At 49.5% G+C, this 121,764-nt stretch overlaps 1 protein-coding gene across 4 annotated transcripts; it reads left to right on the forward strand.

Annotated features, from left to right (window-relative positions):
• The first annotated feature begins 15,969 nt into the window (after window positions 1–15,969).
• CLSTN1 (calsyntenin 1) lies at window positions 15,970–118,972 on the forward strand. Of its 4 annotated transcripts, XM_060258877.1 has the most exons (19): window positions 15,970–16,094; window positions 44,595–44,717; window positions 61,621–61,650; window positions 63,666–63,861; window positions 78,682–78,890; window positions 80,595–80,744; window positions 80,852–81,037; window positions 82,731–82,979; window positions 86,956–87,077; window positions 88,563–88,725; window positions 95,829–95,879; window positions 100,155–100,312; window positions 104,791–104,939; window positions 108,068–108,294; window positions 110,295–110,465; window positions 113,049–113,194; window positions 114,696–114,834; window positions 115,742–115,926; window positions 118,677–118,972. In XM_060258877.1, exons 1-19 carry the CDS (start codon window positions 16,022–16,024, stop codon window positions 118,872–118,874), a joined length of 2,925 nt encoding a protein of 974 aa, XP_060114860.1. In that variant the 5' UTR covers window positions 15,970–16,021; the 3' UTR covers window positions 118,875–118,972. The 4 variants fall into 4 exon arrangements, with proteins under 4 accessions (XP_060114860.1, XP_060114861.1, XP_060114862.1 ...); XM_060258878.1 differs by lacking the exon at window positions 61,621–61,650; XM_060258879.1 differs by lacking the exon at window positions 95,829–95,879 and having other exon boundaries at window positions 118,677–118,971.
• The last annotated feature ends 2,792 nt before the right edge of the window (window positions 118,973–121,764 follow it).

Consider the following 121,764-nt stretch of genomic DNA (forward strand, 5'->3'; position numbering starts at 1 on the left):
AGGCACAGGAGATTGTGAGCACTCTGAGACTCTTGAGATTCAGAGGTTGGGGCAGGATATAAATCCAATATCTTCTTCATCTTCAGTATCTTCTAGATGGAGTTGGGTACAACAGGGGCTTCTTAGGTTTTATTTTTCTGCAGAAGCTTACAGGAATATTGGGCCCTGCTCCTTGGGGAGGATATGGGGCGGTGGGGGGGTGGCTTTTCAAGGTCCAGCTCTGAAGGGGCAGAGAGAGTGAATTACCTGTGGCTTTTGTTTGTCAGATGGTTTCTTTCACCAGAGAATGAGATTAATTGGGAGGACAGCTACAGGAAGCCAGCTATCTGTTCGATTGATTTAAAAAGCCAGGCTGCCTTGGGGGGCCCGTCTGCTATTCCCCAGTGTGAGAAGAGGGCCATGTGACACGTTTAAAAATAAAATCAAAGCTGGAAACAATAGCATCCCAGAGGCGCTACAGTGTATTTCTGTGTTTGTGGGTGTGTTTTTTTCTTTCTTTCCAAGGAAGGCAAACAGCTAAATATGCGCACGGAAAGAAAATATGCTCAAGGAATCTCTCTTTTGGGGGGCAGTTTAAGACTCCCAGGTCACCCGCTTTGCCACATTCCATCCGCATGACAGGGTGAATGTCTGTCAACATCCCCCCCACTCCCTTTTTGCTCCTCATTACAGGAGGCCGGGAGACAAAGTGCTCGTTTGCTAATGAACAAGTTGTAGGCGCTTTAATTATTTATACCAGCAGGCGGGTGGAAGTGCGCAAAAACACCCAGTGCTTTCCCACTGAGAGAACCGAGCAGTGAATCTTCGCAAGAACGCCACTGGAACCCAACTGCAACCAGTTTCTCTTCTAGGCCTTTTGAGCTGGGATGCAGGTTCCGTGCAGTCGGAAGGGGTTCCGGCTCAGGGGCAGCTCTGGAAAAAGGAGTCTGGATGAGCCAAGAGGGTGAAGATGAGGGATATTAGAGGAGCAAGGGGTTGGGACGGCATTGGGACTGACAAAAGACTTCCTTGCACAATGGATAATCGCCCACAGCCCCAGCAGGGGGGTAATCTGTGTCTCAGCGGTAGAGTCTGTGTGCTGGGCACACGGAAGGTCCCAGGTTCGATCCGTGGCATCTCCAGGTAAAAAGGCTCAGGGAAGTCAACGATCTTTACCTGAGACCTGGGAGAGCTGTTGCCAATATGAGTAGACAGAAGGGCTTTTTTTGTAGAAAAAGTCCAGCAGGAACTCATTTTCATATTAGGCCACACCCCTGGCATTGTTTCACAAACGGCTTTTTTGTAGAAAAAGCCCAGTGGGAACTGGTTTGCATATTAGGCCACGCCCCCTGATGCCAAGCCAGCCGGAACTGCGTTCCTGTACATTCCTGCTCCAAAAAAGCCCTGGTAGACAGTACCAACCTCGATGTTGTATAGGGGATGCAGGTATACAGAACGTCCCAGGTTCAATCCCCGGCTTCTCCAATGGAAAGGACCAGGCAGTAGGTGATGGGGAAAGACCTCTCTGCCTGAAACCCTGGAGAGCTGCTGCCAGTCCGAGTAGACAAGACTGACCTTGATGGACCCAGGCTCTGATTTGAGTAGGAGGCAGCTTCAAATAACAAACACTTACTTGTTAAAGGGGCTGTGGTTCAGTAGAAGAGCCTTTGCTTGGCATGCAGAAGGTCCCCAGGTTCAATCCCCGGCATCTCCAGATGAATGGACCAAGTGGTAGGTGATGGGAAAGACCTCTGCTTGAGACCCTGGAGAGCTGCTGCCAGTCTGGCAAGAACTGATGATTAGATAAGGACCATGGTTCTGTGGCAGAGCTTCTGTTTTGCATGCAGAAGGTCCCAGGTTCATCCTCCAGCATCTCCATTGGAAAGGACCAGGTAACAGGTGAGGCCTCCAGCGGAGACCCTGAAGACCCCCTGCCAGTCTGAGGAGACAAGACGAATGTTGATGGACTGATGGTCGAACTCATTATAAGGTAGTTTCACATGGGATGTAGAAATGACCACTTGGATGGTTTTAAGGGGCAGGAGGTTAGACAAATCCATCAAACAGAGATTCATCAATAGTGATTAGGTTTCCTGGCTAAACCGAACCCCTTTGTTTCCCATGTAATACCTCTGGTTACCAGTGGTGCAGCGACTTTGGCAGGGGACAGCTACGGCTTCTTCCATGTCCCAATTTGTGGGCCTCTTGGGGGCATCTGTTTGGTTAACCCTGAATTCTGTAGAGTGAAGTTTGAGACCAGTGGCACTTTTACAACCAACGCAGTTTAATTCTGGATATAAGCTTTCGTATGCACGCATGCAAAACTTTATGCCCAGAATAATAACTTTGCCGCTCAGGGCTTTTTTTGGTAGAAAAAGCCCAGCAGGAACTCATTTGCATATAAGGCCACACATCCCTGACATCGCCATTGTTTTGCACAGGGCTTTTTTTGTAGAAAATGTCCAGCAGGAACTGATTTGGATACTAGGCCACACCCTCTGACACCAAGCCAGCCGGAACTGTGTTCCTGCTCAAAAAAAAGCCCTGACTTCGCTGGTCTTAGAGACATCACCGAACTCAAACTTTGTTCCATTGCTTAAGACCAACATGGCAACACACCTGAATTCTATGTGATGATGGGAGAGGAAGGCAAATTCTCTTTTCTCCACTCTATGCCTAATTTTATATGCCTGCCTGTTTCATGTTCCTCCTACCCCTTTATAGGAAAGGAAAGGTCCCCTGTGCAAGCATCAGTCGTTTCCAACTCTGGGGTGATGTTACTTTCACAATGTTTTCACAGCAGACTTTTTACAGGGTGGTTTGCCATTGCCTTCCCCAGTCATCTACACTTTCCCCCCAGCAAGCTGGGTACTCATTTTACCGACCTTGGAAGGTTGGAAGGCTGAGTCGATCTGGAGCCGAGATCAAACTCAGGTCGTGAGCAGAGCTTAGGACTGCAGCACTGCAGCTTGAACACTCTGCGCCACGGGGGTTTATAACAGTACATCTTTATAGGAGCTTATAAAAGTACAGCTTTTATAAAAATAGAACTTTTTTCCTAAAATGCACCAAATAATTTAGTTTAATTTGAAGTATCTTTTTCTTTCACTCTCCCCTCCCCCCCCCCCAAAAAAAGTTCTATAGCATTCTTTTTCAGAGTCAGAATGACAGAACTGTGTTTAGTGTTCATGCGTGTGCACTTTCACGCCTGTGTGCTGCAGGTCAGAGGCATCTGTCCATTGTTCAGAGAATTCACTTAAGAACATCAGAGAAGCCATGTTGGATCAGGCCAATGGCCCATCCAGTCCAGCACTCTGTGTCACATAAGAACATCAGAAAAGCCATGTTGGGTCAGGCCAATGGCCCATCCAGTCCAGCACTCTGTGTCACATAAGAACATAAGAGAAGCCATGTTGGATCAGGCCATTGGCCCATCCAGTCCAACACTCTGTGTCACAGAAGAAAATAAGAGAAGCCATGTTGGATCAGGCCAATGGCCCATCCAGTCCAACACTCTGTATCATACAGTGGCCAATACACACACACACACAGTGGCTAATAGCCACTGGTGGACTTCTGCACACACACACACTGTGGCTAATAGCCACTGATGGACCTCTGCTCCATATTTTTATCCAATCCCCTCTTGAAACTGGCTATGCTTGTAGCCGCCACCATCTCCTGTGGCAGTGAATTCCACATGCTAATCACCCTTTGGGTGAAGAAGTACTTCCTTTTATCTGTTTTAACCCGACTGCTCAGCAATTTCATCGAATGCCCACGAGTTCTTGCATTGTGAGAAAGGGAGAAAAGGACTTCTTTCTGTACTTTCTCCATCCCATGCATAATCTTGTAAACCTCTCTCATGTCACCCCGCAGTCGACGTTTCTCCAAGCTAAAGAGCCCCAAGCGTTTTAACCTTTCTTCATAGGGAAAGTGTTCCAAACTTCTAAAGCTCCAGAGGAAGGGAGTGAGGCAGACAGAATGACAGTGCACATGATGAATTGTGGAGAAAGGCCTCCTCAGAAGCAGAAAAGGACATGCCAAAGAAACAGGGACTGTCCCTTGGAAACGGGGAAGCATGCAGGGATTTTCCACCGGCTGCATTTGTGAATTCTAAATGCCACGCGGGCAGGATGGTGACAGGCAGAAAGATGCTCTTCCACACACTTCACTGTCAGTGCTGAACCAGTGAGCCTGCATCTGTTTCTTCTGCTCTGTCACCTCGTTCTCTCGCTGTGCAGCCAACTCTGGATGTTTGCCGAACGAGCAGAGTTTTGTGGCCACATTCTCGCATCCCGGCATCTTTGGTGTCTTCTTGCCCGCTGCGGCCTCCTGCCTGAACCCGTGAAGGACATCTCAAAATGTAGAATTGGCTGCCAGAGGATGTAGTGATGGCCACAAGCAGAGTTAACTTTAAAAGGGGATTAGATAGATTCGTGGAGGAGTGGTCTCTCTGTGACTCCTAGCCATGAGGACTGAAAAGAACCTCCACATTCAAAGGCACTAAACCTCTGAATCCCAGAGCCAGGAGGCAACATCAGGGGGAGGCCTTGGTCTCTCTGCCCTGTTGTTGGCCCTCCAGAGATGGATGCTGGACTAGATGGACCCTCACTGGTTAGATCCAGCAGGGCTCTTTTTAATGTTCTTATGAAGACCTCAGCCTCTCTGCCCCGTTGTCGGCCCTCCAGAGGAACTGGTTGGTGGCCACTGTGTGAGATGGGATGCTGGACTACACGGACCTTCTCTGGTCTGATCCACCAGGGCTCTTCTGATGTTCTTACAAAGGCCTCAGCCTCTATGCCTCGTTGTTGACCGTCCAAAGGAACTGGTTGGCCACTGTGTGAGACAGGATGCTGAACTAGATGGACCCACACTGGTCTGATCCAGCAGGGCTCTTTTTAATTTTCTTATGAAGACCTAGGCCTCTCTGCCCTGTTGTCGGCCCTCCAGAGGAACTGGTTGGTGGCCACTGTGTGAGATGGGATGCTGGACTACACGGACCTTCTCTGGTCTGATCCACCAGGGCTCTTCTGATGTTCTTACAAAGGCCTCAGCCTCTATGCCTTGTTGTTGACTGTCCAAAGGAACTGGTTGTCCACTGTGTGAGATGGAATGCTGGACTAGATGCATCCCTAGTCTGATCCAGCAGGGCTCTTCTGATGTTCTTATTTTGGATAATGGGTAATTAAATATCAATGTATTTAATTAAATACAAATGCATCAAGGAACAAAATGCCCAAACAAAAATGCCTGGTAGACTGACACGAGGCAAAAAAAACCCAAAACTTCCCTGAGTATGGCTTGGCATAGTGGCTGGAGATTTGGACTAGGACCTAGGTTTAGGGTTACAAACTCCAGTAAAGCATGGAGATCTCTCAGAATTACAACTAGTCTCCAAACAACAGAGGTCAGTTCCCCTGGAGAAAATGGCTGCTTTGGAAGGTGGATCTATGGCATTGTGCCCCTCTGAGGTCCCTTCTCCCTGAATCCCACCCTCCCCAGACTCCACCCCCCCATCTCCTGGAAGTTGTCAACTCTATCTGGATTCGAGTCTGGACTGTGCCCTGGAAGCTCACAGAGGTACTCTGGGCTATGGATGCCAGCCTCCAGGTGAGACTTGAGGATCCCCTGGAATTGCAGCGCTGCCACTAGGCAACCCAGGCAATGGCCTAGGGCGCCAGCCTTCTGGGGGTGCTGAATTGGGCACTCCCATTTGACTCGGTGATGTTATCAGTGCGGGGGGTGGGGTATGCCAAAAGGGTTCCAGACAGTCTAGGGCAGCAATTTCTAACCCCTAGGCCGTGGACCAGTACCAGGCCATGGCCTGTTAGCAATCGGGCCATGGGTTGTATAATTATTTCATCATATAGTACAATGTGATAATAATAACAACAACAACAACATTGGATTTATATCCCGCCCTCCACTCCAAATCTCAGAGCGGCTCACAATCTCCTTTCCCTTCCTCCCCCACAACAGACACCCTGTGAGGTAGATGAAGATATTGGATTTATATCCCGCTCTCCACTCCGAAGAGTCTCAGAGGGGCTCACAATCTCCTTTACCTTCCTCCCCCACAACAGACACGCTGTGAGGTAGATGAAGATATTGGATTTATATCTCACCCTCCACTCCGAAGAGTCTCAGAGCGGCTCACAATCTCCTTTCCCTTCCTCCCCCACAACAGACACCCTGTGAGGTAGATGAAAATATAGGATTTATATCCCACCCTCCACTCCGAAGAGTCTCAGAGGGGCTCACAATCTCCTTTACCTTCCTCCCCCACAACAGACACCCTGTGAGGTGGGTGGGGCTGAGATGGCTCTCACAGCAGCTGCCCTTTCAAGGACAACCTCTGCCAGAGCTATGGCTGACCCAAGTCCATTCCAGCAGGTGCAAGTGGAGGAGTGGGGAATCAAACCTGGTTCTCCCAGATAAGAGTCCGCTCACTTAACCACTACACCAAACTGGCTCTCCAGCTGCCCTTTCAAGGACAATTCTGCCAGAGCTCTGGCTGACACAAGGCTATTTCAGCAGCTGCAATAGAGGAATGGGGAATCAAACCTGGTTCTCTCCAATAAGACTCTGCACACTTCACCACTACAAAGTGCACAACTTTATCATCCCAAAGCCATTGCCCCCTCCCGCATCTGCAGGTCCGTGGAAAAATTGTCTTCCACAAAACCGGTCCCTGGTGCCAAAAAGGTTGAGGTCTACGGCCAGCAGCTCATCCACTCCACTCCAAATCTCAGAGTGCTCACAATCTCCTTTATCTTCCTCCCCCACAACAGACACCCTACAGCTGGCAGCTCATTTCCAAACCACAGAGATCCGTTCCCCTGAAGAAAACAGATGGTTTGGAGGGTGGGACTTGCATCCCACTGAGGTCCCTGCTGTCCCCAGGCTCCACCCACCCCTAAATCTCCGGGATCTGGAATCCTACCCTTCCCCGCCCCATTCCCTGCCAGTGGCCCTGCCTTCTGAACCCACCAACGGCTCTCAGCCAAATCTAACCTTACAAGGTTGTTACAAGGATTAGGCGGGGAAAGGGGGAAGAATGATGTGAAAAGCAGCTTTGGGTCCCGGTCTGGGAGAAAAACAATAGAAATAAATTGAAGTAACATGCAAGTCCAGGAGTACCTCTAAGAGACTAACAGGATATTCAGGGTATAAACCAGGGGTGGTCAAACCGGCTCTTTCGCACATAACGTGTGACTCTCAAAGCCCCCACCGCCCCATCGGTCAGCTTGGAGAATCTTTAAATCTCTTCTCTAAGCCAAGCCAGCCAGCGGCTTGGAGAATGCATTTAAAGTTGCTTTCTTTCCCCCTCTACCACCCCCATCTATTTGCCTGCCTTCCTGTCTTGCCGCTCTCAAACATCTGACGATTATTCTATGCTGCTCTTACCGGTATCATCAGATACAAGTAATACTCAGGATCTGCCGTTCCTCCTTCTGTCTAACCGCAAGGAGTGTTGGCGCTCAAAAGCCTCATATCCTGAAAATCTGGCTGGCCTCGTAAGGTTCTCCTGGATTCAAATCTCGCTTTCCTGCAGACCAACCGATAGGGTTACCAAGTCCAATTCAAGAAATATCTGGGGACTTTAGGGGCGGATCCAGGAGCAAGGTTGTGACAAGCATCACTGAACTCCAAAGGGAGTTCTGGCCATCACATTTAAAGGGACCGCACACCTTATAAATGCCTTCCATTGGAAAGAATGAAGGATAGGGGCATCTTCTTTCAGAGCTCATAGACTTGGACCCCCTGGTCCAATCCTTTTGAAACTTGGAGGATGTTTTGGGGAGAGACACTCAATGCCATGTTGAATATCTGGTGCCTCTAGCTCAAAAAACAGGCCTGAGAGCCCCAGATAGCCACAGATCAATTCTCCATTATACCCTATAGGAATCAGTCTCCATAGGGAATGATGGAGTTCCCAGCAGACATTCCCTTCCTCCCCGCTTTCTGATGATCCTGAAGCAGGGGGAGGGCCTCCAAACTGGAGGATCCCCTGCTCCCATCTGGGGATTGGCAACCCTACTAACCAGCCGCCCTCTGACAGATAAGTTTCTCCTTTCCCGTGACAGAGGCTGTGACAGGACGCTGTGATTTTTAGCAAAGGGGTGTGTGGGGTGTGCTGACTTCACGCTCCCCCTCCCCCAGGCCTTGAGAACTCACCTCTGGCCCCCTGCAAGAGGAATCCCAGACCGCCCTATGTCTGTGGCATCCCGAGCGGGGAAAAAAGGCATTGGTGGAGAAAAGGGGTAAAGGAAAGCCTTTCCTTCTCGCTCCTGACCTACTTTTCTTTTCCTTTTTAGAAGTCAGGACATTTGTTCCATGCACCAGCTTGCTCGCTGCTCCGGAGGATGCTGCAATGCAGCATGACTGAAATGCATCCAAATTTAGCTCGTGGTCCCTCCTGCATCTCCTAACTAATTAATGAGCGCTCTGGAATGCCGGTGTTGTTGTTTGCAAGGAGCGGAGTCCCTTGCGGGCCCGCTGGGTGTCGTGTCGTCTGATGCCTGCGAAGAAGGGGCATCTGTCAGTGTGTGTGTATAGTTCTGCTCCCCTCCCCCCCCCCCCCCCAGGATCAAAAGGGCTCCAGAGGGCCTGCGAAGGGATGGAGCTCCTCCAACCTCCAGTCGGAGCTTGGGGATCTCCTAGTATCACAGCTGATCTCCAGACTACAGAAATCAGTCCCCCCCCCCCCTAGAGAACGGGGTGGTTTTTATAGGGTTGCCAGCCTCCCGGTGGGGCCTGGAGATCTCCCGCTTTTGCAACTGATCTCCAGCTCAGGTTGCCACCAGGCCCCAGGTGGGAAACACTAGAAACAAACCGCTGCGTTTTGATGTTGCAAATAAATACTTAAGCAGTTTCTTTCATAAGGATGCAATAATATTACGATCATCACAAACAAAGTTCATCAAGTGTCCATCGGGAAAAAAAATCAAAAAGTTAGTTCACGCCACTCTTGTAAGGTAGTACTTTCAAAATCCGAATGTCATTTCACATCGCTCTTGTAAGGTAGTACTTTACAGTCCACTGTCTCAGTTCTCCTTTGCTTGAAAGACGTAGACAGCACCACGCTTGTGTACGATTCTTCATATGGGTAGCAGACCGAAGTCTGACAGGTGCAGTTACTTTGCAGCTTGCATTGTATTGTAATGTGCGAGCCATTGCCTTCAGCACGGGTTCCAAGGCTAAAAGAAAAGCGGCCCGAGGAAGGTGAACGAAATACAGAACTGAACCTAGGGCCTGTGTAGCCGCCACACCTGTCAGACTTTGGTCTGCAACCCATAGGAGTGGGGGGGGGGGATGTCCTGCTGGGCACTCCATTATTCCCTATGTGGATATTGATTCCTATAGGGTATCATGAAGAATTGATCTGTGGTTATTTGGGGCTCTCGGGAAGGGGGGAGGGCTGATTTTTTTTTAGGTAAAAGCACCAAATTTTCAGCATAGCATCTGGTGCCTCTCATCAAAACACCCTCCGAGTTTCAAAAAGATTGGACCAGGGGTGCAATTCTCTGAGCCCCAAATAAGGTGCCCCTATCCTTCATTATTTCCAATGGAGGGAAGGCATTTAAAAGGGGTGCATGCTATAAATATGGTGGCCAGAACTCCCTTTGGAGTTCAGTTATGCTTGTCATGACCTTGCTTCTGGCTCCACCCCCAAAGTCCCCAGATATTTCTTGAATTGGACTTGGCAACCCTATCTCCAGCTGGCAGAGATCAGAAGAAGACGACGACATTGGATTTATATTCCACCCTCCACTCCACAGTCTCAGAACGGCTCACAATCTCCTTTATCTTCCTCCCCCACAACAGACACCCTGTGAGGTGGGTGGGGCTGAGAGAGCTCTGACAGAAGCTGCCCTTTCAAGGAACTCCTATGAGAGCTATGGCTGACCCAAGGCCATTCCAAGCAGCTGCAAGTGGAGGAGTGGGGAATCAAACCCGGTTCTCTCAGATAAGAGTCCGCACACTTAACCACTACACCAAACTGGCTTTCTACGCCAAACTGGCTCTCCCCAGAAAGGGGAGGGACGGTGGCTCAGTGGTAGAGCATCTGCTTGGGAAGCAAAAGGTCCCAGGTTCTATCCCTGGCATCTCCAAAAAAGGGACCAGGCAAGTAGGCGTGAAAAACCTCAGCTTGAGACCCTGGAGAGCCGCTGCCAGTCTGAGTAGACAATACTGACTTTGATGGACCGAGGGTCTGATTCAGTAGAAGGCAGCTTCATATGTCCATATGTCCCTGGAAGAAATGGCCGCTTTGTAGGGTGGACTCTAGGGCATTGCACCAAACCACATCCTCCGATCAACTCTTAAAGACTCCAGGTATTTTCCAACACAGGCCTGGCAACCCTATTTGGAGAATGGACTCGATGACATTTTGCCCTGCTAGGATCCCTCCAGTCCCCAAACCACACTGTCCCCCTGGCTCCACTCCCCCCCCCCCCCCAAATCTCCAGGTATTTCCCAACCCAGAACTGGGAAGCTTTCCAATTGGATCATCTTCCAATCATCTGATTGCTTCTTGCCAGGGCTTTCTTTGTGGAAAAAGCCCAGCAGGAACTCATTTTCATATAGGGCCACACCCCATGATGCCACCATTGTTTCACGCAAGGCTTTTCGTGGGAAAAGCCAAGCAGGAACTCATCTGCATATCAGGCTACACCCCCTGACATCAAGGCAGCCGGAACTGTGTTCCTGTGCGTTCCTGCTAAAAAAAAAAAAAAAACCCTGCTTCTTGCATCCGTTTATGTGTATGGGTAGAGGGAGCAGAATTTATCAGTCAGTCATGAAGATGACCCTTGTTTTTGCTTCCAGAGACTTCACAAGGCTCTGGAATTTCACCAGTCAAAGGCTCTCAAGTTCCTGGGAAGGCTTCCTCCTCCAGAGAGACTTTGCAGAGCAGTTTGCCAGAGGAGTAGACTCTGCTGGGCGACGCAGTTTCGAGGTCTGACTCAGCAAACTGCAGCTTTTGAATCAACATGCGCAAGATGGATGCTGCATGGCTAGTGTGTCTTACACACATGCTTGCACACCAGTAAAATCCCTGCTCTGAATGCAGGAGGGTTTACTTCAGAGTAAAATATGCACAGGCTTTATTTGTGCACAAAAACCTCACAGAGAAATGTAGAAGAAGAAGATATCGGATTTATATCCCGCCCTCCACTCCGAAGAGTCTCAGAGCGGCTCACAATCTCCTTTCCCTTCCTCCCCCACAACAGACACCCTGTGAGGTAGATGAAGATATTGGATTTATATCCCGCCCTCCACTCCGAAGAGTCTCAGAGCGGCTCACAATCTCCTTTCCCTTCCTCCCCCACAACAGACACCCTGTGAGGTGGGTGGGGCTGGAGAGGGCTCTCACAGCAGCTGCCCTTTCAAGGACAACTCCTGTGATAGCTATGGCTGACCCAAGGCCATTCCAGCAGCTGCAAGTGGAGGAGTGGGGAATCAAACCCGGTTCTCCCAGATAAGAGTCCGCTCACTTAACCACTACACAAAACTGGCTCTTATGTGGGAGAACCGGGTTTGATTCCCCAGTCCTCCATTGCAGCTGCTGAAATAGCCTTGGGTCAAAATGTACTTAGACTTGAGGTGCGCACTTGAGGTGTGCATTTATGGGTAGAATCTTTACTTTAGAAACGACACTTCTACCGTGTGCGCCTAGGCCAGGGGTGCTTTCACACATCTTGCATGGCTCTCGAAGCCCCCCACCACCCTGTCGGCTGGCTTGGAGAAGGCCTTTCTCTCTTTGAATCACTTCTCCAAACTAAGCCAGCCAGTGGCTTGGAGAATGCATTTAAAGTTGCTTTCTTCCCACCTCCCCTTCCCTCCCTTCCTCTATTTGCCTTCCTTCCTTCCCGCTCTCAAACATCTGACGTTCATATCTCAAACATCCAACATTGATTCTATGTGGCTCTGACGTGAAGCAAGTTTGGCCACCCCTGGCCTAGGCCCTCTTGTCGAAGGCTTCCTTCCAGGGAAATATGCAGCAGACCCGGGTTCCAGTCCCCGACAGACTTGTTTTTCACTTGTTCTGCAAAGAAAACTTGAGCCGACCCAAAACGACAAATGAATTGGTGGTTTAAAAAAAACAACCCTGACTTCTGGAGACTGCATAGTTCAAAGCGAGAGATGTTCAAAGATGATTTGCCGCTGCCTGCCTTAAAGATTAACAAGGCGCTTAGGAGCTTTTGTGACTCGTAGCTCACGTATTCGGATACATCCAGGTGGGCAGCTATGCTGGTCTGATATATTTCTCTTTTAGAATAGTGTATCAGGATAACGTTTTTTTGTACGTCTGATGAAATGTGCTTCTAGCACACGAAAGCTTACATCCTGAATAAAACTTTGTTGGTCTTAAAGGTGCAACCTGACTCCTGCTTTATTCGGATACAGCTAGAATGTAGGTCGATTGGTCCTTATCCTTTGGAGAGTGGAGTGATTTCAGATGCCAAACGATATTAGCGAGCCGGTGACAATAATGGGTGACTAACAACAGCAGGTGTGACATGCAGAGGGGTTGGGAAAATCAGTGTCGGCAACGAGACAGGAAACCTAGGTCTCGATTCAGTCCGGGAGGATGCATTGTCTTGAGCAGGGGTGGCCAAACTTGTGTTAACGTGAGAGCCACACAGAATCAATGTCAGATGTTTGAGAGCCGCGAAGCATGAATGTCAGATGTTGGAGGGAAGGAAGGAAGGAAGGAAGGAAGGAAGGAAGGAAGGAAGGAAGGAAGGAAGGAAGGAAGGAAGGAAGGAAGGAAGGAAGGAAGGAAGGAAGGAAGGAAGGAAGGAAGGAAGGAAAATAGATGGGGGAGGGAAAGGAGGAAAGAAAGCAACTGCAAATGCATTCTCCAAGTCACTGACTTGATTTTAGATTCTGGAAGACAAAAGCAGACAGAAAGTGCTGGAAGCATCTTGAGATCTTGCAAGATCTCTCAATATCTGATGTGGGCCAAGGGGTCTCCTGAGACCATTTTCATGGTGGACCTTCTGTCATTATGACCTGCAGTTGGCCATCCTACAGGGTTATTGCAAGGCTAAGAACATAAGAGAAGCCATGTTAGATCAGGCCAATGGCCCATCCACTCCAACACTCTGTGTCACGCAGTGGCCCAAAAAAAATTATATATACATATACACTCACCACTGTGGCTAATAGCCACTGATGGACCTGTGCTCCATATTTTTATCTAAACCCCTCTTGAAGCTGGCTATGCTTGTGGCCGCCACCACCTCCTGTGGCAGTGAATTCCACATGTTAATCACCCTTTGGGTGAAGAAGGACTTCCTTTTATCCGTTTTAACCTGTCTGCTCAGCAATTTCATCGAATGCCCACGAGTTCTTGTATTGTGAGGAAGGGAGAAAAGTACTTCTTTCTCTACTTTCTCCATCCCATGCATTATCTTGTAAACCTCTATCATAAAGAGGCTAAAATAAAGGAGAGAAGAATGATGTTAATGATGTTAACCTATGGTGGGAGGGGGGGTGAAGTGGGAAAGAAATGAAAGGACCCCCTCCCCACAAAAAAATTAACAGCATCCTGTCAATTAGGTGTAAAGCACCTAATTGACCTGAACAGAAAGAGAAAGGGTCTGACCTAACACTGTGCCTCAGTGGCAGAACATTTTTTTTTTGGCGCGTGAAAGGTCCCAGGTTCAAATTCCGGCATCCCCAGTGAAAGGATCAGGCAGCAGGTGATGTGAAAGACCTCAGCCTGAGAGCCTGGAAAGCTGCTGCTTGTCTCAATAGGCAATACTGACCCCACACACCCCTCATGTAGCCAATCTTCCTAGAGCTTACAGTAGGCCCTGTAAGGAGAACCCTGTAAGCTCTTGGAGGACTGGCTACATCAGGGGTGTGTGGCCTAATATGCAAAGGAATTTCCGCTACAAAAAAAAGCCTTGCGACTGACCAAGGGTCTGATTCCATATCAGGCTGCTTTGTTTGTGTTTGGGGATGGCCCATCGCTCAGTGGTAGAGCATCTGCTTGGCATGCAGAAGGTTCCAGGTTCAATTCCCGGCCTCTCCAGTAAAAATAAATAAATAAATCTGGCAGTGGATGATGTGAGAGGCCTCTGCCTAAGACCCTGGAGAGGGTTTGAGTAGCTTGTCTAACTTTGGCTGTGATCACACACACACTAAAATAATAATGCATTTTCCGTATGCTTTCCAACTGGATTTAACTGTGTGAACTGGCAAAATCCAGTTGGAAAGTGGATTCAAAGTGCATTATTTAGCGTGTGGGATCGCAGGGGTTGTTTCAGCACAAGGTGGCCTCACCTGTTCATAGATTTAGTGAGGGCTGTTGGTCCGAAGCAGCAGAACAAAGCTCTGAGTCCAGCAGCGCCTTGAAGACTGGGCTGGGCTTTTTTTTTTTTGTAGAAACCCCCCAGCAGGAACTCATTTGCATAGTAGACCACACCCCCAGACACCAAGCCAGCTGGAAGTGCTTGTGCATTCCTGCACACACACACAAATAGATCCAAGTTGGCAGCCGTGTTGGTCTGAAGCAGTTGAACAAAGCAGGAGTCAAGCGGCACCTTTAAGACCAACCAAGTTTTATTCAGAACGTAAGCTTTCGTGTGCTCACACTTCATCAGACCAGGGGATCAGGTACAGTGGGCTGAAACACATGCAGTTTGTTGATTAAGAGGGCAAACTGACTGCGATCACATGGTAAAACGGTGTGGCTTGGCCATTTGGTCTGGATAGCCATAAAAGTTAATAAAAAATTCCTGCCAGTTGGCGTTTCTGCAAATCTAGGTAAATCACAAAAGGACATAAGAAAGCCCTGATTCGGGGGATAAGTTTTTTTGTGCCCTGCACTCGGGGCCAGCCCTAGACTGTCTGCCACCCTAGACAAGGCTAACTTCTGGTGCCCCCCTCTGCACTGATAACTTCTTCACCCGAAGGGTGATTAACATGTGGAATTCACTGCCGCAGGAGGTGGTGGTGGCTACAAGCATAGCCAGCTTCAAGAGGGGATTGGATAAAAATATGGAGCAGAGGTCCATCAGTGGCTATTAGCCACAGTGTGTGTGTGTGTGTATATATATTGACCCCTGTGTGACACAGAGTGTTGGACTGGATGGGCCATTGGCCTGATCCAACATGGCTTCTCTTCTGTTCTTAACATCACTGAGTCACATGAGGGGGCACCCAATTCAGTACCCCCATAAGGCTGGCGCCCTAGGCAGTAGCCTAGTTTGCCTAGCGCCAGGGCCAGCCCTGCCTGCACTTTCCCAGAACCGAAGCAATGAACATATGAAGCTGCTTTATACTGAATCAGACCTTTGGTCCATCAATGTCAGTATTGTCTTCTCAGACTGGCAGCAGCTCTCCAGGGTCTCAAGCTGAGGCTTTTCACACCTATTTGCCTGGACCCTTTTCTGGAGATGCCAGGGATTGAACCTGGGACCTTCTGCTTCCCAAGCAGATGCTCTACCACTGAGCCACCGTCCCTCCCCGATCTTCCCCTTCCAACCAGAACCCAACCTCCGCTTGGCCTTAAAAGCTGCCGGGGCGGGGGTCGGGAGGTGGCCTCCAACTCTGCCCACGCTTCCCTCCGTCTCCCCCGCCCCGACGCAATGGTCCCGCCCCACTTCTCCCTCCCGGATGGTCTCTCCCTCTCCCAGCCTCCTCCTCCTCCTCCCCCCCCGCCCCTGACATGGTCTCTCCCTCTCCCCGGCCACCCCTCTCCGCCGGGCCGCTTGGTCCCTCCCGCTCCTCGCCTGGCAACCGGCGCGGAGGGGGGGGGGGGGCGGAGAGCGAGAGAGGCGCGCCGAGCAAGAGCGCCGCCATCTTAGCTCGCTGCTGCCCGCCGCGCTGGGCTGAGGCGAGTGAGGGGACCGCAGCGCTTGGCCGCCCCTGCCCTCTCTCCCCCTCAGCTCCCGGCGGCGAGGAAGAAGAAGGAGAAGCGCCCCCCCTTTCCTGAGGGGGGTGGGTCCGGGGGGGGCGCTGGTGGGAGGGGCAGAAGAAGGAGCGGCGGCGGCGGCAGCGGCCCCCCCTGCCCGGGCCAGAGATGCTGCGCTCGCCGCTGGCCCCCGCCTGCCTCCTGGCTGCGCTCCTGTGCGCAGGGATCCGCGCTGCACGAGGTGAGCGGGCCGAACTGGGCAGGAGGGGCGCGGGGGTGGAAGGGGTGAGGGGCCCAGGAGGATCCCAAGCCCCGCTCTCGCAAGGTGCAATGGCAAGCGCTGGGCACAGGCGCTTCAAGGCGTGCAATCCCTCGCGTGCATGCATTTCGCTTGAGGGAGGGGGAACGCGCCGCGGCTTGGATGCATTCGTGTTTGGGGGCTGTTGGGAGCCCACGGATTGCAGCGTGGCGTTGTTGTGAACGGGGAGAGGAGGGGTGGGGTGGGGGGAATGGATGCTTTTCCAGAGCGCTGCAGCAGTCCGTCCGCCCGCCCCAGCGTGTCGATAGAGACTGGCTTCGGAGCGGGGCCAGCGAGGCGACCTGGCGCCCGTGCAGAGGCACATCTGTTTACTGGCTCGGGGCTGGTGGTGTGATGTTGCTGATGCAGGATGCTCGGGGTTGCAGGCGATGCGTGTTGCTGTCTGGGCGCGCGGCGTGATCAACCCAGACAGGATAGAGGGATGGGAGACCCTAGCAAGCCACCGAAGTCTGCATTTTTTATTAGACCTGTATAAGGCTGCTTGCAAAGACCTCTGACAAATAACGCAGTGCATTGATTTTAGGGCTAACGCGGCGCATTTGTGCTAGGAGGACGCAGCGTTGCGATGAAGCTGTTTAACATCCACCCAGCCTGTTCGTTCGGCGTTAATGTTTGTCTACAGACAAGTTTAATAAGGTTGCTTAGGAGGATATAATAGTCGTATCCACTTGGTGCACACTGTTAAGGAGGGCATGAACAATAACACCATATTGTTAAACAGGCAAGGATATTGTAACGATTGCAGTGACGTTATACTATCTAATATTCCTGTTAATAATATGTAATAGCCTTGTTAATAATGCTGATGTGGCACTGCAATATTACCCCAGTATTGAATTAAACACCCTTGTTAATGACACTTTCCATTATAGCATCCTTGTTAATAAATAATGCTGATAGCTTAATCACTAGGATAGATACAGTAGCCTTAATAGCGGCTCACAGGATCGAAGTTATGAGCGTTGCAAATGTACCCAGTCCCGCAAGGGTACCATCCTTTATCCTTGTAAAAATGTGTTGTTAGTACATGTTGAAGACGTGACAAACGTTTTTAAATCAAGGGTTTGATATAACTTAGAAATGGATCTGAAATCACAGTCTCCCTGGGTATCATCATTAACCATACCCTATTCTTCTAAAATATTAAAAAGTGTTACAAAATGTTAATGTAATGCAAGGTATTGTTAAATACTATCAACGCATCCCCTTAGGGAAGCAGGAAAAATTACCCTTGTCTCTTGCCCTGTGAGGTTTAATTACCTTGCTTCTCCTTTTCTTTCTTTCAAGCTTCACTCCAGAGAATCACCCCCTCACCCCTCTTTTATATGTAAATCTGATGCCTCATAGGGCTGGGTATCTTCTGACCCATGGTCTCCCCCCCCCCCCCCAGTTGCAACCTTCTCATCCCACTCTCAGTGCAACCCCCCCCCCCTTTCACATCCTGATACTTAACTTTACCCTGGGATACTCTTTAGACAAGTTTACCTACTTGTCTACTGAGCCATCTCTCTCCCAAGAAAAGGGTACCTTTGTAGATTCTTCCCTCATTTATTTAGTGTCTACCTGAGGAAGCAGGGGTCTCTCCCCCCCCTCACCCCCCCCCCGCAACCCAGTTGGTCCCCATAACTTCTCCCTTTGAGAACCTGCATCGCTCTTTCAGTGGCTCCCCTCTCCAGTAAACATCCATCTCAACTGGATGGTTTTCCCCCCCTCCTCCCCCCCAAAACCCCTTGCCCTTGAAGCAGAATCTGTCTATTCATACTGTTTTAAAAGTGTCCCTGTTTTCTTCCTTGTAATATTTATTGATGTATTGTTTTCGATGACCCGCCCTCACCAAAAATGGGCTCGGGTTGGGTAACAACATATAACTCTTACAGTGAAGAACAACAATGGGATTTACAAGTTAAAACATCAGATAAAATGAATTAGAAAAAAAGGGAGGCCATGTCATCTTTGGCCCCAGCAGCCCCTACTAGTCTACCCCCACATACTAAAGCTCGCTCCATGGGGGGGTGGGGAGGGTATTTTCCCTCTCCCCCTCCCAGCATTTATGGCTCATTCTCCTCTCAGGTAACCCAGATCCAAGCGGGCAGCTGTGTTGGTCTGAAGCAGTGGAACAAAGCAGGAGTCAAGTGTCACATTTAAATAAAAATTGGTTGGTCTTAAAGGTGCAACTTAACTCCTGCTTTGTTCAGGTAACCCAGTTCCCCAAGAGATTAAGCCGTCTTTTGACCAGCAGGTTTCCCTACTGGCCCTGTGCTCTTTCCAAGGATTTTTCCCCTTCCCCATCGGCTTGCTAAGCCCTTCCTCCAAGGACATCTTTTCTAAGAGGTTGGCAAATGCTTGGGAAGACCTCCCTCCTCTCTGATGGGGAAACACGCCCCTGAGCTGTATGTTTTTGCAGCACCTGCCCCCTTGCTCTCCCTTTCCTTTTGTGGGCGTGTTTAAACCCCCCCCCCCCTTTTCCTCTTCCAGGCGGGCCATGAAAGAGGCTTAAGTTTCATCACCAACACTCCTGCAAAACCACCTCTGCTTTGAATCCTTTTCTTGCCGAAGGATTCGCCTTCTGCTTCCCCACATGCGTTGTCCCTTGGGGCTCTCCCTGTTCCATCCCTGTTGAAATTTCCTGATGGGGTTTAATTCGGGGCATTCCCTGCTTCAGTCAGAGGAGAAATTCTTGGGGATTTCCCTTCTGCCGGTCAGTGCATAAATGGGGAGGGGACAGTCTTGTAGATTCCTTGTCCTCCTCTTCAGGTGTGGAGGAAATTTGTGTGATTCCCCCCCTCCCACCAACAAATATCATAATTTATCTGTTTATGTACTTCATTTATACTTTGCCTTTCTCTCCAGTGAAGACCCAAAGAGGCTCAGATTGTTTTCCTCTCCTCCATTTTCTCCTTACAACAACCCTGTGAGGTGGGCCAGGCGGAGATAAAGCAATTGGCCCAGGCTTCTGTGGGAGAGCGGGGGTGGAGTGGGGGCTCAAACTTTGGTTTCCCAAATCCTCTTCTGACGCTCTAACCACTATAGCGCGCTGTCTCTCTAAATGAACGATCTCCAGATGTTGTGTATATGTATGTGTGTCCGCACTAAGGGGTGCTGTGTAGGCCAGGTTGTTTACATGCAAGGGCACCCTCCGCACTGCCTGGGATGTCTTGCCTCTGTATAATCCCTCCCCCCACATTTGCATCAGTGATGCTAAATTCCTGGGCTGTGGGATGGAGCAGTCTAATCCGGAGTGGGTTTGGGGGTGGATGATGCTTTTTTTTTTCCCTCTGGCAAAAGCTTTGAGCTGTTCTCGAGGAAGCCGGATTGAGGCCTGCAAGCCCGTTGGTCGTTTTCCAGGCGTGGAAAGCGGAGTCCCTTTCTGCCGCCGGCGGCTTTGGCTGGCTCTGTGTTATTTGGGAGGAATGGAATGCCGTGTGCTGGAATGCTTTTTTGGGTGATGGGGGAGTCCGCAGCAGCCGTGCATGAATTGCATGGGCGTGCATAGATGTATCTGCGCTCATGTTTTCTTTGTTCTGTTATACAGAAATGGTTTTCTTGCTTCCCCCCCCCCTCCCCAACCGCATTGTCTCCAAAAGAGGTTACCTTTTCTTGTTGTCCCTTTGGGGGCCAAGAGGGGAGAGGCTGGAATTTGTTGCAAGGAACTTTACAGAGGGAGCAAGATTAGCAGCGGAGCTCCTCTTGCTGTATATTGTGGATGTTGCCTGTCCTGTTCAGGCGCTTGAAAGATTTTGTATATGTGTGGAGAGCAGTCCCCCCCCCCCCCTTTCAAACAGTGGTGGTATTTTTGGTCGTTGGCTGTGAATAGGTGCAGGAACTCAGATCCTGAGAACGCTTTGTGGGTGATCCTTGCACCTTTCAGACATGTAACCTTTGAAGTACTGAAACTTCTGAATGCAGCGTGGCCTTGCAGGTGGGGAAAATTGCAGGTTGAATTCAGGGTTGCAGATGTCCCCTCCGCTGTTTTTTGAGAGTCAAAAGCTCTAACCTTGCAAGAAGGTTTTAGTTTCCTTTGCTTGGTGCGCTGCTTAAAATAACTTTATTGATTTTAGACCGAGTTGTTTCAAAGAGCGCAGGTGAAAGCAGGCTCTTGAGGTGTGCTTTTGCTAACGGGGAAGGCTTTGTGTTCGTAAACGGAAATGTTTCAACGGATTTCGAAGTGCTTCAGCCTCTGGCTCTCTCTGTCTGTGTCTCTTGTGCGTGGAGCAGCCTCCTCTGTTATCGGTTTTTCATAACCAAAACTTACTTCAGGGTTCCTTTCTCCTGTGCATGCCTCACTGGATGTCTTATCTTTTTTCTTTTTTTGAAGCTGCAATAGAGCTGTGCCCTCTCTTAAAGGTTACAGATGTAGTGAAGACAATTTTCTAGAAAAGTGCTGGGGTTTTGCATGTGACGGTGGCGGGAGGGCAAGGAAGGTCGTGGAATGTCAGCAATTACCTTTGTTGCCTCAGCCGTGCGCTGGGAAGGTCTTGCATGCCACGAGCACTGAATCCTGGGTTCTTATAACCCCTGATTACTGAGCATGCCAGGTTAGTAAAATAACCTTCCCGCTAGAGACCAGGGAAATGGCAGTTGCCTGCCTCGACTATATAGAGCAGGGGGGTGGCCAAACTTGCTTAACATATGGGCCACGTAGAATAAACATCAGATGTTTGAGAGCCACAAGACATAAGTGTCAGAGGTAGGTAGGTAGGAAGGAAGGAAAATAGGTAAGGGGGAGGGAGGTGTGGAGGTGGAAAGACTTTAACTTTAAATGCATTCTCCAAGCAGCTAGCTGGCTTGGTTTGGAGGAGTGATTTAAAGAGACAAATGCCTTTTCCAAGCTGGCCAACGGTGGTGGGGGCTTGGAGAGCCACACAGTATGTGTGAAAGAGCCACATGTGGCTCCCGAGCCACAGTTTGGCAACCCCTGATATAGAGAAACCTGGAGTGGGGACTGGGGCTGGGTCGGTGTTTTCTCTCCCCTATTTTCATAGTCTTACTCGTATCCCATAAAGAGCATAGCATTTATCCTAAGGTCAAAGGCCGATAAAGAGCATAGCATTTATCCTAAGGTCAAAGGCCGATAAAGTTAGGACACGCAAAAGGGACACAGAGCGCTGTAGTAAAAAGAGAAACATGATGTTAAAAACTCTCAAAACCACAGTAAAGATGTCCCCGGCATCTCCAGTTACAGAATTGCAGATGGTTAGTGTTCAGAAAGACCGTTCTCTGTCAGGGACCCAGATTGCCTGTCAGAGGAGACGATCTCCCTGTCTCAGCATCGGGGGCTTTCATATGTTCAGGTTGTCATTTCAGTACAAATGAGTAGCATGTACAGATCCGGTGACTTTGACAGACTCGGTTGTTAGCCTGCTAACTAACGGCCTTGAGATGCTGAACCGGTTTAACCTCAGTTTCTTGTTTGGGCCCTGGGAGGGGGAGCGTTGATTACCGTTCCGAGTGTTTTGGAAGAAAACGGGGATTATTTTTATGGCTTGAAGCTAGAATGTAAACTGTGGTTTTAAATGTTGGTTTTATGTATTTTCATGTATGGCTGTCCTGTATTTAATTAATACCGTAAGCTGCCTTGAGCGCCATAAAGAGGAAAGGCAACTAATAAATGTTGTAGATAAGTAAATATTTTCTCTCTCCCCCATGGCGGGGATATACGAATGTGGAACGCCTCGCCCTGGATGGCCCAGTCTAGCCCGATCTCATCAGATCTCGAAAGCAAAACAGGGTCAGCCTTGGTTAGGACTTGGGTGGGATGGGAGACCACCAAGGAAGTGCAGTGTCCTTCTGCAGAGGCAGGCAATGGCAAGTTTGGTGTATGGAGAGCCAGTTCGGTGTAACGGTTAAGTGTGCGGACTCTTATCTGGGAGAACCAGGTTTGACTCCCCACTCCTCCACTTGCAGCTGCTGGAATGGCCTTGGGTCAGCCATAGTGGTTAAGTGAGCGGACTCTTATCCGGGAGAACCGGGTTTGATTCCCCCCTCCTCCACTTGCACCTGTTGGAATGGCCTTGGGTCAGCCATAGCTCTGGCAGAGGTTGTCCTTGAAAGGGGAGCTGCTGTGAGAGCCCTCTCAGCCCCACCCACCTCACAGGGTGTCTGTTGTGGGGGGAGAAGATATAGGAGATTGTAAGCCGCTCTGAGTCTCTGATTCAGAGAGAAGGGTGGGGTATAAATCTGCAATTCTTCTTCTTCTTCAAACCACCTCTGAACGTCTCCTGCCTTGAAACCCCTGATATATTTATATGTGTTGATCATCCCCAAAGTCAGAAGAGCTTACACAGGAGTGGCCAACATGCAGTTTGGGGGTCGAATCAGGCCCTTGGAGGGCTTCTATCAGGCCCCCTAGCAACTGGCTGACATCTGCTTCCTTCCTTCTCCCTGTATCTTGCTTCCTTCTGCATAACAGCTTGCTTTGTAAGGCTTGCTCAATTGCATAGGAGCTACAGAGCAAAACCTCTGTTTTTTTTCATTAGCTGAGGCTCCTCCCTTGGGGAGGAAGCGGGAAGGGGGAAGGAATAGCTTGTTTTCCCAGGCTTTCTCAATTGCACAGCAGAGCTATTGAGCCAAGCCTCTCTCTACCTTCTATTGGCTGGGGCTCCCCCTCCAGTTCTCTGGGGAAGGAAGGAAAGAGCCAGAGCTTCCTTTGCCCAGTTCCCTGGATCCCATGGGAGAAATACCAAGAAAACATCTTTAAGACCCAACGAGTGCTAATGTTTTAAGCATGTTTTAAGTTTTTTAAAATATATATATTTGTGTTTGTCTGTGTTCTTTATCAAATTTATATTTCTGCTACCTAATTCTAAATAGGTACATGGCCCGGCCCGACGTGGCCCGACCCGACAAGGTCTCGTTTATGTTAGATCCGGCCCTCATAACAAATGAGTTTGACACCCCTGCAGCCCTCTGTAAGGCCCTTCCCAACAGCACTGATGGATGGCCGCATTTTAGGCATTCCTGAACACCAGCATCTTTGTAATTGTACACAAAAGGCTGTTGATCCTCTCAAGCATCTCTTTCCCCATTGTCCTAAATAACTGGGAGAGGGAACGAGACACAGGGTGCTGCAGGACCCGGAGTAACCTCATCTTCGCCTGTGCCACCCATGCCAACACAAATTGTCCTCCCGCCACTGAGCATCCGTCTTCTTAGGACCGCAGTCATCGTATCAGACAGGATTTGCTTCTATCTCAAGAGATCCCAGTAGTGGAAAAGTTCAGATGGGGGGGGGGGCTTTGGCGAACAGGCGTCTTTGAAACAAAAGAATCTCCATTCCCGTTCCTGTCTGCAGGGAGGCTTTGGCTCCGTGGGTACATTTGTCACTCTGATTGGGAACGGTCTGGGGAGTTTGCTGACTGAGCATGCTCCGCTCGGAGGCTTATGATGTGTTTAAATCATCAGAACGGCCATATGTCTCTCCACGAAGCTCGCAAAGACTTACGCAGGCTATTTCCCCCCCATACACACACAGCCTACCCAAGAGCTTCTTCTTCAGGGCCCTGTAATAGCTTCTCAATTTGGTGCATTGCTGCTGGGCCTGGTCTGCCAGTGGGACTGGCACAGCTTTTAAATGGACAAGGCCGTTCACTATTAGCTGCTCCGAGGTGATAAAAAAGCAATTCTACTCAGGTTCCCTTCTTTTGTTTCTGCCCTTTCAGTCCTTCAGGTTTTCAGCACAGCAGGAAGGCGGCAGGAGAATTCTTTTGTTTGGCATGGGAAACCCTCCCCCCCCCTTTTTAAACTGCACTTTAAAGAGGACGGTCTTCAGCATTTGTTAAGATGTCTGTGTTCTGCAAAGGTGCAGCTAGACCAGGGGTGGCCAAACTTGCTTAACGTAAGAGCCACAGAAGAAATGTCAGGTGTTTGAGAGCTGCAAGACATGAATGTCAGTGTTGGAAGGAAGGGGATAGAGGGGTGGAAAGAAAGCAACTTTAACTTAAAATGCATTCTCCAAGCCGGCCAATGGGGCAGTGAGGGCTTCAAGTGCCACACAATATGCATGAAATTTAATTTAATAAGTTTTCAATGTATATCCCACCCTATCCCGTAAGCAGGCTCTTAACATAAGAGCTACATAGGAGAAACGTCAGATGTTTGAGAGCTGCAAGACATGAATGTCAGATGTAGGAAGGAAGGAAGGGGATAGAGGGGTGGAAAGAAAGCAACTTTAACTTAAAATGCATTCTCCAAGCCAGCCAGTGGGGCAGTGAGGGCTTCAAGCGCCACATGATATGCATGAAATTTAATTTAATTTAAGTTTTCAATGTATATCCCACCCTATCCCGCAAGCGGGCTCTTAACATAAGAGCCACATAAAAGAAATGTCAGATGCTTGAGAGCTGCAAGACATGAATGTCATAGGGAGACATGAATATCATAGGGAGGGAGGGAGGGAGGAGCAAGCCACATGTGTTTCCTGAGCAGTGTTCCCTGTAGTCTGAGTTAGTGTGAGCTGGACATTTTTGTCTTAGTTCAGGAAGGGTGGCCCCAGACCAGACTAATTTATGCAGTAGCTCACAATTTTAATGACAGTAGCTCACGAAGTAGAATTTCTGCTCACCAGAGTCCACAGCTTACAGGTAGCATGTCTCCCGAGCCACAGTTTGGCCAACCCTAAGCTAGACCATGCTCCATAAGGCATTTGCCAGAGCCCATCAAATGCTTCATATGGCTTGCTTTGCAGATAACCCCACAAGATAGTGACCTGCCCAGCTGGCTGGCCTTACTGTGGAAGAAGAAGGAACCCTTATCCGTGAAGCTTCCTTGCCTGTTTGCTATCAGGTTCTGGGCCGTGGAGAGCCCCGTGGCACAGAGTGGTAAAGCTGCAGTACTGCAGTCCAAGCTCTGCTCACGACCTGAGTTCGATCTGGGTGGAAGCTGGGTTCAGGTAGCTGGCTCAAGGTTGACTCAGCCTTCCATCCTTCCGAGGTCGGTAAAACGAGTCCCCAGCTTGCTGGGGCTAAAGTGTAGATGACCGGGGAAGGCAATGGCAGACCACCCTGTAAAAATTCTGCAGTGAAAATGTTGTGATGCGACGTTACCCCAGAATTAGAAATGACTGGTGCATGCACAGGGGACTACCTTTACCTTTTTTTCCTGGGCTATCACAGTCCTGTAACTAGCAGGAAACAGTCTCCTTTAGCCCCACGCCCCGGGGGTTGGGTATTAAGCAACGCCCCTAGCTCTGCTCCCTTCTCAGCAGGAAGCCAGAGCTGGTGAATCCTTCCTAGTCTCTGCCCTAGCCATGCCTGGGACATGCATAGTAACCTCCCTCTACCCAGAAGCCATCAGGGGCATGTAGTCATGCCTGTGAGAAACCAACAGCAGCCTTGGAGCTGTCTCTTCTTGGCCACTCCCCTTTCCCACCCCAAGGGTGGAGCTACAAGGCAGCTGATTGTCGACCTGCTGGCTCTTAAAGGGCCAGCTGCTATTGCTCTTATCGTTCAAGGGTGTAGAACTCAAGAGGGCCAAATCTGACATAAATGAGATCTTGTCGGGCTGGGCCGTGTGTGTCATAAAATGTAATGCCAGGTGACAGAGATACAAACTTTATAAAGGACACAGACAGAGATTTAAAAACAAACAAACCTTAAAACATGCTTAAAAGATTGGCACTCTTGGAATATTCTGTTTGTTTATCTCTGATAACTGACATCTCTTGCTCTGAATTATTGCATCAAAATCTGGAGACAGTATTTGTGCCGTGGCAGTCTTGAGTATGCTGTTCAGTTGTTGTTCAGGAGTGTATCTGAAAGTTGCCGACCTACTTTTGATTTGCTGGCATTCATTACAGAGATCTCATGGTCAATGCTTTGAGCCTAAGATCCAGAGGAATATATGAATTGGCTGGGCATTGTGAGCATTTTGTATATAAGTTGCTTCAGGTGCTGATCAGCCAATGGGGAAAATAAGAGGCTTTGCTCTGTAGCTGGACTGAGGAATCCTGGCAAAACAAGCTGTGATGCAGAAGGAAGCAAGAGAGGGAGAAGGAAGCAGGGGACAGCCAGTAGCTCAGGGGCCTGATAGGAGCCCTCCAGGGGCCTGATTTGTCCCCCGGGCCACATGTTTGACACTCCTGCTTCAGAGTGAGTGTCCGTAGTCCTGCTGGTCTGGTGAATGCCACATTTGGTACAGGAGGACGCCCAGGAGAAGGGCAATTGGGGAGTCATCCCCGTCACACACACTCTCCCCCCCCCCCCCCGTGCTCTCCCGGAGGAGATTCTGCTTTGTCGTAGATGCTTTGCAATTAGATGAGTGGCTTTTAAAAGTCTTGGGTGGCTTACATATTTTTGTAAGGAGCTTTCCTAGCTGAGTTCCATGCTGCTACATACCACTGCTGTGGCACTGCACGCCTCTGGAAGTGCTCAGTTGGAGAGGGGCCTTTCCTCATGCCTGCTGCCTGTTTTATTACAGCCACAGGCCAGCAGTTTAAAAACATACAATAGCGAGAGAGATCTTGCAACTGCTGATGCCAGAGGTTGAGCCAAGGTTCTTCCGCACGCCAGGCAGGTGCTCTGCCGTTGAGTCAGGCCTCCTCTTCTGAAATCTCTGCTTTTGGGGAGGAAGCTAATTTTGTGGAGTAGAAATGGTTGCATGTGGTTGGCTCACTCATCAGAACATAAAAAAGGAAAGAACTCCCCCCCCCCCATGGGCAGTGCTGAGCTGTAAAAGTCAGAAAGGCTCGTGCTGCAAAAGGGACAGCTGATGTCAAGAGCTTCTCAGCTGGGAAACGAGGGATCCAGCAAGAGCTATTGCTGCCGCAACTCAGATTGCTGGTTTCTGTGCTTAAGGGTGATATAAGGTCACAGTTTGGGGCATCAAACCAGCCCAGTAGCATTACCCAGGAAGTTGTTGTAGACTTGGTGTGATTCATGAGGTTTCCGGGGAGTGGTTTTGTTTAACCACAGGCAACTTTCTTATCGCCACGAAACCTTTCCATTTCCGAGGATTCTGTTTCCTTGACAGCTTCGTGTATTTCTCTAGAAGAGTGGGAGACGCGGCAAAAATTCAAATGGGCCGATTTGTCTGGGGGAGGGGAACTTGATTATGCCACAAGTCTTACCTGAGCGGAGTGTAACAAAAGTTTGAGTCCAGTGGCACCTTTAAGACCAGCACACAAAAGCTTATACTGGGAATGAAACTTTGTTAGTCTTAAAGGTGCCACTGGACTCAAACTAGATTGTGTTGCCTTAGACCAAGGGTGGCCAAAACGTGTCTCTTTCACACATACTATATGGCTCTTGAAGCCCTCACTGCCCTGTCAGCCAGCTTGGAGAAAGCATTTATCTCTCTAAATCAATTATCCAAGCCAAGGCAGCCAGCGGCTTGGAGAAGGCATTAAAGGTTAAAGTTGCTTTCTTCCCACCTTCCCCTCTCTCCTCCCTCCCAATCTTCCTTCCTTCCTTCCTTCCTTCCTTCCTTCCTTCCTTCCTTCCTTCCTTCCTTCCTTCCTTCCTTCCTTCCTTCCTTCCTTCCTTCCTTCCTTCCTTCCCTCCCTCCCTCCCTCCCTCCCTCCCTCCAACATCTGACGTTCATGCCTTGCAGCTCTCAAACATCTGATGTTTATTCCTTGTGGCTGCCCATCCCTGCTTTAGACCAACACCTGAATCTATCTGAATGGAGTTTGTCAGGATACAGGTTGAAAGGTGTAGGTGAGACACTTAGCAGAAAGAGATGTGTCCGTATTGCTGTTTTCTGGGGTCTTTCTACAGCCAGTCTTGACCTCATGTTCCATCCTGTTTTCTTGTCCTGCGGTGGCGGAAGAGCAAACTTTTTTCTGTATTTTTAAAAACGTTTGTGTGTGTGTGTCTGCACCTGGAAGTCGTGTCTATCTCTGGTGACTGACCTCTACTGGGGGCCTGGAGGATATTCCGAGAGGCGGCTTAATAAAGCCTGCCCCTGTCTTCCCTACTGCTGGTATTCCAAGGAGGTCTCCCATTCAAGTACTAACGAGAGCTGGCTCTGCTTAGCTTCTGAGATCTGGTGAGATTGGGCTTGCCTGAGCTATTCAGGTCCGGGCGGTCGAAGAGCAAACTTATTTGTACTCGTTTCAGAGGCATAACTATGTTGGTCTCCAGTGGAACAGCTACATTTGAGTCCAGGAGCACCTTAGAGCAGGGGTGTCAAACATGCGGCCTGGGAGCCGAATCAGGCCCCCGGAGGGCTCCTATCAGGCTCGCGAGCAACTCACTGTCATCTGCTTCTTTCTTCCTCTCTTGCTTCCTTCTGCATCACAGCTTGCTTTGCCAGGCTTGCTCAATCGCACAGGAGCTACAGAGCAAAGCTCCTCCCTTGAAGAGGAAGTGGGGGAAGCAGAGCTAACTTTGCCAGACTCTCTCAATTGTACAGCTGAGCTACAGAGCAAAGCCTCTCTTCCTTCCGCTGGCTGAGGCTCAACAAGCCAGTGAGGTGGATTAGGCTGAGTGTGTGTGTTTGTCCGTGCCCTTTATAAAGTTTATATCTCCTCTACCTGACATTACATTTTATGACATACATGGCCCGGCCCGACAAGGTGAAGATGCGGCCCTCATAACAAATGAATTCGACACCTACAGGCTTAGAGGATTTTGTGGGAGCTGAGCTTTTGAGCGTCAGAAACTCCCTTCATCAGATACCACCTGGCATGGAGATCTCTGAGTCTTTATGTTTCATTTATTCATTTATTTTATTTATTTGTTCGATTTATATCCCGCCCTCCCCGCCAGAGCAGGCTTGCTTGGTTTCCTAAGCACCATCGGCACGTTCTTCTTCCCTTAGCCCCAGAACACCAACAGGCAGTTTTGTTAAGAAAGATTGGAATGCATTGAAGCCAGCTGAGCCGGTCTGCCCGGCTTTATTCCCTTTGCAGCGCTGAAACAGCATCTTCAAACAGAGAATAAGATTGGGAATAAAATGTCAGGGTTTGGTTGAAGCAGCAAGGATAGGTGTCGTGGTGGAGTTGACAGAGAGGCAAGTATAGGTGCTGGCAGAAAGAAGAAGATGATGATGATGATATTGGATTTATATCCCGCCCTCCACTCCGAAGAGTCTCAGAGGGCTCACAATCTCCTTTACCTTCCTCCCCCCCCAACAGACACCCTGTGAGGTAGATGAAGATATTGGATTTATATCCCGCCCTCCACTCCGAAGAGTCTCAGAGCGGCTCACAATCTCCTTTCCCTTCCTCCCCCCCCCACAACAGACACCCTGTGAGGTGGGTGGGGCTGGAGAGGGCTCTCCCAGCAGCTGCCCTTTCAAGGACAACCTCTGCCAGAGCTATGGCTGACCCAAGGCCATTCCAGCAGGTGCAAGTGGAGGAGTGGGGAATCAAACCCGGTTCTCCCAGATAAGAGTCCGCTCACTTAACCACTATGGCTGACCCAAGGCCATTCCAGCAGGTGCAAGTGGAGGAGTGGGGAATCAAACCCGGTTCTCCCAGATAAGAGTCCGCACACTTAACCACTACTCCAAACTGGCTCTCCAAAAGGAAAGGAATTTTAACGCAGTCAGGTGGTAGAGCTGGGTTCAGTTTCTTGTGGAGAGCGACTTCGGTTAAAAACGTGAGAGAAGCCATGTTGGATCAAGCCAGTGGCCCATCCAGTCCAACACTCTGTGTCATACAGTGACCAAAAAACCAAGTGCCATCAGGAGGTCCATCAGTGGGGTGAGGACACTAGAAGCCCTCCCACTGTGCCCCCCCCTCCCAAGCACCAAGAAGACAGAGCATCCCTGCCCCAGACAGAGAGTTCCAGTAATACGTTGTGGCTAATAGCCACTGATGGACCTCTGCTCCATATGTTTATCCAAACAGTTGTAGGTGGTTAACAACTGGGAGCTTGATAAGGTGTAGCGGGCATGGATAAAGCCAGATGCTTGATTCCTTTGACCTTGTGGAAGTCGTTTGGGCTTTAATCTAATTGACAGGATTTTTTTAACCCGCTTCTGAGGAGCTGTGTGAAACCTCTTCCTTTTTTAAAGAGTGCAGTGTGGTGAGAACAGCCTGGAAGATGTGATCTCTGTCTCCGTGCCCACCCCTCCAAAGATGTCATTAAACCTTAATTGCAGAACTTGTCTGCGGGGCATGCGATTTATTTATTTTTGCTTTAATCTCCGAGACCTTATGCTGGTAACAGACGTGGCGCCATTTCAGCTAGTACATCAGCTTAATGTATTTCTTATCCCTTTTGTGGGAGCCCCTCCTGGCTGTTGTAGATGGATAAATCAGCTTCATATCTAAGATGTTTGCTGTAGGGGAAAAATACTGTCCCTTGTAGGAAAAAACACTGTTGTTTTTCCTTCTGAAGTCCTCAAGGCAAGGATTTGCAAATCTGTGTCCTTTTTACAACTTGTTTTCTCACTTTTTTTCATCCATGCTGCAAGACCACGTTCCTACGTGCTGTGACGTGGCAGGTTGAACACATGAAGCTGCCTTATACTGAATCAGATGCTTGGTCCCCCAAAGTCAATATTGTCTGCTCAGACTGGCAGCGGCTTTCCAAGGTCTCAGGCAGAGGTCTTTCCCATCACTTACTTCTGACTCTTTTAACTGGGAATTGAACCTGGGACCTTCTGCGTGCCAAGCAGATGCTCTGCCAGAGAAGATTTGATGCAGCTGGAACAGCTTCTGACAGCGCCCAAAGAATTTGCAGCGAGTTGAGGTGGCACTGGGCAACTTCTGAGCATGAAAAAATGGTTTTGTGTGTGCTTAGGTGCTGCAGAGAAAGAGCCCCGTGGTGCAGAGTGGTAAAGCTTGCAGTATTGCAGTCCAAGCTCTACGCACGACCTGAGTTCGATCCCAGTGGAAGCTGGGTTCAGGTAGCTGGCTCACGGTTGACTCAACCTTCCATCCTTCTAAGGTCGGTAAAAGGAGTCCCCAGCTTGCTGGGGGTAAAGTGCAGATGACTGGGGAAGGCAATGGCAAGCCACCCTGTAAAAAGTCTACTGTGAAAACGTCATGATGTGACATCACCCCATGGGTCACTAACAATTTTGTTAAACATGAATCTCCAGACAATGTTCAGGTGCAGCAGTAAACTACAAATTGATGCTCTGCAGGAAGGAAACCACCTTACAGGTCCTTTTTCAACAAAACTTAACCAGAAGGAAATTATAGAGATGCAGACCTGTGTACACACTAATAGCTTTTGTCACGGAATCAGGTTACATGTATTTCAGTTGCTGAACCTAGCCTTCTCTTCCTTGCTTATTTTTTAGTAAACAATCCACAATAAGCAGAAGCGTGTAATATGGTTACATAAGAACATAAGAGAAGCCATGTTGGATCAGGCCAACGGCCCATCAAGTCCAACACTCTGTGTCACACAGTGGCAAAAAATTTTATATATACACACACACTGTGGCTAATAGCCACTGATGGACCTCTGCTCCATATTTTTATCTAAACCCCTCTTGAAGGTGGCTATGCTTGTGGCCGCCACCACCTCCTGTGGCAGTGAATTCCACATGTTAATCACCCTTTGGGTGAAGAAGTACTTCCTTTTATCCGTTTTAACCTGTCTGCTCAGCAATTTCATCGAATGCCCACGAGTTCTTGTATTGTGAGAAAGGGAGAAAAGTACCTCTTTCTCTACTTTCTCCATCCCATGCATTATCTTGTAAACCTCTATCATGTCACCACGCAGTCGACGTTTCTCCAAGCTAAAGAGTCCCAAGCGTTTCAACCTTTCTTCACAGGGAAAGTGCTCCAGCCCTTTAATCATTGCAACATCACCCCAGAGTCGGAAACGACTGGTGCTTGCACAGGGGACCGCCTTTAACCTTTAGGTGCTCCAAAAGCAACTTTTCTAGTATCTGCTTGCTTTCAAAGCTGTGTTTTGAAAGAGACAGACACCCCTTTAAGGACCAGGGAGGCAGGTTTTTTAAACAATACAGGCAGTATTTCGCCAGCTGCATTGGCTTCTAGTTTAGTACCAGATCAGGTTCAAGGTTATGGTATCAAGCTTTAATACCATAACCTTGAACTTGAGGCCAACATACCTGCAGGGCCGTTTCCCCCGAAGAGCCTTACATTCAGTTGAACAACATCTGGAAATCCCCAACCCCAAAGATATCCATTTAGCCTTGACCAGGCCTGGTGGAACACTCATCCTAGTGAGAACAGGGCCCTGCAGGACTTAATACAGTTGTTCCGCCAGGCCTTGGTTGAGGTAGTTTATATCCCAATTATATCCACACCCCCCGCCCAAACAGTTTTGAGCCAGTGTGGTATAGTGGTTAAATGTGAGAACTCTTATCTGGGAGAACCGGGTTTAATTCCCCACTCCTTTGCTTGCAGCTGCTGGAATAGCCTTGGGTCAGCCATGGCTCTCGCAGAACTGTCCTTGAAAGGGCAGCTTCTGGGAGAGCTCTCTCAGCCCCACCTACCTCACAAGGTGTCTGTTGGGGTGGGGGGAGATTGTAAGCCGCTCTGAGATTTGGAGTGTATAAATCCAATATCACCATCATCTTCAAACACACCTGAGCCATTACACTATTCACTCATTGAAGGCTTACCGGCGGGTGTTTGTCCACTCGACCAATATGCTGGTCCTCGGAATCCGCGTACAGCATACACGCAGGAGTTTGTTTGCTCTGGCCCGCCATTGTGTTTTAAGCTATTGGATTGTATCGTTTCTGTACTGTGTTATTATGTACAAATGCTGTGACCTTCCTTGAGCCCACTTTTGGGGGAGGACAGGATGTAAATCACATTAAATAAATAATAAATTTAAAAGCCACAATCCAAAGGCTCGGCGGTTGTTTCTGAGCGCCATTTGTCCAGGCTGATCCTGAAAGTTTTCAGGCGTGCCTGTCTGTGTTAATATTTCTGGGTTTTTTTTAAAATTTATTTACTTAATTTGTTTACACTCCACCTTCTCCCCCCTCCCTCGGTCTTGCATCCTTCTCTAGTCTTTATCAGCAGTTCAAAAAAAAGTAAAAGCACAAAAATAGGATAAAGTCAGAGTGCCGCGGCACCTTTAAGACCAGCAAAGTGTATTCAAGGTGTGGGTTTTCGTGTGCATGCAAACAAAAGCTTATATCTTGAATAAAACTTTATTGGTCTAACTTTATCGGTCTATTCTGTTGCTTCAGGCCAGCAACACCTTTAAGACCGACAAAGTTTTATTCACGATATAAGCTTTCGTTTGCATGCACACGAAACCCCACACCTTGAATACACTTTGCTACCTACCTGGATCGTACAAAAATAGGGTAATACATGAAAGTAAGTTTCAGAGGATAGGCGTCTCGGTCTGCATTCGAGTCCGGATTCGAGCGCAGGAGTACCTTCCAGACCAGACCGACAAGTTTTTCCGGGTAGGAGCTTTCGAGAGTCAAAGCTTCCTTTGTTGAATGCACAAAGTGGCAGCAGCTTTTAATAACTTCGAGATTTTGCTTTGAATTTCGGGTCCCTTCCCCCCCTCCCCCAAATCAGTTTAATGTATTTATTGAAGGTTTCAAGTGATGCGAAGGCTCCTAGGTGAAAGCAGGAAGCCCTTAGTTGAGGTAATTTAGGATTTTTCTTGACAAGCAGCAGTCTTCGTCCTACTTGGAATATAAAGGTAAAGGCAGTCCCCTGTGCAAGCACCAGTCGTTTCTGATTCTGGGGTGACGCCGCATCACGACGTTTTCATGCCAGACTTTTTACAAGGTGGTTTGCCATCACCTTCCCCAGTCCTCTACGCTTTCCCCCCAGCAAGCTGGGGACTCATTTGACCGACCTCGGAAGGATGGAAGGCTGAGTCAAGAGAGCCAGTTTGGTGTAGTGGCTAAGTGCCTGGACTCTTATCTGGGAGAAGTGGGTTTGATTCCCCACTCCTCCACTTGCAACTGCTGGAATGGCCTTGGGTCAGCCATAGTGGTTAACTGTGCAGACTCTTATCTGGGAGAAGCGGGTTTGATTCCCCACTCCTCCACTTGCAGCTGCTGGAATGGCCTTGGGGCAGCCATAGTGGTTAACTGTGCAGACTCTTATCTGGGAGAAGCGGGTTTGATTCCCCACTCCTCCACTCGCAGCTGCTGGAATGGCCTTGGGTCAGCCATCGCTCTCGCAGAGTTGTCCTTGAAAGGGCAGCTGCTGGGACAGTCCTCTCAGCCCCACCCACCTCACAGGGTGTCTGTTGTGGGGAGGGAGATAAAGGAGATTGTGAGCTGCTCTGAGACTCTTGAGTGGAGGGCGGAATATAAATCCAATGTCGTCGTCGTCTTCTTTTTAAACCTTGAGCCGGCTATGTGAAAACCCAGCTTCCGCCAGGATCGAACTCATGTCGTGAGCAGAGAGCTCGGACTGCAGTATTGCAGCTTTACCACTCTGCGCCATGGGGCTCATCAGTATACAGATCAGTAAAGTAGGATATGTTCCCCTTCCTCCCTTTCTCAAGTGTCCAGCCGAAAGGGAGAACACTGTGTGACTTGAAAACTTGCACACTGTATTTTTGTATATAAGTGGATTCAGAGTAACAGCTAGTATAGTGGTAGGATTTTCGGTGTACAAATGAGCCTTCTGTAAAAAAAGCTATGCTTTATTTGGGAGGAGACGATGTTTGTGAGGCTATCCGTGAGTTCTTACGTGTTCTACCCTGAATGAAGTAGATATGTCTCCATTGTTGTGGATTTCTTTCCTCCACCCCCACCCGCCTTTTTGGCATATTTTGCATGTGTATGCACATGTGTGCCTGGAAGTTATAGTGGACTTCCGGTGATGCCTACTGGGGCTTGGATGTTCAGAGAGATGGCTTGTATTGCCCACCTCTGCATCCCGGCCGTGGTATTCCTCGGAGGTCCCCCATCCAAGTACCTGCCAGCGTTGGCTCTGCTTAGCTTCTGAGAGGTGATGAGATTGGACTTGCCTGGACTATTCAGGACAGGGCATGGATTTCTTTTTGATATTTTTTGTGTTTGTGTCTGCCTCTGGAAGTCCTAGTAGCTTCTGGTGACTGGCCCTTACTTGGGGACCTGGAGGATATTCAGGGAGGTGACTGAATAAAGGCCTGCCCCTGCCCTCTTGCCTGGGTATTCCAAGGAGATCTCCCGTCCAAGAACTTGCCAGAGTCGACTGCTTAGCTTCCGAGATCGGACAAGGTTGAGCTTGCGTGGGCTACCCAGTGCAGGGCAATGAAGATCCTGTGAATTTAGGGAGGGGTATTTGTGACTTTCCTGCATCGTGCAGGGGGTTGGACTAGATGACCCTGGAGGTCCCTTCCAACTCCATGATTTTATGATTTCTTTTAAAGGGTGTTCCTTTTAAAAACAGTTTTGTGGCTAAATCAAGTACGCAGCTTGCTGGGGGAAAGCGTAGATGACAGGAAGGCAATGGCAAACCACCCCGTTAAAAGGTCTGCCGTGAAAACGTCCTGATGCGACGTCACCCCAGAGCCGGAAACGACTGGTGCTCGCACAGGGGGGACTACCTTTACCTTTTTAAATATCATCTTTACAAATACCTGCTAAAGAGACTGACCCACAGCTGCTGATTCTGACTCTCCGACAGAATTGCATTAACTTCTTGGGGCACAATGACTGCTGATGTCTTTCACCTCCACCCTCCCTCCATTTTGGCAGATGTGAATCTTACCTGCCACTGCTGGTTAGGAAAGGATTTTAAGAGCCTGCTGGGCATCGGTCTTGAACCTTTGTTTTGTTTTGTTTAAAAAAAAGAAAGATAATTCATGCAATTTAAGGCTTGGCCGTGCAAGCCTGTTTTGAATTGGCCTCTGTATGTATACCTTTGCCCTTTAAATACTTACTTTGAAATAAAGCTGGGCGTTCGCCTCCCTTCGGGTTTTAGGCCGCATTTAAAAAACCGTCAGCTCCTGTCGCAAGTCGAATTTAGGCTTCCGCCACTCATGTGTCGAGGAAGATTGTCTTCTCCGATGGGATTAAATGTGAGCTGGGCTGTAACACTGTCGCTTCTTATCACGGATTTTGCAGCAGAATCCAGCAGGGTCTTGTAGGCTGGGCAGAATATTGTATTTTGAGGGGGGGGGGAAAGGGCCCAGAATTTATCCTTGCCTCTGTGACAGGAGATTAAGAGAGGTTAAGAGACTTACTCGTGAGTTTGTTAATGTCCTTGGAGACAGGTCATACTCACTCCTGGCTTCTTGAATGTTTCAGCAATCTTGGCGTGTGTTGATGTGGAGAAACCTCGAGGTTCAAGAGAAGTTTTCAAGCAGGGTCTAATTCAAATTCGCTTGCAGCAAAGTTGGAGGATCCTGGTTTTTAATGTTCCTTCCCGGGTTCCCTGAGGCACAGAAGCGATGAAGTATGACAGGTTGATAGTTAAAATTACCCTCATTTATTCTCATCCTGACCTGGTTGGCCCAAGCTAGTCTGGTCTTGTCAGATCTCAGAAGCGAAGCAGGATCGGCCCTGGTTAGTGCTTGGATGAGAGACCACCAAGGAAGTCTAGGGTTGCAGTGCAGACGCAGGCAATGGCAAACCACTTCTGAATGCCTCTTACCTTGAAAACACTCAGGGGTGTCAAACTTGCGGCCTGGGGGACCAAATCAGGCCCTTGGAGGGCTCCTATCAGGCCCTTGAGCAACTGGCTATCATTTGCTTCCTTCTCCCTCTCTCTTTCTTCCTTCTGCACCACAGCTTGCTTTGCAAGGCTTGCTCAGTTGCACAGCAGACCTACAGAACAAAACCTCTATTTTCTGCATTGACTGAGGCTCCTTCCTTGGGGATGAAGGGCGGGGGGGGGGAGGCAGAACTGTTTTTCCAGTCTCTCTCAGTTGCAGAGCTACTGAGCCAAGCCTCTCTCCCTTCTATTGGCTGAGGCGTCTCCCTTCTTTGTCCCCTGGGGAAGGAAGGAAAGAGTCAGAACTTCCTTTGTTCAGTTCCCTGGATCCCATTTGAGAAATGCAAAGAAAGCAAGACCACTGAGTGCTGATGTTTTAAGTTTTTTAAAAATAATAATAATAATAATAATTGTGTTTGTGTCCTTTATAAAGTTTATTTCTCTGCTATCTAATCTTAGATAGGTACACACATGGCCTGACCCAACATGGTCTGGTCCGACAAGGTCTCATTACCAAGGAAGGTGGGCTCTCCTTCCTTGGAGGTTCTTAAACAGAGGCTAGATGGCCATCTGACAGCAATGAAGATCCTGTGAATTTAGGGGGAGGTGTTTGTGAGTTTCCTTCATTGTGCAGGGGAGTTGGACTAGATGACCCTGGAGGTCCCTTCCAACTCTTCTGTGATTCTAACAGGCTTCCTCCTCAGGAGGTGGTGGGCTCTCCTTCCTTGGAGGTTTTTAAACAGAGGCCATCTGAGAGCAATGAAGATCCTGTGAGTTTAGGGGGAGGTATTTGTAAGTTTCCTACATCGTGCAGGGGGTTGGACTAGATGACCCTGGAGGTCCCTTCCAACTCCATGATTTTGTGATTTGTCAGATCCGACCCTCATAACAAATGAGTTCGACACTCCTGCCCTACAGGGTGGCCATAAGTTAGGATGACACTTTCAACCACTGCTTCATTCTCAGAATGAGACTTTTGTGTTGCACAAGCAGCCAGTTCACTGCCAATTTATGGCGACTCTGTGAATTGGTTTCATTTTTTGATGGGTGAGGTGATCCGAGATGGTTTACCATTGCCGCCTTCTGCACAAAGCGAGCTAGGGATAGCGAGGGCGTTATTGCTGGAAAACCTATACCTCCAAAATTTGCTCCCCGCCAAAGATTCCTTCGCGTTGGTTCGGTGCCAGCGCATCTTCAGGGTTTCAGACAGGTCTTTTCCTGTTGATAGGTCCCAGACTCCATCCCTGGTATGTCCAAAAGATTTCTTCTCCCCCCGCCCCCCCCAAGATTTCTTCCCATGGATCCTTTGCCCCCATCCCCACTGGGACTGTCTGCTGATGTGACTGTTGATTCTTTCGGGGGGGGGGTACATCTTAGTCTGGTGTCAGCTTTGATCAATCTGCCTTGAGCAACTCTGCAAAGAGTTTAGACTTGTGACACAATCTAAGCTCTGGATCAGAGGTGTTAAAGCATGTGGCCCCTGGGCTGGATCAGGCCCCTGGAGGGTTCTTATCAGGCCCCTAAGCAACTGGCTGTCATCTGCTTCCTTCTCCCTCTCTCTTGCTTCCTTCTGCATCACAGCTTGCTCTGCAAGGCTTGCTCGATCGCACAGGAGCTACAGAACAAAGCCTCTATTTTCCCTGTTGGCTGAGGCTCCTCTCTTGGGGAAGGGGGCGGGGGAGAAGAGCTTGCTTTGATACTGACTACAATATTGCGAGAGTGCTAGTACTTTAAGTATGGTTTGTTTTAGTTTTTTTAGTTTAGTTTTTTAAAAAAAAATCTTTTAAATGTTTTTGTCAGTGTTCTTTATAAAGTTGTATATCTCTGCTACCTGGCATTGCGTTTTATGACACACAAGTCTCATTTACGTCAGATCCAGCCCTCATAACAAATGAGCTCGACACCCCCTGTTCTGGAAGGTATTGCTTTCACCTTCACTGATACACTGGATCATCCCTCAGCACGTGAAGGTGCGCGTCCAAGAGAGAAGAAAGACCTAAGCCATCCCAGTATGATGCATAAGAACATAAGAAGAAGAAGATATTGGATTTATATCCCGCCCTCCACTCCGAAGAGTCTCAGAGTGGCTCACTATCTCCTTTACCTTCCTCCCCCCCACCCCCCACAACAGACACCCTGTGAGGTGGGTGAGGCTGGAGAGGGCTCTCACAGCAGCTGCCCTTTCAAGGACAACCTCTGCCAGAGCTATGGCTGACCCAAGACCGTGCTAGCAGGTGCAAGTGGAGGAGTGGGGAATCAAACCCGGTTCTCCCAGATAAGAGTCCGCGCACTTAGCCACCACACCAAACTGGCTCTCCAGAAGAACATAAGAGAAGCCATGTTGGATCAGGCCAATGGCCCATCCAATCCAACACTCTGTGTCACTCAGTGGCCAAAAAAAATTATATATATACACACACACATATATACATATATATACACACTGGGGCTAATAGCCACTGATGGACCTCTGCTGCATATTTTTATCTAACCCCCTCTTGAAGCTGGCTATGCTGGTAGCTGCCACCACCTCCTGTGGCAGTGAATTCCACATGTCAATCACCATTTGGGTGAAGAAGTACCTCCTTTTATCAGTTCTAACCCGACTGCTCAGCAATTTCATCAAATGCCCACGAGTTCTTGTATTGTGAGAAAGGGAGAAAAGTCCTTCTTTCTCTACCTTCTCCATCCCATGCATTATCTTGTAAACCTCTATCATTTCACCCCGCAGTCGACGTTTCTCCAAGCTAAAGAGCCCCAAGCGTTTTAACCTTTCTTCAAAGGGGAAGTGTTCCAACCCTTTAATCATTCTAGCTGCCCTTTTTTGGACTTTTCCAATGCTATAATATCCTTTTTGAGGTGCAGTGACCAGAATTGTACACAGTATTCCAAATGAGACCGCACCATCGATTTATGTTCTGTACAGAGGAAGGGGTCCGCTTCAGGCCTCACAGAGTGCTTTTCCCTGGCTGCCCCCAGTGCATGCACTGCTCAGCAATTTCATTGAGTGCCCACGAGTTCTCATATTGTGAGAAAGGGAGAAAAGGACTTCTTTCTCTGCCTTCTCTATCACATGCGTAATCTTGTAAACCTCTATCATGTCACCCTTCAGTCGATGTTTCTCCAAGCTAAAGAGCCCCAAGCATTTTAACCTTTCTTCATAGGGAAAGTGTTCCAAACCTTGAATCATTCTAGTTGCCCTTTTCTGTACTTTTCCCAAGGCTATAGGACTCAGGGGTGGCCAGTGGTAGCTCTCCAGATGTTTTTTTTGCCTACAACTCCCATCAGCCCCAACCATTGGCCATGCTGGCTGGGGCTGATGGGAGTTATAGGCAAAAAAACATCTGGAGAGCTACCGTTGGCCACCCCTGCTATAGGTCATTTTGGAAGTCCCCTTCGTGATCTCCGGAGTGACTGGCTCAATGAGAGCCGGTGTGTGGCGATTAGCATACCAGCTGGTATTGGACAGGCTCAGATCCAATCACGACTTGACCATGGAAACTTGCTGCGTGTAAGAATGCTGCACACTCAGCTTATGCGGCCTCACAGGGTCGTGAAGATAAAATTGAGAATCGAATTAAGTAAACGTAAGAACATAAGAGAAGCATGTTGGATCAGGCCAGTGGCCCATCCAGTCCAACACTCTGTGTCACATAAGAACATAAGAGAAGCCATGTTGGATCAGGCCAATGGCCCCTCCTGGCCAACACTCTGTGTCACGTAAGAACATAAGAGAAGCATGTTGCATCAGGCCAATGGCCCATCCAGTCCAACACTCTGTGTCACATAAGAACATAAGAGAAGCCATGTTGGATCAGGCCAGTGGCCCCTCCAGGCCAACACTCTGTGTCACATAAGAACATAAGAGAAGCCATTTTGGATCAGGCCAATGGCCCCTCCAGGCCAACACTCTGTGTCACATAAGAGAAGCCATGTTGGATCAGGCCACTGGCCCCTCCAGTCCAACACTCTGTGTCACATAAGAACATAAGAGAAGCCATGTTGGATCAGGCCAATGGCCCCTCCAGGCCAACACTCTGTGTCACATAAGAACATAAGAGAAGCATGTTGCATCAGGCCAATGGCCCATCCAGTCCAACACTCTGTGTCACATAAGAACATAAGAGAAGCCATGTTGCATCAGGCCAATGGCCCATCCAGTCCAACACTCTGTGTCACATAAGAACATAAGAGAAGCCATGTTGGATCAGGCCAGTGGCCCATCCAGTCCAACACTCTGTGTCACATAAGAACATAAGAGAAGCCATGTTGAATCAGGCCAATGGCCCATCCAGTCCAACACTCTGTGTTACATAAGGACATAAGAGAAGCCATGTTGCATCAGGCCAATGGCCCATCCAGTCCAACACTCTGTGTCACATAAGAACATAAGAGAAGCATGTTGCATCAGGCCAATGGCCCCTCCAGGCCAACACTCTGTGTCACATAAGAACATAAGAGAAGCCATGTTGGATCAGGCCAGTAGCCCCTCCAGGCCAACACTCTGTGTCACATAAGAACATAAGAGAAGCCATGTTGGATCAGGCCAGTAGCCCCTCCAGGCCAACACTCTGTGTCACATAAGAGCATAAGACAAGCCATGTTGCATCAGGCCAGTGGCCATCCAGTCCAACACTCTGTGTCACATAAGAACATAAGAGAAGCCATGTTGGATCAGGCCAGTAGCCCCTCCAGGCCAACACTCTGTGTCACATAAGAACATAAGAGAAGCCATGTTGGATCAGGCCAGTGGCCCCTCCAGGCCAACACTCTGTGTCACATAAGAGAAGCATGTTGCATCAGTCCAATGGCCCCTCCAGGCCAACACTCTGTGTCTCTTAAGAACAGAAGAGAAGTCATGTTGGATCAGGCCAGTGGCCCATCCAGTCCAACACTCTGTGTCACACAGTGGCCAAAAAAATTATATACACACACACTGTGGCTAATAGCCACTGATGGACCTCTGCTCCACATTTTTATCTAACCCCCTCTTGAAGCTGTCTATGCTTATAGCCGCCACCACCTCCTGTGGCAGTGAACCTCATTGGGGAGAGTCAGATGGAGGCATAAACGGAGTTAAATTTTTAAGAAATGATTTCATGCGCATGGCCTCTTTTGGCCTGTCCTGAGATGCCACCCTTCCGTATCCCAAGTTCTTTATATCTTGCAGGCCGAACTTCAAAAATTTGTTTGCTCTCTGCCCCTGCAACTTAGCTTGGTCCTTGGAAGCACGCAAGGGTTCCAGAAGGAACAGAATTCACTAGCCAAAAAACAAGGGCTGGTATTGTGGGTGTTTATCTAACTTGGGCATTTGACACCCTGTGGGACAGGCTGAGTTAGAAACTCAATAACCCCAGCCTCCCAAAGCAAATCTCTCCTCTCCCTTCCAACAGATCTTAACACAAGAAGCTTCTTTTCGAGTAAAGTTTTATTCCCCCACCTACTTATTCTTTTCAGTGTTGGAGTAAGTTATTATTAACGTGCCTCGCGTTAATATCCAGATTGCATTTTAACAGGCTTTCTGTTGGAAACATCAGAAGCTTTGACAATTAATCCAATTTAAATAACAAAAAAAAAAAAGATCTGGTTCTCTTTAATTCATTCCCCACCCTGAAATGCACTTAATCATCTTAACCTTCCTAAGAGACTACTTATTAATCAAACTGTAAGACCAAGATAAGAATTTGTACATAATAGTCAATTGTTCTGATGTTCTCCTGTAAGTAACTTTAGATAGCCTGTTTCTGTACTCTCAAACATCTGGTGTTTTTATTCTATGTAGCTCTTCTTTTTTTTCCTATGTAACTATTTGTTAATATAATATGAAGATTATTACTCCCACTCTCTGAAAGATGTGACTTTCCGTGCATGCTTGAGCCTGATTTCCCATAATAGCGGGGGAGGGGGGAATAGATAGAATGTGTGCAGCTTTTCAAGATTGTTCCTTTCACACATACTAAATGACTCACTTTCAACGCACTTTGCAATTGGATTTTACTGTGTGAAATGGCAAAATCCACTTGCAAACAGTTGCTGAAGTGGATCGAAACTGCATTATTTTAACATGAGTGAAAACTCAGACTTTGCATCAACGCCATAGTACAGGGTGGCCAAACTGTGGCTTGGGAGTCACATGTGGCTCTTTCAGCCCCACCCCACCCCTGTCAGTCAGCTCGGAGAAAGCATTTATCTCTTTAAATCAATTCGCCAAGCCAGCCAGTGGCTTGGAGAATGCATTTAAAGTTAAACTTGCTTTCCTTCCATCTTTCCCTCCCCCCCCCCATCTGTTTGCCTTCCTGCCTTCCTTGTGGCTCTCAAACATCTGATGTTCATGTCTCGCAGCTCTCAAACATCTGGTGTTTTTATTCTATGTAGTTCTTGCGTTAAACAAGTTTTGCCACCCCTACCATAATATGTGCTAGCTGCAAAATTAGCTCAAACCATTGTCTGCATTTCCAGATATACGAGCTAGAAGCCCTACAAAGTGGTTTCTGTTCCATTGGCTTCCTTTAACCATGGTTTGGCACAATGTCTGATTTGACTTTTGTCAAGGCTGTGGGAGTTTGGGGTTTGTGGCTAGAGATGTAAAATTTCTGGAACTTTTGAAGCTCAGAAAACCTCCCAGTTGTTTTCCATTTTTTTCCCCTGGAAAAAAAAATGGAAATTTTTCGGAAAAACTGAAAAAAATGCCACATTAGCACTTTTTTTTTTCTTTTCCAGATTGAAAGTCATTCTGTTACTTTAGGAACATAAAAGATGACTGGACAATTTTACTTGGCATGAAATTATCACAACTAGTGTATCTAATACACTATATCCCACCCTCCACTCCGAAGAGTCTTAGAGCAGCTGACAATCTCCTTTACCTTCCTCCCCCACAACAGACACCCTGTGAGGTGGGTGGGGCTGAGAGAGCTCTCACAGCAGCTGCCCTTTCAAGGACAACCTCTGCCAGAGCTATGGCTGACCCAAGGCCATTCCAGCAGCTGCAAGTGGAGGAGTGGGGAATCAAACCCGGTTCTCCCAGATAAGAGAGCTATTGCTGACCCAAGGCCATTCCAGCAGCTGCAAGTGAAGGAGTGGGGAATCAAACCCGGTTCTCCCAGATAAGAGATCTATTGCTGACCCAAAGCCATTCCAGCAGCTGCAAGTGGAGGAGTGGGGAATCAAACCCGGTTCTCCCAGATAAGAGTCCGCACGCTTAACCACTACACCAAACTGGCTCTCCAATCTTCTAGATTAGAAAAAGATTGAAAGCAAATAGATTTGAGGCATTCAGAAGTCCGCGCATGCATGAACTGTACATGTATAAATGGGTTTTCTAATAAAGTGATGTTTAAGAGCAAGCCGTATTGAGTGACACCATGCAGGGGTCTTAACTTGATGAAATTCTCAGCTGGGTTGCATTAATCAGGATACAGCTACAGTGGAGAAGTGGCGTTTCTGGGTTCCCTGACCCAGCTGGCTGTGCTTCTAGTTTCTTTAGCAGAAAAGCAGGCTTAATGCGGATGGATGATGTGGAGGCGAGGGAAACGCTAAATGTAATGGCGTTCAGTCAGTTCAGCAGATATTTCAGAGAGCACATTTGCATTCTGGTTTGTTAATGGATCGCAGCAGCCGGTGTGAAAGGTCATGTTTGCAGAACGCTTTGGCCGGATTTGTCATGCTCGGGACAACGGTTTCTGTGGATGCAGTCAGATTGTTTTTCTATGCTGCAGTTGAGAGTCATGAGTTAATCTGTGAATGTCATTCCGCTGAAGCGGATGTCAGGGTAAGAATAAGAATTCCACAGAACGGAGGCGTCTGGATCGGCTTTGCATCTGCTAGTGGAAATCTGGCTTTTAAAGCTTTTTGGACTTTTTTTTTTTTTGAAATAATGAAATGTCATTTTAACATTTGCTTGCTTTCTTCCCCCCCTCTTACAGTTAACAAGCACAAACCGTGGATCGAAACAACTTACCATGGCATAGTTACCGAAAATGACAACACAGTCCTGTTGGATCCTCCGTTGATAGCACTGGACAAGGACGCGCCGCTTCGTTTTGCAGGTATGCACACCTGTGCGTTCGTTTGCAAAGAGCAAGGGTTTTGTTCTTGGTTTGTGCCTAGAAGGAATCTCGCCAGGTGGGGTACCACCTGGCTTGGAACAGCCACGTTGGCATGAAGATCATTGAGTGACAAAATTGGAAAAGGGTTCAAGCAGAACTGTGGAGGGGCCCACCCTGACATCTGGGGCAGACTAATGTCCGTCACCTGCCTTTTAGAAGGAGTAGGTGATAGGCTCACCTGATTCTTATTAACGTAAGTGTCCTGCCAGGGCGTTAGGGCGTGGTTGATGTTCGGAATGATTGGCCAGCGGGGGTAATAACGAAAGCGGAGCTGGGAATGGACATTTCCACCTAGGAGGCTTTGTTCAAGGCCGTGCAGAAGTAGAACTTCTGAGCAGAATTTGAGGTTTGGACTTTTGTTGTCCAATTTAATGGAAGCATTTAATCACATGGAAAGCATCTCACTTCCCCTCCCTTGATCCAGGTTTGGGCATCATGCATCAGGACAGATGTTAAATGGGAAGGTGGAAGGGGGGAAGGGTTTCGTATGTAGCTCGGCCAATTAAGTGGATTTGCTTAAAACCCATAGGTCACGGCCAGCAGTTATTACCAGTATGCTGAAAGGTCGAGACGGTTAGGACATGAAAGGAATGAAACAAACACAGCATGTGGGCGTGGGGCACCGCTATGTAATATGATTGGCAGGGCATCTTATCTTGTTGTAAGAAAGGAGTACGGGTTTCAAACTGCACGAAACGTCTCGAGCAAACAATTTTAAACTCGAACCCTTCAACAAACTGCCATAGGGACTTTTGAAAAAAGCAAGATGGACCAATGTATTTTAGGGGCAGGCCTCAGATTCGGCAGGAGCTCACAGGAGCGCAGCAGCTCCTGTACCTTTCTGAAGGTTCCCCGATTCCTCCCCAACCTTGTCCATTGAATAGTAGTTGCAGCTGTATAACAATCCCAGGATTAGGAGAACGGGCGGGCAGCCGGGCAGCCATCAGGAGCTTTGCCACGCCCCCAACAGATCAGAGCCCATAAGTGCACCTCAAGTCTAAGTACATTTTGACCCAAGGCCATTTCAGCGGCTGCAATGGAGGACTGAGGAATCAAACCCGGTTCTCCAAGATAAGAGCCAGTTTGGTGTAGTGATTAAGTGTGTGAACTCTTATCTGGGAGAACCGGGTTTGATTCCCCACTCCTCCACTTGCACCTGCTGGCATGGCCTTGGGTCAGCCGTAGCTCTGGCAGAGGTTGTCCTTGAAAGGGCAGCTGCTGTGAGAGCCCTCTCCAGCCCCACCCACCTCACAGGGTGCCTGTTGTGGGGAAGGAAGGTAAAGGAGATTGTGAGCCGCTCTGAGACTCTTCGGAATGGAGGGCGGGATATAAATCCAATATCTTCTTCCTCATCATCTCATTAACCCCTGGAGATGCCCACGCCACCCTTTCTCCACCTCTTATGTGATTTTGGGCGGTGGGTGGTATGTTGGCCTTTTGACTGGGGGGTGGGGTGGCCCAGGAGAGCCCCATGTGAGCGAGGCCTGCTTGGGCTGGCTGGATCTCTAGCCAGCACAAGCAGGCCTCACTCGCCCAGGGCTCTCCTTTCTTGCGGTGGGTTGCTTTTGGCTGAGGGAGTGACATATGCTAATGAGTTATGCTAATGAACTCCGCCATCTATTTTTCTACAAAACGACCCCTGGTTAGGGGTATATGAAGGGCAAAGGGTACCCTGTATCTGGGGAAAAGTGGGCTGCAGCGTTACTCACAGGCAGGGCTTTTTTTTGTAGCAGGAACTGCTTTGCATATTAGGCCACGCTCCACTGATGTAGCCAGTCCTCCTGGAGCTTACAGCAGGCCCTGTACAAAGAGCCTGCTACGTAAAAAGCCCTGCTTACAGGTCTCTTAGAACTCCCCACTGTGCAGAGTTTGTCTGCTGCTGTTGTGTTTTGCTAGGTCTGCACCAACATCGTCGACATCTGCTACATTCAGCAGAGGGGATAAAACCACCCCGCAGGTTGTCCCTTTGATCAGTGTGGCCTAAGGAGATTACGTGTGGGAAGACCCGCTTGGTGTCGAGTCTCTTTATCACCGTTAATGTAAGCTTTTAATTAGTGGCCCGTCTGTGTGAAATCTGTTTGCAAGGCTGAGTCCTTGAGTTGTTTTTCTAGCCTGGGATATCAGAAGCTGGCTGAAATGTCCGGAAAGAAGTGCTTTGCAGTCTGTTCTCGTGTGTACAGTGTTTGCCGCCCAGGAGGCTGCCTGGGGAGAAGCGGTCGCAGCCACCTGCCCCAGCTGTGGAGCTTGAAGAAGATCACACCGGTTTTGATTAGCATTTGGTTTCTTGCGGCTTCCCAAACGCACACACGGCGGTAACCGTTCCCGTCTGATTTTGTTGAGTTGGACTTTCTGTGAAATGTTGTCCTTTCTGCTTTGGATAAAAGAGCGAGGAGATGCTCCATCGCTTAGTGCTGGAGCTTGTGATTAAAGTGCAAAAGGCCCCCGGGTTCAATCCCCGGCACCTCCACTTTAAAAGATTCTCTGGTGAGGTTGGGGAAGAAGGCTGCTGCTGGGCAGAGTAGACCAGGAGTCCCCAAAGTGGTGCTTGTGGGGGCACCGTGGGGCATGTCGGCACCTTTCCTGGTGCCCACCTGGGCATTTGAGAAAGTGGGTGGAGCCGGGTGGGGCTTTTGTCCCCGGATTTGCATAGAGCGAGTGTCCTCACAAGTGATTTCTGATGCCTGGGCCTCCTCATTAGGGTTGCCAATCCCCAGGAGGGGGAAGGGGATTTCTTGGTTTCGAGGCCCTCCCCCCCCTCGCTTCAGAATCATCCGAAAGTGGAGGGGGGGACGGGAAATGTCTGTTGGGCACTCCATTTCCTACGGAGACCAATTCCCATAGGGTATAATGGATAATTGATCCATGGGTATCTGGGGCTCTGAGGAGAGGGCTGTTTTTTGAGGTAGAGGCACCCAATTTTCAGCATAGCATCCGGGGCCTCTGCTCAAAACCCCCTCCAAGCTTCAAAAAAAGATTTGACCAGGAGATCCAATTTTGTGACCCCTGAAAGAAGGTGCCCCATCCTCTATTATTTCCTATGGAGGGAAGGCAATTAAAATGTGATGGCCAGAACTCCCTTTGGAGTTCAGTTATGCTTGTCACAACCTTGCTCCTGGCTCCACCCCCAACATCTCCTGGCTCCACCGAACCACCCCCAACATCCTCAGATAGTTCTTGAATTGGATTTGGCAACCCTACTCCTCCTCAACCTTCCAGTCCTTGTTTGCTAAGAACAGGGCAGGTTGTCCCCCTTCTGACTACTGCTGACGAGTGCATAACGTGCGAGTTTAAAGGGTGGAGCGGGGAGGCGGGGCGGGGAAATGGCTGCGCTTGAGTCAGCGATACCAGAGGGGCGTTGGCCACGTCAAATCCAGTTAGCCGACAGAAACAGTCAAGTCCCCGTAAGTAGGTTTGCCGGCTAACTCTAATCTTGTAATGTGGGCCTCGCCCTGACCTGGATAACCTAGGCTACCCTGATCTCATAAGATCTCAGAAGCTAAGCCGGGCTGGCGCTACCAAGTCTTGGACGGGAGGCTGCCAAGAAAGCCCAGGGTTGTCGTTTACGAAGCGGAGGCAGGCCAAGAGCAAAGCACCTCTGAACGTCTCCTGCCTTGAAAACTCGACAGGGTCGCCGTGAGTCGGCTGTAACGTGACGGCACTTTCCATCACCAGGGTGGGCCTCTTTAAGAGAGAGAACAAGAACCAGCAAGGCTTTTTTTGTAGCTGGAGCTCCTTTGCATATTAGGCCACACACCTGTGATATTGCCAATCCTCTGAGAGCTTATAGGGCTCTTAGTGCAGGGCCTTTTCTCTCTTTCTCACAATACAAGAACTCGTGGGCATTCAATGAAATTGCTGAGCAGTCGGGTTAAAACGGATAAAAGGAAGCCCTTCTTCACCCAAAGGGTGATTAACACGTGGAATTCACTGCCACAGGAGGTGGTGGCGGCTACAAGCATAACCAGCTTCAAGAGGGGATTGGATAAAAATAGGGAGCAGAGGTCCATCAGTGGCTATTAGCCACTGTGTGTGTGGGTGTGGGTGTATTGGCCACTGTGTGACACAGAGTGTTGGACTGGATGGGCCGTTGGCCTGATCCAACAGGGCTTCTCTTATGTTCTTATGTGACACAGAGTGTTGGACTGGAGGGGCCATTGGCCTGATCCAACATGGCTTCTCTTATGTTCTTATGTGACACAGAGTGTTGGACTGGAGGGGCCATTGGCCTGATCCAAAATGGCTTCTCTCATGTTCTTATGTGACACAGAGTGTTGGATTGGAGGGGCCATTGGCCTGATCCAACATGGCTTCTCTGATGTTCTTATGTGACAAAGAGTGTTGGACTGGATAAGCCGTTGGCCTGATCCAACATGGCTTCTCTTATGTTCTTATGTGACACAGAGTGTTGGACTGGATGGGCCATTGGCCTGATCCAACATGGCTTCTCTTATGTTCTTATGTGACATAGAGTGTTGGAATGGATGGGCCATTGGCCTGATCCAACATGGCTTCTCTTATGTTCTTATGTGACACAGAGTGTTGGACTGGATGGGCCATTGGCCTGATCCAACATGGCTTCTCTTATGTTCTTCTGTGACACAGAGTGTTGGACTGGATGGGCCGTTGGCCTGATCCAACATGGCTTCTCTTATGTTCTTCTGTGACACAGAGTGTTGGACTGGATGGGCCGTTGGCCTGATCCAAGATGGCTTCTCTTATGTTCTTATGCCTACTGTAAGCTCCAGGAGGATTGGCTACATCAAGGGGGTGTGGCCTAATATGCAAAAAAAAAGGCCCTGAATTACTTGCTTGACTTACCCTTGCTCTTGAAAATGACAATTTTGTTCAAGCGCACGAGGATCGGCCACTTTTGTCCAAGCAGCCGTGAGCCAAGAAGAAAAGCAGCATGTAAATATTTTAATATAATGTCTATCAGCACACTGAAACATTTATTTGGGTTTTGATAACTTGCGAGTCTCGTGATATTTGGTTCAGTTTTCTAGTACGGCTGGTAGCACAGTCATTCATTTGACAGGGCAGTGGTGCTGCAGGTTTTCCCAACACATTAGAATAAAATTAACCCCTTGGTCGCGCTGCTTTCACAGGTGAAGTTAATGAGTGGGTTTGGGGGCTATCTGTTGCATTGGTTGAGTGGGTAGTTGAATAGATAGTTGGGGACAGATGTACCCCTAAAGGTAAACGTAGTCCCCTGTGCAAGCACCAATTGTTTCTGACTCTGGGGTGACGTTGCTTTCACAACGTTTTCACGGCAGACTTTTTACGGGGTGGTTTGCCATTGCCTTCCCCAGTCATCTACACTTTCCCCCCAGCAACCAACCTCAGAAGGATGGAAGGCTGAGTCAACCTCGAGCCGGCTATCTGAACCAGCTTCCGCTGGGATCAAACTCCAGTTGTGAGCAGAGGGCTCCGACTGCAGTACTGCAGCTTTACCGCTCTGCGCCACGTGGCTTTTTTAATGGACCCCTGCCTGCCCAGAGATCCAACCCCCTAAGTACCTGCAATCCAGGCATCCCCGACCTGGACACCTTTGAGATTCTATCACAAAATGGTGGGCGTGACCACAAAATGGCCATCGTAGGTGGTGGAGCCAAAGGCAACCGCATGTGGAGGAGACAAGGGGAGCAATGTAAAAATATACATGGGGAAAGAGGAGTGAGACAGAGAATAAAACCAGGAGTGGGGGTTTTTTTTGAGCAGAAACACAGTTATGGCTGGCTTGGCATGAGGAGGTGTGGCCTAATGTGCAAATGAGTTCCTGCTGAGCTTTTTTTACAAAAAGATTCCTGAATAAAGCCAACACTGTGGTGTTAGCTTCCACCTAAACAATATTATTTTAATTTGCACTCCAGTTAGAATTCCAGTGACCAGTCAGAAGGCTCTAATGGGCAGAAGTCACACCCACTTTCTAAAAACTACTTGGTGGGCACCAGAGGGTTTTTTTGTAGCAGGAACTCCTTTGCATATTAGGCCATACAACCCTAATGTAGCCAGTCCTCCTGGAGCTTACAGAGGCCCTGTACTAACATATATTGGCTACTGTGTGACACAGAGTGTTGAATTGGATGGGCCATTGGCCTGATCCAACAAGGCTTCTCTTATGTTCTTCTGTGACACAGAGTGTTGGACTAGAGGGGCCATTGGCCTGATCCAACAAGGCTTCTCTTATGTTCTTATGTGACACAGAGTGTTGGACTGGAGGGGCCATTGGCCTAATCCAACATGGCTTCTCTTACGTTCTTCTGTGACGCGGAGTTTTGGACTGGATGGGCCACTGGCCTGATCGAACAAGGCTTCTCTTATGTTCTTATGTGACACAGAGTGTTGGACTAGAGGGGCCATTGGCCTGATCCAGCATGGCTTCTCTTAGGTTCTTATGTGACACAGAGTGTTGGACTGGAGGGGCCACTGGCCTTATCCAACAGGGCTTCTCTTATGTTCTTCTGTGACACAGAGTGTTGGACTGGATGGGCCATTGGCCTGATCCAACTTGGCTTCTCTTATGTTCTTATGTGACACAGAGTGTTGGACTGGATGGGCCATTGGCCTGATCCAACATGGCTTCTCTTATGTTCTTATGTGACACAGAGTGTTGGACTAGAGGGGCCACTGGCCTGATCCAACATGGCTTCTCTTATGTTCGTCTGTGACACAGAGTGTTGGACTGGATGGGCCACTGGCCTGATCCAACATGGCTTCTCTGATGTTCTTATGCTCGATTTTGGGGGGTTCCCTTTAAAAGAGAGAGACAGAGAGAGAGAGAAAAGGCCGTTGGCTGCGCAGCCTTAATAGGAACGTTTCATACCCATTAGCTGCAGCCTTGAAAAGATGCGGTGCATCTGAAACCACAACCTCTGTATTCACTCAGAATGTACAGAGCAAGCAGCCTTCTGTGTATTTTTTGAAAAGACGCTTTTCTTGTGAAATGTTTGTTTGGGCGAAGGCAGGCTGTGGCTTTTCTGCAGGACAGCGAAGGACCAAAATGAGTCCCGCACTTCAAAGCCCAATTAACAACCGCCTGCGACATGCTCAGAATTCGCTGGGCTAAATGCGCTTTCTCTTTCTCTCCGGCGCTGCGAAATGGAGCTGAGCTGCATGTTCAGAAAACAGTTTCCACTTCAAACACTCTGCTCCTTCTAGTTAAAGTGTTTCTGTATCGCTTGATTGTGCACGGTTCCACGCGGGCGTTGTGTTGTTTTGCACTCGAGCGCAGATTAACCGCTGCGACAATGCAAGTTGCGGGGCGCCTGCAGACAAAGAACTTGCGTTTTCAAGCGGATGATATCATCAGCCAATTTGTTGCGTTAAATCGGAGCCAGGTGTGGAAATTGCCACTTTCCCGGCTGGCCCACCTGTGACCTGTGAGGATTACTTCCAGGTGACCGAGAAGCTGTGGTAAGCTGGATATGCAAATACTGCCTTACCTTAAAAAAAACAACCCTCCAATACTGATGCATGTGGGCTGGTGGTAGAAGTCTGGCATGAACAGAACTTAACGGTGGGATCTGTTTGGATGCTGCATTGATTCAGGATTTGCACAGAGTTCACTTGTTGCTGATCCAGGTGGGCAGACATGTTGGTCTGGAGCAGTGGAACAAAGTTGCAGCCCAGTAGCGCTTTTAAGATCAGCAGAGTTTTATTCAGAATGTGATCTTGTGCACACTTCATCAGACATTGAAATAGGGTACAGTGAGCAGCGCTACGTATAGCTGGTGGGCAGCGGTTAAACATGCAAAGTAGTACAAAGTTAGAATCCGATGGCAAAATTGTCACTTGTGGTATTTGCATGTCTTTTCACTCCTTCATCCCCCTGCAGTCTTAGAACAATCAGTGATCATTGCGTCTTGGTGTGAGAGTCAGTTTGGTGTAGTGGTTACGCGTGCGGAGCCTTATATGGGAGAACTTGGTTTGATTCCCCACTCCTCCACCTGCAGCTGCTGGAAAGGCCTTGGGTCAGCCATAGCTATCCTAGGAGTTGTCCTTGAAATGGCAGCTGCTGTAAGAGCTCTCTCAGCCGCACCTACCTCACAGGGTGTCTGTGGTGGTGGGGGGAAGGTAAAGGAGATTGAGACTGCTCTGAGATTCAGAGTATAGGGCGGGATATAAATCCAATTTCTTCTTCTTACCGAGCAGGCAAGGTGTAGCCTACGTACCAAATTTTGGGGCCCTTGACCTCTCCTTGGAAGCAGCAGCAGGCAGACTGGGTAGACCGTTCAAAAGCCGTTCGAAAGACCGTTCGAAAGCACTGTGGGCTTTGCCTTTTCCACCTTCCACAGCGATGCCACCTACATCCCTTTGGAACCAAGCTCCTGAACATTGAGCTATCAGAAGCACAGGTCTGGTCCTTCAGCATCAGGCCAGCCAATAGGTGAACACATAAAGGTGCCTTCTACTGACGCAGACTTTTGGTCCACCAAGATCAGTGTTGTCCACTCAGACTGGCAGCAGCTCTCTGGGGTCTCAGGCAGAGGTCTTTCCCATTGTCTCGTACCCGATTCTTTTAAGTGAAGATGCCGAGGATCGAACCTGGGAGCTTCTGCATGCCAAGCCGATGCTCTACCACTGAGCCGTGGCCTTTCCCTAGACAAAGGTAAAGGCAGTCCCCTGTGCAAGCACCAGTCGTTTTCGACTCTGGGGTGAAGTTGCTTTCACGTTTTCACGGCGGACTTTTTTACGGTGCCATTGCCTTCCCCAGTCATCTCCGCTTCCCCCACCACCACCACCAGCAAGCTGGGGACTCATTTGACCATCCTCAGGAGGTTGGAAGACTGAGTCAACCTCGAGCTGGCTACCTGAACCCAGCTTCCACCGGGATTGAACTTAGGTCATGAGCAGAGAGTTTGGACTGCAGTACTGCAGCTTACCACTCTGCGCCATGGGGTGGTGACCACAAAAGATCTGGGCAGATGGATGGATGGATGGATGGATGGATGTAAAAGTAGTTCCCTGTGCAAGCACCAGTCATTTTTGACTCTGGGGCAACGTTGCTTTCACAGCGTTTTCACGGTAGACTTTTTTATGGGGTGGTTTGCCATTGCCTTCCCCAGTCATCTACACTTCCCCCCCAGCAAGGTGGGGACTTATTTTACCGACCTCGGGAGGATTGAAGGCTGAGTCAGCCTTGAGCCGGCTACCTGAAAACCCAGCTTCCACTGGGGATCGAACTCAGGTCGTGACGAGAGGGCTCTGACTCCAGTACTGCGGCTCTACCACTCTGCACCACGGGGCTCTTCTTCCCTAGAGAGACCCCCTCCCCCAAACGATGACCCCAATCTCCTACCATGGTCAGGTCAAAAGCAGGGCCAGCCCTAGGCTGTCTGGCACTCTAGGCAAAGCTAATGTCTGGCTCTCCCCCCTCCTCCGGGCTGATAACGTCGCTGAGTCACATGGGGGTACCCCATTCAGCACCCCAGGAGGCTTGTGCCCTAGGCGGTCACCTAGCTTGCCTAATGACAGGGGTCGCCCCTGGTCGAAAGACCATAAGGGAAGGCGACTGAAGCCTCTGAATAAGGTTTCCCTTGCAGCAACTGATCAGTGCTGCAAATCCATCTCGCTCCCCTTTGAATTTTGGAATTTCCCCAATTATTGTTCATCTGCCTTCTTATCGATCTACTCTTCATGTTCCACAATTGCACAGAGCATTTACTCTTCCCAGATGCAATACTATCCCATCAGCAGTTACCTATGGTAGATATTTAAAAAAACCCCACTCTCGTTAAGACTTGCAACTTAAAACAAGTTGTCCCATATTCTTGTTTACTGCTTCCGATATGATACTATACGCCTGAGGTTTCTAGACCCAATTCTGCCCAGTATGACAAGTTGTTCAGATGCTGCAAAGGTATGCCATCTTCTGAATGATTTGTCATCTGAAACAACTGAAAAGATTGCTTTATTCTTGAGTCTGGTCATCAAGGATCGATTGTCCAAAGTATAGCTGTATATGACGGGTTTATTTCTGTATCCCTTTTTTGCCAGTTTGGTGTAGGAGAGCCAGTTTGGTGTAGTGGTTAAGTGCACGGACTCTTAACTGGGAGAACCGGGTTTGAGTCCCCACTCCTCCACTTGCAACTCCTCCACTTGCAACTGCTAGCATGGCCTTGGGTCAGCCGTAGCTCTGGCAGAGGTTGTCCTTGAAAGGGCAGCTGCTGTGAGAGCCCTCTCAGCCCCACCCACCACACAGGGTGTCTGTTGTGGGGGAGGAAGGTAAAGGAGATTGTGAGCCGCTCTGAGACTCTTCGGAGTGGAGGGCGGGATATAAATCCAATATCTTCATCTACCTCACAGGGTGTCTGTAGTGAGGGAGGAAGGTAAAGGAGATTGTGAGCCGCTCTGATACTCTTTGGAGTGGAGGGCGGGATATAAATCCAATATCTTCTTCTTCTTACCTGTGGCGCAGATTGGTAAAGCTGCAGTACTACAGTCGGAGCCCTCTGCTCACGACCTGAGTTGGATTCTGGCGAAAGCTGGGTTCAGGTAGCCAGCTCGAGGTTGACTCAGCCTTCCATCCTTCCGAGGTCGGTCAAATGAGTACCCAGCTTGCTGAGGGAAAAGTGTAGATGACTGGGGAAGGCAATGGCAAACCACCTCGTAAAAAGTCTGCCATGAAAACGTTGTGAAAGCAACGTCACCCCAGAGTCGGAAACGACCGGTGCTTGCGCAGGGGACTACCTTTATATGCCAATAAAAGCTTGTGTTTGTTTGTGATAAGGTCTCCCAACAAGTTTTTGTTTTTTGCTTACCTGTAGCTTAATGTGCCATCAGTTATCTTGGCAAATTAGTTTTAGTTTGGACTTCACGATAACCACACGGCAGATCTTTAAGGAAGGATCTTTAATGGAGGAAACGCCTGGTCCCATTGATAAATTGGGTTTGAGCCCATTGGAACCCAAATGCCGTTTATTTGTAGTATCCAAATGTTGCCTCAGTCGTGAACCTCTCTTCCTGTATTACCATTATATTTTTGGTGAAACTTTTTTTAAAAAAAATTTTTGGAGCACTCCTCCTGTGAAACAAAAAAGGGAAATGGATATTTACTATCCAGAATAAGCTTCTGGTGACCTTTTTTGAGCAGCAGCTCAGCACTCCCGTGGGTGTCATTGGAGTGGCGGGGCGTATTATGGGGTGGATTAGTTGTGTCAGCGAGATGCCAAAAAATGTGAGGCCTGAATTCCCTTCTGGCAAAGGTTGGCATTGATGCTATAGCTTTGAGCCCAGCTCCAGTGGCCAAGAACTGAGCAGCCTCTCTCGCACTCTGTTGTGTGTGTGGGTTTTTTTTAGCAAGCTCAGACAACTGTCACATTAACACACTTTCCCTTCTCCTCTCCTCTCCCCCCCCCCCTTTCTATATCCTCTATTCGGCTTTCTGCCATGTTGTGCCGGAAAGCTGCAGGCTTTGAAATGGAAAGGAAAGGTCCCCTGTGGAAGCACCGGTCGTTTCCGACTCTGGGGTGACGTTGCTTTCACGTTTTCACGGCAGACTTTTTTTACGGGGTGGTTTGCCATTGCCTTCCCCAGTCCTCTACGCTTTCCCCCCATCAAGCTGGGGACTCATTTGACCGACCTCGGAAGCGTGGAAGGCTGAGTCAACCTCGAGCCAGCTATCCGAAAACCCAGCTTCCACCGGGGATCGAACTCAGGTCGTGAACAGAGAGTTCTGACCGCAGTACTGCAGCACTGCTGCTTTACCACTCTGCGCCACGGGGCCGCTAGCATCATAAATGCTTTCCTGGGCACGTTGGACTCAGAAGGCTACGGCGATAGCAGCGGGAGAGCAGAGCCACTAATTGAAAGCGGGCGGTTGTTGTTTAAGCTGCTGCCGTGGCATCAGGCCGAGTGGCGTCGGCCTGGCATTTTCTGTAGCATTCCTGATGCTGATGGGGGAGCTCGGCCAACTTGCGCTCACAGAGGTGGCAAGAAGGCTGGGCGCTCGCGCTTGCTCAGCTGATGGTAGCCCTCGTACAGCCTGGCTCGCATTCCCCGCTGCCTGCCCCAGCAAGGCAACAGCTCGGCTCGGGTCAGCGACCTTGGTGTGGGCGGGCCTTGGAGCAGAGCAGGAAGGGAGCTGAGGCCAGAGTGGCACCCGCTGCTTCCCCGGCGTGCCTTTCTGCATTCCCGAGTAAGGACATGTGGCATTGGTGTAGCACGGGGGTGTCGAACTCATCTGTTACGAGGGCTGAATCTAACAGGAATGAGACCTGGCTGGGCCAGGCCACGTTGAGCCGGGCCATGTGTGTACCTGTTTAAGATTAAGTAGCTAGAGATATAAACTTTATAACGAACACAAACACAAAGATTTTTTTTAAAAAAACCCCATAAAACATGCTTAAAACGTTAGCACTTGTTGCTCTTAAAGGTGCTTTCTTTGTATCTCTCCCATGGGATACAGGGAACTGGGCAAAGGAAGCTCTGACTCTTTCCTTCCTTCTCCAGGGGACCAGGTGGGGGAGGTGCCTCAGCCAATAGAAGGAAGAGAGGCTTGGCTCAGTAGTTCTAGTATTACTGCCTGGCAAAAAAGCTCTCCTTCTCCCCCTTCCTCCCCAAGGGAGGAGCCTCAGCCAATGGAGAAAATAGAGGCTTTGCTCTGTAGCTCTTGTGCAATTGAGCAAGCCTTGCAAAGCAAGCTGTTATGTTATGCAGAAGCAAGAGAGAGGGAGAAGGGAGCATATGACAGCCAGCTGCTTTGGGGGCCTGATAGGAGCCCTCCAAGGGCCTGATTTGGCCCCCGGGCTTCATGTTTGACACCCCTGGTATAGTGCTTTCAGTGCTCAAAGAGCTTCACAGATGTTCCCTTGCAATCCTTAACAACATCCCTGAAAGGCAGGCCGGTATTATAAGCCACATTGGAAATTTGGGGCGGGGGGGGGTTGGAAACAAGTGAGGATAGGTTTTGCCCTTTTCAGCCTTTCTGTTGTTCCAACACTCCCTCTTCATTTGGAGCTCTTGTCCTGGGAGATCCACATAGCCAGCTCCATGATGTCATTCTGTGGTGACTGACAGTGGATGCGTGGACGCAAAAGCCCTCTTCAGCTTCCCAGATGGATGCTAATTTTCAAAAGGACTACATTTTGTATTGACTTTGTTTCAACATTGGGAAGGGACGGTGGCTCAGTGGTAGAGCATCTGCTTGGCAAGCAGAAGGTCCCTGGTTCAATTCCTGGCATCTCCAACTCAAAAGGGTCCAGGCAAATAGGCATGAAAAACCGCAGCTTGAGACCCTGGAGAGCCGCTGCCAGTCTGAGTGGACAATACTGACTTTGATGGACCCAGGGTCTGATTCAGTAGAAGGCAGTTTCATATGTTCATATATATGTTCATATGTTTCCAGATTTTTAAGGTAGTACTCTTGTTTTTAATCACTTGGAGAGGTTTTTTTTAAAATGGTAACATGGCTGATGTTTTAATAGAAGAAAAAAGAGATAGTTGAGGATTTCATGTGAACATCCATTAGATTTCTAAAAACGCTGAAGCCCTTGATCCCTCCCCCCTCCCTTTTCTGAAAGAACAGAATTTTTTTTGGGGGGGGGAGGAGGAAATACATGCTTGTTTTTGTATCAAATCTAAACATGTTTTAAATGTTTTAAATGGTTTAATGTTTAAATTTAATGCTCTATGTTTAACGCCTATTTATGTTAGATTCCTGTGTTGTAAGCCGCCCTGAGCCACTTGTTGGGAAGGGCGGGATAGAAGCCATAAAATAAATAAATAAAAATAAATAAATAAATAAACATCTTTTACTGATTGGCCACCATAAAATGCCTCATTTATAACTTAGGTATCATATATAATTGTACTATTTGGCATATTGATGGAATTTTAAAGAGTAAATGATGATCTGATTCCTTCAAGAAGTAATTTCTGTCCTTTTCCCAAAACAGTTCTCCACCTTTACCCCTCATTTAACAGTCGTGGCCTTTGCGGAATTGTAGTCTTGGCTGGATTGGGCTTAGCAGATCCCACTGAAGTGCCTCTCATATAGACATTGTACCTTTCTTGCCTGTTGAGTAAAACACCTTTCACAGATAGGAGATGTTGAGTATGGCACTTTTTGGAGATGAGAATCTGGTTATAAATACTCCTAAACACCCCTAAGAGAGACCCCCGCTTCTTTACAAGAGATCTGCTGATTAAAACGTTTCTATTGTGCAGCACAGACACACAACCCCCCCCCCCCAAACTCATTCCACACTCGCTCACTGTTAAATAACCTCTGTGTAGAACTGCATAAAGAGCCCCGTGGCGCAGAGTGTTAAAGCTGCAGCGCTGCATTTGGAGCCCTCTGCTCATGACCTGAGTTCGATCCCAGCGGAAGCTGGTTCAGGTAACCGGTTTCAGGTTGACTCAGCCTTCCATCCTCCCGAGGTCGGTAAAATGAGTACCCAGTTTACTAGGGGAAAGTGTAGATGACTGGGGAAGGCAATGGCAAACCACCCCGTAAAAAATCTGCCATGAAAATATTGTGAAAGCAACGTTGACCCAGAGTCGAAAACGACTGGTGCTTGCACAGGGGGACTGCCTTTACCTTTACCTTTTAGAACTGCATAAAGAATGAAAGAGCTTGCTTTTAATCCAACCTCTTTGTTTGTTCCCCTGACCTGGATAGCCCAGGCAAGCCTGATCTCATCAGATCTCAGAATCTAAGCAGGGTCAGTCCCGTATTTGTATGGGCGACCTCCAAGGAATACCAGGGCCTTGACGCAGAGGCAGGCAACGGCAAACCACCTCTGAAATATCTCTTGCCTCAAACGAGCAAATCTAGCTTGCCACCTAGTAGTGCATAATGCTATAAAAAGAGCTGGAACTTCTGGATGCCAGGCAGTCTTAGAATCTCCTAGCTATAGTACACATACTGCCGCATGTTAATTAATTAATTAATTTTTGTTTGTAAGGCGAAGGCTAGAGGTGACGAGTGTAGGACGTGGCTGTTGTCAGGCTAACTTCCACATCTTGCTACTTGAGTGGTGCTTCCTTGGTGAAGGAGAGAAAGCTGTGCATAACAGCTTAGGAGAGTTGGGAATGGTGCATGGGAACAGTGGGGAGCACATTCAGACTCCCAGCATCCTCTTCGTGGTCACACGGCTTAGCTGTCAGGTGGGCCGTTGGAACTCCGTGCAGTTTTGCTCACCGTATCTCAAAATGGACATCACTGAGCTAGAAGAAGTGCAAAAGATGGCAACCAACATGATTTAGAGGGTTGGAGCAGCTTTCCCGTGAGGAAAGGTTGAAGAATCCTGGGACATTTCCATTTAGAAGAGAGATAACGGGGGAGAGGTTCATGAAACTATGTGCGGGCTGGAGGGAGTGTTGGGCTGGATGGGCCATTGGCCTGATCCAACAAAGATTCTCTTACAAGTGGACAAAGAGGACTGTTGGTCCCTCTCCCAAAATACTGGAATGCAGTGAAGCTGATGGACGGTAGGTTGAGGATGGACAATTGAAATATTTATTTACATGAGTGATTAAAATGTGGAATTCGCTGCGAGAGGTTGTAGTGATGGCTACAAGTATAGACGACTTTAAAAGGGGATTAGACTCATTCATGGGAAGAAGGTCTATCAGTGGCTGCAAACCCAAGGGGCTGAAAGTCTTAGTGCCATTTTGATGACAGAAAATTAGCCTAGACAAAATTTTCCTGCGGTGGGGGGTGGTAGGCGGGTCTAAACCTACGGATCTCATGCTCTGTGGCCTCTACTTTCTTCAACTCTGTTTACCTGTCTCTCCAACTTGTTGTTACTTCGGGTTCCTTTAGGTCACTAGTTATTTTATCCCGTCACCTTGTCCTTCAGCCATTTTCCCCAGCAGTCATTCACCACCACCACCAGCATTCCACTGCCCCAGCGCCAGGATATAGTCATGATCTTAAAATCTGTTCTTCCATATTGCATCTTAGGCCACACCCCCCTGATGTAGCCAATCCTCCAAGAGTTTACAAAAAAAGAGCCTTGTAAGCTCTTGAGAGGATTGGCTACAGTAGGGGTGTGTGGCCTGATATACCACTTCAAGTACTCTAACTGCTCACTGCAGCCCTCATTGTGTACCTGCCCTCCTTTCATGTTCCAGCCTGTTGTCAACTCTACACACCTTCCCGCTCCATTCCTTACATCCCAGGACATTTTCCTATGTGATCTAGTGCCTCTGTGTGGAGTTCACTTCCCAGCCTGGCCGACAATACCTCCTTCCCTCTCCGAATTGGGCAGCGAAAAGTCTTTAGTTCCCCGAGTGGTTGAATATTCCATGCCATCGCGGCAGTTCAGCCAATGAGCACTGGAGATTTCACTCCATGGCAATGCAGTATCAGTAAGCAGGTTTGAGTGGGTGCGGGAAAGCCAACGCAAAGCAACTTTTAATGAAGACTCAGTTATTTTGTATAGTTCAGGACAAGTATATAGGTTGGATGCAAGGATTCCCTTCCACCGTGGTCAAAGGAAGGACTTTGTAGAAAGGAATGCAGTGGAAGACACACGCTACAAGAAAATGAACGGATTTAATGAATGGATTTAGTTGATATTTAAAATTGTTTCATCTACTTGTGAATGTAAGGATTATAAATTGGAAATGTGTAAGTTTAAGATGGAGTTGCCTTTGCCTGCGACCCTTGGAAGCTGGGGAGAGCCTCTTCCACTAAGTTGAAAATCTAGTTCTGTTGCATTCGTAGTAACCAACGACTGGATTCTAATTCTTGAAAAAAAAAAAGAAATGTCAAAAAAAGGTTTTTCTTGTGTAAATGTTTGAATCTCTTGACTTTTCATTATTTTCCTCCCTTTAATTTGCTCCCTCTTCAGTCTTTCTTGTATTACTGACTCGGGTTTATCTTTTCTCCCTTTAGAGAGTTTTGAGGTGACAGTCACCAAAGAAGGTGATGAAGGGTTCTTTCTATCCCCTTTTTTATGAATATTAACCCACTAACTTTGGTTATGAAATGGGGAATCAGCACTTAAACAGAAGATCCTGTCATGCTTTTTGACCCCATTTTATTCTCCCAGTATTCTCTCCTCCCCTTCAAAAATATATATAAATATATATTGTTTTTTTTTCTCTATTTAAAAATGTTATGTAATCAACCCTTTGGCTAGAAATATCCGTAAATCAGACATCCATTTGAACTGTGCGGTTATTCATATTTAAGCTTCTTAAGACAAGCCTCACCCCCCCCTTTTGCATTTTCTCAGACAACTTGTATTGTAGGGTGAATTTTTTACACTTTGGTAATAAATCATTTTACCCCCCAAAACAGATATAGAAGCCCTGAATGTATATAATACAGGGGTGGAATTCTCGCAGGAGCTCCTTTGCATATTAAGCCACACACCTCTGATGTAGCCAATCCTCCAAGAGCTTACAAAAAAAGAGCCTTGTAAGCTCTTAGAGGACTGGCTACATCAGGGGGTGTGGCCTAATATGCAAAGGAGCTCCTGTGAGAATTCCACCCCGATATAATGTATAGCAGCAATTTGCAACTTAGCCTGAATGTCATCTTGGATATCTGTTTAACATGAAGTTCTCTGGCTTGGCTGCCGCTTTTTAAGGGTTTTAATCGGGGCTTTTTTTTTTTTGTAGCAGGAACTCCTTTGCATATTCGTACAGGGCCCTCTTTGTAGAGGGCCTACTGTAAACTCTTGGAGGATTGGCTACACCAGGGGGTGTGGCCTAATATGCAAATGCATTCCTGCTACAAAAAAAAAAGCCCTGGTTTTAATCTCGGCTGCGAGAAACATACCGTGGACTTGAGTGCCCCTTTGCCTGCACTCATGTGGGAAGTAAGTGTGCAATTTTTGTGGAAGTAAGAAATTTTTGGGAAGTAAGTGTGCAATTGCAACTTTCAGCACCGCTAGCACTAATACTAGTGGTTTCCTGGCTCCAGTTATGAAAATGATCATTGTGAGTGTCAAAAAGACGACAAAAGGGATTTGCAGACAGGAGAGGTGCATGAGCAAACCCTTTCCTAACTGTGGTTAGGAGACTGGAAATGTTCCACCTGTATTGGAGCTGTTCTCTCCTTGGGGTATGTTAGGCTGTAGGCTGACCAGGTGAAATGTCCCAAATCGAGGCCAGGGCAGAGGGGCAGAGAGTAGGTTCTGACGGAACGCAAGTGGCACCAAGCGAGTAGACGGCTGTTGAAATGGATGCCTGAGAAGTTGGTATTTCTACTTTTTCCATTCAGTAGTTCATTTTTATTCCCCTGACTCTGGGTTGCTGTCCCCCTCCCCGTCCCTCCCCGGTTTCGGTTTGGATGGTTTGTTTCTTCAAAGCCAGGTACATTGCACAGGAAGACTTTGTCCTTTTGGATTCCATTGACAGAATTTTTGTGAACTACAGTGCTGAATCTTCTTATATCCCGTTTTTTTTTAAGCTTCCTTTCACCTCTTCTCGACTTCGTAACTGTGCATTTTTAACCTTCCGGCTCTGGTTACCAGCAGCTTGGCATAGAAGATACTCCCGGCGGCCTTGGCTGTTACGCTCTTCTAAGATCTTTACTTCTCTCCCCCCCCCCCCAAGAGTTTGTCTCAAGTACTCCTGTGAAATGCCTGTCTACATATCTCTCTCTCTCTCCTGTATTCCTGCATGATGGATGCAAAGTCAAACCAGTTGCTTGGAAAGCCAGATGTATGCTTTTTTCTTTTTTCTGTTTCATTTTGTTTTTGAAAACTACCAGATCTCACCCATCTTTTTTTTTTTACAAAAAGCACAGTTGTCTTTTGCTTTGTCCACAGACCCTCACAAAACCCCTGGCTGCAAAAAAGAAATGTTAAGTGATCTTTGTGTGTGTTTTCTTTTTTTTTTTTTTTAAAAAGCAAGACACGGCACACAAACATGCCTGTATCCGTTTCTGTTGCCTGGAAGCGCTAACCAGAGTCGCTTTGAATCTCTTAGGTGAGATTTGCGGATTTAAAATTCACGGGCAAAATGTCCCCTTTGAAGCCGTGGTGGTGGATAAGTCCACCGGCGAGGGCACGATCCGATCCAAAGAAAAACTTGACTGCGAGCTGCAGAAGGATTACACATTCACCATCCAAGCGTACGACTGTGGGAAGGGACCAGATGGCGCCAATGCGAAAAAATCCCACAAGTAAGTACTCTCAGGGAGTGGGGGGGGGGGGGGAGAGAAGTCTGAATTAAGAGTTCTGGCGGCAGTGTGGTTTCTCCATTTGGAATGAATGAAAAGCCAGATGCATGACCGTAGAGGAGGGCGTCTAAGGGGTGGTCTTGGTCCCAGCAGGCGTGGGGGACAACAGCAGAGAGACTTTAGGATTCCTCCAGTCCAATTCTTAGTCAGTTTTGCATAAGCACCAAAAACACACACACAAGCACACACACATACACAAAAGCAAATTCAGTTCATCAGGATCTTTTTAAACTATTAAGTTTTTAAAACTGTCCTCTCAGTGATGTGGGATGGGCAACTTTCCGGAAAAGTTCTCAGTGCTCTTTTTCCCCCCCATAGTACGTAAATTTTCTGCCCCACGTAACCGCTCTGCTTGTCAGTTGTCGTGCTGCAAAATCAATCACGTCAGATGGTCTAAATGTGGGTTATGAACCACAAAAAAACCCGCCGTGTTTGTACAGGGTCTGACCTCGCACATGGTGCGTTTGCCTCCTTTTGCTAACGTTATTTAAATTTCGGCATGAAATTTTCCCCTCCTTTGGGAAGGGCATCGCAACGGCAGCGCTGAGTCCCGATCGCATAACCTTCACGGAAGGTTAACAGGAGCCCTCTCAGAGAGGCACAGCAAAGGGCTGTTCATGCATTGCAAGCAGCTGGCTGGGTATCCCGCTGTGACTCAATGCTGCCAAAGAGAATCCAGCCCAAAGCGCATCCATGCGTGGCCCAGGAGGGGAGGAATATTGCCCGATTGCCTAATTTTGGGAAGGGAGATAAAGCAGCAGTTGTCTCTGTTGCAGTCGGCCTTGAACATCAGCTCTGTGGAAAGGTTCCCCTTCTGGAGGTGCCTTTGCAGTTCTCAGACAGACTACCATCATCTGTTTTAAAAGCACGCATAGCCAAAATTTAATGGCTGTAGCCCAATGGAGTTTCAGTCCTCTGCATGGCTGTGCCACGTAGAGGACAAAATCAGTTCAATTGGGATTAATATTGGAGATCTGTTTCCGCATTCAGAAAAATCAGCTTTCTTATTGATCAGACAAAGATTGGTTGATATTTAATTGCCGGTTCTTGAAAGCCTTGCTGAAGGCAGATGTTCACCCTTGAGTTTGGGGGTTTTGTCCCCTGGGTATAGGGCTGACTATCTCACCTGCAACGCAGAGCCTATTCGCTAGCTAGGTTCAGCGTGCTACCCTCTGCGATAGTTCTTGGAAGATTCCATAAAACTCCCTATGCCGACAGACTGTGCTCTTGTGCATGTCCAGAGATAGAAACTTCAGAACATGTGTTCCGAAACTGTACTTTTTACTCTGACCTGAGCTCCATACTCATTGACCCCTGTCTGAGTGAGCAAATAGTGAGAGCCGGTTTGGTGTAGTGGTTAAGTGTGCGGACTCTTATCTGGGAGAACCGGGTTTGATTCCCCACTCCTCCACTTGCACCTGCTAGCATGGCCTTGGGTCAGCCATAGCTCTGGCAGAGGTTGGGGAGGGATGGTGGCTCAGTGGAAGAGCATCTGCTTGGGAAGCAGAAGGTCCCAGGTTTAATCCCTGGCATCTCCACTAAAAAAGGGTCCAGGCAAATAGGCGTGAAAAACCTCAGCTTGAGACCCTGGAGAGCCGCTGCCAGTCTGAGTAGACAATACTGACTTTGATGGACTGAGAGTCTGATTCAGTAGAAAGCAGCTTCATATGTCCTTCAAAGGGCAGCTGCTGTGAGAGCCCTCTCCAGCCCCACCCACCTCACAGGGTGTCTGTTGTGGGGGAGGAAGGGAAAGGAGATTGTGAGCCGCTCTGAGACTCTTCGGAGTGGAAGGCGGGATATAAATCCAATATCTTCATCTACCTCACAGGGTGTCTGTTATTGGGGGGAGGAAGGTAAAGGAGATTATGAGCCCCTCTGAGACTCTTTGGAGTGGAGGGCGGGATATAAATCCAATATCTTCATCTACCTCACAGGGTGTCTGTTGTGGGGGAGGAAGGGAAAGGAGATTGTGAGCCCCTCTGAGACTCTTCGGAGTGGAGGGAGGGATATAAATCCAATATCTTCATCTACCTCACAGGGTGTCTGTTGGGGGGGGGGAAAGGTAAAGGAGATTGTGAGCCCCTCTGAGACTCCTCGGAGTGGAGGGCGGGATATAAATCCCATATCTTCATCTACCTCACAGGGTGTCTGTTGGGGGGGGAAAGGTAAAGGAGATTGTGAGCCCCTCTGAGACTCCTCGGAGTGGAGGGCGGGATATAAATCCAATATCTTCATCTACCTCACAGGGTGTCTGTTGTGGGGGAGGAAGGTAAAGGAGATTGTGAGCTGCTCTGAGACTCTTCGGAGTGGAGGGTGGGATATAAATCCAATATCTTCATCTACCTCACAGGGTAACTGTTGTGGGGGAGGAAGGTAAAGGAGATTGTGAGCCGCTCTGAGACTCTTCGGAGTGGAGGGCGGGATATAAATCCAATATCATCTTCTTCTTAGCGAAGCCCGACAAATATAAAATTGTCTTCCTGTTGTCAACTCGGAACCAATGGGTAATTGAAACTGTTGCGAAATTTTTATAACTAGCATCTAGAACAGGGCTGTCGAACTCATTTGTTCTGAGGGCCGGATTTGACATAAACGAGACCTTGTCGGGCCGAGCCATGGGTATCATAAAATGTAATGCCAGGTAGCAGACATGTAAACTTTAAAAAGGGCACAGACACACAATTAAATAATTTTTTTTAACTCAAAATAAAACGTGCTTAAGATATTAGCATGCTAACCGTATTTTGTTTTACAGTCTCTGATAAATTTCACCTCTTGCTATGAATTACTGCATCAAAAACTTCAGGCAATGTCTGTGCTGTACCAGTATTAAATATGTGCTGTTCAGGTGTGCACATCTGTAAATTACAAAGCTACGTTTGATTCATTGGCATTCATTACAGACATCTCAGGGTCAGTGCTTTGAGCCCAAGTCGCAGAGGAACATGAAGCAGCTGGGCATTGTAAGCTTTTGTACACAAGTTGCTTCATGTGCTGGTCAAGAACATGTGAAGGCACCATGGCACAAACTGAGGGCTATGTGCATGTCTACAAAACTGTAATCTTCCCCAGAAAAATGACTGCAACTAAAAAAAAAATTACAACTTCCCCCCAAAAACAACTACAAGAACAGAGAGACAGCCATGTACTGTGGTCACTGTCAGCCTACTATCTGAGAAGTCTACATTCAAGACCCCCAATCAAAGGGAAATGTGAAAGAAAAATTAAGGAAAATTTGCTAGGTAAACCTGGGGTGGAACACACTCTCAGCCTAATGCTGATATTTCTCTTCTAAATAGTTCACATGCTTTCCTATTGAGAAAGACTGGAGGGCATGAGTACAGTGAAAAAGAGGAGGGGAAGCCAGTTACACCCATAACAAGCCCAACAAATCTCTCTCTCTCTCTCTCTCTCTCTCTCTGTAGCAAGGCAAAAAGCTCATACCTTCACTAAAACATTGCTAGTCTAAAAAGCACTCTTTGTAGCTTTCCTGATGGTGGGGACTGCAAAGGAAGCTCTGGCTCTTTCTTTCCTTCCCCAGGGCATGAGGAGGGGGAGGAGCCTTAGCCATTCATTAGAAGGAAGAGAGGTTTGTCTCAGTAGCTCTGCAGGGTGATTAATTGAGCCTGGCAAACTTAATCACCCAGCAGAGCTATAGAGCCAAGCTCCCTCATTGGCTGATGCTGCTCCTCCCTCCTCTTCCCTTTGGGAAAAGGGTGGGGGGAGAGGGCTGCTTTGTTGCTCTGGCTTATCCAGAAAGAAACACAAAATGGCCACCGAAAAAAGCAGGCAAGGGAAAATTAAGCAGACAACAGCCAGTTGCTGGAGGGCCTGATTGGAGCCCTGTGCGGGCCTGATCTGGCCCACGGGCCGCATGTTTGATGGCCCTGATCTAGAAGGCACTTAATTTGAGGAACGGTGGCTCAGTGGCAGAGCATCTGCTTGGTAAGCATAAGGTCCCAGGTACAATCCCCGGCATCTCCAACTGAAAAGGGTCCAGGCAAATAGGAGGTGGTGGCGGCCACAAGTATAGCCACCTTCAAGAGGGGTTTAGATAAAAATATGGAGCACAGGTCCATCAGTGGCTATTAGCCACAGTGTATGGAGCACAGGTCCACCAGTGGCTATTAGCCACAGTGTATGTGTGTATATAACATTTTTTGCCACTGTGTGACACAGAGTGTTGGACTTGATGGGCCGTTGGCCTGATCCAACATGGCTTCTCTTATGTTCTTATGTTCTTAAATAGGTGTGAAAAACCTCAGCTTGAGACCCTGGAGAGCCGCTGCCAGTCTGAGTAGACAATAGTGGCTTTGATGGACCGAGAGTCTGATTCAATATAAGGCAGCTTCATATGTTCATATGTATTTGCAAGTTGCCATTTGATGGATGGATCGGTCCCTGGTCACGTTCGATATTATGCCGATAAAGGTTATTGTATGGTATTTCTTGGATAGGATATTGGGAGTGCCATGAAAGAAAATTCAGGACATACCAAAAGGAAACGCCTCGTTACACAGAGGGTGATTAAAAGATGGACGCCTTAGACAGAGGAGCTAGCGATGGCCACAGGATTAAAAGCTTTAAAAGGCAGATTAATGGAGGATATTTGTGACTGTGGGGAAACTCCATGTACAGAAGCACTCGACCTCTGAATGCCAGAGCCGTGAGGCGACGTCGGCGGGGGGAAGGCCTTGGCCTCCATGCCTTGTTGTCCCTCCAGAGGAACTGGCTGGCCACTGTGTGAGACAGGATGCTGGACTAGATGGACCACTGGGCTGATCCAGCAGGGCTCTTCTGATGTTCTTGTGAAGGCCTCGGCCTCTATGCCCCCTGTCGTTGGCCTTCCAGAGGAACTGGCTGGCCACTGTGTGAGACAGGAAGCTGGGCTTGATGGGCCCTCACTGCTCTAATCCAGCAGGGCTCTTCTTCTCTTAGGTCTGTCAGGGGCTACTAGCCATGGTGGCTGAGGGGAACCTCCAAATTCAGAGGCACCAAGTCTCTGTATCCCAGAGCCAGGAAGCAACATTAGGGGAAGGCCCTCCAGAGGAACTGCTTCGCCACTGAGTGAGACAGGAAGCTGGACTAGATAGACCTCCAGTCTCTTCCAGCGGGGCTCTTCTTCCTCATGTACTTATGAAGCCCTCCGCCTCTCTGCCCTGTTGTTGGCTCTCCAGAGGAACTGCTTCGCCATTGTGTGAGACAGGAGGCTGGACTAGATGGACCCTCCCTGGTCTGATCCAGCAAGGCTCTTCTGATGATCTTCTCAGGGGAAGGCCTCGGCCTCTCTGCCCTGTTGTTGGCCCTCCAGAGGAACTGCTTCACCACTGTGTGAGACAGGAAGCTGGACTAGATAGACCTCCAGTCTCTTCCAGCGGGGCTCTTCTTCCTCATGTACTTATGAAGCCCTCCGCCTCTCTGCCCTGTTGTTGGCTCTCCAGAGGAACTGCTTCGCCATTGTGTGAGACAGGAGGCTGGACTAGATGGACCCTCCCTGGTCTGATCCAGCAGGCCTCTTCTGATGATCTTCTCAGGGGAAGGCCTCGGCCTCTGTGCCCTGTTGTTGGCCCTCCAGAGGAACTGCTTCGCCACTGTGTGAGACAGGAAGCTGGACTAGATAGACCTCCGGTCTCTTCCAGCAGGGCTTTTCTTCTGTTGTTAAAAATGAATCAGTTCAAGCCGCAGGCTCAGTCCTTAACGGCCATAAACTGCTCCGTCTAATGCACCCGAAGAATCAAACTAATTGCTACAGTCTTAATAGCTTTAGTGCCTCAGCCACAATGCATTGGAGGTGAGGGTTCAGACCATGTCATCGTTTGTAACCAGTTCAGAAGCACTAAGTGGATTTGGTAATCGATGCAGCAGTTAGGCAGGTAGTGTGTGTGTGTGGGGGGGAACAAAGAGAGATGCTGCTGAAAGCAGTGGGGGGAGGCAACGCCCAAGGGAGACCTCTGCGAGAAGCGCTGGGCAGGGCTAGGCTGCTGCCTTCCAGGCTGGGGAGCACCGCATTGGGGAGGACTGCTGCCCGAACCCAGGGTAAGCGCCAGCAGTGATGGGGACCACAGAGGTAAACAGAACTGGAGAAAAACAACACAAAGACTCAATGCACAGCAGCCAAGAAGGTCAGAGCGCCTGCTCCGGCTGCAACGCCACTGAGGATGTTCTCCGCAGCTGAGAACGAAACGTCTGGAAGGAAAACTTTCTCCAGTAGAACACGGCACTTGAGCCCGAAAGACTCGACAAACCCTAATGATGTTACCAGCCGTGAAAACCTGAAATCTTTGTTAAAAACAACACACTCGCTCCGTGTAGAAAATACTCAGCATAATCCGCGATAAGTGATTTTTTTTTTATAAACTCATAAAAAGTTCAGCGATACAGATAATAAACCATCCTATTGCTGAGCAGTCAGGTTAAAACGGATAAAAGGAAGTACTTCTTCACCCAAAGGGTGATTAACATGTGGAATTCACTGCCACAGGAGGTGGTGGCAGCCACAAGCATAGCCACCTTCAAGAGGGGTTTAGATAAAAATATGGAGCAGAGGTCCATCAGTGGCTATTAGCCACAGTGTGTGTGTATATATAAATTTTTTTGCCACTGTGTGACACAGAGTGTTGGACTGGATGGGCCACTGGCCTGATCCAACATGGCTTCTCTTATGTTCTTATGTGACACACAGAGTGCTGGACTGGATGGGCCATTGGCCTGATTCAACATGGCTTTTCTTATGTTCTTATGTGACACAGAGTGTTGGACTGGATGGGCCATTGGCCTGATCCAACATGGCTTCTCTTATGTTCTTATGTGACACAGAGTGTTGGACTGGATGGGCCATTGGCCTGATCCAACATGGCTTCTCTGATGTTCTTATGTGACACAGAGTGTTGGACTGGGTGGGCCATTGGCCTGATCCAGCATGGCTTCTCTTATGTTCTTATGTTCTATGCACGATACAACTACTGTCCAAAGAACCATGCCATTTTTAACTGTAATCCAACAAATGATAAAAAGAACCGGTCCAATTTTGTTTCAAAAGTATCCTCCTTCAAGGGACCGTCTTTTTGCACTCATAGGTTCAGAAGAGTTGAAGTGCCATAATCCATCTCCTGGCGTTCCAAATTTTTCCATTCTTTCTGGAACGCCACTGCCAATCCTTCAGCAGCGTCGTGCATAGGACGGTTCATTATCTGTATCACTGAATTGTTTGCGAGTTTACAAAAAATCACTTACCGTGGATTATACTGAGACTTTTCTACACGGAGCGAGTGTGTTGTTTTCCTCCTGAACCCAGGGCAAAGGCAGCTCAGTTTGATTCCAGGAGCACCGTAGAGCCCAACGTGGTTTTGGGGGTCTTGAGAGTCAAGTTCCCATCATCAGGAAAAAGATGGCAACAGTCATATGACTCTGTTTATGACCAGTGTTTCCTTTAAGCGGAGGTAGTGTGAGCTAGCTCACAGGGGTTTTTTAGCCTCCGGGAAAATGCCCCTGTGCATTTTTTTTAAATTTATGCAGTAGCTCACAACTTTAATGCCAGTAACTCACAAAGTAGAATTTTTGCTCACAAGATTCCACAGCGTACAGCAGGGGCGGCTAAACTTGCTTAACGTAAGAGCCATACAGAATAAACGTCAGATGTTTGAGAGCCTCATGATATGAACGTCAGATGTTTGAGAACCGAAGGAAGGAAGGAACTTTAAATGCATTCTCTAAACCGCCGGCTGGCTTGGCTTGGAGAAGTGATTTAAAGAGAGAAACAGCTTCTCCATGCGGGGAGCGGGGTGGGGGGGAGGTTGAGAGCTACACAGTATGTGTGAAAGAGCCACATGTAGCTCTCGAGCTGCAGTTTGGCCACCCCTGGCTTAGAGGGAGTATTGTTTATGACTAAATGTTTGGGTTTTTTACAAAGAGTTGGGGGGGCGTGGAGCAGCAGAAACGGAGAAATAACTCCTGCACTGTTTCAGCACAGAAAATGGCGGTGGGGGGGAGGCAGGTCCCCTTTCTCTCCCCGCCCCCCCCCCCCCCCCCCCCCGCACTGCAGCCGGGATCAGTTCCCAAACAGCCTCTGCTTTATTGTTTAATAGACCTCCTGCACAGCTGCCATGAGCAAGGCCCAGAGACCAGAGCTGGGTCTTGGCATTCTTGGGCCAACTATTTTTTTTTAAAGAAAAGCGAATGTCTGGTTTGGTTCCCTAAAAAAGCTGCTTCAGGGGAAGCCCGCATACTGCTTTGTGTGGAGGAGCGTTGGGGGTTAACTTGTGAATTGTGCAACCAGAGCTCCAGGATCGGAGGTGCCAAACAAGATGGCCAGAGCTACTCTCAGGTTGCCCTGTTAAATCCTTCTCCTCCGTTTTCTTGTCTCTCGGGGTGCTGCTCGGCTCCCAGGTTCCGAAAGGGCATCAGGTTCCTTCTGCGGTTCGGAGGAAGCAGCGGGGAAAATGTCCCAGGCAATATTCCCTCTGAGCTGTGGAGTTTTGTGAGCAAAAATTCTGTTTGGTGAGCTGCATGCATTAAAGTTGTGAGCTCCTGCATCAATTAGCTTGCCCGGGGGCCATTTTCCCTGAGCTAAGACAAAAACATGTATGAGCCAGAGGCTAAAAAAACTGAGCTAGCTCACACTTGACTCAGCTTAGAGGGAACACTGGTCCCAGGCTGTGTAATCTCAACGTGGAGATTTGTTGTCGTTCTTCTACAGTGGGCGTAAGACTGGGACTCGTGGGTGCAAGAGAAGGGAAATGGGCCCCTTGCTTGTCCAAAGGTTAGGCTACTTTTTCCCTCTCCCCACCAAATACATAGCACGGTGGCTTGTGAAATCAGGCCTTTTCCACATGCCCAGGAAGCTGATCTAGGAGCCAAATTTCCCATTACTCCAGGAATCATAGAATCAGAGTTGGAAGGGACCTCCAGGATCGTCTAATCCAAACCCCTGCACAATGCAGGAAACTCACAAATACCGCCCCCTAAATTCAGAGGATCTTCATTGCTGTCAGATGGCCATCTAGCCTCTGTTTAAGAACCTCCACGGAAGGAGAGCCCACCACCTCCCGAGGAAGCCTGTCCCACTGAGGAACCTCTCTAACGGTCAAGAAGTGTTGATCCGGGAACTCTTCTGATTTAATTTCAACCCATTGGTTCTGGTCCTACCTTCCGGGGCCACAGAAAACAATTCCACACCATCCTTTATATGACAGCCCTTCAAGTACTTGAAGATGGTGATCATATCACCTCAACCACCTCCTCTACAGGCTAAACGTGCCCAGCTCCTTCAACCTTTCTTCCTAGGACTTGGTTTTCAGACGCCTCACCATCTTCGTTGCCCTCCTCTGGACCCCTTCCAGCTTGTCTATATCCTTCTTAAAATGTGGTGCCCAAAACAGAACACAATACTCCAATAGTTTGTCTTCCTTTTACCCACCAATACTGGTCTCCCTCCGTGACTCTTCTGGGCTGCTTTTAAGTCCCAGTAGAGAAATGGCCATGAGTCTTGGTTTTTATTCCCTCTGCTTGGGCTGAAAGCAGCCCTGAAGGAGGGATTTTGAGTTGGGGGAATCGCTTTGTTGTTGTTCAGTTGCACAGTTGAGTCCGACTCTTTGCGACCCCATGGACAAAGTCACGCCAGGCCCTCCTGTCTTCCACCATCCTCTGAAGTCTGCTCAAATTCGTGTTTGTTACATCAGTAATGCTGTCCAGCCATCTCCTCTTTTGCCTTCTGTCTTTCCCAGCGTCAGGGTCTTCTCCAGGGAGTGCTCCCTTCTCATTGGGTGGCCAAAGTATTTGAGCTTCAGCTTCAGCATCGGACCTTCCAGGGAACAGTCTGGCTTGATTTCCCTTAAGACTGACTGATTTCATCTTGCAATCCAAGGGACTCTCAAGAGTCTTCTCCAGCACCACATTGCTGGAATTGCTGCATGTGTAGAAATAAACAGAATCCATCTGTTCCCTTCTTTCTCTCCCCCAACCCCCTTTCCCAGAAGCTGCACTTTGGGAGTTGCATTTCATAGACTCCCGGTGTGGGATGGCCCGCAGTACTGTGATGGGAAACAGAACATGTGCATTTAATGGAAATGTGTTTAAGGGATGTGAACTATGTAGCTGTGGAATTCTGACTCAGCAAAATCAAAGCTCTCTTCCCAAAAGCGAAACTGGTGAGCGGATTAAATCGATGTTCCAGAAGGGCAAATGAGTTTTCTTTCCGGATGGCGTCTGCATTTCCGATACTTGACCGGACATTGATTTCATGCTGGTTTTGTGCTTTCTAATCTAAAAAGGGCACTTTTTTCCCCACTAATAACCTTCAAGTACAAGTAGAAAGGATTGGCAGACCCAGATTTCCTTGTAGACTTTTCTGGCAAAACGTGGAACACCGTAGGTGTTTGGCAAACTGTCACTTCTTTTTCCCTTCCCATCCACTGACCGTTATTGCTTTCCTTTGTGTGTGTGTGTGTGAGATGTGTCTTGCTTCAGATCTTGGGTAGTAATCAAGTCTGCCTTAACTCTGAATTACACCTCAAAAAAGTGGCAACACAGTATATAACAGCAGAAAGCAACAACTGTGTACAAAACACACAATAAAAATATATATGAAGTCTCTCTTGTTTGTCTCTGTTTTCCAACAATACCAAATGCACAGTATACAAAAATATCTCACAAAAGGAAAGGATCCACAAAACTTCATATGTCCAGAGAATACTCACTCCTTCACGCTTCTTATTCCATCTTGTGCGGTATCCAAATTCTATTCAAATCCAGGCTCCAAAGGTGATGTTCTCTTTAAAGGTTAACACGCTTGGGGCTCTTTAGCTTGGAGAAACGTCGACTGCGGGGTGACATGAGAGAGGTTTACAAGATTATGCATGGGATGGAGAAAGTAGAGAAAGAAGTCCTTTTCTCCCTTTCTCACAATACAAGAACTCGTGGGCATTCGATGAAATTGCTGAGCAGTCAGGTTAAAATGGATAAAAGGAAGTACTTCTTCACCCAAAGGGTGATTAACATGTGGAATTCACTGCCACAGGAAGTGGTGGCGGCTACAAGCATAGCCAGCTTCAAGAGGGGATTGGATAAAAATATGGAGCAGAGGTCCATCAGTGGCTATTAGCCACAGTGTGTGTGTATGTCTCTGTGTGTGTGTGTGTGTGTGTATATATATATAATTTTTTTTTGCCACTGTGTGACACGGAGTGTTGGACTGGGTGGGCCATTGGCCTGATCCAAAATGGCTTCTCTTATGTTCTTATGTGACACGGAGTGTTGGACTGGATGGGCCATTGGCCTGATCCAACATGGCTTCTCTCATGTTCTTATGTGACACAGAGTGCTGGACTGGATGGGCCATTGGCCTGATCCAACATGGCTTCTCTTATGTTCTTATGTGACACAGAGTGTTGGACTGGATGGGCCATTGGCCTGATCCAACATGGCTTCTCTCATGTTCTTATGTGACACAGAGTGTTGGACTGGATGGGCCATTGGCCTGATCCAACATGGCTTCTCTCATGTTCTTATGTGACACAGAGTGTTGGACTGGATGGGCCATTGGCCTGATCCAACATGGCTTCTCTCATGTTCTTATGTGACACAGAGTGTTGGACTGGATGGGCCATTGGCCTGATCCAACATGGCTTCTCTCATGTTCTTATGTGACACAGAGTGTTGGACTGGATGGGCCATTGGCCTGATCCAACATGGCTTCTCTCATGTTCTTATGTGACACAGAGTGTTGGACTGGATGGGCCATTGGCCTGATCCAACTGGGCTTCTCTTATGTTCTTATGTGACACAGAGTGTTGGACTGGATGGGCCATTGGCCTGATCCAACATGGCTTCTCTTATGTTCTTATGTGACACAGAGTGCTGGACTGGATGGGCCATTGGCCTGATCCAACATGGCTTCTCTCACGTTCTTATGTGACACAGAGTGCTGGACTGGATGGGCCATTGGCCTGATCCAAAATGGCTTCTCTCATGTTCTTATGTGACACAGAGTGTTGGACTGGATGGGCCATTGGCCTGATCCAACATGGCTTCTCTTATGTCCTGCTCCGGCGGGGAGGGCGGGATACAAATAAAATTTGTTGTTGTTGTTGTTGTTGTTGTCCTTATGTGACACAGAGTGTTGGACTGGATGGGCCACTGGCCTGATCCAACATGGCTTCTCTCATGTTCTTCTGTGACACAGAGTGTTGGACTGGATGGGCCATTGGCCTGATCCAACTGGGCTTCTCTTATGTTCTTATGTGACACAGAGTGTTGGACTGGATGGGCCATTGGCCTGATCCAACATGGCTTCTCTTATGTTCTTATGTTTACGTGCCCATCAACTTGGATTACATTTCGCATTCAAGGCTTCCTCAAAGAGCCAATCTGCTAAATTTTTCTTTTTGACATCAACTAAGTCCACTTGATTATTAGTTGACGTTAAAAAAGAAAAATTTAGCAGATTGGCTCTCTGAGGAAGCCTTGAATGCGAAACGTGATCCAAGCTGACGGGCACGTAAAGGAAACATCACCTTTGGAGCCTGGATTTGAATGGATTTTGGATACCACACAAGATGGAAGAAGAAGCGTGAAGGACCGAGTATCCTCTGGACATTGGGAAGTTTTGTGGATCCTTCCCTTTTGTGAGATATTTCTGTGCATTTGGTATTGTTGGAAAACCGAGACAAACGAGAGAGACTTTAAGTCTGAATTAGCCAGTGACTTAGCCTAATTTTAGCTGCCATCGTTCAGAGCTTAATAAAATGTCATTCGCAAAACGCAGCAGATCTGCTCACGTGAAGTTGCTGACCGAGATTGGAGTTGGCCAGTGAGCAAAAAACCCTCTTGCACCTGATCCATCCTGTTGTTCCCTATCTCTCTTTGAGCGTGAGTTAAATTCCCCTAGCCCTAACCTGGGTGGCCCAGCTCTCGCCAGACCTGGGAAGCTAAGCAGGGTTGGCCTTGGTTAATACGTGGATGGGAGACCGCCAGGGAAGTCCAAGGTCGCTGGGCAGAAGCAGACAATGCCAGACCACCTCTGAATGTCTCTCGCCTGGAAAGCCCGACACGGTTGCCATAATAAGATTGTGCCTCACATGTACCCCCCCCCCTTACCTCCCCTTAAGGTGGGATTCCCTGCTCCCGATGTCCGGAAAGCAGAACTGTAGCACGTTATAAAGGATGCCGTTGGATTGCAGTTTGTTTTAACTAACCGGTTTTTATTGATTTTGTACGTATCTTTGCTGTTGTACATCACCTAGAGCCTATTAATAATAGTGGCCTTTTTGTAGCAGGGAGTCCTTTGCATATTAGGCCACACCCCCTGATATAGCCAATCCTCCTGGAGCTTACAGTAGGCCCTTTAGTAAGAGCCCTGTAAGCTCTCAGAGGATCGGCTACATCAGGGTGTGCAGCCTAATCAGAGCTTTTTCTGTAGCAGGAACTCCTTTGCCTATTAGGCCACGCCCCCCCTGATGTAGCCAATCCTCCTGGAGCTTACAGTAGGCCCTTTAGTAAGAGCCCTGTAAGCTCTTGGAGGATCAGCTACATCAGGGTGTGCAGCCTAATCAGAGCTTTTTCAGTAGCAGGAACTCCTTTGCCTATTAGGCCACGCCCCCCTGATGTAGCCAATCTCCCTGGAGCTTACAGTAGGCCTTTTAGTAAGAGCCCTGTAAGCTCTCGGAGGACCGGCTACATCAGGGTGTGCGGCCTAATAGGCAAAGGACTTCCTGCTACAAAAAGAAAAGCCCTGATAATAATACAAGTAATGCTGCTGCTGTGATCGCATTGCCTAAGGCTGGCCTGGTCTCATGAAATCTCAGAAGCTAAGCAGGGTCGGCCCTGATTGGTGCTTGGACAAGAGAGGTGCGGGGTTGCTACTCGCAGGCAGGCAATGGCAAGCCACTGCTGTAAGTCTCTTGCCCTGTGGGGTTGCCATAAATCAGCACTTTAGACACACACGGATTCCCCTGAGGAAGAGGTGCAGCGCTTTAGGCACACGCAGAGGTGCTTCTGCTTCCTCTCAACACCAGAAACCTGCTCTTCATCACTCACTGCCAAACGCTTCTCCTAGATCTCAGGGTGGTACGGAGGACTCTTGCAGAGGGAAAATCCCAACACTTTTGGAGTTGAATGTTCAGGAGCTTCTAGAAACAGTACCGCCCCACGAACACATGACTTTTACGGACTCAGAGGCAGTATTGTTTACTCCGGCTGCTAGTGGTTCTCAGCCCTTTCACATCCCCTACCATCTGGTTAGGGGGAGGTATTTGTGAGGTTCCTGAGTTGTGCGGGGGGGGGGGGGGTTGGACTAGACGACTTCCAACTCTATGATTTATGTGGGGTTTTTTTACTGGAGATGTTGGGGTTCCAACTTGGGACCTTCTGCACCCCAAGCCGGTGTTCTGACACTGAGCCATGCTCCTTCCCGTATAGGATAACATTCATGCATTTGCTGCATGCAAGGAAAGGAGGGTCTCGCATCCAGTCCCCGTTCAGCTGAACATACAAATAGAGAAAACGGGGTCCCCAATCATACAGAGGTCCCTAGCTCCATAGGCCGCTTTCTGACTTCTGCCTCAATCATACAGAGGTCCCTACCTCCATAGGCCGCTTTCTGACTTCTGCCTCAACGTACGGCGGTTGGGTGCATTTAAGGACGTGCGCAATCTTGTCCTCGCCTTCCTCCGGCGCTGGCGCTAAGACGGACTGCGACAAAAGCTTGCAGCGTCCTTTTGTTTCTCGAACTTGGCCGAATGTTCAACAAGGGCCCGTTCTTTTTTGCAGAGCGACCGTGCACATCCAGGTGAACGATGTAAACGAGTACGCACCCGTGTTCAAGGAGAAGTCTTACAAGGCGACGGTGATCGAAGGGAAGAGGTACGACAGCATCCTGAGGGTGGAAGCCATGGACGCCGACTGCTCTCCCCAGTTCAGCCAAATATGCAGCTACGAAATTGTGACTCCGGATGTTCCCTTTGCAATCGACAAAGATGGTAAGCAAAAGGGGGGGGGGAGGGGCAGGTGTTCAGGCTTGTTCTGTGTTCCTGGAATGATAAGCAATCAGTCCGATGATGCGCATGCATTTAAAGCTACTCCATTTTTATCCGTATGGCTGGATGGTATAATTGGAAGAACTCCCTTTTCTTTACCTTGTTTCCTTTCTGCCTACAAAAATAAGGACATTTCGAAATGCTTTCGAAGTACCCTGATTATGTTTGCAAACTTCCTGGAGATTCTCCTTTTAAGACCAAACTCGCAGGGCTAGATAGGCATCCTTGAAAGACGCCTTGCCAGTCTCACCGTCCTTATTTCAGCTGAAACGAGGACCACAGAATTCATTTCAGTTCTTGTTCCGCAGTGTGCAGCCAGAGAGAAGTGACAGGGCACGCCACGATGCTTCGTGGAATTTTCAGTTCACTGGGGTAATAACACTCGCCTGGGCTTGGCTGTGTTCTTGCATGATTCGGCAAGGCTCCCTGGAGCATGCTGCAGAGAGCCAGTTTGGTGTGGTGGTGAAGTGTGTGGACTCTTATCTGGGAGAAGCGGGTTTGATTCCCCACTCCTCCACTTGCAGCTGCTGGAATGGCCTTGGGCTAGCCATAGCTATCGCAGGAATTGTCCTTGAAAGAGCAGCTGCTGTGAGGACTCTCTCAGCCCCACCCTCCTCACAGGGTGTCGGTTGTGGCGGGAGAAGATATAGGAGATTGTAAGCCTCTCTGAGACTGATTCAGAGAGAAGGGCAGGGTATAAATCTGCAGTTGTCTTCTTCCTCTTCAATATGCCTGGCCCTGACTTGGGAGACCAGGAGTTTATTATGTTTTTATTAAAACTCGTCCCCAGCATTTCCTTGTGGTTCAAGGCGCAGAAGACATTCCCTGGAGTAGAAAACAATGAAATTGCTGAGCAGTCAGGTTAAAACAGATAAAAGGAAGTCCTTCTTCATCCAAAGGGTGATTAACATGTGGAATTCACTGCCATAGGAGGTGGTGGCGGCTACAAGCATACCCAGCTTCAAGAGAGGATTGGATAAAAATATGGAGCGGAGGTCCATCAGTGGCCATTAGCCTCTCTGTCTCTGTGTGTATATATATATATATTGGCCACTGTGTGACACAGAGTGCTGGACTGGATGGGCCATTGGCCTGATCCAACATGGCTTCTCTTATGTTCTTAACCCAAGTTCTGTCCACCTCTGTCCGAGGTTCAGCCTCGGCCATATCCACATTCTTGTAGCGACCCTTTCTCTGCCTTGGACCCTTGGAAACCTGAGCTAGGCAGCACAGAGCTAGCCAGACCAGTGGTCTGACCAGATGTGTGGCAGCTTCACATGTTCACTTTTTCAGGGGCACAGCCCAGAGCTCTGTGGTGGCACATCTGCTTTACATGCAGAGCAGGGGTGGAATTCTAGCAGGAGCTCCTTTGCATATCAGGTCACGCAGTCCTGATGTAGCCAGTCCTCCAAGAGCTTACAAAAAGGAGCTCCTGTGAGAATTCCACTGCTGGTGCAGAGTATCCCAAGCTCAGCTCCCAGAGGATCTTGGGTAGGCAGGTACCAGGGAAGACACTCCCGTCCTGTGATTGGTGGCAGCTCGGGCAGAGAACACAGAGTCCCAACTAGATTGGTGTTCCAACTCGGTAGAAGTTGGCTCCATATGGTTAAAAACAGGGTTTGTTAATGGCTGGAATGGCTCTTTCAGGTTACGTTAAGAACACAGAGAAGCTCAATTACGGCAAGGAACACCAGTACAAGCTCACCGTGACGGCCTATGACTGCGGGAAGAAGCGAGCGGCGGAGGACGTGCTGGTGAAGATCAGCATTAAGCCGACGTGCAAGCCCGGCTGGCAAGGTGAGTGCAGGGCCATCCTCGCCACTGACCGCTTTGTCGCGCCGCAGCTGAACGCCTGTCCGGCAGCGTGAGGGTGCCTGACGGCTCTCTTTTCCTTCCGAGCTCAGGCTGGAGCAAGCGAATGGAATACGAACCTGGGACGGGCTCCCTGGCTCTCTTCCCCAACATCCATCTGGAGACGTGTGATGAGCCCGTCACTTCCGTGCAAGCCTCCATCGAGCTGGAGACAAACCACATCGGGAAAGGCTGCGACCGAGATACTTACTCCGAGAAATCCCTTCACAGGCTGTGTGGTAAGGTCTCGCTTTGCTAACAGGGGAGGAATCACGGGGTGCAATGGTTTCAGTGTTCCTGGGAATCCTCAGTCTCTCACCAAAATTGGGGAGGGGGTCATTAGCAGTGAAGGCAGTTCCAGAGTCACACCTGGCCTCTCAGGGTAGGTGCAGTAAAGACTGTCACAAAGCAGGGGACATATGAACATATGAAGCTGCCTTATACTGAACCAGACCCTCGGTCCATCAAAGTCAGTATTCTCTACTCAGACTGGCAGCGGCTCTCCAGGGTCTCAAGCTGAGGATCTTCACACCTGGACCCTTTTTTGGAGATGCCAGGGATTGAACCTGGGACCTTCTGCTTCCCAAGCAGATGCTCTACCACTGAGCCACCGTCCCTCAGGAAGGGCTTTCACTGACTGCCACCACTCTGATAAGGATCTGTTTGGGAGGGCCCAGAGCACCCAACCACCCCTGTCTTTCCTTCTTAACAAAACACCTTCTGTGCGTGACCAAAGAGTCGCGAGGACCCAGGCAATAGAACAACAGGTTTTATTATAAGTGCTCTAGAACACAGTGCACAGTGAATTTAAAAAATAGTAAAGGGTGCTATAAAGAAATAAAAGCCCTGATGCATCTAACTGGACCAGGGGTGTCAATCATGCGGTCTGGGGGCTGAATCAGGCCCCCGGAGGGCTCCTATCAGGTCCCTGAGCAACTGGCTCTTGTCTGCTTCCTTCTCCCTCTCTCTTGCTTCCTTCTGCATCTCAGCTTGCTTCGCAAGGCTTGCTCAATTGCACAGGAGCTACAGAGCAAAGCCTCTATTTTCTCCATTGGCTGAGGCTCCTCCCCGTCCTGGTCCCCTGGAAAAAGAGCCAGATCTTCCTTTGCCTAGTTCTCTAGATCCCGTGGGAGAAATGCAAAGAAAGTACCTTTAAGACCAACAAGTGCTAATGTTTTAAGCATGTTTTATTTTAAGTTTTAAACAAATCTTTAGTTACGTTTGTGTCTTTTTAAAAGTTTATATCTCTGCGACCTAACCTTAAATAGGGACACACATGGCATGGCACAGCCCGACAAGATTTCATTTAGGTCAGATCCAGTCCTCATAACAAATGAATTCAACACCCCTTCTTCTAATACCAAACAGACTCACCTCCTTGGGTGAGGAATCTCTCCTGCTGCCTTCTCGCCAGACTGCAGCCTCTCCAGAGAGAACAACCCTGTCTGCAGCTTAGCTTATTTATGCTTTCCTCCTAGGTCCCACCCTTGTGAGCCAATTTTCCCTCCAAAACTGCTTTCACCCCATCAGAGGGGGCAGAAGGGATCCTAGGAGATGTAGGTCTTGTAGCTACTCCTACACAGGCCTCTCTGGAGCCTGTAGGCCTCACTAGGCCTAGGATCATGACAATGACAAACCACTGGTCTTGGAGACTGGATGGCAGGAGATGTAATTTAAAATTCTGCCATTGAAAGGCAAATGGAACATAATGTGTATTCTCAGCCCAGAGTGGGAAAAGGGGCGGTCTTTTGCCCTTGGGGCCAGAGCACAAATTCTAGCCAGGAAAGCGGGATCTTGACCTGTGGGTTCAGTCGTGGGCAAGTGTCATTCAGAGCTTTAAAGTCTGCACAGTACTTTCTGGCATTGCCGATGCTGAAAGCGTAGGGCTCAGGTGAGACAGGTACACTGTTCGTGACGATCCTTTAATTGCAGGTGCTTCCTCCGGCACAGCCGAGCTGCTCCCCCCTCCGAGTAACACTGCCAACTGGACGGTCGGCCTCCCCACAGACAACGGCCACGACAGCGATCAAGTCTTCGAGTTCAACGGCACCCAAGCCGTGAAGGTTCCAGACAGCATCGTCACGGTCAACATGAAGGAGCCCTTCGTGATCTCCGTGTGGATGAGGCACGGGCCCGGGTCTAGGGAAAAGGAGACCATCCTCTGTAATTCCGACAAGACAGGTTTGGAAAATTTCACTGTCCCAACGGGCAAATGGGCAACTAGTTTTTATTCTAACTGAAACGCCCCGTGCTATTGGCTGGTCTGTTTCGATGTCATTGAATGTTCACCAACATTCTTTTAAAATTTCATTTCACACAAAATATAGTTTTATGCTTCTCTTGCAGCGAAGTGTTTATCAGCCAGCGTTTCCCCATACAACAGTTTTTCCTCCATCTCTCTTGTTAATTCCAGCCGGTTGTGACAGATTGGGCGCTCCCGCTTGGGCACCGTTCTGCTCTCTTATCGTTGTTGCAATATGATTCCTTGGTATCTTTGTAAAGGGAACTGAGTGCACAAAAGTCTTGATTTGGTTCCAGGAGAGCATATTTCTTTCTCCTCTCCTCCTCCCCCCTCGTGTGAATAGCTTTCTCTCTCAGTGCTTCCAACAGGAATTTTGAAAGATCGTATCAACACGCAGGAAATGCGATAACGTGGATTCCACAAAATGTACCTTAGAGGAGCCAAAGAATGCTCTCTTTGTTCATCCAGAGAATGGAGCAGTAATTTTGATTGGTTTTTAAAAACAAAACAAAAACCAACAACTGTCTGATATCCCGTCTTACATTTTTACCCATCCTTCCTCCAAAGAAGTCAGGGTGTGTGTGTGACGAGTAAACATACCTCCCCTCCAGTTTACCTTTGCAACGGCCCTGTGAAATAGGTCAGGCTGAGAAAAGGTGAGGGGTGTCCAAGGTTCTCTAGCAAGTGAGAATTTGAACGTGGCATCTCCCAGGTCAGAGTCCAGTGCTCTAACTGCTGAATCACACTGGATCTCTAAGGAGAGAAGAAGAAGACTACAGAGTTTACCCCGACCTTCTCTCTGAATCAGAGAGAGTGGCTTACAATCTCCTATATCTTCCCCCCTCACAACAGCCACCCTGTGAGGTGGGTGGGGCTGAGAGAGTTCTCCCAGAAGCTGTCCTTTCAAGGACAACTCCTGCGAGAGCTATGGCTGACCCAAGGCCATTCCAGCAGCTGCAGGTGGAGGAGTGGGGAATCAAACTCAGTTCTCCCAGGTAAGAGTCTGCGCACTTAGCCACTACACCAAATTGGCTCTCTTTGGTGGTAGATGTCAATGTTACTAACATCTGTTTTATCATTTTTAAATAATAAAACAAGGAGGAACTAAGTTCTTGGAGATTTGGTGGTCAGTCCCTAGTAAATGGAGTCATTTTAACATATGTTTTTAAAGCAGACAGTAAAAGGTGACTCAGAGGTGGCCTTTTCAGGACAACACGGATGCCCCTAGTAAATAAAGAAATGCCCGGACTATTATAAGATCCTTATCAATGCCCCCCCCCCCAATCCCCACAACTCTAAATGGGCTTCCAGGTCCATCACAAACTAGCAACGCCCCCTTCCCCTTAAGACCTGGTTTGGTGTAGAGACTGAAAGCAGCGGACTCTAATCTGGAGAACTGGGCTTGATTCTCTTTCTCCACAGTCAGCTATGACTGACCCAAGGCCATCCCAGCAGCTGCAGGTGGGGGAGTGAGGAATCAAACTCAGTTCTCCCAGGTAAGAGTCCGCACACTTAACCACTACACCAAAAGCCAAATTTTTAAGCCGTTCACATCAGTCTGTTGAGCTGAGAACAAAACTAGAAAATTGTCAGCTCAGTTCACTTCCAGCTAGACCTGATCAAAAGGGCCAGTCTAATAGCCAAGATCACTTTTTTGAGCTGTGAGCCAGAGCGGGGCCAATGAAGAGTCACTCCCCCTCCCTTAATTAAAAAAAAAAATCTGGAGCTTCTGGAAACCCTCTTCCGGCAGGCCTATAACACCTAACTGATACTTTGGATGGAACATCTTTGGATGGAACAAAATGCTCTTATAGACCGCTGGCTTTATTTTATCTTGTTTTATTAACTATGCTTTTATTGTATCTGTAAATGTTTTAAATGGAATTGTATGAATCATTATGTTGTGAGCCGCCCTGAGACACTTCGGTGAGAAGGGCGGGATATAAGTCCATTAAATAAAATAAATAAAAAATAAATAAGTAATTAGATTGGAAAGGGGTGAGGAAATTAGAAACACACACCCTTAAGATGGTGATGAGCCACCTCAAAGAATTCACTTTCTGAGCCGCCGGATCTTCGTTTGCAAGATTTTTTTGCTTATTCTCTCAGCAGTACTGCAAACACGAAGCATCCCTTTCCCCTGAGTGTCGTTTTTATTTTTGTGGGTCCTGCATGCTCTAGATTCCAAGCGCAGCACTTGTAGAACAAGCTGAAATCTCCGTAGGCCGTCAGAGTTTCAGAGCCCTTCTCTCTCGGAACTGCAGAAGTTTCGCTGTATTTGCCAGTTTGTCTGAATCCCTTTTGAAGGGAAGTGGGGGGGGGTGCCTTGATTGAAATTGGGGGTCCTCGACCCTTTTGAGTCCACGGGCACCTTTGGAATTGCAGACGGCAGGCACAACCGCAAAATGGCTCCCACAAGAGACCAGCTGCAAAAGGTCAGGGAGCGAGGTCACATATAGCAATAATAGCAACTCCTTTAACATTTCTGGCAGAAGCTCTTGTTTGACAGGATGCCCTTTAATCTGCACAGACAATTAAAACTCCTGTGGCCAATCAGAAACCTTGCCGGGCAAAAGTCTCACCAGGTCCCACCCATTTTCTAAAAAACAAAAATTTGGGGGCTACCAGGAAAAGTGTTGGCAGGTGCCTCGGTGCCCATTGGCAGCATACTGGGAACACTGGATCCAGGGGTAGAATTCTAGCAGGAGGCTCCTTTGCATTTTAGGCCACACACCCCTGATGTAGCCAATCCTCCAAGAGCTTACAAAAAAGAGCCTTGTAAGCTCTTGGAGAACTGGCCACATCAGGGGGTGTGGCCCAACATGCAAAGGAGCTCCTGCTAGAATTCCACCCCTGCCTGGATCTAAATTGACCCTCCATGGAACCCAGTAACAAATAAATAAATGCAATAATAACAAAGCAGACGTCAGTTCAGTCTTTCCCATTGCTGGTCTGAGAGCCAGTCTGGTGTCGTGGTTAAGTGCACAGACTTTTATCTGGGAGAGCCAGGTTTGATTCCCCACTCCTCCACATGCAGCTGCTGCCATGACCTTGGGTCAGTCTGGCAGAGCTAAGTAGGAGTCAAGTTGCACCTTTAAGACCAACAAAGTTTTATTCAGAATGTAAGCTTTCGTATGTATGCGTGCTTCTTCAGACGAGGTATGCCTGCATACGAAAGCTTACATTCTGAATAAAACTTTGTTGGTCCTAAAGGTGCAACTTCTACTTTGTTCTACTGCTTCAGACCAACACGGCTGCCCACCTGGATAGAGCTGTTCTCTCAAGAGCAGTTCTCAACAGGCCCTCTCAGCCCCACCTACCTCACAGGGTGTCTGTTGTGGGGAGAAGAAGGGAAGGAGATTGGAAACCGCTCTGAGTGCAAGTAAAGAGCAGGGTATAGATCCAATCTTCTCCTCCCCCTCCTCCTCCTTCCATTGTACCCCCCACACAAATTTTGAATGGCTGAGTGCATGCAAAAATGATGTTTCTCCAATGTGCTGAAACGCCAGCTCTGGGTTATGAAGTTACAAAGACAATGTGGGTCCCCTAATGGGAGACAACGCATGGCTTTTGCTTTCGGATTTTGCTGTGGATGAACACAACTCTCTTATTTTTGCTTGTTTCCTTCTCAGCGTAACGCATAATGCAGTAGCTTACTAACAACCAGGGGTGGGATTCTGGCAGGAGTTCCTTTGCATATTAGGCCACACACCCCTGATGTAGCCAATCCTCCAAGACCTTACAAAAAAGAGCCTTGTAAGCTCTTGGAGGATTGGCTACATCAGGGTGTGCGGCCTAATATGCAAAGGAGCTCCTGCTAGAATCCCACCTCTGCTAACAACTGTTTCAGAAACATGCCTTTGGAGAGGGGGGGAGACAGGAAGAGTGGTAATGGATCTCCTCTTCCTCACGCAGACATGAACCGGCACCACTACTCTCTGTACGTGCACAATTGCCGGCTCGTCTTCCTCTTCCGCCAGGATCCTTCCGAGGGTCAGAGCTACAAACCGGCAGAATTCCACTGGAAACTGAACCAGGTGCGTTGGAGGGGAGGCCGGCTTTCCGCCCTGTTGAATTTATACACTAACTTTGTTTTATTTCCAAGTAGGGAACTCGAGGCAGCAAAACAAAAACAGGGTGACTCCGATCGGGCCAATGGAAGACTCTTTTTGCTCTCATACCTGGAACCATAGCCCAGGGGCAGGGAACACGCTTTTCTTTCCTGTAGGAAGCCCCAAGTTCATTCTCTGGCATATCCAGTTAAAGGACATCTGGTGTTTGGGCATAGGCTTACAATAAGCAAGTCTGTTCCTTGGTCTTTGCTTCCCACGCTCGGAAGATAAGAAAGCAGTGGAGTCCTCTCTCACAAGCCTTGATCTGTTGAGAGAAAACCTCTGAATCCCAGAGCCAGGAGACAACATCAGGGAAAGGTCTCGGCCTCTCTGCCCTGTTGTTGGATCTTCAGAGGAACTGGCTGACCACTGTGTGAGACAGGAGGCTGGACTAGATGGACCCTCCCTGGTCTGATCCAGCAGGGCTCTTCTGAGGTTCTTCTCAGGGGAAGGCCTCGGCCTCTCTGCCCTGTTGTTGGATCTTCAGAGGAACTAGCTGACCACTGTGTGAGACAGGAGGCTGGACTAGATGGACCCTCACTGGTCTGATCCAGCAGGGCTCTTCTGATGATCTTCTCAGGGGAAGGCCTCGGCCTCTCTGCCCTGTTGTTGGATCTTCAGAGGAACTGGCTGACCACTGTGTGAGACAGGAGGCTGGACTAGATGGACCCTCACTGGTCTGATCCAGCAGGGCTCTTCTGATGATCTTCTCAGGGGAAGGTCTCGGCCTCTCTGCCCTGTTGTTGGATCTTCAGAGGAACTGGCTGACCACTGTGTGAGACAGGAGGCTGGACTAGATGGACCTCTGGTCTGATCCAGCAGGGCTCCTTTTAATGTTCTTCTGAAGGCCTCTAAGCCCTGTAGTTGGCCATTCAGAAGGACTGGTTGGTCACTGTGTGAGACAGGAGGCTGGACTAGATGGACCCTCACTGGTCTGATCCAGCAGGGCTCTTCTGATGTTCTTCTCAGGGGAAGGCCTTGGCCTCTCTGCCATGTTGTTGGCCCTCCAGAGGAACTGGTTGTCCACTGGGTGAGACAGGAAGGTGGACCTGATGGACAATTAGCCTGATCCAGCAGGGCTCTTTTGATATTTTACTGGTGTGTTTTGTGTGCATCCAGATCCCAGGCTCAGTTCTTTCATCTTGACTTACAAGGAACTCAAGAGAGCCAGGCTGTGAAAGACTTCACATCTGCCTCTCAGAGTAGACAATACCTGGTTAAATGGGCCATACTATAATTCTGCAAAGAGTTCTGTGAAGCACTCCTTTTTATTAAGAACTGAGATTGTGACTTACTTTAGGTTTTTGCCCATTCTCTTGAAGAACCAGGCATGTCCAAAGACCTCTCTAGATATGAAAGGCAGGATAGCTGGCCCATTAAAAATTAGTTGTTGTTGTCGTTTCCCCCCAGGTGTGTGACAAGGAATGGCATCATTATGTCCTCAACGCAGAACTGCCGACGGTGACGCTCTACGTCGATGGTGTCTCCTTCGATCCATTCCCGGTGACAGAGGATTACCCGCTTCACCCCTCCAGAATAGAGTCCCAGCTGGTGGTCGGAGCATGTTGGCAAGGTAATGCAGTGTTTCTGATTGGCCACTGGAGATTCAGTTATGGAGTCTCTGTTGGGCAGAGCAGGTAGCTTGTGGTCATGGAAGGCTGCAGGCTGCTTGCCTGCCAAGACTCAGTGAGAGGCACAAGTGGCAATGAAAGATGCAGTGTCAAGTATTTTTCTGCTTATTTGTGGCATTCTATGCTTTGGAAGTGCCCAGGGCTTTTTTTGCAGCAGGAACTCCTTTGCATATTAGGCCATACCTTCCTGGTGTAGCCAGTCCTCCTGTAGCTTACAGTAGGCCCTCTACCGAGAGCCCTGCAAACTCTTGGACGATTGGCAACATCAAGGTTATGTGGCCTTAGATGCAAAGGAGTTCCTGCTACAAAAAAAGCCCTGGAAGTACTGATGGCTCATGCCAGCCTGATCTCGTCAGATCTCAGGAGGTAAACAGGGCCGGCCCCAGTCTGTATTTGGAAAGGAGACCACCAAGAATGCCAGGGTCGCTACGCAGAGGCAGGCCATGGCAAGTCACCTCTGTTGCCTTGAAAGCCCTATGGGGTCACGATAAGTCGGTTGTGACTGGAGGGCACCTGACACACAATGCAGCAAGTAACCTATTTGTCCTGACCTGGATGAGCCCAGGCTAGCCTGCTCTCATCAGGTGTCAGAAGCCAAGCAGGATCGGCCCCGGTGGGAGATCTCCAAAGACATCCGGGGTTTTGCTACACAGAGGCAGGCAATGGCAAACCACACTTCTCTTCATCTCTGTCCTGACCTGGATAGCCCAGGCTAGCCCAGTCTCGTCAGATCTCCAAAGCTAAGCAGGGTGGACCCTGGTTAGCAAGTGGGTGGGAGACCTCCAAGGAAGTCCAGGGTCTCTATGCAGAGGCAGGCAATGGCAAGCCCGCCTCTGTTCATCTCTTGCTTCGACCTGGATGGGCCCAGCTGGCCCAGTCTCATGAGATCTTGGAAACTAAGCCGGGTGAGTCCTGGTTAATAATTGGATGGGAGAGTCCTAAGGAAATCTAGGGTCTCTGTGCAGAGGCAGGCAATGGCAAGCCCACCTCTATTTGTCTCTTGCTTCGACCTGGATGGGCCCAGCTGGCCCGGTCTCATGAGATCTTGGAAACTAATTAAGCAGGGTGAGTCCTGGTTAATACTTGGATGGGAGAGTCCTAAGGAAATCTAGGGTCTCTGTGCAGAGGCAGGCAATGGCAAGCCCACCTCTATTTGTCTCTTGCTTCGACCTGGATGGGCCCAGCTGGTCCAGTCTCATCAGATCTTGGAAACTAAACAGGGTCAGTCTTGGTTAATACTTGGATGGGAGAGCCCTAAGGAAGTCCAGGGTCGCTATGCAGAGGCAGGCAATGGCAAGCCCAGCTCTGTTTGTCTCTTGCTTCGACCTGGATGGGCCCAGCTGGTCCAGTCTCATCAGATCTTGGAAACTAAACAGGGTCAGTCCTGGTTAGTACTTGGATGGGAGAGCCCTAAGGAAGTCCAGGGGCGCTATGCAGAGGCAGGCAATGGCAAGCCCACCTCTGTTTCCCTTTTGCCCTGCAGGATCACCATTATTCAGATGCAACTTGACAGCAGTTTAGATACACACTGGGGGAAGCACCAGCAGCCGTGAAAATGACCATCGACTCCCCCCCCTGCCCCCCCCCAAATTAAATAAATAAATCTTGGCTGCAGTTACGGCAGAGCCAACAAAACGAGTCCTGCCCTTCCCCCAGGAACGAAGGACTTTGCGTTCTCAGTCTGGGTTACAAGCCAGAAGTCAAGACAGAGCCGAGGCTACCATCCTACATTCGCTCGGGCAGACGTCAGCCTTGACGTGAACCTGCCTGGGATCACGCTTTTCCTTTTGTGATGTTTGCCAGAGCGCTGCTCCGGCTTTCAGGGTGTGTGTGTTCCCCCCCCCCTCCCTTAGTGGATCTGCTGCTTTAGAGCTATAAAAAGAAACCCAGCAGCGCCAGTAAGCTTTAACATGCAGAGCAGGTTGGAACAGCTGCCCTCCGGAGACTGCATGGTGCTGAGTCATAGACTCCCAGGCCGCTGAAGCGTTCCTCGTCAGCATCTTCAAAAAATGGATCTCGGGATGCATCAAAGGATGAAAGAAGAAGAGGATGTGGGTTACCAACAACGCTTTCTGCACACAGTCTCAGTCTCACTCTCGCTCTTTCCCCCCCCCCTCTCTGTCTCTCTCACCTCCCCCCCACCTTATGAGGGACGCAATGAGCCAGGCTGTGAAAGACTTCACAGGCCAGCTGCTTCTCAGAGTAGACAATACCTGGTTCAGTGGGCCGTACTTTCATTTTGCAAAGAGCTCTCCGAAGCTCTTTTCTCTGTCTCTCTGTCTTTGTCCGTCTCTTGTTTGTCTCTGTCTCTCTTTCTCCCCCCTCCCACTTCTCGACACACATCTGACATCTCCAACTGGCATCTCCAACTCAAAAGGGTCCAGGCAAGTAGGCGTGAAAAACCTCAGCTTTGAGACCCTGGAGAGACGCTACCCGTCTGAGTAGACAAGACTGACTTGGGTGGACCGAGGAGGGTCTGATTCAGTAAAAGGCAGCTTCATCTGTTCACATTTCGAAGGTATTCTGAATGGGTCTGAAAAGGAAGCAATGCCCCCCCCCTCCTTCCCCAAGCCACCATAGCCCAGGCTAGCTGGATCTTGTCAAAACTACTAAGCAAGGTTGGCCCTGGCTGGTGTTTGAATGGGAGGCCGCCAAGGAAGCCCAGGGCTGTGATGAGGAGGGCAGGCAAGGGCGAGAATCTCTCTCACCGTGAAAACCCATCCGGGGTGGCCAGATCTCCTGTAAGGCTGAGTCAAAATCTTAGCCGTGACGTAGCAGAATATTTTAAACAGGTCTAAAAGCTTTGGTGCTGGAGATGACTCTTGAGAGTCCCTCGGGCTGCAAGAAGATCCAATCAGTCGGTCCTAAGGGAAATCAACCCAGACTGTTCCCTGGAAGGTCAGATGCTGAAGCTGAAGCTCAAATACTTTGGCCACCAAATGAGAAGGGAACGCTCCCTGGAGAAGAAGATCCTGATGCTGGGAAAGACAGAAGGCGAAAGAAGAAGGGGACGGCAGAAGAGGAGATGGCTGGACAGCGTTACCGATGTAACAAACACGAATTTGAGCAGACTTCGGAGGATGGTGAAAGACAGGAGAGCCTGGCGTGACTTGGGCCGTGGGGTCGCAAAGAATCGGACTCGGCTGTGCGACGGAACGACAAGAAAAGCTTTAAAATGCACACACCAGAAATAAATGAGAAGCTAGAAAGCAAGGAATATTTTTGAATAGGCCTTTTTCTGATGAAATGTGCCCTCGCGGTCTTAATAAGCTTGACACATCCTTTCAACATTTCTGCTTTTTTTGGGAGAAAATTAAGGATTATTGTGTGAAGCTGCTTATTATGGACCAGGCACCTCGCTCTACTTGGAATCTTGGAGCGGCGGGGGAGTCGCTTAGAGATAATGCTCCCAAGAGAACCTTGGCAGGAGCAACAAAAGTCTCCATCCTTTTATCCTCCGTATCCCAAAAATTAAGAACACAATATTGTTCTGCTGCTCAAGATATGTAAATCAGTGACCTTCGAAGGCCAAACTGCAACTCGGGAGTGGCGTGTGGCTCTTTCACACATATTTGCGTGGCTCTTGAAGCGGTTCAGGACTTTGCATATACCTTTGTGCAATGTCCAGTTTTAAGGATGGATCTCAGATGAGGGAATATCCTGGTTGTAGAGCTTGAGGAGGTGGCCTGGCTCCAGTATTTGAGTGTTGAACAACAGAAGAGCCCTGCTGGGTCAGACCAGTGGTCCATCTAGTCCAGCATCCTGTCTCACACAGTGGCCAACCAGCTCCTTTGGAGGTCCAACGGCAGAGCATAGAGGCCGAGGCCTTCATAAGAACATCAGAAGAACCCTGCTGGGTCAGACCAGTGGTCCATCTAGTCCAGCATCCTGTCTCACACAGTGGCCAACCAACCAGTTCCTCTGGGGGGCCAACAGCAGAGCAGAGAGGCTGAGGCCTTCATTAGAACAACAGAAGAGCCCTGCTGGGTCAGACCAGTGGTCCTTCTAGTCCAGCATCCTGTCTCACACAGAGGCCAGCCAGTTCCTCTGGAGGGCCAACAACAGGGCATAGAGACTGAGGCCTTCATAAGAACATCAGAAGAGCCCTGCTGGATCAGACCAGAGGTCCTTCTAGTCCAGCATCCTGTCTCACACAGTGGCCAACCAGCTCCTTTGGAGGTCCAACGGCAGAGCATAGAGGCCGAGGCCTTCATAAGAACATCAGAAGAACCCTGCTGGGTCAGGCCAGTGGTCCATCTAGTCCAGCATCCTGTCTCACACAGTGGCCAACCAGCTCCTCTGGAGGTCCAACGGTAGAGCATAGAGGCCGAGGCCTTCATAAGAACATCAGAAGAACCCTGCTGGGTCAGAGCAGTGGTCCATCTAGTCCAGCATCCTGTCTCACACAGTGGCCAACCAACCAGTTCCTCTGGGGGGCCAACAGCAGAGCAGAGAGGCTGAGGCCTTCATTAGAACATCAGAAGAGCCCTGCTGGGTCAGACCAGTGGTCCATCTAGTCCAGCCTCCTGTCTCACACAGAGGCCAGCCAGTTCCTCTGGAGGGCCAACAACAGGGCATAGAGACTGAGGCCTTCATAAGAACATCAGAAGAGCCCTGCTGGATCAGACCAGAGGTCCTTCTAGTCCAGCATCCTGTCTCACACAGTGGCCAACCAGTTCCTTTGGAGGTCCAACGGCAGAGCATAGAGGCCGAGGCCTTCATAAGAACATCAGAAGAACCCTGCTGGGTCAGACCAGTGGTCCATCTAGTCCAGCATCCTGTCTCACACAGTGGCCAACCAACCAGTTCCTCTGGGGGGCCAACAGCAGAGCAGAGAGGCTGAGGCCTTCATTAGAACAACAGAAGAGCCCTGCTGGGTCAGACCAGTGGTCCATCTAGTCCAGCATCCTGTCTCACACAGAGGCCAGCCAGTTCCTCTGGAGGGCCAACAACAGGGCATAGAGACTGAGGCCTTCGTAAGAACATCAGAAGAGCCCTGCTGGATCAGACCAGAGGTCCTTCTAGTCCAGCATCCTGTCTCACACAGTGGCCAACCAGCTCCTTTGGAGGTCCAGCGGCAGAGCATAGAGGCCGAGGCCTTCATAAGAACATCAGAAGAACCCTGCTGGGTCAGACCAGTGGTCCATCTAGTCCAGCATCCTGTCTCACACAGTGGCCAACCAGCTCCTCTGGAGGTCCAACGGCAGAGCATAGAGGCCGAGGCCTTCATAAGAACATCAGAAGAACCCTGCTGGGTCAGACCAGTGGTCCATCTAGTCCAGCATCCTGTCTCACACAGTGGCCAACCAACCAGTTCCTCTGGGGGGCCAACAGCAGAGCAGAGAGGCTGAGGCCTTCATCAGAACAACAGAAGAGCCCTGCTGGATCAGACCAGTGGCCCATCCTGTCTCACACAGTGGCCAACCAGTTCCTCTGGAGAATCAACAACAGGGTTTAGAGGCTGAGGCCTTCATAAGAATGCCAGAAGAGCCCTGCTGGATTAGTCCAATGGTCCATCTAGTCCAGCCTCCTGTCTCACACAGAGCCCAGCCAGTTCCTCTGGAGGGCCAACAACAGGGCATAGAGACTGAGGCCTTCATAAGAACATCAGAAGAGCCCTGCTGGATCAGACCAGTGAGGGTCCATCTGGTTCAGCATCCCGTCTCACACAGAGGCCAACCAGTTCCTCTGGAGGGCCAGCAACAGGGCAGAGAAGCCAAGGCTCTGGGATTCCAAGCCTCAGTGCCTCTGAATGTGGAAGGTTCCCCTCAGTCACCATGGCTAGTAGTCACTGATAGACTTATCCTCCATGAATCTGTCTGATCTCCTTTTAAAGCTATCTGGGTGTCGCGGTTAAGTGCGCAGACTCTAACCTGGGAGAACCGGGTTTGATTCCCCACTCCTCCACTTGCAGCTGCTGGAATGGCCTTGGGTCAGCGATAGCTCTTGCAGAGGTTGTCCTTGAAAGGACAGCTGCTGGGAGAGCTCTCTCAGCCCCACCCCACCTCACAGGGTGTCTGTTGTGGGAGGAGAAGATATAGGAGATTGTGAGCCACTATAGGAGATTGTGAGCCGCTCTGAGACTCTGATTCAGAGAGAAGGGCGGGGTATAAATCTACGGTTTTCATCTTCACCTCCCTTCGCCCCCTTTGGTTGTTAACACCAGAACGCTATTCATACAGACTAGCAGGCAGTTGGCTTGTGTTGAAACGACGGAGAGTTTGAGATGCATCTTGATTGGCATCCCTTGTCTTTCAAACTGTGTTCCAGAGAGCCCCAGTTTTCTTTTGGGGGTGGGGGGCGGGGAGTCCTCTAGCACGACTGGCAAGTTTCCTCAAAGGCATAATACTTCTTGCAGCTGTGGGCGAAGGGGTACAGCTCATGCCCTTCCATGTTCCAGACTGCGCTTCTCCACTCCATGGTCTGCATGCTCTAGTACAGGGGTAGGGAACGGTGGCTCTCCAGATGTTTTTTTTTTGTCTACAACTCCCATCAGCCCCAGCCAGCATGGCCAATGGCTGGGGCTGAGGGAGTTGTAGGCAAAAAAACATCTGGAGAGCCAACGTTCCCTACGCCTGCTCTAGTACCTGCCCCAGAACCTGCTGCCCGCATTTGTCCGCTTCACCTTTTTAATCCCCCAAGCTCAGGGCGAGGCTGAGAGAAAGCAGCCGGCCCAGGGTGGCCCTCGGAGCCTCGTGTCCAAGCGTAGATCTGAACCCAACTTGTGCCAGTCTGACTGTGATGACGCCTCATCTCCCAGAATCCCTCTGCAGAGGAGTCCGCACAAAAAGATTTCCCCAGAGATTTGTTTTGTTGAACGCTGCGCGTGCGAGTGACAGAGAGGCTGGGTGTGCCGACTGCTCTTCTGAAATGGGTTGTTGGCAGAGCATGGGTTCTATGAAATCAGGGGTGTGTGTGTGCGTGCCAGGTGAGCGTGTTGTCCAAGCCAGGCGTGATGCGACCGATCAGCCAGCAAGTCCTTAACCTAACCACCCGGTTCCTTGTTTCTTCTTTCTCCCTGTCTCTTTGTCTCGCCGCTCTGCAGAGTATACAGAAACCGAGAATGACACAGAGAAAGCGACTGAGATCCCCACAGGTTGCCGGTGTTCCTCTTCTTAACCTTTCCCCCCCCCCCCCACCTCCCTTTCTTTTTCTTTTTTTTCCACCTCTAAGCCGAGACATTGCTTCATCTCACGCATAGCATGGAATGCCAGCGTTGCGTTAACGGCCATCGAACCAACATCATTTGGCTTTCCCCCCCCCTCCCATTGTGCTGCTTGTATCTGACGTCTTCACCTCCCTTCGCCCCCCCCCCCCTTTGGTTGTTAACACCAGAACGCTATTCGTACAGACTTGCAGGCAAGTTGGCTTGTGTTGAAACGACGGAGAGTTTGAGATGTATCTTTATGGCAAAAAAATATGCAGCTTTTCTCTCTGCCTCTCTCTTCTTTGACCCATCGATGCATGCATGGCCCAGAGGAGGGGAGACGCTGCCACCTGTTGCGATTCTCTGGGGAACGAGTTAACCCTCGCCTCAAACCAGCTGGCCAGCGGAAAGAGCTGTCGTGTCTGTAAACTGAGTTCCCAAGGGTAACCTTTTTGGTCTGCTGTAGAATGGGTAGATTCAAGTCCCGTAGCACCTCAGAGGCCAACAAGACTTTGGGGTGGAAGTGCCCGTTGTCAGACATCTGACAGAGCTCACACCCAGGGCTTTTTTTGTAGCAGGGACTCCTTTGCATATTAGACCACACACACCCCTGATGTAGCCAATCCTCCAAGAGCTTACAGGGCTCTTCGTACTGGCCTCCTGGAAGCTCCAGGAGGATTGGCTGCATTGGGGGGCGTGGCCTAACATGCAGAGGAGTCCCTGCTATTAAAGAAAGCCCTGCTTGCACCACAATAATCTTGTTCCTCTTTAAGGCGTCACTGGACACAAATCAAGCTGTTGAGCGTTAAAAATGGAGGTTAGCGTTGAGGTTATGCAGAGGAAGTTATGGAACGACACACTGGTTTGTGCATCTGAGGGGCCTTTTGCATAGGGCTTGCCGCTTGCAAAAGGGCTTTAGAGCGTTAAAACTGTTGCATATAGATAAATAAAAATAAATTCCACACGATGATCTTGAGAAGTAGATCAAGGTTATTATTCCAGCCCTGCCTTGGATGGCCCAGGCAAGCCTGAACTTGTCAGATCTCGGAAGCGAAGCAGGGTCAACTCTAGCAAGGACTTGGATGGGGGAGACCTCCAAGTAATACCAGAGCCGGGAAGCAGGGGCAGGCTTTATTCAGTCACCTCTCTGAATATCCTCCAATAGGAGTCAAGTCACCAGAGGTCACCATGACTTCCAGGCATGCACATGCACATTAAAAACAACAACACACTCACACACACAAATATTATTATTCCCAAAGTGCAGATTGGGCTGGTGGACAGGGCTGGCCCTGCCACTAGGCAAACTAGACAACTGCCTAGGGCGCCAGCCTTCTAAGGGTACCCCCATGTGACTCGGTGGCATTATTAGAGCGGGGGGGGGGGGGGTGCCAGCAGTTGGCCTTGCCTAGGGTGCCAGACGTTCTAGGGCCGGCCCAGCTGGTGGAGCTGGGATATACAGTGCAGCTTGTCTTATGGCCGCCTGATGAGTTCAGGCCAGAGGTGGGATTTGAACTAGTCGCTTCCCAGTTCTCTTAGCCACTGTGCCGTCCCCCGGTTAGCGTGCTTTCGGGACAGCTCGTATTCCAAATTATCACTCCCCGGCCTTCGTATCTCGCTTCGAGACTATTATTTTTTAGAAGTCTCCTTCCATATATTTTAAATAGTACGTTTCAGAAATCGCTAACACTCCGGAGAGCTCTGCCGGAGCGGGAAAACACCTCCTAATTGTTCATCGCTTGAGTAACGACGTGTTTGAAACCAGCTTCGAAAAGGACGGCGACACGGTGCCACTAGGCTCTTCTGCTGGAGCGGGGCTGCCTTCCCCTTGTAAAGAAATTTTAATTGATTTAATCACAGGAGGCTGAACCTCCTGACTAGAGCTGCATATATTTGCATATGAATCGAGGGAGGCTTTCTGCGTGGGGCGGGGGCGGGGGGCAGCCTGGATCTCTGTGTTTGGAGCACCCGAGCCCATTTGAGACGTCAGGAGAGGAAAATGCCTCTTCTGAGATTTTATTTATTTATTTATTTATTTTATGATTTATATCCCGGCCTTCCCAGCAAGTGGCTCAGGGCGGCTCGCAACATAAAATCTCACATAAATAAGATTTAAGCATAAAAACAGTTAAAATAATTAATACATTTAAAATATTTAAGACATTTAAACCATTTAAAACATTAAGGACAGCAGAAATCTAGTATAACCACACTGGGTTTCTTGTACCAGCTAGTTATAGGCCAGCCGGAAGAGGGTTGTCTTACAGGCCCTGCGGAACTGAGCAAGGTCCCGCAGGGCCCTCACCTCTTCCGGCAGCTGGTTCCACCAGGAAGGGGCCATAACAGAGAAGGCCCGGTCCCTGGTAGATTTTAAACGGGCTTCTTTTGGCTCGGGGATAACTAGGAGGTTTTGAGTTCCCGATCTCAGTACTCTCTGGGGAACATGTGGGGAGAGACGGTCCTTCAGATAGGCAGGTCCTAGGCCGAGATGGTATATTTCACACCTGTTGTTATTATTTTTTTTAAGGACAAGTCTTGCAAGGAAAGGCTGAAGGAGCTGGGTATGTCTAGCCTGGAGAGGAGACGGGCGAGAGGTGATAACGTCCATCATCTTCAAGGACTTGAAGGGCTGCCCTATAGAGAAGGGGTCCCCAACCACCTGGCCGTGGACCGGTCCCGGTCCGTGGCCTGCTAGCAACCGGGCCGCGGAGTGAGGCAGAGCAGCCCTGGAACTAAAGAGGCAGCACGGCCTCGCCCCGAGGCTGCCTCCCCTTGCGGGGTCTCAGACCAGTAGAAGGGGCAGCGCTGCTGTGACTTTAGCCTACTCCTTGTTTATAGACCTCCACCGATCAGCTGATTGGTGGGGGTCTTTAAATGGGAGGGGGAGGCAGGAACAGCCCCAGTCTCCCCTCCCCCATTTAAAGACCCCCCCCCCCCCGGGAGCCTGGGGTGACAAAATCCCCAGCGCCATACACCCCACCCCCCACCAGTCCGTGGAAAAATTATCTTCCACAAAGCCGGTGCCTAGTGCCAAAAAGGTTGGAGGCCACTGCTATGGGGCTCAAAGCGTAGGCTCTTTGCTCAGGGATAAATTGAAGGTGGGGTTCACGTTGGGCCTGGTAGATCTCCTCGTTTGCCTGCTCTGTCTGTGATCCACCAAGCTGCTTTTTTGAGTTCCTCATAGGCAGGGTCACTAAATTTCAGTTAGTTAATGCCTTCATTGCGAAGAGGTTTTGAGGACGCATGCGCTTGGGTGTTTAAATTTATAAAGCATCACCGGCGCACAGGGATTTTGGCATGGGAAAGAGCAAGCCACGTGAGTCTAATCAGAACCTCCCCTCCCCGTCTTAGCCGGTACATGGTCTAACGGATTGTTAGCTAAATTCTTGTAGCTGCCAAGAGGAATGGAATTCCATGGCTGGGCTTCTAACATGGCAGGGAGACAAGGATCATTGGTGAGCAGATGTTCTGAGGCCTGCGTTTTTGGGCTCCCCGGAGGAAGCCGTTCCTCCTAGCCACACTGAAAAGGAGGCTCTTCTCTGCCAAAAACAGCAGCCGTCCACCGCTGTTTGTTTCTCGAACCAGTACCTTAAATAGCTTCTCTCTGGGTTTCATTCCAGAAATTCTTCTGGCTGCTCACAGAGCCTATTTGGGTAGACACGTTTTCATCATTAACGCATTTTTAGCCAGCAAGAACAATCCACCACTTACAAATTATACTTTTAAGTCCTGGGATTGTTCTTTGCGTGTCTCATGAATGCTGAAATCTTTGTTCGCATCATCGTCCATAATCCATCATTTCTTGCCGCGTTTTCATGGCGTCGAGGTTTGCCCTGATTTTTTTCAGTTGTGTGTGTGTGTTGTGAAATAATTTTGAGTTGATGCGTTTTTTGGGTATGCCCGTTTTGAATCTTAGCCTTGGAATATCAAAGTCGGCGAGGATGCCACTTGAGCGGGTGGAATTTCCCTTTCTGTAACGGATAGAGCCTTTAATTTCCACGGCTGAGTTGGATCATTCCCTCCTTTGCTCAAGGCCCTCGTTGCATGAGTGAGCTGCTTTTTAAGTTTCCCCCCTCCCCCCGAGTTGTGCTTGAGCGTAACAGCAAGGAGAACGGAGACTCACTAACCTGCATGCCAGTGTAACCGGAACCATGAGCAGAGTCGTCCCGTCGAAAGACCTGTTGCTGGCGTTCACCGCCTCTTGTCTTTCCTCGTTCCGTAAAGGTGGCGAGCATCGCATGGCCCAGTTCTTCCGCGGCAACCTGGCCGGCCTGATGATCCGCTCTGGGAAACTGGAGAACAAAAAAGTGATCGACTGTCTCTACACCTGCAAAGAGGGTCTGGATTTGCAGATGGCCGAAGGCGCAAGCAAAAGCTTGAAGGTAATAAACTGGTTTTGGGATGCGGAATGGGTACGGTGTAGCTCAGGGGCGGCCAGACTTGCTTAACGCGAGAGCCACATGGAATCAACGCCAGATGTTAGAGAGCCGAAAGGAAGGGAAGTAGATGGAGGATGGGAGGGAGAGGTGGAAAGAAAGCAACTTTAACTTTAAATGCGTTCTCCAAGCTGCTGGCTGTCTTGGCCTAGAGAAATGATGTTAGAGAGCTGGAAGGAGGGAAGGAAAATAGATGGAGGGTGGTGGGAGGGAGAGGTGGGAAAAAAGCAGCTTTAACTTTAAATGCATTCTCCAAGCCGTTGGCTGTCTTGGCTTAGAGAAATGATGTTAGAGAGCTGGAAGGAGGGAAGGAAAGAAATAGATTGAAGGTGTGAGGGAGAGGTGGAAAGAAAGCAACTTTAAATACATTCTCCAAGCTGCTGGCTGGCTTGGCTTGGAGAAATGATTTAAAGAGAGAAATGGTTTCTCCAAGCCGGCCAATGGGGCGGTGGGGGCTTTGAGAGCCACTCAGTATGTGGCTCCCGAGTCGCAGTTTGGCCAACCCGGGTATAGCCCGATCTTGTCAGATCTTGGAAGCTAAGCAGGGTTGGTACTTGGAAGGGAGACTCTGCAGAAGAAGGCAGAGGCCAACCACCTCTGCTTCTCACTTGCTTCCCTCTAAGCTGCACTCTTGTGAGCAAAAATTCTACTTTGTGAGCTACTGGCATGAAGCTACTGCATAAATGAGACCCTGTCTCCCTGCGTAAATGATTGTGCTCTGGGGTCATCCTCCCTGAGCGAAGACAAAAAAATCTGTGAGCTAGCTCACGCTGACTCGGTTTAGAGGGGCAGCGGTTGTGACTTCCCGACAGTCAGCCTTCCCGACAGTCAGTCATTTTGAAAACACACGAGCAGCACAGTGAAACGTTACAAGATTTCATGGAGGTGAGGGCAGGTCTCGGTTAGACGCGGCAAGGAAATCAGAACGCCTGCACAGGAAACGCACGTTACTGCCTCCTTCCACCCCCATCCAGAAATTTACAGGCATTGCATATTTAATAAACGGGTATTTTCCCCTGCAGGAGTCTCCGAACTTACGCTATAAATAATTGCCTCTGAGGGCTTTACGTTTTTCTGCATTTTATCAATCATTGGTACGGCACCTGTCATATAACCCCGCGGAATTCACCATTATTTTTAAAAAGCAAACCGAGTCTTTTTTCCCTCTCTTTCCTCCCCCGCCTCCCCGCAGCAGGAAGCATTAATCACTTCCTTCAGCACAAATAGGTTCCATTTATTTAGGAGGTGGCGTAACAGCTGCAGGATGTTGCCTTAAGCACCTGCCAACTGCAAGACCTGCTCGTGGCAGGAGGGAAATCCTGAACAGCCAGTTTGGTTATCGGGGCATGAAGCAAACACTGCCAGGTTCCTACAAGGTTTCCTGCATGGTGAAGCAACATGTGAAAACGTGTGCGTTAGAGCAAAAGAGGGCCAGTCCGTTAATTAACTGTAAACCCCCTTTTATGCAACGCCCTTCTGGCATTAACCGCAGATAGCTGGGACCTCCTTCATTTTGATGCAACTACAAGGGCACTCCCCTGGCCCGGATAGCCAAAGCCAGCCGGATCATGTCAGCTCTTGGGAGTTAAGCGGGGTCGTTTTAAGCGGATACTTGATGAGAAAAGAGTTTGCCCCTGTGATCAGATGTCTGTTAACCGCAGATAGCTGGGACCTCCTTCATTTCGATGCGACTACAAGGGCACTTTCCTGGCTCAGATAGCCAAAGCCAGCCGGATCTTGTTTTATTTATGTCTTATTTTATTGGCTAAAACATGAGGCAGAACGAAATCGGGTTTTGCGTACCGTTTTATCTCACCTTCCTGGAAGGTCAGACCCCGAGAAATTAGTATTCCTGTTATCAGATAGAGATAAATATATATCGGTTTCCAAGTGGCAAGATGTGTGGCTACCGTTATAGGTCGTGAGATCTATTAATTACTCCCCTTTTTACCACTGTGGGTTGTTTTCTTAGGATGTCGTTGGATACATTTTATTGATAATTCAGCCCGACTTTTACCAGGATTCATAGAATTCTGTTGTTGTATTAAATGTTTTATTGAGTTTGGGGCTTGTTTGTTTTTATTGTTGAATCTGGTTGTCAGTTGCTGTGGCATTTTGTGGCTAACGCAAGGAAGATTGAATCGAATTGAAAAGCGGGGTCAGCCCTGGTTAGTCTTTGGGCGGGAGACCCCCAAGGAAGTCCAGGGTTGCAGTGCAGAGACGGGCAAGGGCAAAACCAGCTCTGAACGTCTCTCGCCTTGATCTGGAAAGCCCAGGCTTGTCTGATCTTGGCCGATCTTGGAAGCCACTCGGGATTAGCAGAAGTCCGGGGTTGCTACGCAGAGGCAGGCAACGGCAAGCGAAGGACCTCTGTTCATCTCTTGCCCTGACTTGGATGGCCCAGGCTAGCCTGATCTTGTCAGAGCTAGCAAGTTAAGCCGGGTCAGCCCTGGTTAGTCTTTGGGTGGGAGACTCCCAAGGAACTCCAGGGTTGCAGTGCAGAGACGGGCAAGGACAAACCACCTCTGAACGTGTCTCGCCTTGATCTGGAAAGGCCAGGCTAGTCTGATCTTGGCCGATCTCGGAAGCTACGCAGGGTCGGTATTTAATTTCGTTTAATTTTTCGATTTATACCCCGCCCTATCCCGCAAGGGGGCTCAGAGCGGCTGACGATATTAAAAACTTTACAGCCGAGATTAAATAAACCCACACCCAAGCTAAACGACGTCGTAATCACAAAATTACCAAATTGGATCAAAACCACGATCCACGTCATCGGCAGCAAGTCATAAAGCCGCATAGAGGCTGGTAGTATTCGGCTTAACTCGAGCACCCAGGTAGTAAGGCGCTGGGGGAAGCGATGGCTTCAGGGGATGCCCACCGGATCCATTGAAAGCCTGGCAGAAGAGCTCCGTCTTACAGGCCCTGTGAAACTTGGACAAGTCCCGCAGGGCCCGGATCTTCGGCGGGAGCTCATTCCACCAGGTAGGGGCCCAGACTGAAAAGGCCCTGGCCCTCGTTGAAGCCATCCGGGCGTCTTTAGGACCAGGGATCACGAGAAGATGTTGTGCAGCTGACCTCAGAGCCCGGGGGAGGGGGCTCATGTGGGATGGGACACCTCCAAGGAAGTCCAGGGTTGCAGTGCAGAGTCAGGCCAGGGCAAAACCAGCTCTGAAGGTCTTTTGTTCTGACTTGGATGGCCCAGACTAGCTCAAGTCTCCCCAGATCTCAGATGCTAAACGGGGCTGGCCCTGTTTAGTACTTGGATGGGAGACCACCAAGGAAGTGCAGGGTTGCAACGCAGAGGCAGGCAATGGCAAGCCACCTCTATTGGTCTCCGCCTCGAGCCTGATAGCCCAGATTGGCGTAATCGCATCAGATCTCAGATGCTAAGCAGGGTCAGCCCCGGTTAGTACTTGGATGGGAGACCACCAAGGAAGTGAAGGGTTGCAATGCAGAGGCAGGCAATGGCAAGCCACCGAAGGCCGGATTAACAATTAGGCCAAGTAGGCACTGGCCTGTGGGCCCCCATGTCTTTAGGAGGGCCCCCCCCCCCAGTTTCCCCTCTGCTTGCAGCCCTCCCGGCCTCCACGTGCAGCCAGCAACCGAACCGTTCTTTGCTCGACTCGCCTGGTGCGGCTGCTGCTGGTTTTGTCATCGAGTTTGCCTGTCTCTGCCTCTCCCCCGCAGTTTTGTCCAAGGGGCTTTTGGGAAAGTGCCCGCAGGCTGCGGGGGGCCCCACAGGTGGCCAGGTGGCCACTCCAACTCTTGAGATAATTTGCAGGGGAGGGGGGCTGAGATTTTGACCGCATAGGGGCCTCCGCAGGGTTTAATCCAGCCCTGAAGCCACCTCTGTCTGTCTCTCGCCTTGATGAGGACGAGCCCAGTCTCGTCATATCGGGGGAGCTGAATGGGGTCAGCCTTGGTTAGTACTTGGATGGGAGACCACCAAGGAAGTCCCGGATTGTGGAGAACAAGGAAGGACGCTGCCAATTAATTCCGCTTGTTCCAGCTCTGGATCTTCTTCATGGTCTCTGTGCGTTCACGCTCATGGGATAGAGCGCCTGCGCCGATCCCCGAATCGGTACCTAAAAAGCCCGAGATTTTTTCGCGCTCGTCACCAATGGGCATGCGCAGGCGTCCCAGTACGCATGCTCACCGGTGCCAGCGCGGGGATCCCGCCAGTCCCTTTCTGACCGCTGCGCTGAGAGGATTCCCTTTCGTGTCCCCGGTCGGTAAGGTAGTCGTTGGATTGCCTTTATTCGTATTGTATGTAGCCCGTTTGTTATTTTCTTAGTGTAGTTAGTAGTTGTTTGTTTGTTAAGTTAGTTAAAAAAAAAAAGTTGTTGTTGTTGGACTCGCCCTTCTTCCCGCAAAACGTCTCCCTTTCATCGCCTCCGCTGTCTCTCTCCTCGGCCTTTCAGATCCAGATGAACCCGAGCCAGTCGGTCTTGACCTTGGAAGGAGACGACATCGACCAGTTCGACAAGGCCATGCAGCACATCTCCTACCTGAACTCTCGCCAGTTCCCGACGCCCGGGATCCGAAGGATCAAGATCACAAGCACAGTCAAGTGAGTTTCGCCATCCGCACTCGGCAGTCAGTAACAGTCCCGGAACCCAGAGACCCAGAAATCCTCTTTAGTGGCAGCTGATTCCCCAAAGGCAGGCTGTGGGTGCAGAAGACGAGCGCTGCTCAAGAGTTCGGTGGTAGAGCCCAGGCCGGGGGGTGGCCAAACTGATTTAATGTAAGAGCCGCACGGAATAAACGTCAGATGTTTGATAGCAGGAAGGCAGGCAAATAGGTGGAGGGGGGAGGGAAAGGTGGAAAGAAAAGCAATGGGAGGGACAGTGGCTCAGTGGCAGAGCATGTGCTTGGTAAGCAGACGGTCCCAGGTTCAATCCCTGGCATCTCCAAAAAAGGGTCCAGGCAAATAGGCGTGAAAAGCCTCAGCTTGAGACCCTGGAGAGCCGCTGCCAGTTGGAGTAGACAAGACTGACTTTGATGGACCGAGGGTCTGATTCAGTAGAAGGCAGCTTCAGATGTAGGAGGGATGGTGGCTCAGTGGTAGAGCATCTGCTTGGTAAGCAGACGGTCCCAGGTTCAATCCCTGGCATCTCCAACAAAAAAGGGTCCAGGCAAATAGGCGTGAAAAGCCTCAGCTTGAGACCCTGGAGAGCCGCTGCCAGTCGGAGTAGACAAGACTGACTTTGATGGACCCAGGGTCTGATTCAGTAGAAGGCAGCTTCATATGTTCATATATGTTCATATGTTCAACTTTAACTCATCACCGTCCTCGCTTGATTGCAGTACGTAACCGGCACAAAACAGTCCAGACGTATTAAAAACCAATATCAAAATACAACCATTCATAATGTGAAGATTTAGACGTCAGTGTAAAAATGGAACTGTAATGAAGCCTTCACGGATAATTAAGTAAAATATCTTAGCGCCCACATCGCACCTTTACGCGCTGCGTACACGTCCTGTAGGCCGCTGCTAGATATTTGACACACGCCGGTGTGACCTCTCGATCAGAATCTGCAAGAAGCATGTCGCTTATTACAGTATTCGAGAAACCTGAAAATCTTTCCTGGATAGGTTGCATTAATCTAGCACGTGTTTGGTTGTAATACCTACCACTAAATAGGACGTGTGTGATTGTATCCCCTTGCATTCTCCAAGCTGGCCGGCAGGGCGGTGGGGGCTCCAAGAGCATCACAATATGTGTGAAAGAGCCACATGCGGCTCCCGAGCCTCAGTTTGGCCACCCCTGGGCCAGGTTCAGCCCTCAGGCCCTCCAGTTAAATCTTCTCAGGTCGAATAGTAGTGAGAAGCAGGAGTTTTTTTCGTAGCAGCAACTCCTTTGCATATTAGGCCACACCCCCTTGACGTAGCCAATCCTCCAGGAGCTTACTGGGCTCTTAGTGCAGGGCGTACTGTAAGCTCCAGGAGGATTGGCTACATCACGAGGGTGTGGCCTAATATGCAAAGGAGTTCCTGTAAAAAAAAAAAACCCTGCTCTGGTGAGAAGTCTTTGGGTGCCACTGCCGAATGGAGTCCATGTCACTGGGCCAGTCTGGTAATAAATGAGATTGTTGATGCTGATTCTTTTCGAAGTGTACCTGAGCCCTCTGTTGGAGCTTTGAGCATTGCATTTTGGGCTTGAGTAAGATGCATGAGCACATGGAATACCGTACGTCTCAATGAGTGGCCTGTGGTGGCATCTCAAGAATATTTACCACCACTTACTCCAGGGGTGAACTTTTCAGTGTGAGCTCCCTTCTGTATATAGGGAGTTTTATGTATATTTTTGTTCAATTTATGGAGTGCTCAGTTTGAGTTTTACCGTCGAGGAAGGCTTTTAGTGAAAACAAATAATGGATGTAATTTGTACCTTTTAACCAACGGCTATTAGCCACAAGGTACAGATGGGACTCTCTGTCTGGGGCAGCGATGCTCTGTATTCTTGGTGCTGGGGGGGGGGGGGGCAATAGTGGGAGGGCTTCTAGTGTCCTGGCCCCATTGGTGGAACTTCTGATGGCACCTGGGTTTTTTGGCCACTGTGTGATACAGAGTGTTGGACTGGATGGGCCACTGGCATGATCCAACATGGCTTCTCTTATGTCTGGGGCAGTGATGCTTTGTCTTCTTGGTGCTTTGGGGGGGGGGCAACTGTGGGAGGGCTTCTAGTGTCCTGGCCCCGCTGATGGACCTCCGGACGGTACCTGGCTTTTTTGACCACTGTGTGACACAGACTGTTGGGACTGGATGGGCCACTGGCCTGATCCAACATGGCTTCTCTTATGTTCTTCTGTCTGGGGCAGTGATGCTTTGTCTTCTTGGTGCTTGGGGGGGGGCAACAGTGGGAGGACTTCTAGTGTCCTCACCCCACTGATGGACCTCTTGATGGCCTCTGGGGTTTTTTGGCCATTGTGCAACACAGAGTGTTGGACTGGATGGGCCATTGGCTTGATCTTCAAGTTTATGATCCACTTCAGGACAGTTTTGGAATAGGACTTGGACTGTGCCCTGATATTGTTTATGGACGTTATTTGTTTAATCGCATGAACACTGCTTAGTTGATGAATATACAAACTGTCAGCTGCACTTATTTCCTTATTATAATATACTAGCTGTTGGACACAGAAATTGTTGTCGTAATTGTTCTTTAAAGGTAAAGGTAGTCCCCTGTGCAAGCACCGGTTGTTTCCGACTCTGGAGTGATGTTGCTTTCACAATGTTTTCACGGCAGACTTTTTACGGGGTGGTTTGCCACTGCCTTCCCCAGCCATCTACACTTTCCCCTCAGCAAGCTTTACTGACCTCAGAAAGATGGACGGCTGAGTCAACCTGGAGCCGGCTATCTGAACCCAGCTTCTGCCGGGATCGAACTCGGGTCATGAGCAGAGCTTAGGACTGCAGTACTGCTGCTTTACCACTGTGTGCCACGGGGCAGAATTGTTCTTTACTGATACATTAATATTGTGCCACACAGTTTCTTGGGAGCGTTTACTAACAATTTCAAACTGTGGCTCTTACTTGGTTTTGCTACATTAAAATGGACCGCATAGAGCTGAAGGCGACCGGGTTCCCCCCCGTAACAACCAATCTGTGCGCGAAGTTGCTGTCTGTTTGTCTTCATGGCACACGAACCTCTCGGGCTTCTAACAGCGGCGGGTCTCGATCACCTTCCCGCAGGTGCTCGAACGAAGAGGCCTGCATGGCCATCCCCTTCGTCGACGGCTACGTCATGGTCTTGCAGCCCGAGGAGCCCAAGATCAGCTTGAGCGGCATCAATCACTTTGCCCGTTCCGCTTCGGAGTTCGAGAGCCCCGAAGGGGTTTCCCTCTTCCCCGAGCTCCGCATCATCAGCACCATCACGCGGGAGGTGGAGCCGGAGGGAGACGGAGACGAAGATCCCACAGGTGAAACCTCTGCGCAGGGCCACCAAATCTTTAGGTTCTGTACAGAATTCCAAAGTGACACGGCTCCTTGGAGGGTGGGGGATGAGAGTGTGGGTGGAGGAAGGAGAGGCGCAGTGTGCCCTCTAAGCTGTGGAGTCTGGGGAGCAGGAATGCGACTTTGCGAGCTGCCGGCATTAAAGTTGTGAACGCGGGATTTGGCCGCTGCATAGATTAGCTTGCTCTGAGGCTGTCCTCCCTAAGCTAAGACGAACATGTGTGAGCTGGAGGCTAAAAAACTGTGAGCTAACTCAGCTCAGAGGGAACACTGGATAGGAAATATCATATGGAAACTTGGGAGGCCCATTGGTGCAGCTAGTCCTGCAGAAAACAGCGTGGAAATGGTAGAGCCACATGTCTGGCAAAGGTTCTCAGGCTTTCTGTCCAGAGCCAGTTCCAACCCTCCTCAGAGTAGAGAGTGCCTCTTTTACTTGCCATATTTGGAGTAGTGGTTAAGTGCGCGGACTCTTATCTGGGAGAACCGGGTTTGATTCCCCCCTCCTCCGCTTGCAGCTGCTGGAATGGCCTTGGGTCAGCCATAGTGGTTAAGTGAGCGGACTCTTATCTGGGAGAACCGGGTTTGATTCCCCACTCCTCCACTTGCAGCTGCTGGAATGGCCTTGGGTCAGCCATAGTGGTGAAGTGAGCAGACTCTTATCTGGGAGAACCGGGTTCAATTGCCCACTCCTCCACTTGCAGCTGCTGGAATGGCCTTGGGTCAGCCATAGTGGTTAAGTGCACGGACTCTTATCTGGGAGAACCGGGTTTGATTCCCCCCTCCTCCACTTGCAGCTGCTGGAATGGCCTTGGGTCAGCCATAGTGGTGAAGTGAGCAGACTCTTATCTGGGAGAACCGGGTTCAATTCCCCACTCCTCCGCTTGCAGCTGCTGGAATGGCCTTGGGTCAGCCATAGTGGTTAAGTGAGAGGACTCTTATCTGGGAGAACCAGGTTTGATTCCCCACTCCTCCACTTGCAGCTGCCGGAATGGCCTTGGGTCAGCCATAGTGGTTAAGTGCGCGGACTCTTATCTGGGAGAACCGGGTTTGATTCCCCACTCCTCCGCTTGCAGCTGCTGGAATGGCCTTGGGTCAGCCATAGTGGTTAAGTGCGCGGACTCTTATCTGGGAGAACCGGGTTTGATTCCCCACTCCTCCACTTGCAGCTGCCGGAATGGCCTTGGGTCAGCCATAGTGGTTAAGTGCGCGGACTCTTATCTGGGAGAACCGGGTTTGATTCCCCACTCCTCCGCTTGCAGCTGCTGGAATGGCCTTGGGTCAGCCATAGTGGTGAAGTGAGCAGACTCTTATCTGGGAGAACCGGGTTCAATTGCCCACTCCTCCACTTGCAGCTGCTGGAATGGCCTTGGGTCAGCCATAGTGGTTAAGTGCACGGACTCTTATCTGGGAGAACCGGGTTTGATTCCCCACTCCTCCGCTTGCAGCTGCTGGAACGGCCTTGGGTCAGCCATAGCTCTCGCAGAGTTGTCCTTCAAAGGGCAGCTGCTGCAAGAGCTCTCTCAGCCCCACCCACAGGGTGTCTGTCGTGGGGGCGGGGGGATGCTAAAAGGAGATTGTGAGCCGCTCTGAGACGGCGAGATTCAAGAGTATAGGGTGGGATATAAATCCAATATCATCATCATATTGCCCCCCCCCCCCCGCCCCCACTCTCACTTCCCTGCATTCTCCTCCCCCACTGCCTAGCTGTCCGTGCTTCCCCCACCCACTGGCTCGTGTTCCAGTCTTCCCAAGTTTCGCACACCCTTCCCTGATTGTGCTAGAAGTGTGAGTGGTGGGAAGGCTCGTGACAAGCAGATGGACGTGGGGTGGGGGTGGCGGCAGTGCCCCCACTCGAGGGTCTGGGCCTTGGCAGCTGCCCTGCCTGAGGGTAGGCTGAGGCCGGGCCTGTTTCTGTCACTTCCTTTCCTCCGACCGCCCTGATCCCTGTGTCCGTGTGCCTTTGCAGTCCAAGAATCTCTGGTGTCCGAAGAGATCATGCACAACTTGGACACCTGCGAGGTGACCGTCGTGGGGGAGGAGCTGAACCAGGAGCAGGAGAGCCTGGAGGTGGATCTCGTCCGGCTGCAGCAGAAGGGGATGGAGATGAGCAATTCCAACCTCGGGGTGATCATCACGGGTGAGCGTCGGCGCTCTGCCTTCGGGAGCCCGGGAAAGATCCAGGCAGACACGAGAGCTGCTCAGATGTATTTTTTTTTTTCTTTCGTACAGGGGTGGCCAAGCTTGCTTAACGTAAGAGCCGCAGAGAATAAAAGGTTAGATGTTTGAGAGCTGGAAGGGAGGAAGGTCAGCAAACAGATTGGGAGGATGGAGAGGTGAAAAGAAGGCAACTTTAACTTTAAATGCATTCTCCAAGCCGCCGGGCGGCTTGATTTGGAGAAGTGATTTAAAGAGAAATGCTTCCTGCAGGCTGGCAGGCAGGGTGCTGGGGGCTCCAAGCGCCACACGATATGTGCAAAGGAGCCACCCCTGCCTTAGCACTTGCTTCCGCGTGAACTTCATCTGCGATCGAGGCGGTAACTCCAGCGAGAGCCGAGCGCTCACAATACATCGAGGACTCCAAAGGCGAAGAAACCAGCCGTTGCCAATCCAAATCTAAAAACGTTTTGAGTTCGGGAGATCTTTTCTGAGCCTGGAGCATAAGCCCTTCTTTACAACTGGAAACGTTTCTGCGACTTAAAAGGCTTGGCTGAGTTGCTGGTGCGGGGGGGGAAAGGGGGAGCAGGGAGGCACAGGCGTGTTCTCTGATCCTCTGGGGCTCCTCCATCCATCTGTTAACGGAGCCACTGAATTCCGTTTGGTTCCAGAAACTCCCCAAGTGGGAGGCTCACTGCCAACCAGTCCCAGAGAATGTCCGAGCCAAACTGTGGCTCTTTCACACATATTGTGCAGCTCTCAAAGGTCCCCCATCTGCTGGTTTGGAGAAGGCATTTGTCTCCGTAAATCACTTCTCTAAGCCTGCCAGTGGCCTGGAGAATGCATTTAAAGTTACTTGCTTTCCACCACCCCCTGCCATCTATTTGCCTTCCTTCCTTCCCTCAAACATCCAACATTCATGGCTGGCAGCTCTCAAACATCTGAAATTTATTCTATGTGGCTCTTAACGTTTAAGCAAATGTGGCCACCCCGGTCCGAGCCAAAGCACGTCTCACTTGGCAGTCTCTGTTGCTGAGCCTTGGGGAGTATCTTGGAGGCTCCCCGGACGACTTTATCACCCAGAAGGGCTCTTCTCTTCAATGCTTCGCTAAGCCTGAGCTTGGGAAGTACCACCAGCAAACGCCAGCCCTTTCTTTAGTGTCTCGTTTCTCCTTCAGAGCAAGTGACATCCTCCGATTCAGTTATCGAGCAAGAGGAAATTGTAACCGATTATTATTATGGGAGGGACGGTGGTTCAGTGGTAGAGCACCTGCTTGGTAAGCAGAAGGTCCCCGGTTCAATCCCCGGCATCTCCAACTAAAAAAGGTCCAGGCAAGTAGGTGTGAAAAACCTCAGCTTGAGACCCTGGAGAGCCACTGCCAGTCTGAGTGGACAATACTGGCTTTGATGGACCGAGGGTCTGATTCAGTATAAGGCAGCTTCATATGTTCATGGGGAGGGACAGTGGCTCAGTGGTAGAGCATCTTCTTCGGAAGCAGAAGGTCCCAGGTTCAATCCCCGGCATCTCCAACTAAAAAGGGTCCAGACAAATAGGTGTGAAAAACCTCAGCTTGATACCCTGGAGAGCCACCGCCAGTCTGAGTGGACAATACTGCCTTTGATGGACCGAGGGTCTGATTCAGTAGAAGGCAGCTTTATATGTTAAGGGAGGGATGGTGGCTCAGTGGTAGAGCATCTGCTTGGGAAGCAGAAGGTCCCAGGTTCAATCCTCGGCATCTCCAACTGAAAAGGGTCCAGGCAAATAGGTGTGAAAAACCTCAGCTGGAGACCCTGGAGAGCCGCTGCCAGTCTGAGTAGACAAGACTGACTTTGATGGACCGAGGGTCTGATTCAGTAGAAGGCAGCTTCATAGGTTCATGGGGGAGGGATGGTGGCTCAGTGGTAGAGCATCTGCTTGGTAAGCAAAAGGTCCCAGGTTCAATTCTAGCATCTCCAGTTAAAAGCAACTAGCATAGGTGATGGGTATAGCATAGGTTAGGGGAGGGATAGGTGTTAGCATAGGTTAGGGGAGGGATGGTGGCTCAGTGGTAGAGCATCTGCTTGGTAAGCAAAAGGTCCCAGGTTCAATTCTAGCATCTCCAGTTAAAAGCAACTAGCATAGGTGATGGGTATAGCATAGGTTAGGGGAGGGATAGGTGATAGCATAGGTTAGGGGAGGGACGGTGGCTCAGTGGTAGAGCATCTGCTTGGGAAGCAGAAGGTCCCAGGTTCAATCCCCGGCATCTCCAACTAAAAAAGGGTCCAGGCAAATAGGTGTGAAAAACCTCAGCTTGAGACCCTGGAGAGCCGCTGCCAGTCTGAGAAGACAATACTGACTTTGATGGACCCAGGGTCTGATTCAGTAGAAGGGAGCTTCGTAGGTTCATATGTTTAACCTGGGCCCATTTTTTCCCATTCAGACCCTCTGAAACAAGCCATATAGAGCAGCCGGCAAAGCTTTCAGTCTTGCGTTGTGTGTCTGGGGAGGGGTGGGGGGTGCATCTCCTTGATGCCTCAGCCGAACCGCTTCTTGCCCTTGGCGACAGCTGTGTTGCTCTCCCTTTAGGGGTCGACACCATGGCCAGCTACGAAGAAGTCCTGCACCTCATCCGTTACCGCAACTGGCACGCCGCCGCTCTCTTCGACCGGAAGTTCCGATTGGTCTGTTCGGAGCTCAACGGCCGTTATGTCAGCAACGAGTTCAAAGTGGAGGTAAAGGAGTAGATCTTGATGTTCTGGAGACGCCCGAGGAGCTGGCAGTGGGTCTTGCGGAGTGGGGGCGGGGCAGACGAAGCTGCCTCACACATAAGAACCTAAGAGAAGCCATGTTGGATCAGGCCAGTGGCGCATCCAGTTCACCACTTTGTGTCACACAGTGGCCAAAGAAACCAGGAGCCATCAGGAGGGGCCAGGGCACCAAAAGCCCTCCCACTGTGCCCTCCCTAGCACCAAGAATACAGAGCATCACTGCCCCAGACAGAGAGTTCCATCTATACCCTGTGGCTAATAGCCACTGATGCTCTGCTCCATAAGTTTTATTCAGTCCCCTCTTGGAGCTTTCTGTGCTTGTAGCCGCCGCCACCTACGGTGGCAGCGAATTCCATGTGTTAATCATTCTTTGGGCGAAGAAGTACTTCCTTTTATCCGTTCTAACCTGAACAAGAACATAAGAGAAGCCATGTTGGACCAGGCCTATGGCCCATTCAGTTCTCCTCCCTTCTCTTTTTTTCTTGACCCTGTTTCTCCACATGCCTAGATTTCTTACCTAGTCAATCATAGGATACAGTCCCTACAATCGATGTACAGATGATAAAACCTTTTTAGGCAACAAAAAACGTTGAGTAAAAAAGACGACGACGAGTCCCAGAGTGGCTCACAATCTCCTTTAGCTCCCCCCGCACAACAGACACCCTGGGAGGTGGGTGGGGCTGAGAGAGCTCTGACAGCAGCTGCCCTTTCAAGGACAACCTCTGCCAGAGCTATGGCTGACCCAAGGCCATTCCAGCAGCTGCAAATAAAGGAGGAGACTGCAGATTTATACCCCGCCCTTCTCTCTGCATCAGAGACTCAGAGCGGCTTAGAATCTCCTGCATCTTCTCCCCCCACAACAGACACCCTGTGAAGTGGGTGGGGCTGAGAGCTCTCCCAGAAGCTGACCTTTCAAAGGCTTGCCATCTAAGGCTGGCAAACAGGTGGTTCTGCAGAGAATCCAGGCAACTCAAGCTTGGCAACTCAAGGCAACTCAAGAGAGGCTAGACTGAAGACAACCAGGGAGCAAGCCTTTTCAGCAGTGGCCCCTCGATGGTGGAATCAACTTCCAGAGACGGTGCGAGCCCTTCGGGACCTGAATCAGTTCCGCAGGGCTTGCAAAACCGTTCTCTTTCAGCTTGCTTTTAAGACAGAACCCGGCTAAACTGACCTGTAGCCACCTAGCCATCTTGTGTATGATTGTGAACTACAGCACCTTAACCTAATTTTAATCCATTACAACTGTTTTATTTATTTTAATTAGCCTATGTAATTGAATTGTATTTAAATTTGTTTTGTCTAGATTGTATTTTTAAATCATGGTGTTCCATGTCTGTGAGCCGCCCCGAGCCCGCCTCTGGCGGGGGAGGGCGGGATATAAAAATAAATGTACTTACTTACTTGTGTGCAGGAGTTTTTCATTCGCTTCCTGTTTCTCCCCCCCCCCCCGACTTCTTCCTGTCAGGTGAACGTGATCCACACCGCCAGCCCTGTGGACCACGCCAGCCACATTGCCGCCCAGCCACAGTTTGTCCAGCCCGTCCACCATTCCTTCGTGGACCTCTCGGGTCACAACCTGGCTAACCCACACCCCGGGTTTTCAGGTAAGGACTTGACCTCCGTTTGGCTTCCTTCGCTTCCCCTTCAGGCCATTTGAGAACAGGCATCTCTTCGGTTCCCTTCCTGGGGGCGGCTGATGCATGATAGCAAATTGCGTCTGAGCCGCACGTAGCGTCTGGGTTGACACCAGGCCGAAAGAGCCTTGCTAGAACAAAGTAGGAGTCAAGTGTATCTTAAAGACCAACAAAGTTCCATTCAGAATGTAAGCTTTCGTGTGCTCCAAGCACACTTCATCAGACGAGGAATCGGGTACAATGAGCAGAGCTACTTCTAGCTGGCAGGCAGTGGTTTAGGATGCAAAATGGTACAAATTTAAGATTCAAGGACAGAATACTGGAATTAATTAATTGAGCGAACCTTTGGGCTGAGTAGCATGAGCATGAGAAAGCAATAAAACAGTAATATGTCAAAATGTAAGAATGTCTGTTAATTATTGTATAAGCCTGGGCCAAAGAGAGGGCATTTCTTTCTCAGAAGTTTTCCCCATCCAACTAATTTACCTTTTAATATATAACAGGCATATCGTTTGCCATTGGAAGAAAAATACATTAAAATATAGTGGAAGATGGGCTTAGTATATGTAATGAGATAAACAGCCGATATCCCTTATTTGAGTATGTCAGTACAGCTAAAAGAGAAATACAGTGGATAGCAGTGTCCACCTAATTTACTATTTAACATTAAACATCATTCTAGTTTGCCGTTAGAAAAAAGAGAATACAATAAAATATAGTGGAAATGGGTTAAGTGTATGTAATGTGATAAACAGCCAATATCTCTCTTTTGAGTGCGTCAGTTCCAAAAGTTATTCCGGGGCCTGATTCAGCCCCTGGTCTGCATTTTGACACCCCTGGCCTACACTGAGCACACTCCTTTCTCTGCCTCTCTCAGTGGTTCCAAGCACGGCCACCGTCGTGATCGTGGTCTGTGTCAGCTTCCTGGTGTTCATGATCATCCTGGGCGTGTTCCGCATCCGAGCCGCCCACCAGCGGACGATGCGGGACCAGGATTCGGGGAAGGAGAACGAGATGGACTGGGACGATTCCGCCTTGACCATTACTGTCAACCCGATGGAGGTAAGGCACGAGCGGGGCTTCTTTCCCAGGTGACCGTTCAAAGGCCTTAGTCCTCAGCACTTCCGGTGGGGCTTCTGTTGGCCCGGAACCTGCATCCTGCCTGCAGAACATCGAGGACCAGATGCCGTCCTCAGCCCTCCCCTGCTGCCGTTCACAGCAGCGTCTGGTTTCTTTTAACCTCCTGCCGTGATCCCTGCAGGCACAAGTCCCATTTTCAGTCAGTGTTGCAGGTGGAAATACATAGCTTGGGGGAGGAGTCTAGGTTTCCAGGATGCTTGTGCCAGCAGTGAGCATCCCTAGTCTCTGCTGTGCCACAACACTCCCAATCCCCTGTGCCAGGGGTGGCCAAGACTGCAGCTTGGGAGCCAAATGTGGCTCTTTCACACATATTGTCTGGCTCTTGAAGCCCCCACTGCCGTCAGCCAGCTCGGAGAAGGCTTAAAGTTGCTTTCTTTCCACCTCTCCTTCCTTCCTACCTACCTATGACGTTCATGTCTTGCGGCTCTCAGACATCTGACATTTATTCTATGTGGTTCTTAGGTTAAGTAAGTTTGGCCACCCCTAGTACAGGCTTTTGTGCACGAGTACACTTCTTCAGTATTTGGGGAGGGACAGTGGCTCAGGGGTAGAGCATCTGCTTGGGAAGCAGAAGGCCCCAGGTTCAATCCCTGGCATCGCCAACTAAAAAGGGTCCAGGCAAATAGGCATGAAAAACCTCAGCTGGAGACCCTGGAGAGCCGCTGCCAGTCTGAGAAGACAGTACTGACTTTGATGGACCAAGGAAGGTCTGACTCAGTATACGGCGGCTTCATATGTTCATGTGTGTTCCTCGGAAGCAGCGTGCCTGCACACAAACACTTATGAAACTTAAACTTGCTGGTCTTGAAGGCACTACTGGACTTGAACTTTATTTTTTTGTATTTATTCAAAAACGTTTCTCAGTATCTCTCTGATAATAATAGATAAAAGACATAAAATAAAATCTGTTAAATACCCCCAAAATGTTAAAATCCCGGTTTGGGACAGCGAGTAAATCAATCGAACTGCAGCCCTAAGTAAAACTGTCTTCAGCCGCCTCCTACATATGAACATATGAGTCTGCCTTATAGTGAATCAGACCTCTGGTCCATCAAAGTCAGTATTGTCTTCTCAGACTGGCAGCGGCACTCCAGGGTCTCAAGCTGAGGTTTTTTCACACCTATTTGCCTGGACCCTTTTTTGGAGATGCCAGAGATTGAACGTGGGACCTTCTGCTTCCCAAGCAGATGCTCTACCACTGAGCCACCGTCCCTCCCCTACAGATTGTGAGGGAGCCAAGTGCACCTCCCTGGAGTTGTTGTTTCATAATCAAGGGGGCGGCCACCAAAAAGGCCCTTTGGGCAACAGTGGGGAACCAGGGGTCATCTGTAAAGAAGCCAGCCTGCCTGGCACCATGGCCAAGAGCCCCCCCACCCCAAAAAAGCTTGAGCTGGCACTGTGTCCTGATGGGGGAGGGGGTGTCATAAGAACATAAGAGAAGCCATGTTGGATCAGGCCAATGGCTCATCCAGTCCAACACTCTGTGTCACATAAGAACATAAGAGAAGCCCTGCTGGATTAGGCCAGTGGCCCCTCCAGTCCAACACTCTGTGTCACAGAAGAACATCAGAGAAGCCATGTTGGATCAGGCCAATGGCCCCTCCAGTCCAGCACTCTGGGTCACATAAGAACAGAAGAGAAGCCCTGTTGGATCAGGCCAATGGCCCCTCCAGTCCAGCACTCTGTGTCACATAAGAACATAAGAGAAGCCATGTTGGATCAGGCCAATGGCCCCTCCAGTCCAGCACTCTGGGTCACATAAGAACAGAAGAGAAGCCCTGTTGGATCAGGCCAATGGCCCCTCCAGTCCAGCACTCTGTGTCACATAAGAACAGAAGAGAAGCCATGTTGGATCAGGCCAATGGCCCCTCCAGTCCAGCACTCTGTGTCACATAAGAACAGAAGAGAAGCCATGTTGGATCAGGCCAATGGCCCCTCCAGTCCAGCACTCTGTGTCACATAAGAACATAAGAGAAGCCATGTTGGATCAGGCCAATGGCCCCTCCAGTCCAGCACTCTGGGTCACATAGTGGCCAAAAACCCCAGGTGCCATGAGGAGGTCCACTAGTGGGGCTAGAAGCCCTCCCACTGTGCCCCCCAAGCACCAAGAATACAGAGCATCACTGCCCCAGACATAAGAACATAAGAGAAGCCATGCTGGATCAGGCCAGTGGCTCATCCAGTCCAACACTCTGCGTCACATAAGAACATAAGAGAAGCCATGTTGGATCAGGCCAATGGCTCATCCAGTCCAACACTCTGTGTCACATAAGAGAAGCCCTGTTGGATCAGGCCAATGGCCCCTCCAGTCTAGCACTCTGTGTCACATAAGAGAAGCCCTGTTGGATCAGGCCAATGGCCCATCCAGTCCAACACTCTGTGTCACACAGTGGCCAAAAAACCCAGGTGCCATCAGGAGGTCCACCAGTGGGGCTAGAAGCCCTCTCACTGTGCCCCCCCCCCCAAGCACCAAGAATCCAGAGCATCACTGCCCCAGACAGAGAGTTCCATCTACACCCTGTGGCTAATAGCCACTGATGGACCTCTGCTCCATATCTTTATCCAGTCCCCTCCTGAAGCCGTCGATGCTCCTAGCTGTTCCTTGAAGCAAAAGGGATCGCTAGAGTGTGGCTGGGTGGCGCTTAAAGAGGGTGTCCTCTCCCGTCCCTCAGACATACGAGGACCAGCACAGCAGCGAGGAGGAGGAGGAAGAGGAGGAGGAGGAGAGCGAAGAGGGCGAGGAGGAGGACGACATCACCAGCGCGGAGTCCGAAAGCAGCGAGGAAGAGGAGGGGGAGCACGAGGAGGACCAGCAGAACGTCAGCCGGCAGCAGCAGCTCGAGTGGGACGACTCCACGCTCACCTATTGATCCCGGCCCTTCCTGTGGCTGCCCCCTTCTCTCTCTCTCCATCTCCGTCTCTGTCTCTCTCTCGTTCTCTTCCAGAAGACTCCATGGCAACCCGCTCCATCGCTCCCGAGGATCCGTGGCACGAGCTAGTCCCCGGGGGCCCGTAGAGCTGACCGATGCAGCCCTGACCCCACCGTGTGTGTGTCTCTCTCTCTCTCTCTCTTTCCCCCTCCCCCTGAAACCCTGTCTCTAGAAATCTAGCTCACTGCTACTCCGTCATCTTTACCCCACAGTGGCTGGATTCTCTCCCTCCCCTCCCGCCCAATCTCATTTTGCAAGGAATTGCCTTGTCCCTGCTCTCTCTCTCTCCCCTTATCTCGTTTGAAGAGACTGGACAGCTTCATAACAAACGCAAGGATGAGACCCGTCTCGCTTTTTAACTTCTGGTTTGGGAGCCAGCCAGGGTGTCGGGGGAGGCCGCTGTACCTCCGGGGTTCGTCCCTCTTCTCACGCTTTTCCTGGCGAAGCAAAATCCGGAGACTGTTCGATGATGAAAAGTAATGAGGGGAGGGGGGGTGTTGTTTTCTTTTCTTTTCTTCTTTTCTTTTTTTTGCAGCTTCCTCCATCCCCGCGGCTCCGAAAGCCTCCCTTCGCCTCCCCTCTTCCTAGTGCATGTGTAAAGCGGCAGGCTGGGGTGACTCGCGTAGGAGGTTAACAAGACTTTTTTTAATATTTTGTAAATATATCGGAATTATGTAATTATGTCCTTCGTGGTAGTGAAAAACGGGGCGGGCGGGAGGGAGGGGATTTGAAACCATGCTACGGTTTAAACAAAAAAAAAACACCAAAAAAAAAAACCGAAGAGAAATTTTTAAAAACCATACAGCATGATATAGGAGTTAAGTTCTTTTTCATGGGACGAGGTTAATTTAGCGTAGAAGAACGAATCGAAGAGGCGGTGGCCGTTGCACCCCCGCCAGTGTCTCCACTCCAGTCCGGTTCTGTTGTTGGGCTCTCCCCTTTCGTAATGTTTTTTTTTTTTCCCAGAGGCAAACGTGTCAGTTAAACTGCAGAGGCTCCCCTCTCCCCCCGCCCCCGTAAGTCTCTCTCGGGGAGGGAAAAGGCAGAGACCAACTACTCCCAGCTGTTGCCATTTTGGTCATAGGTTCCTGGTGTGTTTGGTTTGTCGGGAGCAGACGCAAAATGGCTGCCGTGCCCCCAGCGGTGGCCATATTCTTTTTTTTTGCACAAGTTGGAAAAGCCCAGGCGTGTCGACTGGGGCTTTCCGATCTGTCATGAGCAGCTGCTACGGAAGCAGCTCCGTCGACCGCGAGGGCAACCCAGGACCCAGAAGACCCTGTAAGGGGGGCGGGGGCACGTGTTGCCTCGGCTACTCCCCTAGACAGGTGAACCTGAACTTGCAGGTAGGAGAGAAGAGCCCTGCGGGCCTGGGGCCTTGTTCCTGGCATCATTCCCGCTCAAAGCATTCCATGTCGTTCGCCGTAGCTCTTTGTACAGTGACTTGGGATACGGGAGTCCCGAGCAGGGTTTTTTTGGGGGGGGAGGGAGGGTTTGTCCTTGTTTTTGTTCCAATCCGTTGACGCAACGGCCACAGCTTCTTCCAAGGCAAATTAAGGCATAAAGCCCCTGAGACGACCCTGCCGCTCCACTTCCCAGAGTTCCAAGGCCGCAAGGTTTGGGGTGGGGCAGCCTCAGCCAAAGTCCCCCCGCAAAGGTTCAGGAGGATCGGGGAAGCCTGAAGGGCGTGAAAAGCGAGTTACGATGACCCCACTGGCAGTGGTGGGGGGAAGCTCTAGGCCGGGGTGTCTAACTCATTTGTTACGAGGGCCGGATCTTCGCCTTGTCGGGCTAGGCCACGTGTGTCATAAAACGTAATGCGGGATAGGGGGAGATATAAACTTTATATAGAACACAGACCACACACACACTCGGCCTAATCCACCTCACTGGCCTGTTGAGCCTCAGCCAACAGAAGGAAGAGAGGCTTGGCTCAGTAGCTCTGCTGTGCAACTGAGAGAGCCTGGCAAAGCTAGCTCTCCTTCCCCCACTTCCTCCCCAAGGGAGGAGCTTTGCTGCATAGCTCCTGTGCGATTGAGCAAGCCTGGCAAAGCAAGCCGTGACGCAGAAGGAAGAGGGAGAAGGAAGCCGACAACAGTGAGTGGCTCGCGGGCCTGATAGGAGCCCTCTGGAAGCCTGGTTCGGCCCCTGGGCTGCATGTTTGACACGCCTGCTCTGGGCTTTTTGTGGGGAGAGAGCCTCAGGTTTTGTTGCTTCCTGTTTGGTTGTGATTATTTGGGGGAGGGAGGGTGGCTTTCAGCTGTTCAGCGGCGGTGGCGGCGGAAAGAAGCGCTGTCAGCTTTCAGCCCACCTGCGGTGACCCCGTAGGGTTTTTCAAAGCACGAGACGCACAGAGGTGGTTTGCCATTGCCTGCCCCTGCGTAGCGACTCTGGACGTTCCTCGGCGGTCTCCCAACCAAATACTAGTCACGGTCGACCCAGCTTAGCTTCCGAGATCTGAGGTTAGGCGGCTATAGAACATTTTCTCGGTTTTAAGCACAGAACTGATTTAGACACTCCTCCACTGGGTTATGAACTAGGATAAGCCAGCTGTTTTCTGGCAGATGTTGTGCTGGGCATCTGAAACGTTGATAGATTTGTCTCGCAGGGCTCTTTTTCTAGAAGGAGCTCCTCTGGATGTAGCCCCCAAGATGTAGCCAATCCCTGAGCTTGCAGTAGGTCCCCGTACGAAGAGCTCTCTAAGCTCTTGGAGGATTGGCTACATCCGGGGGGGGGCGTGGCCTAATACGCAGAGGAGCTCCTGCTAGAGAAAGAATCCTGCAAAGTCCTCTGCCAAACCGGCTTTTGGATTTTGAGCTGCGGAAACACAGAG

This window comes from Heteronotia binoei, chromosome 18 (assembly GCF_032191835.1).
Source record: "Heteronotia binoei isolate CCM8104 ecotype False Entrance Well chromosome 18, APGP_CSIRO_Hbin_v1, whole genome shotgun sequence".
Lineage (NCBI taxonomy): Eukaryota > Metazoa > Chordata > Lepidosauria > Squamata > Gekkonidae > Heteronotia > Heteronotia binoei.

Excerpts from the sequence above, each read along its gene's own strand:
- CLSTN1 (XM_060258877.1), top strand. The coding sequence starts at position 16,022 with ATGCTGCGCTCGCCGCTGGCCCCCGCCTGCCTCCTGGCTGCGCTCCTG. Across the intron at positions 80,745-80,851 it reads GTGCAAGCCCGGCTGGCAAG|GCTGGAGCAAGCGAATGGAA; the intron begins GTGAGTGCAGGG and ends TTCCGAGCTCAG. Across the intron at positions 113,195-114,695 it reads GCAACGAGTTCAAAGTGGAG|GTGAACGTGATCCACACCGC; the intron begins GTAAAGGAGTAG and ends TCTTCCTGTCAG.